Here is a 136,179-nt window from a genome sequence, read left to right on the forward strand (position 1 = left end):
AAGAAGACATTTTCATTTCTCTGCAGAATGTCACAAAAGTAAGAATGTCAGCAAATATTTAAGGAAGTACAAGGCTTCTCATATAGGGAACATTAAATGAAAAATAATTTACCATATAAAACATTCCAGTTTGCCAAGTTATGTTATTATATGGGACTGCACATGATAATAAACTAAGAGCTGTTTGGGAGCTGAAAGAGCCCTCTCTTCTTTGGGAGCCGAGCCACAAGAACCGGCTCTCCGAAAGGAGCCAAAATTCCCATTAAAGAAGTGATTCTGATTCTGAAATAATTGTTTACAATACTGCAATATGCAGGTACAAGTTAACTCATATTCCAAAAGTTGCAGTTTTAAATTTATGACTAAACTGTAAATATCAGTGTTACTGTCTATGTAAATTTAGATTGTATTAAATGATTTATTTTGGTGGATCACATCGTGCAGTCTGATTTGGGGCAGAAAGACTATGATTATTTAAAAAAGGAGCATAAGTTTCACAAACTGGAGGTAAAAATACAAATGAATGTAAAAAGGCTGAAGTCAATTTAATATCAAACCTCAAATAAAAACATATTTTAATTATCACTGGTGGACACAGATATTTGTGTATAACTTATTCAATTCATTCTGATTTGCCTGAAAGCGCAGCAGAAACTAGAGGTGAAGCTGCTTGGTTCCTCACTCGGTCACGCCGAAGAAAGAAAACGTAATCTTTGGATGCTTGTAGCTGGACCTGGCAGGTTTGTCAACTAGACCTCTGTTGTTGTACTTGCCTGGGCAGGGAACTCCCTGACTGGAAGCAGAGCATACAATAAACCAAACGTGTAAGGAGTGTTATTACATGCTTTAATAATGTCACTTTGGGGGTTTTGTGGCTCCTTCATTACGAGGAAATAGGAAATGGGTCTGAGGAGGTGAAGAAGTCAGGCAAGAAGAGAGAAGAGAGTGGGCCTGGGAGCTGCTTAGACCTTTTTCCTTTTTGTGTTAAATGAAAGGCTGGCAGGGCTGAGCAGGAGAGATTTTGGTAATATGAAGACAAACTCAATGAAAGATGAGGCAGAGAAAATGAGGCAACTGATGCATAACTTGGAAATCTGAAACAGAAAGAAGAAAATCCCCTCTCTATCTGGTTTTTGGTTCTTGCATCCATTTATTCGTTCATTCACTCATTTGGCAACATCTTTTCCTGTGCAGCAATTACCATAACAGTGAATAGACTTCACTCTCCTGGGTGTGCTGTCAGCAGTAAGACAGTGCACACTTTGTCACTCTCACTCCGGTGCACATGTCCATTTACACTGACTCGGAGCCAGGACACATTCTTATTTGTGATAAAAGCACAGCAGGGTTTTTGGGTCTGAGTGGTTAGATCTGAATATTGACTACAGCAATGTTTCTACAGGAAGCTTGTTTTGTGTTCAGCGTGGGTATGCTAAGGCTTTTACTCAGAAGAAAATATAGTTCTGTCCTAAGAGTAAAACACTTAAAACAGAGTGTGAGTCCATTCATTGTATACTTAGTCCTCACTGGAATTGCTGGAAGTCTAAACAAATATTTTTCACTTGTACAACATTTTTAAAGGAACCTGTGGTGCACTTTAACTTTTTAAATCCGAGCTGCTAAGTTTCTATCTTTGCTAAGTAATCTTCTAAAATTATTTGTTCAATCTTGTGTGTCAGTTGTGAATATTAAGGCATTTGGGTGAGACGGCATAAATTAATTGTGAGAAACACCTCTGAAAGTTCTCACGTTTTAAAAATAACACAAAGCACAGACTTCTAACAAAGCACACACTTCTAAATAACAGGTGTGCTCTGTGAATTTTTTTTTTCACTCATCAGACGTTTGTTTCACACTTTTCCCACTGCTTCCTGACACAAATGTCATATGCAGAAGCTAGATTTTGTTTGTTTGCAGGTAATTCTGTGTCATTAGTGGGTGAAAAGCTGATTTCAGTAATTCAGCTAAAAAAAAAAAGAAACTAGGATATTGTACAGATATACAAGTGATGTATGAAGTGTTTATTTCAGTTACATATTTAAATGTTATGGCAGTGTTTCGTACAAGACCGGTGATTAAAAAATTTTATGCTTTGGCCTACAAGACGTTTTTGGAGAATAAATGCTTCCCTTTGCTGACTCATATATTTATGAGGGAATCATAAAAAAATATCTAAAATAAGTGTTTGGAATTTATTAATCTGTGTGTGAATATATATATAATATAGGGCTTTCAGTTTTCAAACTGAAATGTAAAAAAAATAAATAAATAAATAATTCAATGATAAAGGACTGATATAATACCAACTTCTTTCTGTTAAGAAAATCAGAATAAGCCTAAAATCTCAATTAGTTTTCCATATTAGACCATGTTCTATTTTAAATAGCTTTACTGCATGTTTTCCTTTCTCATGTTTCCTCTCTCAGGAACCGGGCTTCTTCCCTGTTTCTAAAAATAACAATCTTCATAAGAACATAAACAAGGAATTCACAACTCTATACAGGTGAACTAAGTTTGAACCGTCCTTACAGGAGAAAAAAAAAATCCAACACTGCCATTCCTCCATCTGTTTTGGTTGAGTTTGCAGGGTTGCATTGGCTCATTGTTTGCTATAGGCAAACCCTTCCATATCAGAATGTTTTTAATGTGAATAACATGCACACAAACTGCATAGTCACGCCGTCTGCTGATCTGTAGAGAGTAAAGGTGTTTGTCCTGAGTGTCCCCTCTGTGGGAAACGACCCATCTGGTCAGTGTGTGCACATGCAGGAGAGTGTGTGAGCTGAGCTGCCAGCTACTAATGAAGATGGATGGAGGTACATCCATCGCGGTGAAGGTGGGGGTCTGAGGTATTACATACTAAGAAAAAAAAGACATAAAGGGAGAATTTCTTGATTCAAAGTCACAGGGTAAATTCATCTTGTCAAAAAATAGTTTGGTAATTTCACTGGCTGCATATTTTAAACAGAGAGATAGCTCACAGGTATTAAAACGTCATGTTTAATGACTCCTGCAGAGGAAAAAAAAAAAAAGATCAGCACTAAAACAAAAAGAAGCAAAGAACAAATTCACCTCTGCCCATCAACTCCAGCCGTATATCTTTGAGACTCTGCCTCACCCGTTCCAACCCTCAACCTCTCTTTGAAATAAGGCATCATGAGGCATTAGTCTGCCAGTACAGGCAAGTTCATATGCAGGTGAGTAATTCCCCTCAACTCCTGCTGCTCTTCCAGTCCAGCTACGGCTTATGTTTTACTGCCCTCTGTAGGCAACAAGGTAAACTGATGAATCATGATTACAGAGAACATGAGGCTGAATGATTTGATCTCTGATTGAATGTGCTTGAGTGAACCCAGAATAGATCCAACATGCAACCCCTCACTGTGTGCTCACTGTAAATAATAGAGTGGGGCTGAAATAAACTCACTCTAAATCTGTGTTGTAATGAGGGTGAGTTGCTGGATGTGTTTTCAATTTTTATTTTCTATAGATAGGTATGAAAAAAGAAAACGTAAGTGTGGTGTGTTTTATAAAACTGATTTTAGCTGTAATAACTACTGTAATCACTTTGGGGCACTAGCTAACAGTATAGTGCAGCATGATATAATATAAGTCTACGATAGGTTCCAGGCTACTTTATTTTAAACATGATGATGACAGAAGTACTTTCAGACTTGAAATGAAACAACAGATACATCTACTTAAATAGATAACAGCAATATATTAGCTGCTGATGCTAACATATTAGCATCAACTTAATAATTAAAAGATTAAGTATTAGAACCAAAGACAAAGCACACTTCTGTGTGCAGAAGTAAATTAGCTACAATGTGAGAGCTTCTCCTTTAGTTATACGATGCGAATCTGGAGCTTTTATCCCACAGTAATAAACCTATATAAAATACTCAAATTACAAAGTTTTTGTTAAAACAGTTACTATAAAATAAACTCAAGTGGGTGGGTGCTCGTTTGACGTTCAGTCCGCTGACTGACAGTGTGCAGCAACAGGTGGAGGAGGGACAGTGCTGAGTTACTCTATAATCTGCATAAAACTGGAGAAACCTCTCTCTTCTATCTCATTAAGAGCAATTTAGACCACAGGAATGCCGGGGGAACATTTCAGGGGAATGAATAGACAAAATTTAAAAAGAAAAACAAAATAATTCAAATACCAAGATACAGCATTAATGTCTGGGATAGCAATTGCTAATTGGTATGTAGTGATAATGTTCATGAAGTAAATTAATTACTATTCACCGAAGCCTTATTAGCTACCGAGTTATTTTTGCTCGCCCTCTTTATCAGTTGCTAGTGCGCCAGTTTTTGGGATGGAGGGAGGAAAAGCTCAGGTCTGCCTTTCAGTCGTTTTAAAAGATTCACATTCTCATAATATGCTTCTGACATTCTGTAGAAGTAAGAAGAAACATTAAAGACAAAACAGAACAAAGTCAAGGAAATTCATTTTGACTAACAACAAATGGAGCAGAAGAACGGAGCAGTGGGGAAAAATAAAGTATACAGAAGGAAAGCTTAGAGAGATCAGCAAAGGAGAATAAATTAAAGAGTTAAACACAGAGAGAACAAATGAAAGTAGAAGACAGAAGGCAGGGAGATTAAAGTAGTGAAAAAATGGAGCTCCACATCATAAATTAATACACACCTATAAAAGGAGGAAACACTAAATTTATAGTCATTTTCAAGTTAGTCAAAAGAATCTCGTGCAAACAAATCAATACCCTGCAGAGTGCTACATCAGTCCAAAAAACTGATGAAAATGTATGCACACATGGTCAAAAGATGTCCTTGTGGATAGCTAATTAAGCATAAGAAAGTAAAGAAAGAACCAGTTAAAATGTATCTACAGTTCATCTATTACATTTTGTTTTCAACCAGAGGCATATTATATTAATTAACTCCAGTGACAGCTATATCTGAACAGGTGGTCCAGTGTCCGTAACTTGAGCTGTACCGACAAACAAGCGTTCCCTGCGCCTCAGCCTCCATGGCCATCAGCAGATGAACTAAGTGAAAAATGTCAAACATAATGTGTTGGCTGTAGCTGCAGAGTAATATTTCAGGATGGTGGGAGAGCTTCTCCATTCAGAGCACATCTTAATGAGAGCTCCAGAGCAATAAACCCGGGAGATTAGATGCCCCGGAGCAGCTCACCTAACTATCTCTTGGCACTTATGGTAGGCTTCAAATATGAATATAGGAGAGTGATATTTCAAGGACATGCAGTGTGTATCTGCATGGATTTAAAAACCTGTTTTAAAATAAGACAGCATAATGAGACACACAGACAACTACATTTTTAGCATTCTTGCAAAAGATGTAAAAGAGTCCTAAAGAATTCAGTTTTATAACATCATCTCACGATGAAAATGTTGGAGAAGTCCAACATTTAATTTGAGTACCTCTATAGAAAGTGAAACAGATCCCCATTTCAAATAGTAGTTGCCTTTGACAAAATCACAAATCGACACTTTGCACAAGCCCTTTTTGCTTGGCTGACTCCTCGCTCCAGTTATTTCCAGTTCAAACCTCATGTTTTCATAAAAGAAGGTTATTTAGGAGTTTTGTGAACCATTTCGGTGTTGATTTGCATCTTTTACATTATTATTCTGCTGAAAGACTCTGTGACAACTCAAATCCAGTGTATTTGTTGATTCCACAAAATGTTTACAATCTTTTGATATATAAAATGTTTCATGACACCACGTCCTCTCAAAAGGTTCCCGATGTTTTTAGACATAAAATGGGTCCACAGCATCACACATCCCCCACCCTGCTTAATAGTGAGAATAAAATGCCTTTTTTATTTTTGCTTCCTTCATCCAAACCTAGAGATTGATGACCAATAACTCTTTTAGTTTCATTTGAGCACAGCAGACCTCCAGTTTGTCCAGAGTCCATCCTGCCTTTCTTCTCCTCTCTCTCTCAGGCCTTTACTTCAGATTAACATCAGCTAAAACTCCAAAGTAGGTCATGGGTCCTTTCTTTAGACTCCAGGGCAAGAAAAAAAACTTCTAATTAGAAGTTACATCTTTAATACTCTTGTCATTATTTAAATGTGTATTCTGTATTTTTTACTGAATACAAAATCTCTTAGCTATCATTTATTATAGAATATGCAAAAATATATGTCTCTAATAAGAAAAGTTAGGAGATTGCTTAATTTATATAAATCTAATAAATTATTGATACATTACCATTTAAGATGGTAATGTAGACTTGCTGATCCTCCAACCAGATGGTCTTTTGTGCGTTTCTCTGACAGTGAGCTATAAAGGTTTTTTTCTTTTCCTGCTTGCCATCCATGGTGGGATGATAAATATGGGTTCTCATCCAGCCTATAGGCCCCAATGAATAAAAGAAATGAACCTCTGTTATATTTATGCTCCAGGGATATAGAAAATTATGAGTGACTAATCAAAAGTTCTTCAAAATTCAAATAAATTAAATAGAAGCAAAACAGATATGGCTAAAAAAAATATTAAATACATATAATTTAAGAGGGATTTGGGTTATTTGTGTTATTGATTAAATGTACTCAAATAAAAATTAGAGTATTTTTAGGTTTAGGTTGAGACTATGATGCAGTACAAGATTATTTTAAAACTTTTTCCACATCCTGACAAGAACAAATTTGCCCTCGTCTGTGATTGTTCTGGAGCTTTTGTCTGCGATCAACTTGTAAAAATCAAACAATATGCTGGACTCTGTGTTTCACACATTATGATTCTATAATATCCCTGTTTCTCTTTCAATTGTGTCAGAATTATTTTAAGCAGGATGAGTAATAGCAGCAATCCGGTAAATGACAACATTTGTCACATATTTAATTCTGTGAACTTAAACGGATTCATACCTTGAGGTAACCCTGTTATGGATCAGGTCCTGTCTCTGTTCTCAAATTACCTCTCTGCCCTGTCTTGTTCCCAAAGTGGACCCTTTGTTCTGGAGAAAACTCAGCTCTGACTGGAGACAGAGAGCTCACTTAAAAAAGGAGGCTGAGAAGAGCACAAGAAGATCACTGAAGGAAGACAGAATTAGAGAAAAGAAACGACTAATTTACACTTATCAGAGTTTTTCCAGCTCAGCTCGTGGAGCTGGGGCTAAGTGAAATGTGAAGTTCAGCCAAATGCCACAGTATATCAGAGATCTAGGAGAGAGCTTTCATCCTGTTACATCTCTCTGAGTTTTACAGCCTGCCTTTGCTCCCTCTGGCCCTCCAGATAGGGATGGTCCATTTCAGGTTTAAGAGCAGCTACTCTGGGATGAGTTCAAGTGTCACCAGTCACACAGGATGTTCTGAAATGGCACAAATAGAGCGTCGGGACTTCTGCTGATCTGAACTGTTTTCAAGCCGAATCTCTACTGCAGGCACATAATAACTCAAGAAAGGTAAAGAAATAGAAAAAAGAGAAAAATGTTTTGTTTAAACCCCATCCATTTTTTTCAACAACAGCAGGACAAGGTTAATGTTTTATTCCATCTGATCTCCCAGTCATGCTTCAGAGAGGAGTTATGGGGGGACGAGGAAGTTTGTTTTATTAACAATAAAGTGAAATCCTACCAGTTCCACATTATGTGCAGCAACCTTCAAGACAGAAATTATTTCATGAAGTGTTTCCAAATATAAAAGTAAAATAAAAATTTTCACAAATAGCATCTAGGGAGTGTTAACTTATTTACTCTAAATGTAATAACATTCAAAAAGATCCAAAAGAAAAATAAATGTGTATTTGGTTTCACTTCATATTACCTCACCTTTTTTTCATTTGCAAACTGACGAGTAAGAAAAGATCGTCACCCTCATGGGCTTGTTGTAAGAGCTCATGGAGTTTAGTGGTCTGGTCTAAATGTGTTTTGTGGATTTGGAGAAGCCTTCCAGCCATGTCCCTTTAGATATTTTGGGAAGAGAGCGTATGAGGAATATTGACGGGGCTTTGCAGTCAATAGTCGTGTCTGCATTCTCAGCAAAAGGTCAGTTTTGGTCCCAGTGTCAGTAGGACAACCACCACTGATGCCTTTTGTCACTGATCCTGTTTGTAGTGATTCAGGATCTTAAGATGTAGTTATTTAAAGGGGGTGTCTGCTTTGTGAACCTCTGTCTCTCATTTTTGTTTGTTTGTTTTGGTGTTTCAAGACACCCCCAGTATTGGATGTGAGCAGTATGGCTCACCTCCCTGGGTGCCATTCCTTCTGGGGACAACATAAGAAATAATGCCTGAACTGTTTTTCCTTTGCTTAGTGTGAAGTCCAATTAATGTGGATTGAGACATGTAATGAAATGAAATGCAATTATTCTGTAACATTAGTATCTGTTTTAAAAGTCAAGTTTGGCAATAAATTCTTTGTATCTGGTTTTAGTTTGAAGGGTTTTTTTAAAGGCTTCAAAAAGCTGGTAAGCTGTGTGAATTTACAATTATGTGTCAAATATTTCTTTCATTTCTTGAAAAGCAACATTCTTGGACATTTTTTTCACTGGTGTTTTTGTGCTGCAATAATTGTAAATCTAAAAAGAAGTCAACATACACATTTCTGAAAGTATGTATTGCCTGATGAAACAATTCAACAATGTAGGTAACATCCATCCCTCTACTGTCATCCACTAATCCACTCCTCAGCAATACATCCTGGTGAGATACCAAGATGTCCATCTCCACTGAGACTGGGGACTACCGGGAGGCCCAGAGGCATTCCCAGGCCAGAAGGGAAATGTAGTCCCTCTATGGTGTACTGTGCCTGCCTTTAGGTCTCCTCACAGTGGGATGTGACAGAAAAACTACTAAACGAGGTGATAAAAGCCATCTGGGTGAGATCCCTGAACAACCTCAACTGTCTCTGGTTAAAAAAGAGGAGCAGCAGCTCTGAAACAAGCAACCAAAAGATGGTAAAGCTTTTGACTCTATCTGACCCAGAGGATGGGAATATTACACGGGAAATGAAGAATATTGATATTACTGTCATGATCCATATCACTTGACCAAAGATGAGGGTCAAAATGTAGCCACATATGTAAACAATAGCTTAGCTTTTTAGCTCAGATCAAATCTATATCCTCAATATTTCAACCCCAAAACGTATATTTGTATAGTTAGACTCCTCCACTTGGGGAAAAGACTGTTCCCCAACTGAATCTGCCATTTGCGATTCTTCCTGTAAGTATGGGAAATCAGTTCTGTTATCAATAAAGATCCCTGAAAGCCATAAGTTTAAGGTCAGCAGATAAAACAGATCAGGATGCTTTTGCATTCACCAGTAACAGGCAGATTGAAATCACAGTTGTGTTCATTTGACTCCCTTCTTAACTCTTATCATTCAAAGCCCTACTTTGAAGACGCATCCTCAGACAGCCACTTAATTCCGCCTCTCCACACTTTTGAACTCAGCCAGGAGCATGGGATGGGGGAAAGCATTTGAGTTTAAAGAAAAGAGAGCGTCACACACACGATCATGGGGAAGGAGACAGATGGAAACAAAGGTTGAGCTTTCAAAGGGAGAGCAACAGAAGTTAAGATGTAAAAAAAAAAAAAAGGCCATGGATGGATGCACTGTTGATAGCACTAAATCGCAGCACGCCTCTACACCCTCGCCGGGGTGTTTATTCAGCCTCGGCCAACGCTCAAGGACGCTGTTGACTTCCCAAACTCATTAACAGATGAAAAATTACTTAATTGAGAGCCAGACAAGCAGACACGTGCATTATTTTAAGTGAAAATTGTAATATAGCTTGAAGAATAACCGCTAATGGCTCTCTTTGTTGGCATGTAGAATAGATAAGCGGAGGGCGAGCTGTGGCTTGTTTTTTTAAGTGGAGTTGCAATCATTAACTATGAAAATGGGTTTTGGGCCAACTGAAGGAGGTGAGGTGGAGGTTGGGTGGTACATTAGATCTGGACACTAATGGACCCGCCTCATGGCTTACACACACTCATGCAGATTAATGAAAGCACACAAGTGAACAAACAAGCTTTTCACACTTTCGCGGAAGTCAGCAGGACTTTGCATGCACGTGTGTGTCTGTTCTCACCACTGGTGGATCATTTTAGTCTGGCCCTGGGATTTGGTCTATGGGAGAAGGCCAGTCACTTGTGGAGCATACCCAAGGCAGCCTTCTCATCGCCTCAGGCTTGGCCTGGGGAAGGAATGGATGGGATATATGGTCACGACTGATGAACTAGCTGGAGATTTTTAGCCTGCAGCCAGAGAAAAAAGACAGGAAGAAGGCAAGAGAGACCGAGTTAAAAAGTCAGGGTTGCTAATGGTAAAACGTCCCATGGCTTACAAAAGAGCATGCAATGCCTTGGGCCAGAATAGTGGGAGACAAAGGAAGGCACAAAGATGGGCATAGAAGAAATCAGGAGAGTTTGGAGGAGAGTTCCAAAGGGTAGAAACATAAGAAAAATAGTCATTACCTACTTATGGAACATCATCAAATATCTCAGTAAAAATCTCCCCCCAGTTTACTCTATGCAGCTCACCATAACATCTCGGAGTAGCCGTGCTTTCCAAATTGATACGGCAATAGAAACAAAGTTACTTTTTTGTCACAATGCAAAGGTCAAAGCCACCAGCTAAATTCACTGCAGGAGTACCTTGAAATGAAATACTACTGAGAAGCACTGGGGTGTGGCTGGAGCAGATTTTCAGTCAAGGAGACAAGAGTTGATGAAAAAGCAGTTCCTGTGTCCTTTGCTCCTTGACAGCTGTGATGATGTGAAAGCATTTAGAATTGTTGATTTTTTTATGATAAGCAAGTGCAAATGAATACAGGTCAGCAGACTGTACACTCAATCTTTTGCTTACCTCATGGTGCTGTATCCTTCAAGGTTGTAAAATCTGTAACCTTCATATCCATGTTGCTAAGTCTAACATTTAGGGGACGTTCCTCAAAGCTTTTGGCATAGTTTTTATTTGCTAGGTCACTCATCTGCCCTCTGTCAGCTGGCCATTAATCAGCCAGGCATTTCAACACAAATAAACGCGTTGTGAATGTATTCACACTTTTGCCTCACAAAAGTATTCACACTCCTTTTTAACTTTTTAATATTTTGTCATGTTACAAGCCTTTTTGAAACAGACAAACACAAAGGGGCACATAACTGATGAGTGGTGGAAACCCAACACCGCACATCATCATGAATGCGGCATCCCCAAAGTAAAATATAATGGTGGCAGAATCATGCTATTTGGACACTTCTTCTTAGCAGGAGGAGGGAAGTTGGTCCTAGTTGATGCTAAAAAGCAAGTATAGCTCCAAAGATAAGTGACCATAACTGCAACCCAAGGTGGATGAAAAAAGTATTGACTCAGGGGCTGAAACAACTGTATGTTGAACTTTTCAGAATTGATCAAGTACTTCCACTTCACAATTATGATTATTTTGTGTTGGCAAAAATGGTGAGGAAGCCATTTTATTTATTGCTGCTGATAAATAAAACTTGTCAATGTGAAATCTATTTGTCACTATGCTCAAAAACCGTAGAATTGTAAATAACGTTAGCTCTATTTTAGAACAAATAAAACATTTTGGATTAATTGAAAGAAACCCCTTTCTTGAAAAGAAAAAGTACATTTCCTTTGAGTCCTCTATAGATCTATGGAAAAATTAGAGGTGATACTTAAAATAAATAACTAAAGCATATAATTTGCAACCTAATGGTGAAAAAAGAGTAAGACATGAATTACCTCAATGTGCTATTTTGTTGTGAAAAGAGTATGCAGAAATAAAAAAAGATAGAAGCTGTTAAAACTATCTTTTAATTAAAAATCTCAGATTTCAGTTTGTTGTTTTTTTTATTATTGTTTGTTTTTGTTTTTTTTTTCATTTGTCTTTCTCTTGTTTTATCTTTTTAGTTTGAGCCACCTGAAACATTTGAGTCAGACATCGCAGATCCAGATTTTGTCACATAAATTTTTACAAAAATACATCGCGATTTGTTGTCATGTGACACGTTGGGGGGGAAAACTAGCAGTTGCTGCTCCTGAAGTCCAGGAATATGCAGTGTTGTATAATAACGAAGTAAAAACACTTCACTACTTTACTTAATTATATTTTGGAGTACTTCATACTTTCCTCGAGTATGAACATTTTTGATAACTTTTACTTCACTATATTTCCGAACTTAATCGCGTACTTTTACTCCGATACATTTTCAATGTGTGGTTTAGTTACTCGTTACAAAAAACGAGAGGGAAAGAAACGCAAGTGTTTTGACCCCACCTACTGATTGACTGCAACATAGTCGGTAGCCTACTTGCCTGGGTTTGTTCACCCCCACCAATAGGATACACTTGTTCCCCTTCTCCCATTAAACACAAAGAAAGTCTCGCAATCAGCAGCAGCCACATGGAGGAGGAGACGGAGACCACAACATCGGACACGGCTCCCGGGGAACCACCAGCTGGTGATGAGAGCCCATGGCCTTATTTAAACACAGTATACTCTTTCGTGGGCATTGTTTCAGTTCCATACATGGTGTATTTAGCTTGGGCCTAATGTTGACTGTAGCAGGCTACCTAGACTCCTCTGTTCAAAGGGGGACAGAAGCCATAGCGATAGAAATTCAGACTGAATTTAACGAATATAGGAAAGGCATGCAAGTTCAAAACCAGGTTTACAAAAAAGGCCTCCCTCTTCAGATGCCAAATAAGCTGCATTTCCCTCCCAATTCTTTTTTTCTTTTGCATAATAACCAGTTGTGTGCACCTATAGTTTGTGAAGTAGAGTAATCCTAACAGCTTTTTTTCTTGTTTTGTTCTGTTTTTCTCATTTTCAGCACTGATCTTACTTGAAGGGAAAACGTAAGGCTTACAAAAACTTTGTATTTTCTGTCCTGGAGGGTTTACTAAGAAGCTGGTTCAGTTGTAAAGCAGGTTAAGTTAACCTTGTGCTATAGGTAAAGCACCTAATTTTCTTAACTAAATGATGCCTGCAGGTATATCTATTAGCAGGTTTAATTTTGCCTGCACTTGGTTGTGTACATTATTTCAAGTGTATTTGACAAGTTTAGCAAAATATAAAAAAAGTCATTCAAACTGCATTTGCTTTGTTTTACTTTTTACTTGCACTTTTCATTACATTACTTGAGTACATCCATTTTTACAGCAATTTCCATACTTGAGTACAAGACGTTTCAGATACTTTAAGACTTTAACTCAAGTAAAATTTCAGTCAGTGACTTGGACTTTTACCAAAGTCATATTTTGGAGAGGTACCTATACTTTTACTTGACTCTGAGATTTCAGTACTTTATACAACACTGGGAATATGAATACTTTTGCCTGGCAAAAGGACTTTTTCACCTTTATCTTGTAAATATTTTACCTCATTTAAAATGCTTCTGCAGAAAAATACTAAATGGCTGTATACCTACCAATAAACAGTTTGTAGTTTTATATGGAGGACATACGTATCTATAATTTCGACATGTACTATTGAATAGCACTACTAGAAGTATCACTCGTTGACCAGCAGAGAGCAGCAGCAAACTGTAGTTAATCTCAATCTACCTCACTTTGAGGCGAAGAGAGTTGTTGCATTAAATAATGTAGGAAATATAATATCTCCAGGAATAACTCTTTTTCTATGTGCACATATTTGCTTTTAGAAATTAGCATATTTTTCAAAATATCTAATTAAAGTATGTTTATAATTTTAAGAGTACATCACAAAACTGTTTTTACAAAATGTCTATGATGACATTACACAAGTGTATAACATATTACTTATTTTGCATGTGTTATATGCATGTTGTAAAACTTGTAAATTTATATAAAAGAACATTTGGTTTTGACAAACAGAAGAAGCATTACATTTGCGCTCTTAACTGTACTTTTTCCCTTCTGGATTTGGAGCACAACACCTTTGTCCGAGGCACCCTGAATGTAGCAGCGCCATCACCGCCATCACAGCCAGCGTCTCCCTGGCGAGGTGTCCACTTTCGGCAGCTAGCTGTTTTTACCTCGGCTTTTAACTGAAACATTTTGATACTAACTTGTACTTAACACCGCCGAGCGCTTGCTGCCATGAAGGAGGGCAGGATTTTTGTGATTTTCTTGGTGCTTTCCGCCTCCCTTCTGTGCACAGCCGAAGCGGGCAGAGGCAGGAGCGGCAGCAGCAACCAGAACAGCTTCAGACGGGCAGCTAACGGGATCTACCAGACTCTGAGCAGCGTGTTCGGAGAGGATAACATCAGAGCCCTGTACAAGGTGAGCGGAGGACGCTGAAGGGGAGCATTAAATTATGAGCTGACCAGCTGCTTGCAGTCCACACATGATGAACAGGAAATAAGAAGAAAAAAAAAAAAAGCGGGCTCGGCCTGGTCAATTTATCATGGATGCCATTTTGAAATATTAGTATTAATGCAATCAATTTGTCGTCTGTTGACAACCCCAGTCTAAATGCTTTGTTATATATTTATTTAGAAGTGATGTATGTGTGTCATTGCAGTTTTGTTTCAAGGTTGCAGGATCATCTGTAAACTGCGAATTCATTCATTACATCGAAGGTATCGGTCTTTGAAAGCGTGCTCTATCATTTCATAGATAACTCCTCGTGTGAAGGACATCCCGAGCTTTCCTGTGTGCTCTCTCTCTCTCTCATTGGTCCAACTGCGCTTCCTGCATTTTGAAAAGCTGCGCATTTCCTGCGTTTAGCCGCCAAAGCAAAAATGCCCGTTTGCTTCCTATGTTACGGTGGTCACGTGATGATCATCAACACAAATGAACGCGATCAAAACGTTATTATTTTACGTTTGTGGACATTCGCCTGTGTGGTATCCGTACCATAGGATAGCATTGCGAAAGGTTTCACAGTATCACAGCAGTGGCACAAAAATGTTAACAAAACATCCATAGCATGTGATATACCTGTTTTTATTCAAGATGGAAAACTTGCTATGGACCCAGTATACAGCTTTTTTTTTTTTATCCAGTCTACAGAAGGAAAAATGGCACACATAACGAATGACGTCAAAATGCTAAATTTAGTACAGAGTACGCTTATGAATATTAATGAGGGGAGTGTGACGTCATTCGCGATCTGTGCCGTTTTTTCCGTACTCTAGACGGGTTGTAACGCCATCAATTCAACCAATCAGGAATAAGATAGAAATCATGTGACAACTACAGTATTCTCTCACATGCTACACCATACACGTGGTGATTGTTCAGCCAGTGTGAATGTCTTTACGAGATTTTTTTTTTTTTTGTCAGAAAAATCAGAAAAAAAGATCTTACTTTTGAGGTAAAGTAAGATTATATTTTAAAAGTCTGTTGCAAATAAAAAAGTGCAAAAGACATATATTTGGTTAAAGTTAATTTAATATAACATGGGGAATCATTTTAAAGAACATTGCTAGTAAAGAGTTTGGTATATTGTCTTGAAAGTGTTAAACCCATCCCCGTCAGTACAACTGAGAACATTTTCTTGATTTAAATTATTTTACAGCATGAATATGCTCCAGACAAGACCGGCTATAAAACTCATAGAAATGTAACCGGTTGAATGCATTTGCTGCGTCCAATAAGAGTTCTTGACTCTACGCCACTTTCATGGGCTTTTTCTTCTCATTTAAAGCGTTTTTCATCTTAGAAATAGTTGTAACATAAAATTTTAATAATTTTCAAATTATTACTTTCAAAAGCCTTGTGTTCTTGTGTGGCAGCCTGCAGGCCAATGCCTTTCTTTTTGCATATGTCAATTTTACAGTGCATCACAATAAAAGCTCAGTGTCCGGTTTTCTGGCGCTTCCTTGATACTAGGCAAATGAAGACACACAAAAAAAGAAGGTTTTAATAGCAATGTAACTATCAATCAGTCAGAGGCTACAATTTGTCAAGTATTCATTTTCAAGATACTAAAAAATATGAATGCATTGCCAAAAAACTTGCTTGTGTTTTCTTAAGCAGTTGGGCTGTTTTTAGAAGCAGGTGAGACCCAAATGGAAGAATAACGACGTGCAAAAAGTGAATTTTGCATAGTAGGTCTCCTTTAAAACACTGGGTCTAAGATACGGGTGTATTGGGTCTGAAGAGGTTACCTAGTGAAGGTGAGTTATTCTCATGATTAATACAGGCTTTATTTTTATAAAAGCCTAACTTTAAATTGTTCACTCAATTAAGGCTTTTCTGTCTTTGAAGCCATTTCAAGGAAACATTTCGTGATGAGTTTAAATGACTAGATCACCATAAGTTACATGCTATCGTAAGATCACTTACAGTACATGGCCGATACAGCTGCCCTCTGATATCAGTTTTTGTAGAATGACCCTGCACTAACCTTCACTGTGTCTTTCTGCTCAGTTTTTTTCCAAAGCAACAGAGCGATTTGTCCATGGAGTGGACTCTTTTATGGATACCATCTGGAAGATCTGGTCAGATCTGCTTGATGTGATGGGAATTGATTGTAGGTCATGAACTTGCAGCACATTTTTTCTTTATTTGACACTAAAACATGTTAATAATGACATACTTCCTGTCTCTCTCCCTCTCTGGTTTGTGAAGCGTCAAACCTCAGCCACTACTTCAGCCTCACGTCTCTAAGCAACTCCCCAGCACGCGCCTTGCTCCTGATCGCTGCCATACTGTTGGCCTACTGGTTCCTATCCATGTTCCTGGGAGGAGTGTTTTATCTGCTCCATGCAGTTTTTGGACGCTTCTTCTGGCTGGCGAGGGTCATACTTTTCGCCCTGTCCTGCCTCTACATCCTGCAGAAGTTCGAGGGCGACCCAGAGCGAGCCGTTCTGCCTCTGTGCTTCATCATGGCTGTCTACTTCATGACAGGACCTGTTGGAGCGTACTGGCGTCGAGGAGGCGGGGCGGGCACACTGGAGGAGAAAATCGACCACCTGGACACTCAGATCAGGCTGCTCAACATCAGGCTGAGCCGCGTCATAGACAGCCTCGAGCACAGCGGGGAGCAGTAGACCCGCAGCAAGGAGAAGGGTCAGGGTTGACCACAAGTATTTAACTCACTTTCCTGATAACATCTGCAGGAGAACAACTACCAGGTATTTACAACTCAACTGTCAGGTGGGATAAACTAAGATTTGAACACAGGGTTTTAAAGGCATGAGTTGATTATTGGAACATAAATGTAAAATTTCTCTAAGATTTAGACACGTCAACCAAACCAAACATTTTTGCTTGATTATGGTAAACAGAAAAAAATTGGGAAATTTTTTGTACATCTGTGAAGAACTTTAGCTGTGAGCTCTCTTTCTCTTTTACACATCTTAGCAACTTATAACAAGCTGTCAAATGATAGATTTATTTTTTTTTTGTTGAAGTACATAGAGTGCTCATGCTAAGAAAATAAACATTTTATATTTAGATTTCTGCCCTTTTGAAACCCCTTGAAATCTGTTTGAAACTACTGTAAAAAAAAAAAAAAACAAATAATGTGAGCATGAATGCCTGACTCGAATTGAGACATTGTTATGTCTGATATGTAAAGATGTTGTATAGCTGCCCACATTGAGATTTATTTATTTCATCCAAACATATTGAAATTTCTTCTGATTAATGACCATCTTGTGGTGAATGTGATGTCCAGACCTTTTTTTGTCTGTGTTTGGGTACATGAGTCAATGCCGCAGTGACCTGCTCCAGTGTGTGTTTGTGGTCAGGCATGGGAATTGGAAAAACACTGCATCTAAAGTCACATTCTGATGTGGAAACCATACAGAGAGCCAGCAATATCTCAGGGACTCACTCAACACATAATGAAATATGAGTTTTATTATAAGTCACGTTTTTGTCGCTTGAAATCTGTGTGTGTTGTTTAATTTATGCATACCGTCCACAGAAATCCTACTTTTTGTGTTGTAATTGTTGTGGTGACTCAAATCAGGTCACGTTTTTATCATATCCATGCTCTAATACTTTGAGTCACAGGAAACTGGCTAATTGGTCTTAGAAAAATCACCTTTTTCAGAACACAGTTTATATTGTATATCATTAAAAAAAACTGAAGGATAAATGGCGTTGCACAATTCTGGATAGTTGGAAACTTTCAATGGGAATCATTAGGAATTTTTGGGAAGTAACTATTAACAGTAATATTTAAAAATGTTAATCGTTTGCACTTGCCAGGGATTTCAAATAGGGGTTATTTTAGCATAGTTTTGAATACATTTGAGTGTATCTATGCAGTTCCTCCATCACATGTACAGGGTTTCTGGAAATCCAGTCGTTTCCCATTCATTCCCCAAATTCCCAATTAAAGTTTTGAAATTACTCCAAAGTGGAAATTGCTGAACTTGGTTGAAAACAAGTTTGTGATATTTCCTTCCATCTATGTTTTATAGCTTTGGAGGAGTCATTCAAACATTGCTGCTATAAGACCCATAATGAAAGGCAGCAAGCATCCCTGGCTGAAAGAAAATAAATTTAGCTTTATTTAGGAAATTAAAATCAAAATGTTCTTGTTACTTTAATCACTAGCAACTTCTTCCTTGACATGGGAGCATGCCATTTTAATGAAGCTCGGTTTGAAAGCAGGGATTTTGTTAGTTTGCTTAAATCAGTTAGTAGTTACAGTAATGAAGGTGATGAAGCTGACCTAGATGCTCAAGCAATGGTCTTGCAAAACACAAACTGTTCTATTCAATCTTATAATGTTTTTTCTACATTTAGTTTTAGTTCTAAATCATCATGGACTTTAAAGTCTTAAGTTTGAAGTGCCTTACAAAAGTAATGATACCCCTTGAACTTCTCTACATATAGTTGTTACAACCACAAATTTATTGTTGTTTTGCAATTTTGTGAAACAAAGTTGTGCGTAATTGTGAAGTGGAATTGCAAAGAAAAAAAATTCAAAACTAGCTTAAGTTCAGCCAGATTGGATAGGAGAGCTTTCAAGTTTTGCCACAGAGTTTTAGATTTGGACTCTGATTGGGTTATTCTCAGACATGAATCTGCTTTGATCTGAACTATTTCGTTGCAGCTTCGCCTGCATGTTTAATGTTGTTATCGTGCTGAAAGGTAAACATTTTCCTCCAGCTCCTCTATCCATTATGAAGAAACGCATCCCTACAGCATGATGGATCACCATCATGTTTGTAGTTGAAATGGGACAAAGTGTGAATAAGTTCAACAGGGGTGAATATTTTTGTAGGCATCATACCTTACAGAAACCGTATAAGTGACCATTCCTGTTGCCAGTCCGTCAGCTGCAATTTAGTGCAAGTCTACTGGCTCCATAGATGATGAGCTAATATTAAAAATATCACTTTGCTCTGTATCCTTGATTTTGAAAGTCCAGGATTGATCTTAGCAGGTTTGGTAGTGCTGCACAATTTTTACAAACCATAAGATGACAACATGATGTGGTATAGAGCCACATTTTCCTCACTGCATTTTTCTCTGTCATTAAGATGATTCCAGGTCCCTCTGTTAACTTTAGCATCTCAGGCAGAGAAACTCCATCCGACAGGCTGGATTTATTATTGCCATGCATGAAGTCAGGAAACTCGTAATATAGCAACCTAGAAATATTGCAACCCAAAGAGTCCTTTGTATTCCCTAATTAAAAGTTTTAACATTTTGTAGCACCACTGGCATTCATTCAGTAGTAGTTTAAAAGCAAGACATGCAGAAAAGGAGGGCATGCAGTGTTTTGCCTCTGTACCTACACCCCTAACATATTCTAATAGTTTTGTAATTATTTATTTTTCATTAATATTTCTTCGGTTGGTTGGTTTTTTGGCTTAAAAGTGGTGTCCACTGCTGGCAAGCAACCATTTACATCCAAATTTTAGATTTTTCTTGTTTTGCCAAAACATTCCCAGCCTGCTTGCTACATAAAAAAAAAAAAAACACCCAAGTGATTGAACCGTTCATTGTCATGTGAGATTTTGTTGCATGCTGCCTTTGTCTCTGCAGATTTCAGTTTTGCTTCCTGCATCAAGATTTTAACGAATGTCATGAGATCAGCCAGAAATCGATTATGTTTTTGGATTATATTACTTTATAATGCGGCTTGTGTTTCTGCAATACTTATTTACACTGGAGACTGGGGTTTATTGACCAAATGATCACTTTTGTTTTGTTTTTTTAAAAGACTGGATACAATCACTGTTTTCTCTTTTGATAATCACTGTAGAGTCCCTGAAATGAAGGTACATATTGATCTATGTGAGAATCAGACACTTCTTTTCTCTTTAGGCAACTGACTGGAGAGATGGGCTAATGATGTATTGATAGCCTACAGATTAATCTGTATTTATATTTCTGAAGAAACGGAGCTAAATGTGTGCATTATCAAGGTACTTGACTGATAACTATTGTTGGCTGGTGTTACCCAAATAGACTGTGGAGTATTGCAATAATCTGTTTAAATTCACACCTAAACATGTATAATACTACTACAACTGGGTGAGGATTTGAAGCTCTTTCACATCTTTTAAACACTTGAGACCTTGTAAGGTATTGTGTGGAACATTATGCCACTAATTATAAATGTTATCATGAGCCACTTACTGTAGATGCTGGTTGAAACCAAACAGATTCCAGTGTTAGCATCTGTCAGCATTAGATTCATTACTTCACCCAGATGTTTATTCTTTTGTTTAGAGTGTATAATGGATGGCTTCTAAGTCCATTAACTTACTGTAACCCAACTGTGTCTATTATTTCAAATGGTCTTTATATCTTGTGCCAATTTTTATTACTGTAAGGAAATTTGATCTTAGGCTTTTTATTATTTATGTTTTTTATGTTTGTTTTTTTTTTTCTTTATCATTTTAAGTCTTCTGTACTTGACTCTTGATTTCTTCTTTGTGTTTGGGTGTGTATTTATGAAAAACTTTGTGGAAAAATAGCTTTTTGAGCAAAGATGAGGTTCAGATTTGAATAAACACATGTATAACTGAAAACTAATGTTTTGATTTATTACTATTTTCAAGAGAATGAGATATTCCTATTTTCTGTGATGTATATTTTGTCAATACCTTCTCTAAGCAGTCAGATACTTGGCCTGTACTGTCATCCTGCAGCGTCTTCTTTTAAGTCTGCCTTCCATTTTGCATTTTCTTTTAATTGAGATAAATATGCTGCAGGTCCCTCTCTGTAAGAGAGTAAGCTGCAAACAATATTGCTAAAATCTCTGGCTGTTCATAGACACCTGTATCCATGTATACTGATGAAAAGTTGAGTGGAAGGAAAAAGTCTGGTACAAAAAGTTGCAAAAGCTAGTCACAGCTTTGAAAGAATTAAAAACCAAAACACGTCCTAGAGTTTGGGGAAAAAGTCACAAGCTCAGGCCCACAGCTGGAGTCAGAGCTTTGAATCCCCCTCACACAGGTGTATCTCAGACATGGGATGCAACTGTTTGATTTTTGGCATAAAACCTTTTCTGAACCAGAGACTACATAGAAAGCTTTTTATGTAGGCTAAGGAGAAAAATTACAATAAATGTTCAATTTTATATAGAAACCTGGGCTTCCAGTACACCTCAGCAGAACCACAGGCTGATTGTCTTCATGCCATGCTGCATTGATGCAGTCACTTATACAGAGGCCTGACCAAGTACTGAGTTGATTGTGATATTCTGAAGAATATTAGTGAAATTTCTGTATTTCAGGACCTAGATTCACAAAGCAAAAAAAATATATATATACAGATCAATTCTACACAGACAGCATTCTAACCTTCATTATGGTGATTTTCTGCATACAGCTAATGAAGACATGTTCATAAAGCATGTCTTCATTCATTGAAAATGATTACTGTACAGGATATGTTTTCCGTACTCTGACATTTCTGTATCAAAAATCTTTTGTTTCATGGGATACATTTAACTTTTCTGAGAAGATGAATGTTGGGTCTTCATTGGGTTTAACCAAATTAAAAGAAAACACTTGAAAATGTAACTGTGTATTGAACTTGTTTATGTTTCACTCCTACTTGAATTACATAAGTCAATTTAGCTGTTTAAGAAATTCTAATTTATTAAGATGCTACTACATAGTTATAATATCAGAGGTGGTTTTAAGATATTTCTTTTTTCTGACACTAGGTGGAGCTAATAAATAATGTGTTAGTGCCACAAAATGTATATTTGTGTTGACACTGTTCCATAAATTGAAGAAAATGTGGTTATTGTGACTGACGTATTACATGAAGTCAGGTGCTCAAAAAAAAGTGAAACCAAAAATCAAAATAATTAGATAATTGAAAGTTTCTAGCAGGTGTCTACAGAACATTTATTGAAAAATTGTTGTAATAAAAGTAAAATTACAATAGCAAAAAAAAGAAACGTGACATGAAATACATTATACAAATAAATATATAAGCTGATTTTTTTTTTTTTTTACCAGGTGGCATCAAACACAAAATTAGTGAGTGATTTAAGAATTCGTACAAACAAAATCAATGTGATGCTTAAACTTTCAAGTGAGCAAACTAACACAAAAATCAGTCAATTCTGATATGGTTTGGTTCTAACATGTGTTCTCTAAATCCCTGAGAAATAATTAGAAGTCAAAAGCTTCTCTGATTGATGCGGCTTTAGACAAAGCCATGCAGTTTTCTTTCCTCAGTTTCTCCACCTGGTTATGTTGGTGCAACATGTTTGTTTCACCTGTTTAAGATGGCATCAGTAGGAGGATTAGGCGTACAGTTCAAACATGAGAGCAGTTTAAATTAATGTACTGTATGCCTGGACTCATAGACTTTAGATTTCTAACAATGAATACATGAAGCAAGCATCTGGAAGACTGCACAACATCTTCATTTTTATACTTGCACATTTTCCCTTCATGTTCAGTTGATCAAAAAAGTCAGTTACTGGTATTTTGCAATGCTGCTTGAAAATTCCAATGTTATGGCTAACAACACAAAATATCAACTATGTGCATCTTAAAGAAAAATATAAGAATCTGTTTCAACAGGAAACCTTTTCTAAACAAGAACAAAATAAGTTCATATGAGCTGGCATTTTCGATATTCTTTAGTTCTAACATTTCGACAAAAAAAAAAAAAAAACAATGCAAACATAATAAAAATATCTTTCTAAAATAAACTGAAATGAAATGACTAACTTTGCTCCATCTCATTTAAGAAAAACTTTTAGAGGTGCTGTCAGACGGTAAAACAAGCTTGACCTTGCAAAATCACAAATCCTCAAGTTCAGAGATACTGGGCCGACTGATTCTACAAGCCCATTTAGAGTGACAGTTCTGGACATTATACAGTACTTAGCTAACCTGTGTGGTTTGCTACATAGCTTATGGTTTAGTGTCATCACAGCTTGTTTATAAACAAAACAAAATGTCTGACAGTACCAACAAAGAAGTAGGAATGGCTGATGATATACTAATGTGTTAGTTTCTGATAGTTTTCAGCACTGCTGTACTTTTTGTGATCCAGCATTCAGTAAAAATAGCCTTAGAACGTCAATATATGCTAAAAAGCATATACCCACTTGCCATAAGTACTGTATTGTTAATCGTACAACTTTTGTTTGTTTGGGAAGGCAAAACACCAAGAGAAACTGTTTCTCCAGCAAACCTCAAACTTCTCAGATTAAGCCAGTGCTTCTCAATTCCGGTCCTCAGGCCCCCCTGCCCTGCATGTTTTAGGTGCTTCCCTGCTGCCACACACCTGGATTGAATCTATGAGTGATTAACAGGCTTCTGCAGTACTTGATGGCTGCAGAACAGGTAATGCAATCATTTGGATCAGCTGTTCTGAGATAGGGGTACAGCTAAAACATGCAGAGCAGGGGGGCCTGAGGACTGGAATTGAGAAGCACTGGATTAAGCAAAGTCATTTAAAAGTTGTACATCAATTGGAGTTGGGGCACATTTAACTCAAGTTCGGATGAGTGTGATATTTTAGGTAATCTTTGGCTCCTCAAGATCCACAGTGCTAAATAAGGAAGAATTAATTCCAGTTACCATATTATGAGGTCAAGTTAATCCAGTAATGACTAAAGTAGTGTCTGTTAAGTAGTTTTACTTAACAGTACCCCTCAGGCACAAGTCCTTGCAAGAGTATTCATATATACTTTACTTTTTCACATTTTGTTTCATTACAACCACAAATGTCATTGTATTTGATTGTGTGATGGACCAGCATCAAGTAGTACCACTTCTAAATAGAAAGGAAAGTGCTACACGGTTTTTAAATCTGTTTAGGAATGTAAATTTACAAGTGCATTTTCAACCTTCTTCACTCTAATTCCCCAAAATAAAGTCCAATTTAACAAACTGCTTTCAAAACGCATCAAAACAATGAAGAGAGTCCACTTGTGTGTAATTTAATTTAATCTTAGCATAAAATTAGAGGTCGAGCTAATTAAATGTAATTTAATCTGTGTCATAATTTGGAAATTTATGTTATGTTAAAAAAATGATCTGTGCGCAATTTAAGACTGAACTGAATATCTTGCCAAAAATAAGTAAAAACGATCATTTCTAGATGAGTAAAGCTGGTAGAAAAAACCTTCAGAAGACTGTGAAAGCTAACAAAAGCTGGTTCAGCAGAGTATTGATCATTAGGGTTTGAATACAAATGCTTGCCACACGTATCACATTTTTATTTGCAAAACTATGTTGATTATGCACTTTGTTGTGTCACCTTATTAAATAAAATCCCAATAAAACATACTAAGGTTTGTAGTTGTAAAGTGAAAACTTTACAACTACTAGCTGTTGTAAAGTAGTTGATCATAAGGGGGTATGATCATTTTTGCACTGCACTGTGGATTTAAGCTACAAACTTCACACATCACTTGCTCACCTTTCCCATCCATCGCTCTTCTGGCATTTTCTTGGTATGGCAGGTTGGTAAAGCAAAAATGCCGGTAAAATCATTAAATGATGACATAAAAAAGGTTTTTAAAAAGGAAGTATGTCGTTACTGCTCACTGAACGCCTTGATGTCCATATAAGTTCCAGTATCTGCTTTGGTGCTGTCAGAATCGTGCCACAACTCTCATATCCAGACTTCCAGCACCACCTGAACCAGCACCAGAACCCTGTGCCTGGGGGGACCCCTGGTCCAGCTGGATATGTTGGAGACCGGCGTTGAAGCTGGCACACAGCAAACTATTGGTATCGGTGGGAGCCAAAGAAACCAGAGGACCAGCACCATCCAGGCACAATGTCCCTAAACAGACTGAAATCAGCAGAGGGTAGAGTGTTATAGGTGTCAGAAACTGACACCATACTCTTCAGGAAGGGTTTTTCTTTACCCAGGAGCTAGGGTCCTACCTGCAGTATTCTGATCCCAGATTTTGACCGAACAGTCGTGGGAGGATGTTGCTATCTGAGCCGAGCCACCAGAAAACACAGGTAGAAATGTGCAGCAGGCTGTGGTCTGCAGGTGACCTCTGTACTCCACAACTTTACAGCCAGGCTGACGCAAGTCCCAGAGCTGACAACACACAAACACTTCACTGCACGCGGCAATCAACAGTTTCAGGAATATAGCACAGTAACAGAGAACAATTGAAACATCTCACCACACATGGGATAAAATTATCATCCTAAGCCATATGGATTGTTTCGAACTCATATCTAATCCATACAATCTAGAAAGTGCCTCTCTTGATCTCACCGTGGCTTCACAACCCTGGCCTCCAAAGCCGTTGCTACTGGACACCAAGTAGTTCCCGTTTGGAGAGACATCACAGTGAGTTTGTATATACTGCTTAGCTGGAAAGGTATTGGTCACCTGCCACGAACGGCTATCCCACACCCTACAAGCAAAACATGTAAAAAGACACAGTTTTTAGTTAATATACAATAAATATTTAGACCAAGGCTAAAATATTTAACGGTTGTTTGACTTTGTAATATAACTGACTGAATTGTGCCACAACTATCCCATGAGATGGGATTCTGCATTTTTGGCAGGGGCTGTAGATGAATTTCACTAAATTAGAACCATGTCATGTATTTGTTGGGATGCATCTAAAAGATGCATCCCAACAAACACAGCTTAGCTGTACCTTATAGTTTTATCCTCTGAGGTCTGGACTACAGAAAAGCTGGCTGGCACCCAACATACATGAGTCACCTGGAAACAAATAAATATGTTAGAAAAGCTGAAACCTTACAGAAATCAAAATATAAATATATGGTCTAAATGAGTTAATAGTAGATCATATTTTCCATTAGGTGCATCACTAGGTACAAAAGCATGAATTAATGCTCTTACCAGGTTTCTTGAGATGTTATGTCTGTGTTCACATTTTGCAGATTCTATATCCCACAGGCACATCCAGTTGTCCCGAGAGCCAGTGCAAAGCTTTCTTCCATCTACGAGGAATTTAAAATACCAGCATCGGCTATGGAGTGCACTTTATTATCCCCCCAAAACTACGTTTAGATAGCCATATTAGGCAGGAAATACATAATGCAATTTTTTTTCTGCAAATAATACAGACAAACACAAAAACTACTTGGTGTATACTTGTTCTTATTTTACTCTATGCATATGATCAGTTTGCAATTTCCAATCCAATCTTTGCAGGTTAGAGAAACATCCTCACAGAGTTGAACTGCTAAAATCTAAAATGTACCTTTTATATAATATGTTTAATTCGATTTAACAAATGCTACCAGAAGTACAAAAATTTGTAACCTAAGTTGCAGTTTCCTCAGGACAACAGCAGTGGGAATAATTATCATTTGCCATTTCATTTACAATTTGCCCCATCAGTTGAAATAATGTTCCTATGATTATACATTTCTATAATAAATTGCTGTTTTGACCAAAAACAATTGCAGCCTGATAACTTGTTGTTGACATAAATACAAAAGTTAAATAGTTTTTAATGACGGAGGAAACTGCGTGTGTTCTTAAAGTTTGTACCAGGGCTGACAGCGATTCCATTGACAACCAGCTCATGTCCACAAAACTCCTGAATCGATTCGTCTCCCTGGTTCAGGTCCCACATGAGAACGGTTTTGTCCCGCGAGGCACTAAAGATCCATGTACTGCCGGGATAACAAAGCACCTGGTGGAAATATGAAGACTGTCGATCAGTGTGTGAAAAATGTAACAGCTATTAATTGCATTAAAGCTTCCCACTGACTTTACCTTGGTAACCTCTCTGTTGTGACCCTGGAAGGACTGACACATCTGGCCTTGTTTCCAGTCGTACACTACAACGGCCTACAGGAGAGGAGGCAGGCATTTTACGCTATTAGCTCCAGGTATTATCAAAGCATTACACAACAACATTTATAACTCCCACACTCGGTGCTGCCACTTAAATTTTGATCAATGCTGTAAAACCAAGACAATAAACATCTGTTGCTCTACCTGGTCACTGCCACCAGAAACACACAGGTCTGGGCTGAGATTGGTCACAGTGTTGATGGATCCATAGTGGGCAGGTTCATACTGTAACACCTGACTGTCAAAGGTGTTCTCAGCCTTCTCCCCTTGAGGTGATCTGCACAAAATATGTATGTATATAAGTATGATAATTATTTTGAGAGACTTTCTGACTAAATGCTGGAAAAATATGTGATTTCAGCCATTACTATAGTTTACCTAGAATATTTCAAAATTATGGTAACTTCAAAACAGCAGCTGTAAGGTTATCATAAACTTCATAAACCCATTCAGACCTCTTAGGTCCATCTCTGATGATTTTGTTGTTTCAATTTTCATTTTAGGAAAATAATGTAATGAATATTAAAAAAATCATTTGTTTTAAATGCCAGACACTTTTTATTGTCTGGTTCTGTAGCGGTGAAGCTACTGCAAGTTTTTAAGTCAAGACTCCAGCTGGTTCAGAACGCTGCTGCTCACGTTCCCAAAATACATTAAAGATCTGTTGTTGTTGTTTCAGCCTTTCAATTGTTTTATAAATGGTAACTATAATATGTCTTTATGGTGTAAAGCAATTTGAACTGCCTTGTTGCTGAAATGTGCTATACAAATAACCATGATTTGTCTGACATCCCTGCCAGGTTTCTGGTGGATGACTCACACACTGATGCAAAAACACTATCTGATATAGTTCTTGCAGATGATCTAAACATTTGAAAATTAATTCTGCTCCTTTACAAGACTGCTAGGACTACATCCCTAAAGATCCCATTTGATTTGTCTCTGCTCAGTTAGTTGTTGTGTTTGTAAATAATGCAAGTTTATCCTCTGAGCTTAGGAGCTTTTGTTTTGCCTAAATGATTAAGTGGATTAAGATGCGGAAAACCTCGGGTTCTATTGAGGCAAAACCTAGAGATTAGCAGCTCCAGGACCTCGAAGATCAAAAAAAATGATCCTTTAGAGTTTTCTGTAGAAAGAGAAAAACAGAGCCTTGCGTCCCTATAGAACTGCACTCCTTCAGCTAAAAGATTGGAAACTGATTAGGTCAACTACTACTGTTTTTAGATAGAATAAGTGTTTCCATTTTTGCATAGACCATATTTGTGTTTGTTGTCTGCTACAATTACACTGAGAAAACACACCACAGTTCCCAGTAAAACAGTATTTACACCAACATATACAGCAAAAATGCATAACATGGCCATCTTTTTTTTAAAGAATAAAGCAGCAATTGTTCTCACTGTTTCTAAAAACATACATATTACTATAGTTGTGATAATGTTACATAACATTTTTAAAATATTTTTATCTTGATAAAAAAAAGCTTTGAATAAACACCTTGTAAACTGCTTATTACACATTATATTCATTTTTGTCCAAATGTAAAGACTATTAGCTAATTAGTCTGTCTATCTGCTCAGCTAGCTTAGCAGGTATGTCAGCCTTAGTCATAACAGGGTTAATTTAACAAAACTGATAGGTTGCCCCCATGTAGTTACAACACTATGACTGTCCTTGTTTTTCACCACCAGTAATATTTCCTCTGACACTTTCTCTGTAATGTCATTATATGGATATTACACTGTGGGAACAGGAGCATGGAAAAATATGTGGTCTTCAAACAAAAAACTTGGGCATACCTTGAAACTGGTAAGCCACCCGAGCCTACTAAGGAGCAAGGAAACTTCTTTCTTGTAATAATAGTTTTAAGAACTACATAAAGCAAGAAGGAGCAGACTGTAAACAGTCCAACAAAACCCACCTGTACAGCTCAGACCTCTTGCGAAACTTGCTCTGCAGCTTCCCCATGTTTGCTCAGAAACCTGCAGCCACACTTAATTACAGAGACAAAAAAATCCAACTGAGGTTAAAAAAAAAAGAAAAGAAAAAGAAAAACAAATCATTCCACTAATTGAAGGATAACTATTGCTTGACTTCAATATGTAAATTGTGATGTCAGTTTTTTCTTGTTTGTTTTTCAGGCTTTCCTACATCGATGTAGCAAAATGAAGCCCAATTAAGAGGTGCGATTATACCATGCAGATACATCAAACACTTGCAAAACATGCGCTCATGAATGCATGGTCATTATACAGTGTCAGCTTCACTCAGCTTCATTATACCACTGCCACTGCATAACCTGTGAGAGATTAACCCCACACACATCACTTTCCCACGCACGCACGGCTAAGCTCCACCCCCATTATCCCCACGAATTTCTCAAACAAGCGGCAGGAAGGAGGGAGCTCCAATCCTATTAGCGCCACATCATTACCGCCGCAAGGAATTAGTCAGTCGAAAACACCTCGCTATGAACTGTGCTGGCGGTCATTATGCAACATCTCCAGCGGGAATTTAACTGAAGTTATTTTAAATAATAGTAATGTTATAACTTCTTGTTTTCGAACCCACTTCTGAAGAGTCGCTCTACTCACCTGTCACCAGGAGGTGTGGTCACTGGGGTGATGCTGAGGCTAACTAATCCTCGTCGTCCATGCTAAGAAAGAGCAGCAGAGCGGCGCGGCTAAAACGTAAGATTTGAGGTATTAAAAGTTGATAAAGTCGTTGTTGGGACGACAGCGACGCTTCGCCGACAAATGGCCATGATGGTTTGACGTTCTAACTGCATAAAACGCCGCCCGGAAACATCCCTTGAACTACTACACATCCATCCTTTCCTCCGTGGAGACCGCAGCTAGACGCTTTCCCGTATCCAGGGGGAAGCTGGAGTCACGTGACACGTGGAACAAGCGGAAGTTGTAACTGCTCACAAAATAAAAGTGTGGGGTAAAAACAAATTAATTATTTTTATATCAGCGGTCTCCAACTAAATATTTCAATGAAAGAAATTACTACAAGGTATTTTTTTATGCCAAAAATAGTATGTTAAAACTTTTAGGAAACAGACTTCACTGACCTATTTTTGTTCTCTGAAGGCTCATTTTTAACAAATAAAACTTAAAAAGTGTAGCATGTATTTATGATCTACAAGCTTCTGTTGCTCCTAAAGCTGTTTCTTAACTATAATATTAATGGTGCCTTCTCAGATGTAATTCATCTTCATCTCATCCAGTGTAGTGTCATTTTAACTATGGGTTCATAATAAGCCAGATGACCTGTTCCTCTTTAGCCTGAGAGATGTGGCAGGTATAATTTGCAAGAAGAATTTGAAATCTTCATGTTTTAGGCCACTGGTCATTTTGTGATTTAATGTCTATTTCTGTTTATACTTGCTGTGCTTAGTACTTTGTTACTAAGCACAGGAATTAGCATGTCCTGCTCTTTTTCCAATTTGCAACTGGGACACAGTTAAGTTGGCTTAAATGTTTATCCCACATTCATGTCTTGACTTTTGGGATAAATGGATGATCACAAGCACCTCTTCTTCCTGATTTACTGTTGTCTTCTTCAGTTAACTTGAAGTTATTCACTGTTCTCCTTTGGATCAAATCTTGTTTAAGACAAAGATTATTCTGAGTTTCCAGAACTCTTTTAGTGTTTGCTGATGGCTAATAAGCTCTACATCACATTTAATTAGCTTTGTATTTTTCTTGCAGGTTGATACTAGTTCTTTAGTACAACTAAGTATAAGATGAAATAAGTTAAAAACTTTACTGTCCATAGAAATGAAAATTTGGTTTACATAATTTGTCAGATGCCTCTGATAAGGTGGCCTAAGTGCCATTAGTGGTAGACTACAAAACATTTAGCATAGTGTAAATCATAAATTTGTATTGTGAGGACCTACTTATTATCTTAAACAGACCCACGGTGATAGACTACAAATCAGTGACGGCTCCACTGGCTGTGGAGCTGAATGAACACTGCACCATCTCAACAGAAATAGAACATAATGACCTTCACAGCTTACTGCAGAGCTACTTGGTTGAATACAGGTGCAACTATTATTGTTTCCACTATAGAGATAGTTAATGGTTAACCTCTACCAGGCCATTGCCAAGTAATCCCTAAAAATAAAAAAATCTGTAAGCAAACCAGTAAGCAAAATGTAGTTTTCTTCTTCAAGCATTTAGTGTCTTGATGTTCAGCAAGGCTTTATGCAGGCTATCGTTACTTTTTTTCCTCATACTGATATTCCTCCATTTGAACAGACATTAGGTTCAGTATCTGTCTACTCCTTAAGCCGTCTTAACTTTAATAGTTTTGAACATAAGAACATAAACCGTTTGATTAAACCTCAACTTGTTTGTATATAGAATATGTGCCTTCATTGTAAGGCATTTACAAAGTAAATAGGTCCAGGTTCTATTTACATTGTAAAATACCTTAAAATTACCATATTTGATTAATTTGATAGTTCTGAGAGACATCTTACAAAAAGCCACATTTTATGTTTACAAAAATTAAAATGTTATTATATATAACCAGTAAAGGTTTATTTTGCATTCCTAAAGAAACTGGCATCACAAAGGAATATATGCAAGCAAATTAATGGAAAGTTGAGTGGAAGGACAAAGTTTAATAAAAAAAAAATTGAATCCAACAGAGATAACATCAGCATTGAGAGGTTAATCAAAACCCGTTTAAATTAGGAAGTCTTTCATAAGGCATTCATAAGGTTTTTGAATCTTTTCTGATTCAAAAACATGTTCTATTTTATTTGGAAATCAAAGTCTTGGAATATGGAGAAAAGAGGGAAGGATTCCAATTTCATCTTCTGGTGTTGGTCCAGTGTGTTCATTAAATCCAAAGTCAGCACCACCATCTAGGAAATTTTACACTTCATTTTTCCATCTGCCCCTGCCCCCAAAATACATAAACCGGGTATGAACTGATGATGGTCGATTTAATGTTCCTTGGCGCGTAGCTCCATATTGTTCCAAAAAAAAAAGATTGCTATAACTTCATTTTTTAAAAATACCCAAGTATTGTTTTTTTTTTTTTTTTAAATCTCAAAATATTATTGCAACTCACCTCATATGGGCCTATGACTCATATAGAAAACAATGTTAGCAAAATATGCATTCATTAAAAAATAAATAACAAATAAAAATCTTTGGGGCACCCCAAAAATTGGCCCTGGGCTACTGCCCTTGTAAGCACTTTCTAAAGTCTGGCCCAGTGCACAGTACATGAACACACTTTTCCATAGGCCCACATGTTAAAAAAAAAAAAAAAAAAGAGATACACTTTTGCCACTCTGTGAAAAGAAAGCATATACACGTTTTACATTTCGGGCTGAATAAGCTAAATTAAAAAAAAAAACTTAATCAGATTATTTTTACATTTATTTTAACTTGTTGAGAATCACCTTTAAGCAAAACTCCGGGAAATTATTTTCTGTTTTGTATTAGTATGGTGTAAAATTACTAGCGTTCCCCTCCGCAGCAAGCCCCTTACAAAACATTCTAGAAACGGCCCTGGAAACAGGATTTAAGCGGCTCACGGAACTCGGAGGGCTTCAAACGTGTAGATTCACATGCTTCTTCTGCTCCACAGGTCGGGTGGCTGTAATACACAGTGGCGTTTGCTTGACGGCGACACTCCCCCCAGGTCGACGGGGGCCAGACGCAGCCCGCGGAGGAGTGGATGGCTTCTGTCATAAAAATACACGAAGAGAATTGAGGAGAAGAAGATTGGTCGGGGGCAAAGCCAGCAACACGGCGTCCTGTTCCTTTCGCCTCTTCCCCGGTGCGGAGCAACGGACCCGTGCGCCGCTTGTTTTTTGGGAGGGGAGCTTCACACTCGGACATAATTTCGCTGCGACTTGAGAGAGCTCCGTGTGAAATTCTGTTTTCTGCGTGGCTTCCTTGGTTTACCGAGCTGACACGGAGATATAACTACTGTATCCCAGCCCAGCGAATCGGAGTGAAAGTCCGCCATATTCCGCCTTACCACGCCCGGGAGTGGAGCCATTGGAAAATAAACGGACAGCCTCGCTCATGTGTTTTTCTCGCCGACGCAGACTGCGAGTTGGAAAACAAACAGGGTATTTCAGCGATTTAAAATACCGTCAGCGTTGAGGACTTTGGAAAGAGCCTGGCCGGAGTACTGATGACAATACCTGTCCAGATTCAGTGCGGATGTTGTGTTTTAAAAAGATCTGTTGATCATACGGAGACAGGATATCAGATTATACCCATCGACCGAGCAACAATATTCAACTGAACCCGCTTTCTACTCTGTTTGAAGCTTTCAGCAGGCCCAGAAAGCGAACCGAAACACAGGGAAAAGGGTGGGAGGAGGTGGGGGGACTCCAATAATTCCTCCCAAATATCTTATTTTCCGTCTCCACTCCAGTCTGAACACCCAGACTCATTACAGCATCACCTAAAGCCGGCCTGCATGAGGACGTTATTTGACATTCACAGGCCTCCGGTTTTCCCTCCGCGACAAATGTGAAATCTGGATGACTCAATACAGAGGGGGGGAAACAAGCGGAGTTATAGTGCGTGTTTGAAAAAGGAAAAGGACCGAGAATGACCCTGGAATCCATAATGGCGTGCTGCCTCAGCGAGGAGGCGAAGGAAGCCCGGCGGATCAACGACGAGATCGAAAGGCAGCTCCGCCGGGATAAGAGGGACGCACGACGGGAACTGAAACTGTTGCTTCTCGGTAAGCTTGGCTGGGGGAGGGCAGCGGAGTGTGGAGCCCGCATTCCTCCTTCATCAGAAATACCTCTGTGGGGAGGAGGCGGCGGTCTGGTACCGGGGCTTCCCACCTGGGTGAAGTTGCAGGGGAGAAGTGGTTGAAGTGACTCTCTCTGTTTTAGGAGTCGAGTGCAGAGATTGGCAGCAGGGAGAAGGCCTCGGTGGCTTCCTATGTTTAAAACCACCTGATTTGAATAACTGTGACCTGTTCGTGTCGAGGAAACAAAACCACTTGCCGCCTGCGCTATTAAGACGGGAACCAACCCCTAAAGCACAGCCGGCCCAAGGCAAACACGAACTTAGTAGCAGATTTGGTCACTCAAGTCAAGTTTCATAAATGTTTTTATACGTACACAGCTTGGTAAAAGCGTTTTTGTCCTGGTAAAGTTGTTCTTATTAAATTACAGTCAAGGCCAGCTGGTTTTGTGCTCCACCTTTCTAAATAGTACATGTATTGAGCAACAAACCTGATTTCAGGGTTAAAGCTACATGCAGACCTCAAGCTGTGGCAGTGTTAATGAGTAAAAGGAGCTTGTAAACACAGGAGGACAGTGAATCCAATAACTGTTTACCGACTGAAAATATGCACTCTGTAGTTAGGCCACTGACATTTTAATGAAAGATCAGAATGAGCCATATTAGGTTCAGATGTGCGTTAAATGTCTAAATGCAGGTCTGTCTTCATCTGACCGGAGTAAACAGAAAAAGGAATTAGCAGGGCTCAAGCACAAAGCAAACTTGACTTCATATCCGGTGATATCCATAAAGTGGCTTGATGCCAGTCACCACTTGTCTGACAGTTGAAATGTTATTGACACTTAAGTGTCTTGAACTATGTTAATATCACATATGAAACAAGGATGAAATCAGTTCCTTCATACCAACTCAAATGAAGCTGTCTTTTGAGTATCTCGCATAGTTGTTTGAATTGCTGAACCTGAATATTCTTCCTACGAAAAACAACTTCTGACATCTTGACCCGTTTCTTCCGCTTTTTTCCCCAATGATTTAACACAAGAAATCAGAGTCTTGATTTGTTTTCTTAAAGAACATCTACAGGTTTACTTCCTTTTAACTCATGTTGTGAATTGACCCATCATAAATCCATATAGTGAAGGTTATCCTTACTGTCCTAAAATGATTCAACGTGAAACTAGTTGATTAACGTCTGGCGTTAGCTATAAAAATTTTATCTACAACATTTCGATCAATTTTTCCCTTATGAGTTTAAGCATCCCATGTAATTGGCTAAAGTTAATAATAGTAAAACAGTTTGTTAAACACACAGAAATGGTTGGAAGGAAGAATGAAAACTATCATATATTCATACGGTATTAGAGACGACAAATTTTCTGAACACCATTTAACATGGTGTAGAGTTTGTTTGAGTTTGTGACTTATTTAGTGTGGCCTGTTGTTTCCGACCATAACTACTGTACACTCATGCAGTAAAACTTTGAACTTAGAAGCTAGAAATTTCATCCATGTCACACAGAGGTGACTCACTGTTGGAAGAATCTTACAAAGCCAGATGAGGAATAATGTTTAAATGTTTTAGTTGAATATGTTTTGAAATTGTACAGGAATGACGCCAAAACACCAGGAACAGGGGTGGAAATTTTTAGGCTGTTAGCATATCGATAGATTATAATTCAGAAAGCCAAGATACGATGATAAATCAGGTTACGTAACATTGACCTCACACACTATGCATACAGATGTTTTTACTTGTGCTCTTGTTTGGAGTGCCACAACGTGCTAGCTGCTACTCATCAGAAGAAATTCTTCCCATGCATCCCATGTTGGAGCTATTTCACCTGCTTGTGATCCCATACAGCTTTTGGCCATCTCTGCCTCAAAGGCCCTTCCAGGTGGTGTGGTTATGTGTGAGTGTGACAAATGTTAGCTGGGCCAAAGTCTGCCCTTTATTGGGTGTAATCAAAACAATTTTGCAGTTTAAAGCCAAACCCTGGCAATGATTATATCACAGGGCTGCAGGAGAAGCTTTGAAGCCCTGCTGCCCTTCATTTAAAAACATTTGTGTTTAACCACTCAACCGTTATTGTGTGCAGTATGAATTCTTTAAGTCAAGTATAAAAAGATGGCCCATGTTTACTAGACCTGGGCCGGATACTGGCATGAAGGTATATCAAGATGTAAACAATAAGGGGTTTCAAAACCATTACAATTTTCATCATACAGTTTTTATGGTTAAAGGTTTGATTAACCCCAGTTTTTTCTAGTTGTATGGAGCATATTCTAACTGGCTAAAAGGACAAAATAAGACTTCAATACTTTCCATTAGTTATAATCGTTAATATCACTGTTTTCACATATTTTCTGTCAGGAACAACAGTCAATTTGTCATATTGACCAGCAAATTTCAACTTGTTACCTTGTAAAGAACCAACCAACAAAATGGCAAAATATTCTGAGCAATTAACATTTACTTGGAAACTGACTGTGTTTAGCATTTGCTAGTAAACTGTAATAACATGCATAATAGATTATTGTTGAAGCTACAGGTGTATTTTTAAAAAAAGGAAAAGAATCATTTTACAATTTTTTTGTTTTTAAGTTTTAAATTGATTTGTTGATACTGTGGAACCTTGGCATTTTTACTCAAGGTTTTCATACTGTGACATTGTCATGTCATCCGGCTTTTATATTTCAACCTGTTTTGTTACAAATGGAAAGTCAGGGAAAAGGAGGGTGGTTGACATTTCCTGTAATTGTCATACTTGAGTAATACAAGTTCTTTAGTAGTCATCTGCTTTTTAATTAAACTGAGCATAAAACACGTTAGATGTGATAACGGGCTGTGGAGAGTAGTGCCTGATACCCTGGTTCTTTAGGAAAGGCACCCAGAAAATCATGCAAAGGAAGCCGCTGGACCATCACATCCTAGTTTCTATTTCATGACGGATGTGTAAAAGTGATGGATCAGCAGATGTTAATGGGCTTTACTCTCCTGTAACATCAAATCGATGTGATGAGTGTCCAGTAAAAGGGTTTGAATGAGCTGACTGCCATCATTCTTAAATATGGATATTATCCTTGTTGCCCCATAAGCTTTCATTATTCCCAGCTTGTTATTCAAACACTTGAATTGCCAGTAACAGAGAATGCTTAAAGGAGGTTAAATCATTGCTAATGCTTGCTGAGTTCCAGTTTTGTTTTTTGGGTTTTTTTTTTCTTTTTGTCATTGCCACTGCTAGAAATTCTGGTTAGACTTCTAGCACTAATAAGCTGCTTCTATGAAGAATCCAAATTTCAGCTAGACCAGAGAAAAAAGGGAATTTCTCCAGGAGCTCGAGACAGGCTCAGAGGGCAACAACCAATCAAAATATTATAAGCGCCATATTTAAAGTCCTGCAGTTAGTATTGTTTTTGATTTTCTTCATTTAATTCAAAAACACAGTAAAAGCAAAGTATGTCAATATTAATTTATGACCACATCACTTCAGTAACATAGACTCACTATCTCTCATCCTACTGCTGTTTATCTTTAAATCAACCATCACAGAGTTTAAGTACAGTAGTTCATTATGTATAGCTGTGGTTCCACAAAATCATCCAATATAATTAACAAATGCTGAGTGTGACTCTAGTTTTCCAGCGCTGCTGGTACCGATCAGATCGGCTGAATTGTGAAGCAGCAACTTGTCTAAAATATTATCAAATGAAGCTGGTTGTCTTTAGGCATTTGTTTGCAGGGATGTTGGGATAAATGATATGATTTGTGTAGTTAATCTGCCTGCTGACATTGCTATCCTCCACACAGCATCAGTTTGAAGTAGAGGGAGGGTGGAACATTTCCTGAATGAGACTGTTAGTGGTATCATGACGTGGCACTGACATGGTTCTTTGGTTGTGGAAAACTATACCACTTCTGACTCTGGTTAAATACAGAAATGGCTTTGGTTGAAAACCCATTTCTTTATGTTTTGAAATCGGTTTAGTCAGATTTTTGTATTTTATCTGTCTGTCTTCTTGTGGCTCACTCTAGTAGTATGTGTGTAGTGACATAATGTTTACAGAAAATGGGTTTAAAGATGTGGTCTTATAAAACAAACAAAACATTTTGAAGCTGAGCTAAATATGTTTTGCAGCCATGAGCCACATGTTTTGTTTGTCTCCAGAGAAAAAAATCTTATTTTAACATAAAATATATATATCTGTCCAGCTCTCATATTTACAGATTTAGATATATAGACTATTCCAGAACAATAGACCTTACGAGCTCCTGTACAAAGCAGAGATGCTTGTTCGTGTTGCAAGAAGAAACGTACAGCTGCTAAAGCAATCTGGGCCGACTACCATTGTTGTTTTAAAGCTCACTTAATGTAACTGCTAATCTTCTCCACTTCATAGAAGCATTATGTGTCTCTGTGTTGTGTCTTATTACACCCCAGCACTTCAAGTGGTCGACTTATTCAAAAGAAGTTGTATGTGTGGTTCGATAACCCATATTCTGTGCATTGTGGGTTTTTAAACTCCCTAATTGCCTCGTTTCCTGTGGGACTGGATTGGAAAAGTTTTACTTTAGACTGTCCCTAGCATCGAGACTATTTTTGTATCTCTCAAGTTATTGTGGCTTTGAGACTAGATTTTTTTTTTGTGTGTCCTTATGTTTGCATAGTCTTATCTATGCAGCCTGTGTATGTCGAAACCTTCGGACAGCACAATTAATTTGGGAATTACAATGATTATCTTACTATGTCAGTTGTAAGTAGCTCTATACCCACCGCTTGGCCCAACCTACTTTCATTTAATACAAACAATTGCATATTGCCTAATTTCTCATTTTGACGTAGCATTTTTGATTGTCGTGAATTATAAACAGCAACAATTGCAATTAAATTTTTAATTCTAGTGTATAATACACATAATTTCACATTATACATTTAATAGATACCTGCATGGCACAGCAATCATAGTTTCACTAACACAAATACTGCTCTTGAAAAAGAGCAGTAACAATCAGTTGGCATGCTTGTTATGGATGAATGACTTTATGTTTGAGTCTGTGTGAATTGCATTGTCTCAGTTGTTGGTATTAATTGACACAAGTGGCACCCAGTGGGGTCTGCTTTAGACTATCTACGTCAAGTTTCAGCCCATCCATCCATTATCTTACGTACTTACCGTCTTTTACGTCTATTTCCAGCAGTCAAAGGGTGAGAAGCAGGGTATACCCTGGACAGGTTGCCAGTCCATCGCAAGGCAACACAGAGACAAATAACCAATCACGCACACCCCCACCTAGGGAGAATTTAGAGAGACCAATCAACCTGACAGTCATGTTTTTGGACTGTGGTAGGAAGCCAGAGTACCCGGAGAGAACCCGTGCATGCACAGGGAGAATGTGCAAACTCCATGCAGAAAGACCCTGGGCTGGGATTCGAGCCCAGGACCTTCTTGCTGCAAGGCAAGTTGCAAGCTACACCACTGTGCAGCCCTCAAGGTTCAAGTTGTTGTTCATTCATGGATATTATTCCTTATACCTTGGTTATAATGAGTAATCTTTTAATGTAATGGTTTTTTTAACCATCTCTGACCATTTTCTTCAGACCTTTAGCATTAACACAAGCATTTTTATCCATGCACTGCCACCACTGCTCACCACAGTGAGCACTTTAATCCCATGTCTTCCCATTTTTGAAGCTCAATTGAAGCTCATTTGATGTTCACTTTGAACATCACAAATTTGTCTTCACCATCTTTAAATGCACCGAGTTTAGTTGCCATGTGATTGACTTGTCCCTCATTCAGGTCATCTTATTGATTATTGCGCCTGTTGATCAACTGATGAAGGTCCATCAATATTACGATCCTAATCCTTCTTGGAACGTCAAAATAAGTCCTCAACAATGTGGCTTGTATTTGAACCACTTTATGCATTTGGACGGTGTGCTTGATCGTTGCTACATAAAGCTCAACGCTGGAGAAATTCTCCACAGGTTTAGGTTTCAAGTTGTAAGCCACACCTCTTTGAAAAAGAGCCCAGAAGCCCTATATGTTAACAGTTTGTTTTGTATAATGTGAAAGGACAGGTATATTGTGAAACCGGGAGTTTACACAATATGCAACTTAAGCCCTGATTAAAATGGGACTTAAGTTGCCAATTATGTTTAAAAGACAATAGGAAAAAAATACCTAATAAAGTGGATGTTGAGTGTGAAATACGTTGACTCTTACACACCAGACTCAAACATTCGACTTATTAGGCTTTGACAAATTGGTGGCTCAGTTACAAAAGTGGCACAGCCCAATTTACATTCCTTGGAGACCATTGGACCTACATTTGAATGGCTGTCTTTTTAACACATGTACTCTTTTACTGTATTTAACTACTGTATATACGCAGACTCAGTGTCAAAAACATCAGATGCCACTGGAACATTTCATGTTTTATAATTACTTTCACAATGACTAAGCTGTGTTTATATCACAACACTGAACTGCTTTTCAGTTTTCCTGCATGTTTATGGCACTGCTTTATTTGGGCACAAATGATATGTTTTTTTGTTTTTTTTGGTTTTCAGAAACATTTTGGTACAGGTTTATCTGCACAATCACTGTCAGCTGCTTTTAGAAGCCAGATGAAAGCCGCTGTGGGAACTTTGTCAAGGCCATCGCTGAACAAAGTCCACAACGGTGTGTAACCAGCCTTTAACAAACACGTTTGTCACTGAGAGAGGAAGAACGCCAAATGTCACATGATTCCTGTATGAAAGTGGCTGGATCAGCAAGGCAACAGAAAGCCTCTAAAAGTAATAAAAATGTGCGTTAAATTAAATGTTTCACATGTCTAAATGTTCTGATAGTTTTGCTAGCGATAGTTTAAAACTGAGTGTTGAGTAGATTTCAGTCCCAGGAGAGACTTTCTGAAAGTGAAAATTAAAACAACCCAACAGTCTGCTTAATAAAAGATGAAGTTCATATGTTACCATTTCCTATTATTGAGTTGAAGCTGCTCTGTGTTGTCAGATTCCTGGGAGGGGAAAGTAAAACTAGATTTTTAGCTGACATTTTATTTTGTGTTGAAATACTTAAATCAGTCTTCTGATGTGTAGATTTTTAGAATCAGGGCATCAATTATTTAAATTGTGAGTTTATCCAGATTATGTAGGAGGGAGAAAAATGTTACTTGCAATTTTTAATTCTTCAGAAAAGGGCTTTTCTCATCAGATGTGAACTTTGCAGGTTTTGCTAAACTTTTGGCAGGATTGCTGCTGAAAACCGAGTGCTTGTACAAAGGAAAAACAGAGTATTACAGTTAAAACCTGAGGGTAGAATGATATTCTTAGGTTAACTGTGCTTGAGGCGATGCAGCGAATTTATTCTGTTTTCACACATAAATTTGAGTTTGCTGCATTGAACAAACACTGATGCTGTGGACACACAAACCCACACAGTTTGTTCATTTTCTTTCTCTCCATCTGAGTGAGTTAAATTCTTGAATCTTGTGGCTTTGTCATCATAGCTGCTGAATGTGAAAAATGGATTAATTCCGGGTCTGTTTAGGCTGCATGATGCTAGAAAATCTTTTGATGGCGATATTTGTAAATATTCTAATGAATGATATCAGTTCCAATACAGACCTATTCTCTTCTTTCTCATCTCTGCTTCCTACATAATGTGACCTTTAGCATTTTTAGGCTTTATCATTTTTGTCCAGCAGAAGCATCTGCTGCACTGGTTAAATAATCTCAGACTTTAGCTCCTCTTGGTTATGGTTAAAGGATCTTTTAAGACCCCACAGTCCTGAATTATTTTGAGGAATTTTGTCGGAAAAACTGCAATTTATCAACCCAGTGTAACCATTAAAGCCAAAAAGAGATCACATCAGAGGGAAAACTGTTTTTGCCCTAAGCTACACCTTATTACTACTGCACTCAGAAAATACCTTCTCCTGCTCAAAGTCTAACCTTGTTAACATGCGTGGTTGTTTCAATGGGAAGACAAAGCCAGCTACATCACACAGTTTGACAGATGGATGAAATGCTCTGTGGCCTAAAGACTGTTTTTACAGTACAAAGTATGTTATTTCTGTCAAATAAAAAATGTGATCTGTCTTACCTATTTAGAGCAGTGGGTGCATTTTATGGCTGTTGCATTAGTGGTTCAAATCCGACATATCCGAGAATTAGGAATGTCAAACTTTTTTCATCATCCTCTGCTTCTTTTCCACGTGGAGTTCCACAAGGTTCTGTTTTCAGCCCCCTTTTGCATATGTTCTAGCCCTGACTCTATGCTCAGGAAACATGGAGTTTTTTCCTATAGTTATGCGACTATAGAAAGGCGGCCGACACTTTTAAGAGACTAGTTTTACTTTTAACATTTAATTGTTATTTTTTGTTTTATATAAATACTTTCAAAATCATGATTTTTTTAAAGTGTATAATAAACAAAGCTAGCGTGATATTTTTGTCATATTGCCGACCCATTTAATTCTTATTACAGGAAAACAAATTCTGCCATTTTTTCTTTGTGTTGAAGAAGGAGGGGAAAATACTTATTAGCAATGAATTGTTAACTCTTTGCTTATGTAGGCAGGGTAGCACAAATGATGTTTACTCAGAGTTGAGATTCATCAGCTCCAACTAAGACGGGAGTGTAGATTATCCCAGGACTACTATACATGTTTATGTGTTATGCAATGTTTTCACAAATTAGATGATATTTTCTTATTTTCTTTTAGGTATGAATGAAACATCATCCATATTCTTTGGTTGGAGATGCACCAGTCAGATTTTAGAAATGGTTATGTTCACCTGGATATCAGGCCTACTGTCCTGCACCTTCTAGGTGTTTCCCTGCTGCCTCATGCCTGACTTAAATAAATTATTAACAGGCTTTTGAAACACTTGATTGCAGCTCAGGAGGCAATTCAATCTTTTAAATCAGGTGTGGTGAAGCAGAGACACATTTAAGGCATAATTGACTATGGGTCCTGAGAACCAGGATTAAGAAACACCGACCCAGATTAATTTACGACAGTTTAAAACAATGTACAGTTAACTTTTTTCAATTCTCTCTTTTGACTGATTTGTAGCAGAGCCAGCTCATTGAAATGGTTTAATACAGTAAAAGTCTGAAAATATACTTAGCAACATGTTACCATATTTTCCTAATCGACCATCCGCTCTTTAAATGCTGGGTTTCACTGTTCACTTCTCTGTGTTCAAGTTTTACTTGCTAGCATTCGGATGTGTTGTTTAAATGAGTTGGATTTATTTATTTTTTCAAGCATCTGCTAAATAATGCCTTTGACAAATAGAAAGTATTTATTCCTATTCCACTAGACAATTTAGCAACAATTCAGAATTATTACTTGAAACAGAAAATGCTTAAAAGTCTTGACATATCATGAAGTATAGAGAGTCATGACTTCTGACCATTATTCCTTGTCACTAAAGTAAAGCCAGGTCAACCCCAGCAGGTATTTCTCAGAAGGCCCCCACCATCTTATCCCTTTTCACCCATTGTTGAGGTGGAGAAACTGAGCTGCCACATGAACAAATCATCCTAGGCTGTGGGACGAATATGCAAATAGTGACAGGAGTGTGGGGTTTTACATGGGTGGCAGTTTGGGCATCACATTGTGCTGGGGTGTGCCTGACCACCAAAAGTGGGAGATGTAATAATAGGGTAGGCTGTTTTTGGTACTTGGTGTTCTGCAGCAGCCTTCAGGCTGGAGGGCTTGGCAACTGAGCACTCCACGATGTTTTTGTCTGGCTTCTAAATTAACTATTGTATAATGGGAAGACCATTTTCACGTTACTATAATAGCAGGGCAGCAGATTGGACTAATGTTTGTTGTTTATTCCATAGAAGTTAATATGGCTTAAATTGGTATGCAACGTCTTGCAAAGGTATAGTATTGTTTTTACATTTGTTCACATTACAACCAAAAATCTCGCCATTGGGATTTTATGTGATTATGTGTGTTATCAAAGCCAAGTAATCCATAATTTTTGAAAGTTTATTGTGGATTTGTATTTGTATTAGTCAGTCCCATTTATACAGATAATAAAGTCTGTCTTCAAAAGTCAAATGCTTATTTAAAAAAGCCCTCTGGTGTGAAATAGTGACCCAAAACACACACCAGGTCAACCAGGCTTTAGATCAAAAAGTGTGGTTAGGGGGCGTGCCGTGGTGGCGTAGCGGTTAGCACGACCCGTATTTGGAGGCCTTCAGTCCTCGACGCGGCCGTCGCGGGTTCGACTCCCGGACCCGACGACATTTGCCGCATGTCTTCCCCCCTCTCCTTCCCCGTTTCCTGTCAGCCTACTATCATATAAGGGACACTAGAGCCCACAAAAGACCCCCTGGAGGGGTAAAAAAAAAAAAAAAGTGTTGTTAGATTGAAACCAGTCAGTTGTAGCATAACTTTAATGGCTGTTCAGATGCTCTCCATTCAGTCCGCCTGAGCTTCAGCTGTGTTGTAAGGAATAATGAATGAACCTTCTGTTGTAGATCACTGATATGCAAAGTGTGGACCTGGAAGCTCCAAAACACACGCATTAGTCACCTCTGTGCTATTTTGTTTTCGTCTGTCACAAAAAATCTCTATGAAATACATTGACGTTTGTGGTTGTGACATGGAAAAATGTGAAGTTCAAGTGTTGCAAATACTTATTTAAGGCATGAAGATACAATGCAAATGTGTGCAACCTTTCAAACTCATCCACTGTGGAATACTTGGTTACTCTAGACTGCAGACCTGCTTTTCCACAGTTATTCTTTTCAGAGTTGGTATAAAGTTAGACTGTCCCTTTGCCAGGATTCTCAACGAACCAAAAGAGAAACTACATCCCCATTTCTTCACACCCAAATACTTCCTGTCATCATTCAGGGAAGAGTGTTGCTCTTGGTCTGTCCCCAGAGCAAGCAGCCCAGCTGGGAAAACAAAAATCCCACACAACTAGGAGCTTCTTTCCCCTCCTCCAAAAAAAACGTTAGGATTTAAGATTTACAACCATGCAAATTGTTTTTAGCACTAATAAATTAAAGTACAATTTTATCATATTGGTCAGTACTATTATGGTAACTAGGTTAAATGGCCAGTTGACATGGTAGCAAACTCACAAGTAGTCATTATTTACAAATGATGTATATTTTAATTGCACTAGCTGCAGTATCTTCAGTCACAGCTAACTTGTTTGGTATTTGTCAACTTGAAAATAAAGTGTTTGTCTAGTCATGTTCCTACTTCAATGCTTTTTGGGGGGCAAGAAAGAAATGAATAGAAATCAATGTACATGTTTATAGTCAACACTACTACTAATAAGTCAGAATCTTTTTGTTTCATATTTAAACACAAATTGTAGTGAAGGGCTGCTTCGGTTGAATTAAATCGTAAGCAAAAAAAAAAAAGTAAAAATCTGTTACTAACTGCTCTATACAAGCAGCCTACTATATAATCTACTGGGGCACCATTCTATATAATTCTATATACACCATACTAAACAGGAGAGCGCCCGAATTCTCCAGCTCTCATCAGACGTGATAAAGGCTTTAATCCCTGAAGTCATATATTCTGCCCACCGATCCCCCCAAACCCCGTTTGAAGCTCCGCCCCTGCATAGTAGCAATAAAATTACTTATCGCTTTTGGGGAGAATGCTGTACAGTTGCTGTGTATGTTGCTTAAGTGTTTAAATTTTGTTCGTTTCTGTTGACATTTAAAACCCAGCACAGTAAATAACACTGTAAATAAACTCTGTCCTTTATTCCCCCATCCTTGTCTAACTTTTTAGGAACTGGTGAAAGTGGGAAGAGCACATTCATCAAGCAGATGAGGATCATCCACGGTGCCGGTTACTCCGATGAGGACAAACGGGGTTTCACCAAGCTCGTCTATCAGAACATCTTCACGTCCATGCAGGCTATGATCCGAGCTGCAGAGACGTTGAAGATCCTTTACAAATTAGACTCCAGCAAGGTATTTGAGATCTTTTCCCACAAGCCTCTTAAACGGGCAGAAATGACTGTGGTAATTAAAGGTCACAAGGGTTTGGGATAAAGTGAGTTAGTTCGCTCCAAGTGTTCAGAGCACGGCTGAATATTTTTAGAGTGCAGTCTATCTTATTTGGAGCAGCCATCCATAATAATTTCCTGCTGATTTTTACACTTCCTGTGTCCTTGTAGCTCTCCAGAGTTCCATCACACCCTTTGTGCATGTCTCTATGCTCTCACATACTGTCGATGCACACATCCGGACATACTGAAGCAGAGAAAACCAGACTCCATGTACTTTTTCTATCCGTCATTTCAGCTGCTGGGTTTTACTCAGATTCCTCTTTAGCTTGAGTTGCCCCTGTAGTTGTAGCTTTGGGAGCGGGTGCAGTGACCTCTTACTTGCCATTTATTCACTGCGAGAGTGATGAGTAGGCTCATTTCAAGCCTAGAGGTTGTCATCTTGGTAACATTCAGAGGTGCAGCAGTTTTTTTGTTGTTGTTGTCTTTAGTAGTATTTTGAAAATATTTGATAAAACTTAATTAAAAACAGACCTCTGAACTAAAGTATTTGATGCTAAAATTTGCTTGGTGTTTAGGTTTCCTATGCAGTCTGAAAAAGTAGAGAAAAATCTGAATTTTGTACCAAAATTATATGTAATCTAAAATTAAAATGAACAAATTTTGTTAGGTGGTTTGACATAAAAACATTTCAATATGGAGAGACTCACACAGAGAAAAGCAGCAGTAGAAAGTTTTATTGACCCGAAGTTCTTTGGCGCTCGGACACCGGCAGAAGACGTGCGTGCTGAGAATCGCCGTGAGCCTGGATGATCGGCTCGGGGCAAAGCTCAGGGTAGTCTTACCCCGGGCCCGGACACTGGTGGTGGAGTGGAGCCTGGAGAGGAAGGAGCCTGGAGGGAGTCTGGAAGATGCCCTGGAGGATGAGGGTGGAGATGGGGAGGAGGTGGGTCAAAGCGCGGCTGAAGCAAGTGGATCTGGGGTTGTTTGACCTTTTGAAGGAGCTCTTGCGTGGTGATTGGCTGGAGCGGAGCGACAGTCTGGTGCTGGTTGGCTGAGGCATGGTAATTGATGCTGCCAGTAGGCTGAAGAGAGTCTCCCAGCTTGAATTTACGTCTGTAGACTACATAATTTGGATTGTACCGGCTTTGTGTTGTTATGGTTTGTCAATTTATCTCCTCACTTGTGTCTGTATACTGTCCTGTTAGTGAGAATTCTTATCCATTAGTCTTGTACATAAGAAATAATGTAACTAATTTGTGCACTTAAGCTCATTTCACATTATATTCTACATGCTTTTACATATTTTTTTGTCTTTATTCTTCACATAGTGTTCGCTTTGTTGACCTAACAGAATTTACATCAACTCTTCAGTTTGTGTCTCCTAACATGATTGGATTTAACCAGAAAATAGAAAATAAAAACCACATTAGAAGCTTCAGTTTTAGAGAATTGTTGAGGCGAATTAGGCATATATAAATATAAAGTCTTATCAATTGCTACCCAATGCGGTTGCAGAGTAAAACTTTACCCAATTACAGACTTTTTCTGTTTTTGGCTTTTTGTCAGATCTAAATTTAAATTCTCAAATTTTAATGAGCATCATAACCCGAGTTAATGCGAAAAGTTTTCAAATATTTATTAAGGGAAAATTAAAACAACCTTATCCTATGTGAAATTCTTCCCATTGTTGAATTATTAACTAAACTGTGATTAAGAAACTTTTTTTGTGTCTGACAACATGAAGTAGCGTACAGGCGACGTATACCCAGATCGAAATCTTAATCTGGTTTAAATTCTGAGGTATGATCTTCACTAGACCATTCATTAATGAAAACCCTTCAGTTTGGCTGAAATCAAGCAAACATAGCTGGTTTTCACAAACTCTTGATGTTTGTTGTTGTCACAAAGAGTGACTTAATTGGTTGTTTGGTTTGAGAGCAATCACTTTTCCACAAAGCACTTGCTTATTTAAAATTATTATTTGGAAACTGCTTCTTATATCTACTCAGGTTATCTTGTGCTGATATTAAATGTTTTCGGTGATCTGAAACATTTGATTGTGAGACAAAAAACAAAAACAGAAGAAAACTGTGCTGGTGTAAATTCTCTTTCATAGTGCTATAGGTTCCAGCTCACTTGTGTTCCTGTGTTAAAACAGGAAGTGCTTGTCTGGGACAAAGGATGGCACTTGCGTCACACGGGAAGTGAAAATGAAACCTGACAATCATGTTTGCCATGTGTCTGGTCATTTACAGTGCTTAAAAGGCATATGTAGCTGATATTTTCAAATTTTAGTGACAAAGTTGTGCCTTAAAAACATATTTAGAAGCGTACAATGAAAAAAATGCCATGTTATTGCATTTCAAGCAATAAAATGTCTATTTTCTTATTTGAATTATTTGTTTATTTGTATCTTTAATATATTTTTTATAATTGTATTTAAAAGGCTTAAGTGGTTATCTGCAGGATGTACCTTTTTTTATTGGAATAATCAACAGATTCATCAATTTACTAAAATAATTGTTAGCTGCAGCTCTAATTGGTTCTTTCAATGGATTTCATGTTGATTTATCTCTTATGAACCATTGGGCAAGTAAATTACAGTGGAATTATGTAATAATATGTCACTAACTTTGTAGACAGTTTTCTACTAGACACACAGGACTTTATGTGAAAACAATGACAAGGTTTGCAAATTTCCTAGTTTCTTTAGTTTAAATCTGTGAGAGAAACGGCCCCAGCAGGCATTCAGCCACATGTCGCTCTTTCAAACACAGAAAACTTTTGACAGGAATCTGGGGCAGCAACACTTTCTGCTTAATTTCTTTAAAATCCTCTGTGGGGTTTCAGCTTCAGATATTAGCTGCATGCTGAGCCTGGGGTCCAATAGAAATGTTCCAAGTGTTTGAAAATGAACTAGTAATAATGAGGACACTGGCTTTTTGTAGAAATCTCTTTTTGCGTGTGTGTGTATCTGTGTTCTTATTCCCTTTTTTTTTTTTTTTTTTTTTTAACCATTTACACATGTTTCTGTCTTGTCTTAGCAGCTTTTCAGTAATGTTTTTTCACCCACTAGACTAATGCCAACATTGTTAGAGAGGTGGACATAGAGAAGGTCACCAGGTTGGAGAGTCCTTACGTAGACGCCATCAAGAACTTGTGGAGTGACCCCGGCATCCAGGAGTGTTATGATCGAAGGAGGGAGTACCAGCTCTCAGATTCCACTAAATAGTGAGTGGAGGAGGACATCAGCTTGAGCTGGAGCTATGTTGTAGATGCCATGGTAACGAGAAATCATTTTCTGCTGCGTCTCTGTAGTTACCTGGACTCACTGGACCGGATCGCCCAACCCTCCTATCTTCCCACCCAGCAGGATGTGTTGAGGGTTCGGGTCCCAACCACTGGCATTATCGAATATCCATTTGATCTCCAGAGCGTCATATTCAGGTGAGGAGCAGGTGGTGCCATGTAACTTTGTAGACATTCATATTTCAACATTATTCTATAAATGTTCTTAATTTATCAAGGAAAAACTCAAACGTAAAAACCTTTTTTACTTCGACGACTACTTCAACTAAATTCATAAAAAAAATAAAATAAATAACCTCAGTAATACCAAATTTGTTATCTGGTACAGAAAGGATCTCCTGTAGCAGTCTGTGCTGCGTCAGATCTGAAACAGACTCCCTGTAATACAGACTGCTACAGGACGGTCATAGTGAGAAAGATAAATAATGATGCAGATGATGATAACTGACTCTTTGGCTGGGATAGGATGGTGGACGTTGGGGGTCAGAGGTCGGAGAGGAGGAAGTGGATCCACTGTTTTGAGAACGTCACCTCCATCATGTTCCTGGTCGCCCTCAGCGAGTACGACCAGGTGTTGGTGGAGTCGGATAACGAGGTAAATTTCTGAGGGGATTTGGGGACATTATTTTGTTTTGTTTCTGTAAGAACCAGAGGGGAAGAGATTCTGAATAATAAAAAGACTTAAGCGGAACGGAACATGAAGTTGTGCAAGAAAATCAAATGGCCCTCAGTAAAAGACTGAAAATCAGATTGGTATGCCGCCTTGTCTTCCACCTGAAAAGCATTTATAAAGGATCAGCCAGATGTTCTGAGCGCTGCATTAGGCGACCCCGTCACTTTAGGAGAATATTACATCTGTGTCAAGGTGTTAAAACCAAATTAATGAGCAGGTTAAATTACCTCTAAACTGACTGTTCTTTTTTAACGTCATCGATTCGGTTAATCACTGAAATAAAGTATCTAACCAACATGGCCACCCTTCTCCTCCCTCTTCTGTGCACTGAAGCATTTATTGCAGTCTCTTCTTAATGAGTTTGAACACTGTGCTTTAATTAAATTCTCTCTCTCCCTCCTCTCCATTTCTCCTTGTTTTTGTCCCACCTTCACCAAACCACACCCACTTTCACGCCCCCCCTGTGCAGAACCGGATGGAGGAGAGTAAAGCTTTGTTTAGAACTATTATCACATACCCCTGGTTCCAAAACTCCTCCGTCATTTTGTTCCTGAACAAGAAAGACCTTCTGGAGGAGAAGATCATGTTCTCCCATCTGGTCGACTACTTCCCAGAGTACGATGGTGAGTAGCTCACCAAACGGCGTCAGCCAAGAGCTCATTTCTCAGGTCTCTTCAGCTGCTTGAAAGTTGGTAATGATGGGCCTTTTGTGTGAAGATAAATCACACTCGCACTTTTTAGGTTTTTGGTCTGGAAAACTGAAATCTATCGGTATTTGAAGTATGAAGAAAAGAACTGCAGAAATATGTGTTTTTCAGGATTTTAGTCCTTATTTAGTTGTCTAATTCTTTTCTTCCATTGGTTTTATTTCTCTATCTTTCTCTCTCTCTCTCTTTGTCTTTCCTTCTTTCTTTCTTTTTCTCATCGGTCTATTGTTCAAAGTAAGCAGATGTTAAGGACTGAGAACTTTGGATATTTGGACTTCATAATTTTTTCATGGAAAACATCCTGTATTTAAAAGAAGTGATCAAAACATCACATGCTATTTCCTCATGTAGCCATTCTTACCAGTTTCTTGTATATTACTAGTCATTTTGAACGTACATTTTTTGGAAAGTGATAATTTACAGCAGTGAAACATTTGTTTGCTTGTGGACAACTAGACACAAGCAGGGCGCAGCTGTTGCCCCCTGCTGGTAGCTGGATAGAATGCAGGTTTATGTTTGTGAGTTATGGACTTCTTTGCTGTATATCGTTGGATCCTCTGATGTTTCTGCCGTTTGAACTGTCAAATTATTGCTCTGACTGTAGCCGAGAACAAGTTTAGAGTAGGAGCTGTTTTCTGTAGCTGTACTTCATTGATAACTTTGTTTAGACCACATGGCGTCTTTCATGAGAATAAATCAGAAAGGGCAGGAATCTGGCAATCGTACTGCAGAAACATTTAACTGGATCTGCCTTGGTAGAACTTTAATGGTGTATATTAAAATTCAAACGACAACTAAAAGAAATGTAAAACAAAAAAACTATTCAAAAGGATCTAACTAACCAGATAACAAGAGAATGAATATCCATGTGAAACATGCTACTATCAATTAAGCCTGTCCACTAAGCAATTAATCAATTAATTGCATGATGAATTAAAAGGATCTCAATAATTTTCATTCTGATATTTTTTGAAGGGCAATTTTGTTTAGGGTTGTCATAATACATTGTATTTATGATTTTGGTTGTGTGTGTGGTCTTTATTTACGTTTTGTTTATTGTTTTTGGTTGTCGTGTTTAAACGACAACAGGAATCTTCCAGTTCCTGTGTGAATTATTCTTTACAAAAGTGTATTGTCTTTGGGAGGACAAACTTGCATTATTATGCTATTATTAATACATTAGTTGAAAAGGGTCTTGAAACAATGAAATAATAAACAGTAATTTCTGGGTCATCTTCTCATCCAGTAAAATTTGTTGTCATAACAGACCTACTAGCAATACTCCATCCTCCAGGCACTGACGTAAACAACCATTTAATCCGTTACTAGCTGGTCGCTGATGTTTTCCTTCCTCTGCAGGACCTCAGAGAGATGCTCAAGCAGCTCGAGAGTTCATCCTGAAGATGTTTGTGGACCTGAATCCAGACAGCGATAAGATCATCTACTCTCACTTCACCTGCGCCACCGACACGGAGAACATCCGCTTCGTCTTTGCAGCCGTCAAAGACACGATCCTACAGCTCAACCTGAAGGAGTACAACCTGGTGTAGAGTACGGCTCCTCCCTGAAACACTGACTGACTCGATCTGTGAAAAGATAGCTTTCACATATACACACAGATGCAAAATTCACGCTTACAAATTATCTAAGGAAAATAAATCTAACGGTTGCATAATACTAATTTATTTGCCCTTTGTTGACTTCTTGGTGCGTGAGGGGTTTCATTTTGCTATTTAAGGAGCTCCATCACATCTGCCTTTTTATAAACAACCTTTCTTTTTGTAACCCTCCTCATCTATCATCCTTTCCAAAAGTTCGGCATGAACGTTAGCTTAACAGGAAGTGATGTAACATCTCATTATCAACAGCCTCTTGTTTTTTCTTCTTTTTTTTTTAATGCACCTGTTGGCATGTCTCTTGTAATGTTGCCATAAACTGTGATTTTTAAATTATTTGAGATTGATTTGATATTGATTGACTTCAGTCATTATTCTTGTTCCAACGTTACCTTGCTTTTACCATTCAGTGATTTGAGCACATTTACTGCTTATTCGGACACAAACGTGAAGTTCAGGACAAGAAGGAGAAATCGTCTGAGCGACGAGGTGTGAAGATGCCTTCCACAGACTGCCGGGATGAGAGGGGCTCTTGATTTCTGACGCATTTACTAAAAGTGTTTACTTTAAACCGTGCCACACAGAAGCTTTTCTTTCAAATTGCAATTATTACCGATGCCAAAACAACTCAAGCACAAGAACGCTGGTGAGGGAAGGAAAGAGCAGGAGCAACAGACTGACAGGTTGATCAACCATCTGAATCCTGCAGGTTATGAAGTGTTCACCGTCCAGTCCAGTCATAGCTTAGCTGTATCTCTGTGTCCAATCACTGCCCGGCTTTCCAGACTGTTGTAGCTGAATTGGAAGTGCAGAATAAATCTGGTTAGTTGCTACGTAAAGAGGGCAAAAAAAGGGCAGTGTTGATATGCAGTGTGTACCAAAGTAAAGCCCTTTCTAGTTTCTAATTGGCACTTCTTTGCAAGCGACTCTCAATTTACTTTGGAGTATATATATATTTTAATTATCTCCCTGCAACATAAGCCTGTAATTTACGTTTATTGAGGCATAGTGCAATTATGAATGCTATAATCATTGTACATACATCTCACTTTCTCAATATACATATAAGTATATATATATGTATGTGACAGCATCTTTGTTGGCTTTGTAATCATTACTTTTTTGGGCAGATTGAATGTTCAGTATTGAAAATGTGTATCTGTGTAATTGTTTGTCCAATGGCTAACTCGTTTTTTTGTAAGAGGAAAAAGTTATTTACTTGTTCTGCTTTTGTTTCCCTTCATTTGTCAGATGAGAATGTACATTTTCGCGTTACGTTGCGTTCATTTCTCATTAAGGAAACATTATTTAGCTTCAGAATGTGGAACCTTAGTATCAGATTAGTGCAAATCGAAGCCGTTTCCTTAAATTTACAGTTTCTCTCCTCACCTTTGAGAAATGGCGACCTGACTCGGATCTACACGACTAATTCTAACATTTGAACTCTTAGCAGGTTTCAGATCAGAGCACTTTTTTCCTGACGCGTAACTCTTTGATTCTGGAGTCTTTTTAATAAGTATTGATGAGCTGTGGAGCCTCCTCAGTACATGTTGTGGTCCTGAACATGATTCTCACCCCTTCGCATTAATAGCCAACGTGTTTAGTAGGATCAGAACCGTGGAGCAAAGCTGAGAAGGACGGCAGGAGAGCTGCTGAGTTTAAGTGTTTTTGAAGATGACTAAATTTTCTGGGAAACTTCCCTGCCTACCGAGAGAAAGTCAGCGTTGAAAATCAGGTAATTAATGTACAAAAAGTCAAGTAGAATGAACCATTCATTGGTTCTTTAAAAAAAAAAAAAAGACTTTTTCATCTCGATCGCCACAGTTTCATTAGAATGTACAGTATTCCTTATTTTTTTTAATTTATAAAACGAGAAAAATACAGTTCATGTGTACATATTGCCTTATATTAAACTGTGCCTCTGAAGTCTCTCACAAAGGCACTTGTTGTTTTTTTTTGTTTGTTTTTTGTGAGAAGTGTAGCTAAAGCAGCTGATAATGTCTCGTTGTAATTTTTGTTTTGGCTTGGTGTTTTTTTTGTTGTTGTTGTTTTGTTTTTCCACGCTGTGAGAAGCTCTGGGAACAGCTCTGATTTGCAGCTCATGTGACGTAACAGCAGGACATTATAAGAACGTCATGAACAAACTGGAAACACATTTCTGTTCATTTCTGTTGTCGCATCTGATTCATGTCTTAAATGTTTCTACCACAGTGCATTATGATGCATTGAACTGCCTGGCACGCATTAAAACAGCATGGAGACATGCAGAATGAGAATTTTTTTTTATGTAAATTGCCACATTCAACTTTATTTTGACATCCTTTTACCACTTCAGCAGATCAAAAGCAACTCTCTTTTTAGGAGGGATGGGGCGGATGTTTAAGATGTGGTTAAAAGAAAGACTTTACGCAGCTATTTAGTAGCCCAAATCTAGCATTTTGCACCACTTTACATTTATTGGCATTCCTGGCACAGATTTATAAAAGGCTTTTAAATAAATAGATGATTTATGGCAAAGCTTAAAATCACGCTTAAGAAAACGGCTTGGGTTTTTATTTTATTTTTTAATTTTGCTTACTTTAAAATTATTGCTCTGACTGTAGATCTGAGCAGGTCGATGTCGGTATTTATTCTTTAATGCTGTTTTATGAGAATCAACACATCGGCCTTACTTGAAGGATGAAGGTTTGCTTGTCTTTCCCATTTTGACAAGTGTCCAAGACAAAATGGACCTCTTTCAGGTCATATTTACACCTCAGCTGAAACGATAATTAAACGTTCCTGAATAGTCCGGAAAATAAATAACAAACCTTTGTGTGGTTAACTTTATTTAGGGTGATTTTGTTTTTATATATGGGAAAAATGTATTAAAACAATTCTCAACTTTGATGTTTCTATGTGACAGAAAATGATTTGGGTATCTAAAAACATAAAACAGTCTAAAACAAATCACTATTTACATTTTAATAAAAAAGTGGCATAATAAAAATAATATATTTACCCTTCTCAAGAACTGATAGAAAAATCTCTATTAATATCACACCAGAATTATCCCACTATTATTATTATTATTATTTTATTATTTGCATGTCTCCCAATAGAATTTTGACTATTTATGTTTGCTGGTGGGCAGGTTAGGTGGGAGGCCTCCTCACCATCACCCTAATCTTTAACTCTCTCCACCGATTCAGATCACACTCAAATCCAGACTTTAGCTAGGCCAATCCAAAGTGTTAATTTTACTTCCAGTCTAAAGAGACGTCTTAGTAAAATCAAAACACTTCAAAGCTACAGTATGAGTAAATTTGCTCTTTATTTTCTTAACGTTGGATTGTTTTCCTCTTCCGTATAAATCTACATAGAATAAAGGGCAGAATTTATTTTTTTAAAGTTATTTATTTTTTTGGTGTGAGGTCACGCAACTGAAAAGAAAGATTGATTCCCTTCAAAACTTTTCAACCAACTTCACCTGGAGTGCCAATAAGTGTGTTGGGTGGTGCAGGTGGAGTATTGACTGTATTTCTGAAGCTGGCGTCCGGTTTCAGACTAGTCAGTGCTGCCGAGTCTTTGGTAAGAAATTCAGAAACTTGTGTTGCTGCTCTTGTAAAGTGGCTCTTAATGCTTCCCTCTTACGTAACGTGAAAATCTGTCCACATGCTAGGTGTGAGCAGACACACCGTGATCTCACCTGAGCCCCGTTGGGTCACACAGATGACCCAGTGTGTCAGTGCATCTCCACTGTCTCGGTTCTCTTCATGTATTATTACACTGTCACGAAGTAACAAAATGGGATTGTTCTTGTGCAAATGTAAAAGTGTGATTGAAGTCTGTGATCAATATGAGCGATCTCTTCATGTTCACGTCTTTCTGAGCAAGTTTCCTCCTTTGCATTGATTTGTTTTCCCCCTTTAAGCAAGCAGCTGATGCAGACTTTGTGTGTTTGGCCTCTGCTGTTCAGATTTCCTGCAGTATGTTTCAGAGCAGGTCCATGTGTTGAGAACTGTTTGATTAAAAAGAAGTTCCCATAAACTGCTCTTAAACTCTGTCTCTGGCATATTATTATTATTATTATTATTATGATTATTATTATTTTGGTTGGTTTAAACTCTCCCGCTGGAGATGAATTTTGAAGTATTTTTCTATAAAATTGTGTTCTGTTTCCATAAAATTGTTTTTAGGTGAAGTCTGTTTCATAATCTTGCTCTCCACATCTTAAGGGATAAGGTATTTTTGACCAACATAAATACTGAATTTATTTGATAAGCATTTTGTTAAAAACTGTTGACAATGGCAGAGGTTTGATGATTGGTCTTTGGGAATGTTCTTAGTTTTCACATGCTGCCGTTGGTTTCAGTGTAAAAAAAAAAAAAAAATCATCCTAATGATCACTAATGAATGTTTGAAATGTCACTATTCTGAATCTACGATTTTCAAATTTGGACTAAAACAACTTTTATAACATTCCATTTTATTTGTGAAAATCATCTGGTTTACCGGAGAATTTAAAACTGGTCCTCATTTGCATCTGTGCAAACAGCGCAGGCTGATTGAAACGTGATGTTACCTTCAAGGCAAAATTCTCAGATTCTCCTTCATTTCCTCGCGTTCTCCAGCCTGACCCCTAGCGGCCATTTGAGGACCTGTCATTTAAAAAGTGGCGCCGAGTCCCTTTCTCTGTCCTCCTGCACCTCACTGTGGCTGTGGGGAGAAAGTCTGCTCCTCTGTGTCTCATCAGATGAAGTTAGGCATTCAAGTTATGTCTTTAACACACAACTTACGTCTCGCTGGATCTATGCCGTCACTACACGGCAGCACGCTGAGCTCTCCACGCAGTGGTGGAGCAGGTGAAAGTCTGCTGCCTGTGAAGGCTCACTTCCCATTTATCCTCTTCTATTTGTGGCCAGCGCCACGCCCTCCCGACTGGACAGGAAAAAGTTCAGCAGCCATCTCTCTGGTCCAGACCAACCGCTGCACTTTGTCCTCAAGGACCTCAAAGAAGACGCTCCTCCATGAGAAGGATTTTCTAATGAATCCGCTGATCATACACACAGCTGGGAGAATAAGAACATTTCTCAACTGATAAAACCATTTTTTTTATTATTAATTTTTATAAAGGATCAAATTCATTCCTTCTGATGATGCTCGACTCTCCCTCCCGCTAGAAGCTGTGAGCCGTGTGAGCTTTTCCCCCCTCCCCACCTCATTCAAAGACTCCAAAACTTCTTCTTCTTCTTCTTCTTTTTTTTCTTTCCTCCCCCTAATTTGATCGCAGACGGTTTACCACCATAGGGGCCTGCGTCTCAGTGTTGGGGAGGATGGCTGGGTGTTGTGTGTCGGCGGAGGACCGGGAGACCAAGAGGATCAACGACGCGATAGAGGAGCAGCTGCGGAGGGACAAGAAGGATTCCCGCAGGGAGCTGAAGCTGCTGCTGTTAGGTGAGCATCACCCAGCTGAGAGCCCGGGGCCCCGACCAGAGGCGCAGACAGAAAATACTTACAGATCAGGAAGGAAAAATAATAATAATTTTTTTAAAAAAATCAGGGTTTAATCTGCAGCGGTTTGAAAATTACACCAAACTGAATCTGTTTCACTTTGCAGGCTGTAAAAATTCAGTCCAATAAAGTTTTAAAACATTGTTGACAACGTTCCTATTTAAGTGGATTTGTTAAAACTCCCCCGTGGGTGTGACGGTCGGTGATTTATAAAAGTTTTATTTATTTTTTTTTAAATTAACCATTATCTCACGGCTTCCTCACCGACCGCACCTGCACACGCAGATTTTCATGGAAAGTTGGGTTAAAGAAACCAACACACGGAAAACACAATTAAGCTGCTTTTAGAAATGAGCTTAATTGGATTAACTATATCAGTTTATCAGACCTTAAAGCTTTCATCAAATCCAACGTCAGTTTTAAGATGATCAGTGGGTTAATAGGTTAATATATGTCGCCATAAAATGATTGGGGTCAGGTTAACTCCATTTTGGTTCTGCCGTATTTTTCTACTGCTTAAAACACTCGCGGCTCTGCGTAATTACTGTGTCGAAGATTTACGCACCATTTTTTATATATATCATTAATGGAGAAGACGTATAGACTGAGAGAAAGGTCTGTTATTTCAAAATAAATGAATAAAAACACGTTTTAAGCTTCTACGAGGTCGGGTCTGCGTGATGGGAGAATTTTTGGTTTTGTTCAGGAAGGAAGTGGAGAAACGTGGATGAGCTGTTATCTTTTCCTGGAGTGAACTTAGCTAGAAAGCCAATGGCCAACTAAGAAAATAGTTCAGACCAAGGAGTAGTCAGTTTATACAAATAATTTCATATTAATATTATCACCTGAGAAAATATATTTGTGGTTGGGATTCAATGTAATTTATGGAAATGTTTGCAAATATGTCTTTATGAGATGCATCCAATTATAATAACTGTAAGAGTTTCATAAACAATGCACATACATTTCATTTGGTTATATTTTAGTATTTCTAAAAGTACATTTGGTAAGTTTAACAATTAGCTAAAAGATAAAAAAAAAAAAAAAAACTTCAATTGATTTAGAAGAAAGACTCATTCTGCTTAGAACATTTGAAAGTAATAAGTTGTATCATTATGCTCATCTGATTTATTCTCCCGTGATAAAAAGAAATTAATTTTGTGCATAAGGAATTAGATCTAAAATGCATCGACCTGTAGTAACTCGGTATTGTATGAAACCTTTTTTTAATGATCATCACATATTGACATTTGTGCCGGTTATTGGCAACGCCTGACTCAGTTAGTTTTGCTACATAGCTTTGCTTTAGGATTAGCCATCGCTAAGCTAATCAGTACAGAAAACAAATGAGAATAGCAGATGGTAAAAATCAACATTATCAGTTAAATTCTACTTAAAATGTCTATATTTAGCAAAATAGTAGTATTGCTAAGATTTATCTCATCTGAAATTTAAAAAAAAGATCTTATATTTAATACCTTCCTATAATACGGTGACCTGTCCTAAAATGTGAAGAACAAAAAGAAAATAATTGGTGTGTGATTAATTTCTAAAATGTCATTGAAATAATTATAAACTTTCAAAAGTTTTCCAACACGGTTAGCAACTTCCACTTGCTAGCTTGCATTAGCCGTCAATAAAACAGCTAAACAAGTTTTTACAGATTTTATAATATTTTCAGTCACATTACAACTCAGAAAATTTGAACCATTTAATAAATTAAATGCCCCTTAATAAATTAAATGGCTAACATTTAATACCGTCCCAAATTCATTTTTATAGTGCAGCTGGTGATCAGACTACTTCTAATTAGTGCACACTACTCTCTTTGTCCACTTCTGACTTTCCCACGTCTTATCACAGTGTTTGTTCTTTTGCACCGTTGGAAGCAGCCCGATAGTCACAGAGACAACAGGCTCGTTGCATCAGTTTCGCTGCATTTTACTGCAGCGGTGTGGGAGAGGCTGAGGGCCACCACAACCCTGCCGACGCCTCGCTCTATGCTGCGCAACGGAGCCATAACTAGCTGCTGCGGGCGCGCCTCATGCAAAACTCATGCAAATCCCACCACGGAGCAGAACATGAGCCACAAGTGAGCACCCACTGTTCGTTGGGAAAGGGTCAAACTCTTAAAGCAGAGAGGTGCCCTGGGCAGCTGAACAACAAATGATTAGACATCATAATATTTCAGATTTAAGGCAGCCTAAAAATCCCTCTGTGTTTTACTGACAGGCGCTTAATAAGAAACCTAATGGAGTCAGACAAGCTATGTGAGGAACAGGAAGAACAGCTTTCAGGAAAAAAAATAAAAACATATTTCTAGGCCACTTTTCAGGTTAGATATTTAGTAAAAATAAAAACCAATGACCAATTATGACTGTGATAAAAAAACAAAAACAACGTTTTCACCATCTGAAGTTGTTGCTTTGGACATTGAACACAGATGCTAAGTTGTCCGAACTGTTAAGCATCTCGCCTGTAGTTTCACTCATTAAGCTGGTCACTGACTCAGAGCTCTCAGTGGGTTTCATTAAGGTGGTCACAGGCCTGTAGAGAGAGCACGAGCGGAGTGAAGCAGAACAAAAACAACACAATCATCTATGAAGTAGTTTATTTCAGTGGCCTTGTATCTGAAAAAGCCACAGGTTAAGTTGAGCTCCAGCCCAGATTCTGAGCAAATGCAAAGAAAACGGAGATAAAAGAGCAAATCTTACAAAAATGAAATTCAACAGAAAAATGTACGTAGTCTTTCATGAAGAATGTGGCATTCAATAAATAATTTAAAAATCATTATTAAACATTAACTATCTAAATGTAGATTTTTATTTTTTTAGATTCTAGTGTCCTTTATTGAACATCAAATAGGCAGGAAATAGGAAGGAAAGAGAAATAGAAAGAGAACAGGAAGACATGCAGCAAATCGCTGGACCCTGGAATCAAACCCAGGACGACGGCATCAAGGACCACAGTGTCTACCAGCTGAGCGACCCAGCACACTTTATGCTTTGATTTAATCATGAAAGACACATTTTAATTCAAAATCTCATTTACAAGATGGCTGCAGCTCAGGACAGAACTGAATAAAAAAGAACATCAAAGGTCACAAAAACTAAGACAATACTCTAAACTAAATTAAAACAACTGCATATATGAAACTGTGAAATCACATAACCAATCAAAACACTTCCATAAATGAAAATTAAATAACCAGTTACAACAATTCTTTCTTTTCTCATTTTTTTTTTATGTTCTCTGTGAAAAATGAAAATGTAGCATCTCTAATTTGAAAATTGGTAATTTCATGAATGATTTTTAAAACTATCGGCATTATTTAAGCAGATCAATTTAAATACTCACTTCAAGATAGCAGAAAACAAAAACAAAAATAAAAAAAAAGTGATGAATCAACACAAAAACTGGGGGCGTGAACCGCAGCAGGGTTTTAAATGTCTGTTTCATCCCTGTACTTCAATAAGGCCTCGGCCCAGTGAGCCGCCTGGACTTCTGCTGCCAGAAGTCCAGTTGCACAACAGATATTTTGTCAGACGAATTTATGTAAATCATACATCAGGGGACGTTTTTGTTCTTGGAGCACAGCACAGCTTGGACTGTGGAAAAATCAGTTTGTTGTACTGACTTCTTCTTTTGCATCCTGCATTTGCCTGAAAATCCCACCTGACCGGTGAGTTTCATTTGCACAAAACATAGCAGGCACGGTGTAGCCATCCAGTAGTACGTAGTTCTTATCTCTGGTATGTTAATGCCACTCATTCACACTGACTGTGCTTCCCTGTCGAGGAAGTGTGTGTAGCTGTGAGGCTGCGGCACATCGGCAGATGTGGACAAGTCCTTTTTTTACTCACAAGGAAATTATGTCAAGCAGGCACACACACACACACACACACACACGCACGCACGCACGCACACACACACACGCACACACACACACACACACACACCTACACACACACACACACACACACACACGCACACACACACACACACACACACACACACACACACACACACGCACACACACACACACACACACACACGCATGCACTAAAAACACAAGCACAGCTACAATTCAGCTTAAATATTGTATTACACTTTAAATTATTCATCACGTATTTTAGCTTTACTACACGTTCTGTCTCACTGAGGGGGTTTCCTATCTGTTACTCATACCGGTGTTTTCCACTTAAACTTGCATAGAACCACAACGATCAAAAACAACAGAGAGGTCCAACACACAAAACGCACCAGCCTCGTTCAACTTTAATTTGCAGGGAAAATGGGTTCTGAGGAAAAGTTTCTCTTTAGAAAAGTTGAAGAGTTTCAAAATGTCAAACTTTTCTGTTAGTCGCTTTACTACTTTGCGGGACAAAATATGAACCTGTTGCTTCATAAATACAATAAGCAAAATAACAATAATAATGCTGATGGTCATCCATTAAGCCTTATAAGTCTGCAAGCAGGTTCAGTTCAAAAAGAACAGGCGATCAACAAGGGCAGTTGTTCAGTAAATGATGCCTGAGTGAGCATCTTCTTAGGCCAAAACAAAAATTATATTTTGTAACATGACATCGGGCTCAGTTTGATTGACACCGTCAAACATGTCAATCAAACTGGATTTTCAGTCAAAATCCAGAAAATTCCCTCAGTTATGGTGTGGATGTCAATGCTGTGAAGCACAGACTGATAATCTGTTCCTTCGGATGTCATCAGCAAGCCGTCTGCGTTTACTCAACACACCGACTGCACACGCTAAAAGTAAAATAAAAAACGAATTCAGGTTGTAGCTGAGATTTCTTTTCTTTTTTTTTTTCGCTCATATGCCCTTTTCTTCTATTGCCACCCATGTTTCCCCACATCAAACCCACAATGGCAATTAGTTTAGTCTTCATTTAGTGCTGAAAATATTCACCTAAATTTACACTGCCTTTAGTCTGGTCCTCTTACTTTGACTGGACATAAAAGAACATCCCAGTTTTTGTGGCTTTTGGCTCAATCTGGATCTGATGTTTGATTCCAAAAGTCCAACCAATGTCGGGAGCAAACGCATGAAAAACAAATGTGCAATAACTTCAAAATCATTTAAACATTTACCATTGTGAGCACTTTGGAAATAATGCATGTAGTTGTTTTCCCATTGTTATTGTGTTTACCTGAAAGATTAAAGTTTAGACCTCAGGAGGTAATAGATTTTAACAATGTGGATTTATTCCACTATTGTGCAGAATGTGTCCAGTGCTCTTTGTGATGATGAGCAGCTTGTGCGATGTTTCTCTTTCTGCTCACCGATGTAGAGATTTCATTGTTTCGCTGCTTTGTTTGGTTTCTTAAAATCACTGAAAATGTGTGAAAATGTAAATTTAGTAAGTCTACCAAAGACTTAGACAAAATAGCTTATATATTGCCTCCTTTGTGAATAAGAATCTCATTTTTTCATGCACAAAGTCTGTTTTTGATTTTATTTTTATGTTGTCCCGGAAACCCGGTATCAGTCATCACTTACCAGTCATTTTCCCAGGATAGAAACAGCATTTAGTTGATATTTCTAAACATAGAACCTTGATCAAAATCTGTTTGTTGGTTCTTGGTTAAAAATGAATACTACAGCATTTTCTACTCCAATCTAGGAAACAACTAGCAGACACTGGGTGATTAAAGTTTATCTCTTAGCACATCTAGGTAGCTCAATATTTTTTCTGCAAGACTTTCAAGCCTAAACTCTTCAGAGGTGATAAAATAACATTTAAAGTACCAGAACAAGTGAAAATATTATCTCCTGGTTCAAGTGGGCCTTAAAGAGTTTGTTTAGTTTTCTGATCTGACCAAACTCTCATGAGCTCACACTGTTGGCAGCCTGAGTCCTGGTCCACTTCAACACCAGACTGATGAAGAAGCAGAAAAGAGGAGGCCTCAGGTTTTCTTGGTGTTGAGGATATTTTGATGAAATCTCTGACTAAGCTGCACAGAAAAGCTGAATTTCCTAGCAGGCAATGAGGTCTGTGTACTTGTGAACACGAGGAGTGTCCTCTTGCTCTCTGCTGGTGGAAACATTCACTCATTGCATCTGTGAAGGCTTTTATCAGCCTGATCCACCTTTACCTTGAATCACAAACCTTGCTGGAGGTTATTCCATTTATCTGCTCAACTCTCAGATTTCTGTACTATTTTTTAATTAACCCTCTATGGCATGACTTTTTATTTTTGTGGGGAAGAAATATTTTCCTGCATTCTTTGGGAGCTTGGTGGTCCCTAATTACATGTCAATCATAAAATCGGACTCTGACACCTCCTGGAACCAGATTTGGGTTTGTTGCCTCAGGGTAACATTGGTCTAGAACACCAAGATTGTCTACACTGATTATGAGAAATGAAATACAAATCAAACAAAAACTATATTCATAAAAAAACTTTTTTTTGGACAAAAATATGTCAAAAATCATGCCCCCCAAAAAATAAAATAAAGGAGCAATGTGAGGTACAGCTATGTGGTTTGTTGCCTGAGGGCAACGCCATGCCATAGAGGGTTAAAATGCAAATACGTTTTTTCAGGCTGTGTAATCCTTTTATAATGTTTTGTTGTGTTTTGAGAGAATAAACCAGTAGGCTAGGCGATTAGAAAACAGCCTACTGGTTAAAGGATAAATAATTTAAAATCTAAATCTGGCTGGGGCAAGAATAATTTTGGGCTTAACCAGTTATCTGTTTTGAAAGTTTTTATTTTTTTTTAATCAGCCTAAATGTGGAAGTTATTTGTAAATCAAGCCATTTTTTAAAAAAATTTACATTTTACTCAGCATCAATCTTTATTAATTTAATTTTTTTTTACAAAATAATCTTGTCCCATTCCTCAGTTATTCAGGTGACCACCTGGAGCAGAGTTTAAAAAGTTTGTTTCATCCTGAATTGCGTATCCAGCGCAGCAGCAGCATCTGAATTTGCCTCCTTTTCTGCCTCGCCTCCAGGAAACTTGACTTGTAAACAAGGTACATTCAAATGCAGAAGATTTGGCTGAAGTTTGTATGCTGAGAAGAAAAGAGTGGACTTTTCCTAACGCCATGCAAAGCAGAACACGAGATGTGGAAACTTCTGGAACCGAAACTCAGTTTGCAGTTTTCAACTTTAAATTTATTTGATTGGTGACGAGTATCCACTAGATCTAACTAAAAATATTAGAACAAATTAAAATTTGTAAGCAGTTATAGACTTTGTTTGAAAACTTTGTGAATCTGCAGATGGCAAGTCATCTGATGAAGCGTTTTAATATTCAGGGTGTATTGATCCAAAGTCAGAAGTGACACCAGCTGCCTGAAACCATGGCGTCCGCATTCGAAGCAAGCTATCAAACTGACTTTGTCATTGGTTACAAAAGCTGAGTGTGAGTGGTCAATGCAGGATAAATGATTTGACTGTACTTAAAACATTTCACTTTTCAGCGGTATTAGAGTTTATGAGGATCGTGTCTAACTAATATAACCAGTTCAACCTGTTATGAAAACGTAGTGGTGTTTTCCCACAACCTAAGCATAAAAAAACTCTTCAGAGACAGAAGACGGCTGAGGTCGTCTGGTATTAAGTAATCACTTGAAAGCATTCTTACTTGGGATTCAAATCATCTGCAAGTTGGATGATGCGAGTCGACTACAACTTCCTGCACCCAAATATTAGCAGACTGGTGCCTTTTTGGCAGTCAAATCTGCATTCAAATTGTTACGTTTGCCTGCAGATTCATGCAGGGACAAGTTAGTAGTCAAACGTTGTCATAGAACTAACTTGTGTACCTGTTTTTTTATTATTATTTATTTACTTTAATCTGGCACTAGGTAACAAGATGTTCAGAAACGCAGTGAGTGACAAGCGTTTTGTTATAACTGCAGGGAGACTGTAGAGTGGCTGTGTGTGTGGAGCAGCAGAGAAATGTGGATCAGCTGCTGTACTTGAAGTATTTACATGTTCTTTCCTCTTCATTACAGAGGGAAATGTTCTACTTTATGCTCCCCTGAATGAACCCTACAGCCTATCTGTGACACTTGAGATAGAGATTTCTCAAATGTATGAAAACATTAGGACACGCAGGGCCGGGCTTAGAAGGATGAGGGCCCCTGGGCTGGAACCAATCTGTCCAGGGCTGTCTGAAAACTAAGAAAAGGAAACCTCTGGGCAACAATCCCCTCAAACCTCACAGCTGAAAACGAGGAGACGGTCAATCATTTCGCAGATTGATGTCAAGAGATTGGTAAATAGCTACAAAAGGTTTCCCTAAAGTAATTTTACCGGCTGTTCAGGCGTAGGGTGTCTTGATGATTGTTATTTAAAAAATTCTTTTTTTTACTATATGTTTTGCTTCTTAAATTCGGTTCAATCACTTTACGTTCCTAAAGTGAACATTGAAAATATTTTTTTGAAATAAGTGCTGCCTTATCTTCTGTCTCCTTGCCATCATACTAATATTTAACCCAGAGATTCAATATGGAATCTGACTGGGCCGCTTCAAAACATTAAGATTTCTTCCAGCCTGAAGAAATATGTTGGGAAAATTAAACACAAAAACATCCAGTGTTTTTGGCCAAGAAAGCCATGAAATTCTGATGTATGGAGTTCAGCTCACAGACACCAGGTTCTGATGTCTGTGAAACACTAGTTCTTAATCAGTTCTTAGAAATATTGGTCAAATAGTTTGGTTAAATCTGCTGGAGCATTTTATATTTATACAGTAGGTGTTTGAGAATATCAAAAAATATAAAGACTTTTTTTTTAACAGCCTAGCATTCTTACTTTCTGTAAGCCAAGAACAATTTACAACAATTCCTGTTGCATGTGTTGATTGGGATTAGACTCTGCTGAGTTCCCAATTATTTCTTGGAAATAAAATCTATTATAAGATTTATGAGCACTCTCACTATTTAAACAAACTGTCACTACCCTGAAAATAATACTTCCTTACAGTTTTTAAAAATCTCCCTAACAACGTCTAAGCTCTCTTTTACTGTGAGCTCACAAAACCTTTGCCTCTCATTTCTCATGTTTTTCCCTCATATTTTCAAGGATATGAATGAGCTCAGTCTGAACCATTATATCTTAAAATCACAGGAGTAATACTCTTAGATTTACTGAAATAACCCATCCATCCATTTTCTAACACCCTTGTCCCTTAAAGGGATCTGGAGGGTTGCTGGTGTCTATCTCCAGCTAACGTTCAGGGCGAGAGGCGGGGTCACCCTGGACAGGTCGCCAGTCTGTCGCAGGGCAACACAAAGACAGACGGGACAAACAACCATGCACACACACACTCACAGGGAGAATTTAGAGAGACCAATTAACCTGATAGTCATGTTTTTGGACTGTGGGAGGAAGCTGGAGAACCCGGAGAGAACCCACACATGCACAGGGAGAACATGCAAACTCCGTGCAGAAAGACCCCGGGCCGGGAATCGAACCCAGGACCTTCTTGCTGCAAGGCAACAGCTCTACCAACTGTGTCACTGTGCAGCCCATACTAAAATAATATTTCCACAAAAACATTTTAGCACATGTTGTTGGCAATACCTGACACATAGGCGCTGGAACAGGGGGGGCCAGGGGGCCATTGCTGTTTGCACAGTGTGTACCTTCAGATTTTCCTTTAGGAAAAACAGAAGGGAATAATTTTTTATTTTCTTTTTTATTATCTAACCCTCTTTACTATTAACAACATTTAGGAGAAAAAAAGATCTATTGTGTCAAAACATCTTGTACGTAGCGAGTGTGTGTGAGTCCGAGTCTGTGTGAGTCCGAGTCTGTATGAGTCCGCACTCCAAAGCCTAAATGTTATTGTTTACGTTTATTTGGCGGCTTGGCAGTTTTTCACTGTAAGCTAAAAATGAATGAGCAGAGTTTGAATCCTCCTGTAGTTCTAAGAGCGGCCGATTGGATCAGGCCAGAGCTTTTTGCCGTATGCTTTTTACTCCAAACTGGAGTCTACTTTTTTCCAGACTCCAGTTTGGAAAATGGATTAAAGTCCATTCCGCCATCTAAAGCTGTCTTCTGCATGTTCCCCACTGACAACTTGACATTTTTTTCTGATTATTTCCCACCAAATTTTTACGAATAGCAAATAATCATCAAATCTAGCCAGACCGCAGCGCATGGTAGACCCAAAAACGTTGTCCTCCAGATAAGGCATGTTTACTCTTTACTTCGGGACAAATTGCGACAAACCCATTGAATTGATTGACAGGTGCCATCATATCAATTGAACAAGTGCACGCGCCTGACAATCAAAGTGCATAAAAGAGGTGACGAAACACCCCATGACTCCCCACCTCAAAAATGAATCCGGTGACGCTGACCTGACACCTTGATAAACTGCTTAATTATTGAAGACATGGACAATAAAAAAGGACAATTTTCATTATATTATGATATTTTACAAATTAACTTACTGAACGTTTTACCTTTTGTAATTGAATTCAACATTTTAGTAAATAAAAGAGGCAATTTTCTAAAACTGGAGGCCAAACATTGAGAAAATTAGGAGTTTTCTGATGTCTGCAGCCCATATCTCAGTTTCTAAATGCAAACATTCAATAAACGCAGCAAAATAAAACAAATCGTCGAATGTCTCCTCCGTCTCTGAACAGGCACGGGTGAGAGTGGAAAGAGCACCTTCATCAAACAGATGAGGATCATCCATGGAGGGGGGTACACAGACGAGGACAAGAGGAGTTACGCCAAGCTGGTCTTCCAGAACATCTACACATCAATGCAGACCATGATCCGAGCCATGGGGCCGCTCGGCATATCCTTTTCTGATCCGCAGAACCAGGTGGGTTAGAAACCAGTCTGAATGAAAAAAAAACATATATTATACATATAAATCCATCATAAGTCAATTATTCCTCCTCTTTGTTACAGAACAATGCAAACTCAGTCCTGGAGGTAGAAGTGGACAAGGTGGAGGAGTTGGATCAGAACCTTGTTGTTGCTATCAGGAACCTGTGGAAAGACGCTGGAATCCAGGACTGCTACGACCGGCGCAGGGAGTACCAGCTGTCCGACTCCACCAAATAGTGAGACTTTCACCTTGCAGTTGCTTACAGCACATGAAGCTAACCCAAGTACTCAGCAGAGGAGACAATGGCGGCTGTTATGTTTCTGCAAATTTCACGCATGAATTCAGGACAGGAAACACCAAGCTTTGCTAGGCTACTTAGATATTTTTTGTCGTACTTTGGCTCTTTTGACCTCTCCCAGTGCAAACTAGAAACAACCAATCAGAGCCAGGAGGAGGGTCTTAGTGCTGTCAATCGCCCCTCCATGTGGCACAGCTCATCCCCTCTCATGACCCTCCCCTTATCTCTGCTGAGCTATAGCTAGCAGAGCTTGTTATAAATGCTGAAGCTAGTCAGCATAGCCACCAATGATGGCACTCTAAACAGTTTTCCTGTAATAGTGAGTTGTTTCTCCACCATTAGCATATTTGGCAGCAAGTACACAAGGTTGATTAACAACATTAATTAACATTAATTCATGTTAGTATGAAAAAATCCGTATGTGTCTTTCTATATAATGTATGTAAACCTTTGGTTTCAACTGCACTTTCCAGAGGCCTGACTTTAGTCCTAAAAATATCAGATTTTGATTGGTCTATTGGAATAATTTTCTGAGATACAGAATTATGGGTTTTCATAAAAACACAAAAGATAACAGCTTGAAATATTTTTATTTCATGTGTCATGAAATGACTGGTAATAAATATTGTACTTTTATGCAGCTTTCTGATTTTTAAAGATATATTAGCAGCAACATAAAAAATGTTAATTCAGAGAACTAAAAAAAAAAAAATCCTATATAATATCTCTTGATTTTTTGCTTTCCTAAAATTTTGACTCATAATTCTAATTCTGCCATGGCAGCATACCAAAATGAAACTATTGAATCTCTATTACTGGTTTTGGTGCACTCACCCTGAAATAATCACATGTTGGATCTTTACAAAATAAAGGATGGATCTCTGCTGCTTTATTCACACCACATAACTGAGTCATGTTTGTTCCCATGTTTTTAAAATATACAGAGGAGCTTTAAATAGAACATAGAAGGCATGTTCTATTTAAATGTTAATAATTCCTGGCCATGCAGATGAGCTCCCACTCATAGTGGAACAGAAATTATTCCTAGTAAAACTGAACTCTGAATTGACCAGAGTTGAAAAGAGAAAAGCGCTGTTTTTTTTTTTTTTTTTAGTGGGTTTTTATTTTCAGAAATGCAAATCATATGTTAACTAAAATGTGCTCCAGTTCCACTTCTGTAATGCAACAAAGCTGTTGTCTGTTGATTCTGCCAGAAGTTTCCATATTGAGAGCTTCATGCTTGCTTTGTATCAGTGCCCTGTTTGGGTTTCTGGCTTTTAAAAACCCTACTCTGGTTCTTTTTTACTCAACCGCTCATAATGTCATTGCTGTAAATAATTTCAGCTATCTCACCGACTTGGATCGGATTTCCCAGCCTTCCTACCTGCCAGACCTCCAGGACATCCTCAGAGTCCGAGTGCCAACAACAGGAATAATTGAGTATCCCTTTGACATGGAGAACGTCATTTTTAGGTAATGTCATTTACAAGATCCCTCTCCACTGTTGGCCGTCGCCGTGTGTACTCATTGTGGCTGATTTTCTGGCAGGATGGTGGATGTTGGAGGTCAGAGGTCGGAGAGGAGAAAGTGGATTCACTGCTTTGAGAACGTCACCTCCATCATTTTCCTGGTGGCGCTTAGTGAGTACGACCAGGTCTTGGCAGAGTGCGACAACGAGGTGAGACTCCTACCTGAGGCAAACACGTTTATGCAACTTTTTTTTTCTTTTCTGCTGAGTTCTGTCCTGCAGCTCACAACTGTTACCGAACCAAAGTTTTAAAAAACCCTGATATGTTTGAATGCTAAACTTGAACATCAGTGCATGAGAAATAAGAGTGAACAATGTCTCCATTTCAAGTTTTAGTTCAAGAAGTCAAGATTTGCATGTTCATTTGTCAAGTGAGGAGAACGTTAAGAGAAATGTTGGTGACTATTAGTTTGGAGATTTAACAAACTGGCATCGTACAGGCAGAATTAAAAGCGCTGTCATGAGCCCAGCCTGCCTCTAATTTCAAACACTGCAATAATGTCAGTGCTCAGGTTCCACCCATCCTGGTAACTTTGGTGCCCAAAAACTGTCAGAAAACACTCGCATTCCTTCCAACAGAGTCACTAAAATAGCCTACCTTTTATTAGCAAGCCAGATCGGTGCAAGTTTCATCCCTCTCTCATTATCCACCTTGTTCAAAACAGTTTTCTACTGCTATCAGCTCAAACTCAGTTTCCAGTTAGTTTCTACCAACATGTAATCCTAAAGTAAGCTAAAGCTAATGCTACACATGAACGGTTGGAAGAACGTTGACACACTACAGTGACAGCTGGATCAAATGTTTGTTTTTTTTCCTTCTTTGGCTCAGACATGAAGAAAATCATAGTTTTTGATGACAAAAAAGAAAAGCACAATAAAAAAAGAACTTCCTTACTTTACATTAGCTTAACTTTATGCTTAGAAATGACAGCTGTGATCACGTTGATGGTCTGGCTGTTGACTCACTGTTTGAGCTACCAGCAAAGCCACTCAATCAACTCTTGGATTCTTACCTCTCAGTCTGTATTTGTCTTTTTCTTAAACTAAAGATAAAGTTTTTCCCTACTTCTGGTGCAAACTGTGCTTCCAACAGAGGGTTAGGGTCAGGGTATGGTTTTTACTTTACATGTTTACTGCTGTTGAACTCCTGCAGAGAAGATGTCTGTTGTTTCCAGAGGGTACAATAACAAATGCTACATCATCCATTTAAGGGGAAAAAAATATCCAGTTTAGAGGGTGTATGTGTGTTTTATTAATGATCTGCATTAAAAACCAGCGACAAAACTTATTTAGGTTTTATAATTTGTAATGTTTTATGCCTTCTGATTGTCATATCCCCTTTGAAATGTGAGTTTAAAATGTATGTTCACTGTGGCACCTTCCTTAGAACCGCATGGAGGAGAGCAAAGCCCTGTTCAAAACCATCATCACCTACCCCTGGTTCGAGAAGTCTTCTGTCATTCTTTTCCTCAACAAGACCGACATCCTCAAGGAGAAGATCATATACTCTCACTTAGTCACCTACTTCCCTGAATTCACAGGTCAGATTTATTATTCACTCATCATTAAATCCAGTCTGACAGCTTGGCTAGCAGATGGCATGAATCAATGCTAGCATTTGAGTCAGGAAAGCACATCTAAATTGAAAGAACTTGTGTTTTCAGAACCACATTATGCTTCAACTCATAGTTCAGGGTGTTTTTTATTAACCGGTACCTCGTCTCTCCTTTGCAGGGCCTCAGCAGGATCCAGCAGCAGCTCAAGAATTCATCCTCAAGATGTACCAAGAACAAAATCCCAACAAAGACAAGAAGCTGTACTCCCACTTCACCTGCGCCACCGACACCGAAAACATCCGCTTTGTCTTTGTGGCCGTGAAAGACACCATCCTCACAGCCAATCTGAAGGACTTCAACCTGGTGTAGCTACCACTAAAGGAAATGCCATGCAACCGTTTACCCATATCTCACGTAAAAGATTTTCTGGATCAAATATTATCCCAAAAGCACAAGATCCAATTTAGCTGAACAGCTGGAACCCACGAGGCATAAACAATGATTTGTGTAGGATATTCTGCCTAAACCGTAACTTTGTATAGATGATGCTTATCGTTTCTTTTCGGGTCTGCTGTAAAGGCTACTTTAAAGCTGTAGTAAGAATATGAATGCTAGAAGTAGCTCACCGACTTACCTGATGTGTGAATAATATTCTTTAAAAATATAAATCAAAATGATATAAGAGGCCTTAACTAATATATCTCAATTTAGAGCTTCTTTAGGCACAGATTTTGCTGCAAGAGGCTAACGTACTCAGAACGTTTATCTTTTTTAGGTGTACATAGTCTGAGATGTACTTATAGACGCTGACCCTGTTTATTTAAGTAGCAATGGAAATATTATTTGTTGATGCTGTTGTAAAAACTGAGAAGCAGAAACATGTTCTTGGTACTATAGATTAATAAAGACGGCACTGAAATTTAAGAAGGTAACTGACGAATATTTTTTTTATTTCTCTGTGAAAACAGCATGAAGAAAACATTCAGACAACCCTCTAAAAAATAAAACAACAAAAAAAAAATCAAATGAGGGAGAACAAAAGGTAGAATGGCATCAGAAATATTTACTCTTGGTATGATAGAAGGAAACCTGAATCTTGGAGAAAACAGTAGCCAGTTATAATTAGAACTCCTTTATTTTTAAATACATTTTTCTCTGCATATTTCTTTTGTAAAGTTTGCATTGCATATATATATATAGTACAAAAACATGAAAGCAACATTGCCATCTGAATTCCACAGACTTGATGTGATCAAAGTAACTCAAATGAACATAGAGATAGAGTAGAAAAATAGCATGCATCTGTAAATTCAACTAATTCTTGGAAAATGTGTACAAAAAAGTAAACCTTGAAGAAGAAAAAGGAAAACATTGAACCATAATGATGTTACAGTAACACTTTGATTCCCCTTTACATGATCTGGTACATAATTAACAGCTTTAAATGTTGAATGTGCAGTTGCTAATTTGGCCTCTGTTATTTAGGATGCTTCCAATGATATTTCTACATTTTCACACAAATAAAAACATAATTCATAACAAAGAGGAATAAATTCAGTGACATGATGCATTCGACAATGAAAAATAAAACTAAAGACACCTAAAAAGGTATTAAAACACCCTGACTTTTTTCACTAAATGTTAAAAAATGTAAAGGTAAACTTGAGGATTAATGTTGCGCTGGCCAAAAAGACCAATGAAACTATATTTGTGCAAAAAGAATGAGTGCAATTAGAGTAGTGGCAAAGTTTGGTGAAATTAATTCTGAGATTCTGTGGTGAAACACTAATAGCACTTTTTTTGTTTAACAATATAACTCCTGTTTAAATCTTTCACTCCTAACTTCATGCAGTCAACAGAAAAAAAAAATTGCGCGCTGTTTACACACATAGGGACGTAAATCAGACATGCAGTGAAGAGCAAAGGCACTGACACACAAAGATCATGTGTGTTTTTAGCACATCCTATTCTTCAATATTAGTATTTAGGTAAACGATCTCTGGCATCCTCCAATTTGTTGAGAACCCACTGAAAAAGAGATTAGAAGTCAGAATAAATGAGTTTCAGTCCTTTGTCAAGCATGGCTGGCCTGTTCTCCTAAAAATTGTCAGCTTACCTGGGCAATCTCTGGAGTTTTGAAGTTTATGATCTTCCCAAACTCTTTGGCATGGAAGACTGATTTCACTCTTTCCTGTATGTTTAGAGTTGGAATTCAATTTATGTTGGCATGTTGTGAACTTTTAACTAAACAAAAACTAATGTTCATACCTTGGCTTCAATCCGCAGTCGACGTCCACCAACAATCTTTGGGTCCATTGTGAATTCTTCAAAGAGATACTGCCACTCGCAGGTCAGCTGACCAAAGGTGCCTTTAGTCACAAAAAATATTCCTCTGCAAGGCAGAAGCATCGAAATGAGCCAGTTTGGTACAAGTGTAGTGTCAATAAAGGTGCTTAAAACTAGTCAAAAGAACAAAAGCTGTAAAATATTCTATTTAAAACAGAACCAGAGATATTTTATAAATACTTACTGCTCTAATTCTTAATATTATAAATATACTTTTGAGGAGGGCAGGATTTATCAGAGCCAACCTTCAGCCTTACCAGCAGTTCCCAAACTGCTCCATTGATCATTTATTAGATCCATAGATCTACTTGGACGTGTTTGTGCCAGAGTGACCAACACGACCACATTAGCTGATTGCAACTAACGCTAAGTGAGGAATGGGAAAATATCCTGCAGCAGTGTGTGACCAAGCTGGTGACTAGCATGAGGATGTGGTGCCAGGCTATTGCGGCAGCACGCTGATCTTATTTGCTAAATGAATAAATTGTTCAATTACTGATAAGTCTTGTTTAGTAGCAGAATAAGTTGCTGATATTGCCAAAGGGTTTAGCAGTTTTCTTCAATCAGTCCAACCCACATATTCAACTCTGCTGCTTGACCCACAAATGCATTTTGCTAACGAATGTGACATCACTGAATGGAAATAAAGCTTTCCACAACGGCATACAGTGGGGCACCACTTATTCACCTATTTGCAGATTTTTCTGTGAAACTCCAAATTATTCACTGCGAATCAGCCTATTTTTTGAACAGCACATCTAAAATATTCATAAGAAAATGCTACCTGGCACACACAGCTGACTGGGGTTTGCAAAACAGCCAAATCAGAAACGGCATTAACTTTTCTTGGCACTGATTGGCTGTGGTAATAAGGGAGATTGTTCATGTTCGCTTCAGCGGTATCGCTGAGACGATTTTCACTGTGCGTGATAATGCAGTTTAAGCCATGTTTGGTCTTTGAAAAAACGGAGGCAGTTATGAGTGTTTTAGAGGCGACTTCAAGCTGTTTTTAGCTCATTTTAGCTGTTTGCAGGCGGCTGTGGTTTCTAGCCTGCACTAATACCAGGGGTTGACTGCAACATTTATTGCCAAGAAACACAATTACAAAGAAATAATCAACCAAACCTAATTTCTTTTGTGATTGTGCTTAAATGCGTGTTTTGCATTGAGACATTACCGTTATTAACCTTAAAACATTTTAAGAGTTTGTCAGGACTAAACTTGTACAGCACTTTGTACACCATTACAATGCAAAAAGGCTTTATGGACATCTAGTGATGGAATTATGAACTACAACAAAAGGCTGTTAGCTCTTAGGCTAACAACCTGCTCAAAATAACTTTTGTCTTTTGAGCTCAGCAAAAATGTTATAATTTATTTGACGAAGTGTCAGAGCTGCTTACCTCTTGGTGATCATGAAGAAGTCTGAATCGTTAATCTTGGCATGAGCAAAGTATCTATACTTGGCAAAACGTCCGTTTTCAATTGTCTGCGAGGAAAAAAAGTTTAAAAGAGAAAATGTGATCTTTAAAAAAAATAGAAATTATCTGCAGGTATGCAAGATGATTTAAAATATGATGAACTAACTGCAGGAAAGAAGCGACATGGTCCGCAGCAAAATGAGTGCATGAAAATATGGAGAAAGCTTAGAAAATGAACAAAGAGCAAGGGGTGAAGGGAATAGATGGGATGAAACAGACAATGGAGGCTAGAATTTAAATAATCCTTTATTAGCAACAAAATCGAAGTCAAAGCTGATGATAATGAAAGATTTCTCAAACAGAAGCTAAGGAGTAAAAGAATGACTGACATAAAAAATAGAACCAAAAATAAATCTGACAACAATGGATTCATGAATGATTAAATGAATGATACTGACTCAATAGGAACAAAACAAACATTTAAAAATGAAATACAATACAAAATTACAATTTTACATTCCTCAAAGGTCATCTTAAAAGTTCAACAGTTTAAACTAACAGAGATTATAATCTGTAACTCTCCAGCACAGACTATGCACAAGTACCAGAACTACTCTACATCACAGCTACGGTGGATTTTAGCTGTTTTACTCATCATCCTCATCCTCGAAGTAAATATTTTTACTCCTTTCAATGTAGGCCAATCGCCTCTGTGGACATGACAAGAGAGAGGGAGGAGGGTCAGAACAGGAAGGACTGGAGCTTCTTAAACTGAGACAGAAACTCTGGAAAAGGCTCAAAGCAATCTAGAACTTGGTGTCTAAAGCCATATTAAAAATAAATAAATAAGAGCAGAATAGGTCACAAATAAAACCATTTTCAAAGGCTTGGAAAACCAGAGACGTTTACAAAATAATAATCAATTTGGAGATGGGCTTAAAATCTCACAACCTCAAGAGTTCTCACACTAAAGTCAGAGCACAAACTTATCTCTTCACTACCAAAGTTTAATTATTTTGTAAATACATAAATACAGAGGCTGTTTTTGTAAATAAACACAAAAACATCCTTTGCACCCGGTGTGTGTGTGTGTGCTCTACCAACTGAGCCGCTCTGCACACATTCACTACATTTTTACTGAAATTATTTAGCCATGCTGAATATAACATACAGTCATCAAACGTGTTAACTACTAACAGCATAAATCTACCCTGACTTGTGAAGCTGCTGACACTTTATGGGGAGAACATTAATTATTATAAACTGAAACAAGGGAGAGATGATAGAAGTTATGAGGGATCAATGAAAGGATGGGTGACGGCGAAAATGAATTAAATCTATGAGAGAATTCCCATAAACAAGATGGAGATATATAAGACAATCAGATTCAGGAAGCAAAAAATATTGCGGATTCTTACCTGGAGCATCTGACTCCCGACGCCCTCTCTCTCCTTATATGGTCGGATGACACCGTCCTCGTGTATGAAGCGAGGAGGACGGAGAGAAATAACATCTTGAGAGGTCTCTGCTGCCCTGTAAGCGGGACAATATGACGGAAAAATATTTTACTTGATTACCTAAAGAAGCCCAGTTTAAGGAACCTACAGTATAGTTCATTTATAGTTATTGACAACTCAAAGACAGGTGTGTCCAAAAGCCTGGTAGCAAATTATTAAGTTGACACTAATGGATGTAGCTCTTCAACATTGAACTTTAAAGTTTTTCCCTGACATTCTGCTCATCATGTAAGCAACATGAAATGTTCCATCATTGTTTGTCATAATTCAAGTTATTTAAAATGCTCATTTTTATTGCCCTGGCAAGTTTAGGAGAGTACATGTTTTCTCCATCTCATCATCTGCTCAACGTCATGCCACTTCAAACCAACAGGAAATCATACAGCACACTGCAAAAGTTTAAATAGCACAAAACTTTTAAATGTTAAAAAGTGGTGCTATATTTTAGGGCTTTTCGCACATCTTTATGAGATGTATAAAAACTGATGGGCAGCATCGTAAACTATACCATACAGAGAGACATTCAGATAGCAAAAGTCTGGCAAAGAAATATTTACAAGTGGAGGAGCATACAGCGGATTGTCATGATTAAATATTATGACCACCTGAGGAAAAAAGCTCGTCTCCTTTTAATAGTTCTGTTAGAGAAGCAGCGTATTTAAGATCTAATTACCTCAGCAGTGTGAAACCATAAGGATGGGAACTAAAAGCAGAAAAGAGAGTTATACCTTTTGATTCCCTGAAAGGTACTGCTGGCCAAGTCGATAATCCCTCCTGTCGGTCGAGCTATCGCGCCCACCAAACCTTTGCCAACACCTTTGAAGAAGCCCGCTGCTCCCTCTTTCTGCGCCCCTGCACAATAACAGATAATGTGTTCAGAAATTTCAAACCCAACCACAGCTTATTACTATGAATCAAAAAACAGTTTGTAACTTTATATATTTGTGGAGAGTCAGACTAAACACACCTTTTATAGGTTTGGTAACAATCCCTGTGATTCCACTGACGAATCCCTGAAACACAAACAAACTGCGTCGGATCAATGAAGCATTTTTATTTTAGGCCACGCTACAGCGTTTAGAAAGTCAGAAACACTATTATTGATTAATTCAAAGTAGAGTTGGACAAATAATGAAACGCACAGAAACCAATCCTTTTCCGCCTCTGGCCAGCCCGTCTTTCAGGCCTGTAGGCTGTTTGTTCATGGCTTCTCGCCTCTTCTGCTGGTATTCCTCATCCATGGTTATTGCAGCGACTCCCTTTGCGATGGTCCCTGTTATCCTAGAGGCTGCGCCTGCTATACCCCCTGTACAAAAAATACACAAAAGCTTATTTATTTTAAAAAGATACAACTTTTTTTATGCCACTGATACGTGTCACCTGGCAAGTACAGCTTATTTCCAAATAGGACGGAAACAATTTTCTGCAAGTTTAGATACATTTGACTTGTTTATGAAAGCTGAAAATCAATCTGTTAAGGGGAAAAAAGTTTACTTGATCAGTTCAACAGAAGAACCAAGGAAGATGCTTGAGCAACCACACATTTAATGCCACAACTCCTCCTGTACTGATATAATCTGTAAAAATCAGAAGGCTACACTTTATGGACATCCTGCATCATTATGTTTGCATCTTCGATGACTGCTCTGTATTAGATCTTATTTGCCAAACTACAAGTTCCCACTAGTTTAAGCTGAGTTTAATTCTTACCAACAGCTCCTCCCACCAGAGCTTTCACACCGATGGTCATCCCTTCTATAAACTCTTCAGGGCCTTGGATGGCTCCCTGGAAAACCAGCAGCACAAATGTACACAGAGAATGAAGAGTGAGATCAGGAGTTCCTAGGCTGTCAATCTGAACAAAAATTATTCTGGAGTCATTCCAGAAAACCCACAGTTCCAAGAAACTCCTTGTAAATGTATAAATGCATCGAGGTAAATCATAATATCATAATAAAGGAAAACTGTGGATAAAACAGGACAGGTCATGCCACCAGTTTGACAGTATTTCAGATATTCAAAACAAAAAACTAATCAATAGTTATCAAAATCAACAATTATCAATATTGATATGAAAGGCTTATATTGTGATAATTTTTCAGCCATATCGTCCAGGCCTATCATATTTAAGATCTAATAAAACTAAACATTTAGTTTCTTATGGGATTACAAATGAACAAATAAATGAATACATTTTAAAAAGACTTATTTTCACTCAGATAAAGCTGTTCCTTCATGCAGTCATGGATCTGTAGAAAAACAATACTACTACATATGACTATCACATTTTGAAGCACCGACAGGCCGACTGATTTCTGGTTGAGCAGAAGCTTCGAAACAATGATGAACGGCTGTGAAGTCTGTGAAACGCGCCAAGTTAAACATTTTCATTTGTATTTCAACAATGTTTCAGATAGAAATAATACCTTGGTTATGCTGAAAAGATTTGCTTATGAAGTTTAGCAATTTTTCACGATATTGAGAAATAAAGCACTTATTCCATGTACTACATTCCTACCTGGTAGGGCTCATAGAAGAACGCTTCGACGCCCTCTGACAATCCTCTTATCAACCCAAAGGGATTTCCCAGCACGTCCAGGCCCAGCACCAGCACATACATCTGTTTAATAGCCTGAAATATACAGAAATATAAACGTGAGTTCCCATGTTTTCAACTTTTAATGAATAAAAGGAAACAGGAATTTGATAAAAAAAAAAAAAAAAAAAAACTTCTAGGTGAAGTAGCTACATTTATGACTTCTGACCCAGAAGGAGGACTGTCTCTGTGTAATGTTAAACTGAATTAAAAGATGGATTTTAAATGCAAAAAAAAACAACAAAATTGATAAAGAAACTTTGGACAAAATTGTTTGACTACTGAGAAAACAAACATACCAAAGAAAAATACTCTTTTATCAACCTTTTTTAAAAGAAATCCCTCACATTATGCAATAAAAAAAGAGCCATCTTGAAAATGTTTCTGTGAACATCACCTGCTTGGAGTAGTGTCTGATGACCTCTGATTGTAGCTGCTGAGTGGTGTAAAACTGGAAGTTTAGCTCAAAGAATCCCAGCCTGGAATAAACAAAATATTCAGTCAGTCAGAATTATTTCTTCAAATCACAGAAAATCGCAGAAACAGCAGCTGGATCTTGTTTTGTGCGCTTGAACATGCGAGGCCTCGTACTTGAAGACGACGTCCTGCACATCAGTGAGAGTTGCTCCGATGCTCTTCAGCAGCAGGTTGAGGGACTGAATGGGGATGAGTTCAGTTTCTCTCTTCTCCTTTAAGCCGTCTTCTCCTCCTGTGCTCAGAGAGAAACTCAAATGCAACTGAAACGAAAAACAGAAACAATTTCATATTAATGTCAGTAAAAAAAAAAAAAAAATAGAATATCACTGACTGAGTTCATTCAGTGTTGTGTTATTACCTCTTTTTGTGATGCCTTTCATGCATCATCAGCACAATAAGCACTTTTAAAAAACGTATTTTCTGTTGTTGCACCTTTTCTTGGAAGATTTTTGGTATTGAAGGTTGTAATTTATTTACCACATTCACTTTACCAGTAATTGATTTGATTGTAGTTACATATTACTGATTTTGCTATCATTTACGATGTTCATTACCCAACAAAGACAGAAAGAAATCATGTTGTCTAAAAACTGATTTGTTTGTGCCTTTTTTTGTTACATTTGCAGAAAGTATTTTTGAATTTTACCCACCTTGATAGGGGAAATGTGGAATTGCTCATAGAGGCTAATGGGTGACGTATCAGTAGAAGAGACATGGTTCAGCTCTGTTCTTATATACTCTATGTCCTTAGCAAACAGCTCCACCTGGAGGACAAGCGCAGATACACTGGATTGTGAAGGTGAATAAACACACTCCATTTGACCTTGTCTGATAATCAAATATGGAGGAACAGAGGAAAGGATTTGGTGATTATCAGTGAATGTGACTGACCTCCTGTTCTGAAGTCATGACGCCGGCGTTCTCAGGAGTAACAAAGTCCAGGATGGCATACAGAAAGCCCAGGTCAAGTTTTAAATCCATCTCCTGAATCAAAACCTTGAAGTATCTGAAGTCAAAACCAATTAATTTGTTATTTAAGAATAAGCTGAGAAAACATTACAATTGTTTGTCATAAATGAAACAATGGAGAAGATTAATCTGAGACAAGACAGCAATTATAATCTATGATTACTGAGACTCATCTAAATTTTATTTTACTTGGATATGAAAATACGTAACATATATTCAAATAAAAACTGAACATACTTGATGCGAGAGATGTCAGTGTGTCCAGCAGTTCTGGTAACAATGCTGAGATCAATTAGAGGTTTTGGCTCTGGAAGAAAAACAAATAACATTAAAGACCAAAACTGCATCAAGAGTAAATTATGACAAATGAACTCGGTGTAATAACAGACCTGTGTCCTTGGCGATTGATTTGGGGAGTTTAATGGGGTAAAAAACAAAAGGGAAGATGGCTCCTGGTATCTGATTCTGGATCTGTAATAGAGACAAGGCTTTTCTAAAAACTAATGCATGATTGAATAACAAGTTTAACTAAATGAAAATGCAACTGACACCAAGTCTTTAAAAGATTCACAGAAAACAAAGGTGTTGTGTTTTCTTTGAAAGTATCTGTTTAAAGTTCACAGTTAGGTCTGGGGTTCTCATGAGCAGGAACAAAATGATCAACAAGAACCATTTCTTTTTCCTTTAGATCCATCAGATCTCATCATGCTTTCATGGTCCTCTGCCTTCATGAGGAGGAAAAGGAGCATGATCTTTTTCTCCTTACAAATTATCTGTCTCATACCGTCATGATGTAACAACAAATTTTAACAAATGTGTAAAGAACATTTTTTCATATATATAAAAGTTATCTACTGCAGCTGTAAGTGATACCAAACAAAACCTGAGCAGGGAAACTGTTTATTTTTTCCACTGTAAAACCCACAAACTGTTAATAATTTAGAATGTGGGACTGTACTGGTTTTACCCTTTTCTTGCAGTCACTAACACACCTGTCCATCATTCCTTAGCAACAAAATGCTGCTCATTATTACTGGTTGAATATGTGAAATTGAGTAAAGGGCTCTATGGTTATTGGATTTTATTGTCTTATGTTCACAAGAATATGCTGCATCTCAGAATCGCAGCTCTCTGATATTCTGAGAGAAAGATGGGTTAATTATTTTAGTGCAATTTATGGTGTGTCGTTTACAATGTGCAATTTAAGAAGAAGTTAAAACTGAGACTCAGAAAGCCAAAGTCCTGCTGCCACTTCATCCCAAATCAGACATGTTAAAGCAGCAACACAAACATTTTAGGAATTAACTCAGGAGCAAACAACTGCTTGCTTTGTAAAAATGTTCGATACTAGCAGGTTTTTAATTTCACCTGTATCCGGTGGATCTGGACACGGTAGGATCTCTGTCGAGGTGAGATGCTGTACTCCACCTTCACCCCGGGGAGGTGGTGTCGCCTCAGAGGAGCAGCCACCGGCTGCATCATGTGCATATCTGTGCCAGAGGGCGTAAAACAGACCTGAGGGAGGAATTAATAAAAAACTGTTTAATAATTACACAAACGCTAATGTCCTCCTCAGCAATAAGCCAAAAATATTTATGCCCAATTCACTAACAGATTATTCTATTGTTAACACTTTAAAATGTTTGGTTAAATAATTTAATTTCTTCCAAATTAACTAACAATCCTTGTTCTCTAACCTGAAAGTTGTTCTCCATGTTAGCAATGCAGTTGTCAATCGGCGAGGAATCACAGTACTCTTTAAAGCGATTCTCTATCATCTCAACTTCTTCTGTGTTCAGGGTTTTCCACCGACCTCTCTTCTTAGGCTTGATCTCCCACACAATGTCAGAGCTAAACCGGATACAACAGGACGACAGATGCACAAAGATTTCTGTTGTTAACATTTCTGCTGCATGTTTGACCTGTAATCAGCCATTTATTAAACACAGAACAATCACCTTGTGATTCCAATAAAAGAAATCTCTTGGCTATTGTTGTTGTTGACCAAAGATATGCCCATGTCGTGCAGCCACAGGATGACTTCCTGTTCAGCATGTCGCAAGCTTTCATTTTCCAAAAGCTTCTTGAAGATACGCTGATTCTCAGTGAACACCACGACACGTTGGAGGCCTTTCCGTCAGAAATAACACAAATTATCAACAGGAAATCAGATGTAAATGTAAAATGACAGAATCCAGGACGCGTGGGAATTTTACCTTCATAAAAGGGAATCACATAAAGTTTCCTTTCTCTGTTTGTCTTCTCATCAAGCAGTTCCTGATGAAACAGCAGAAATATTGCAGTTAATCACAAACATGAAAGATTCATCCATCCATTATCTAACACGTTTTTCTCTGCAGGGTCACAAGAGGTTCTGGTGCTTTTCTCCAGCGGTAAACAGGCGAGAGGCGGGGTAACCCTGAACAGGTTGCCAGACCATCTCAGGGCTAAACAGGACAAACAGCCATGCAGACACACATTCATTCATACCTAAGAACAATTTAAAGCAGTGGTCTCAAAACTGCATTTCGCGAGGGCCAGAGTCCTGTAACTTTTAGATGTGTCCCTTGTCCTACAGACTTAAACTAAATGGTGAAACTGCCTCACTAGCAGTCAAACTCTACAGAGCTCTGCTAATGAGTCAATACTGGAGCCAGGTGTGCTGAAGCAGAGAGACGTCTAAACGTTGAAGGATTCTGGCCCGCAGGGAAAGCGGTTTGAGACGACTGACTTGGAGAGATCAATTCACCTAACAGTCATGTTTTGGACTGTGGGAGGAAGCCGGAGTACCCGGAGAAAACCCGCGCATGCACAGGGAGAATGACAAACACTGAACTTTATCTAATGTGTAACATTGTCCAAACAGATTATTGGTCTAGTTAAACTGGATGAAGAAGAAAATCTGGATCTCAATTAGCTTAAGAAAAGCACACAATTACAATGTTTACTTTGCTTAGGTGAGCAAAGTAAACATCTCCAAACTATTTCATTTGTACAACTAAGAAAGCAGCAAAACCGTTTTCTACTTGACCAATCCATGTCCTGAAGGTAAGAAAGGCAAGAGCTTAGAATATCAGTTTAAGACGTGAAACACAGAACCCACAGCAATTAGTTTAAGTTAAGTTGATGATAATGGCTTACAGATAATAAAAATACAAAATATACTTCATCTGAAGATTTTAATAGCCTACAGACAGATAACAAAAACAATGTTTGTAGCCTATACAGCAGAAAAACAAGATTAAAACATTTTAAATAAGACATCTGACTGTAATAATAATAAAAGTAATATGAAGCATCTACAGCCAGTTGTCTCTGTCTCCTCGTTACTCCATTTCATTTAGAAAGCAAGCTCCCAGGACTTGGAGGAAAAGTGGAGACACACAGAAAGCTGGGAAGTTTCCACTGCCTGTGATGTTTTGGGGAGCCATCTCATCTGTTTAGAGTTCTGTTTGGCTTTATGGAGATGCTGATTTTAATTTTAAGCAGAAGTTACAGAAAAACTAAAGGCCATAGCCTGGGCTGTAGAACAGAGTCACAGGCTGATGAAGTAATTCAAGCAAATGAAACCTCAACCAAATTTGATTTGCAAATTAGCCTGTGGCTAGAGATCCTATGTTCTAAACAACGGTCGCTATGTTTTTTTAACATGTAACATTGTTTAATGTGCTGTCCTTACTGAAAGTATTTGAACTGAAATTAAAATATTATATACAAGTACGGCTGAAACAATTCCTCGAATGATTCGAGTACCTCGATTATTAAAATTCCTCAAGGAAAATGTACCTGCCTCGAAGCTTCGTTAATTTATGTTTTATTATTTTGCGCACCGTGTTCAGGCCATGACATTACTTATGTTATGTGTAGCTCTGACTTCCTCCTCTGAGTTGTTGACAAAAGCAAACTGTTAGTGGCATAACGTCCAATTTTCAAGTTCGGCCCGTGGGGATTTTTTTGATCGATGATAATGCCTGGGTTTTTATCCTTTTTGGGGGACCAATAAGCATCCTTAAAATGACTGGCGCGATGCCTGGAGTAAGGCAGCCTTTCACCTGAGTGAAGTTGGCCCCCCCCATCTTCTTCAAATCTTTACATCTTTAAAATGATAATGACTTTTCACAACAAATGACTTTTCACAAACAAAAATTTTTGCTGCAAAAACCAGCACAAACATAGCACAAACGTTTGACACCAATTTTGCTTGATTTTATGAGAGTGGGGGGGCTGGTTGACCTTTTGACCTTTAACATTTCATTGATATCTTCAAAGCCAAAGCAGCGCAAACAAAAATCTTTGTTGCACAAACCAGCACAAACAGAGTCGAATTGATTGACACCCATTTTGTTTGATTTTGTGAAAGGGGGGCTGACCTTTAAACTTTAATTAATATCTTCAAAACCAAGGCAGCACAAACGAAAATGTTTGCTGCACAAACCAGCACAAACGTTTGACAACAATTTTGCCTGATTTGAAGAAGGTGGGGGGGCCAACTTCACTCAGGTCAGCCACTCTCCTCTGGGAGCTGCTGGTTGAAAGCGGACGGCGGGAAGAGCGCTGCGGGAGTATGGTGAGCAGGTGAGCGGATAGACAGAACCGCACAATAAATTTCATATCATCCTGGTGGCGGAAATTATCGTGGCGGTACATGGCTGGTAGATGAGTTTCTGAGTGTGATGAACGAAGGTGCCATAAATATCCCGTATTGCTCCCCCCCTGTTCTTACATTCGTCCCCTGGTCTACCGGTCATGTTTCCCTCCTTCATCCCCCCCACATTACTGTAGGTTTGTTTGTTCGTATTTCATTCGCCTGCCCCCCACCATCCCAGCCCCCCACTCCAGGCGACATTTCCCGTATTCTCAAACCCAAAGCTTGACAGGTATGGGGCAAGGTGAGAGTTCATCTATTAAACTCACTGAAGATGAATACATAAACTAAAAGCTGGAGCACAGATATTTTTTATAAGGGTATTTGTGAGCCTGCCTCCTTATTATTAAATTGGATATAATTTCAGATCTTTGTATAACTTTTCTTCTGGTTAACTTAGAAAGTGAGATATTATTGTTACAGGTTAGTTTTCTAAACTACAAATTACTAACTGTTAGGGATTCTCAAATATGAAAAATTGGACTGATATTGATACCCAATAGTAACACCGGTGTTATGCCAGATTTACCAATATTTTATTTTATAAATTTATTTAATCCAATTACTCGATTAATTGTAAGAATAATCAATAGATTACTAAAATGTTTGTTTACAACAGCCCTAAATACACGCTAAAGTACAGGGCACGCTTTTCATTAGGCCAACATTTCTGCTTCTTTTTGGTCTTATATAATATTCTATTTCTCCTTAGAAACTGAATTTGTGATTTTCATCATCAGTAAGCCATTATTATCAAAATGAACAGAAATAAGTGTGTAGTTTCCTAAATAAAGAAGCCATGAGCTTGACGCTCTCAGTCTTTCACATTCAGTCCAAATTCTACAAAGTGCTTGAAACAGAATAAGTTAAATAGAAAAACCTATAAAGCAAATTAAACATTTCCCCTTATTTCTTAGATACAGAGAGCAAATCTATCTCAGGCTCAGTACCTTCTCCACCTTGAGCTCTCCATGGTAGCGTCCATGTTTCCAGCTAAGCTCTCTGGACCCGGTGGGCTCGGTCCAGGTGTAATACACAGCTTTTCCAGCCTCTAGATTTTCCCACTCCAACTCCTTCAGAGAGCTGAGAATTCACAAACAGTGGAAAAGCAACGATAGTTTAGGATGTAAAAAGATTTACAATAAGAAGCCAGAATAAGAGAATTTTAAAGAACACAGCAGAGTACATGCAACTATCAACACAGGGAGGAAAAAGACATCACAAAGGAGCAGAATATACCATCTTAAAAACCCAAAGGCTCAATAATAATTTCCATAAAAGCTTTACTAACAGTCATTTCAAGAAGAAAGTACACCCTCTAACAGTTCTAGAGTTTTATGGTAAAACTACTTCAATCTTATTTTAATTAAAAATCTTAATAAAGATGAAGACAAAAGGTAAACAATTGTAAAATCAAATTTAAATCATGAAATTAATAGATAAATACAAAGTATTTTAAACCCCAGAACTTAAAGAAGGTGAACATCAATGACTGCATGTATTATCCGTTTGAGTAAATATGAATATTTAGCTAATTGTTCCCAAAGCAAGAAAGAAAAGGGAAAGTTCAATATCTAGAGATGGAGAATAGAAGCAAAGGAACGCTGGTTAATGAGAGAGAAGAACTGGGAGCAGAGGATAGAGTAATTCCCGACGCAGAATCCCATCTAGCCAGCAGAACACCTGGGAAGTCTTTGCTACAAATTAACCAGATAAACACGACGACATTAAACGGCTTTAGGTGTGTAACCTGCTCAATTTTATTAAATGTTTAAAATTAGTAGCAAAATGATCATCGAATAGGTAAAACATTGCTAATTTATAGCTAGACTTTTAATATTTATGTTCTCCATAAGCATCTCAATGATTTGTTGTCAAGGTTGTGAAATCACTTTGGGTGTGAAAGCAGGTTACACAGTCAGAAGTGAAACAGGTTTCTACTCTTTTCTAACTTCACTCTTCATCCACACTCAGAACTGAGGTCAATGAACGTCTTTAACAGGAGTCAGAGCCTTTTGCTGAGCTACAAAGCAAATTTCTAACCTCATCTCTTGGACTTGCTTATATTGTATAATTTATTTAACAACAAAACCCATTCTTTTTTCTTTTGACATGAATCGTTAATTTCACATTATTAACTCCCATTACCTTCCTTAACAAGGGTAATTTTTAGTGGAAGGTCGATTAGGGGAGCCATGATGAGTGTAAAACAATTTTTTTATTTTATTTTTTTCATCTTATGTCATTTTAATGTTTTAGAAAAATTATGTTTGCGTTTCCACTGGTTGTAGCCAATATTCATGAGAGTTAGACATAAACACTAAGAATAAAATCAATTTGTGTGTAATCAATCTTCATGATATAAGCTTCACATTTTTAATTAATTTACAGAATTAAATGAAATGTTCAATGATGTTCTGATTCAATGAAATGAACCTGCATGTGTGACTAAAAGCTTTCCATTAAAAACATATAAAACAAATAGATTTTCATCCTATTCTTATATATTGTGATGCACCTGTATTTATTATGTTATTACTTATTTAAAAATAGTAATAATCCAATTTTTTATAAGATCTGCCTACACATAATGTATTTGAACCAACATAGGAATTCTTTCTTTCTTTAATAGGACTTCAAAATAAGTCATATTAAGCTTCTTCAAGTGCCTTTTTGTTAAAAGGAAATCTTATTAGAGATAAAGGTTTTTATACGAACTTTATCTACTGTTTTTTTTCTTATAATGGAAAAATAAATGAAACTACCTGTAACTTAGTGGTTTGTGTTGGATCAGTGCTCTTCCATATTCATGTTCTGTCTTTAAATATTCTCAGGTGTGATCAGCAATGTTTTGTTCAAATGGTAAAAATTTGCCTAATTACTCTCTTGGCCTGCTTCTAAAAAGATAACTATCATGTCTCTCGTTGTGTGTTTTCATGATGCACCTTCTTTTTTTTTTTATTCCTGAGTCCTTAGCCCGAGTTCAGAGTGTGTCAGAAGAGTTTTCATGTTTCATATTTTTCTACCTGTCCTCCTCCCCTGAGGAGGAAAGGTCAAGCAGTTCGTCAGGCACCCACGAGGTCTCTTTCAGGGTGCTGCATCGGCCACACGACAAAAATGCACAAATCACCATCAACAGAAATAAACACTGACATTTATTATTAACCCAACGGTTTAATAGAGATGCACCAATCAACTGGTCAGAGTTTGGGACATGCTTTTGTTTGGCAGGTTAAAGAAAAATCATTTTTTCACCTAGTAAAGGATCAAAACTAAAAACTCCTACCACTTTCAGCTAACGAAAAGCATGACCTTTGATGCAAGCGTTTAAAATTAACAAAAATCAGATAAATTTTAGATGACTAAAGGGGATTGTTTTGGAATTACATCAATTTCTGTGCTTTCTGTTTATTGTGCTTGAGAAAAACCATAAATTAGATTGGTGCATCTCTATTGTTTAATAATGCTATAAATAACCAAAACGGTTTCTTCAATCAAAACACAACAAATTAACAGATGCAATGTGAAATCATACATATAAAAAATAATTCAGGCTGAGGCAACAAACTCTGACCTGAAAGGAAAACAACAAGGTCATGTAGAAATGTATTAGTAGAAAAGATCCAATGTCCCCTCGTGGTCCTCAGCCCCCTGATGTAAGTATATATTACTGCATGCATTCATACAATAAGTATTCCCCTTATATTATAAATAATTTGTGAAATTTAATTTAAAAGATGCAAATACAGATTTTTAGAATTATGCACTCTTTCCTTTTATATCCAAATGAAATCAAAGCTGAGCATGCTGCAAAACAGTTTAAGTTTATTAAAATGAACTGCAGTTCTTTATTTTTCTAGAGATGACAACAGAGCTCTAATGTTGCCAGCCTTCTCTTTACATTTCTTGCAGTTATTTTCAGTGAAAGCATCAACAAATCAAGGAGCGATTTGATTTACAGCCATTCATGATGTTTTGGGTGTACTAATCTGCAGCTACTCATCATGAAGGCGGTATGTCCACCCAGGCGTTTTGCACAGCTGAATGGTTGCCACAGGAGATTAAAGGATTTCTCAATCAAGGAATCAAGGAAATACTCCAGATATGCTTTTGACGAGGGACTAACATTCAAACACAATGTAAAGCTCGAAAAGTTGATTTTACATAATAATGCCCCCTTAAAGAACAAAGCTTTTTTGTTTGTTTCTAAAACTGCAGCTCAGACGCAGCTGACTCATGACTAGAGATCGATACATGAAGTGTCCACACAGACAAGAAGAGCTGGAAAGTTCAGTCAGGGAACTCTTCTTTCAAACAGCAATTTGGAGGAAAAAAAGTTGCAACTTTTGTTAGAAAGTCTAAAAAGGATAATTTTATATAAAAAAAATGCGTTGAAGTATTAATGTCACTGTCATAGATTTTGTAATCTTGTAGTGACAGCCCTAGTTCTATCATTGACTAAATATCATGCAACTGTAAGGCTTCAAATATTTGTCACTGTCTGCATTTCTCTTGTTGTCCTACCTCTGTCTGAACTGAAGACGTTCGTTTGTGTGGTTGATGAGGAGGAAAGGGGCCGCCCCATCATGGTACTCAGAGAATCGAATGGTGGCCGAGTGATCTGACAGGTTTACATCAACGATGATACCGCCCACCTTAAATAACACAAAGTTAAAAAAGAAATAAAGTTGTGTCCTTTTAATCCTCTGATTGAACGATTGTGTTTACTTACAGAGTTGTCCAGATGCAGTAACAAGCAGTTCTCTCGTTTGGTGAAGTTAATCGTCTGAGGAGGCGCTAAACATCCTTCTAATTTGATCTTCAGACGCTTGGTGTCATTCTCGGGCCAGAAAGGAACAGCTGACTAAATAGGGGCAAAAAAAAAAAAAACAAAACAAGAAGGCGGCAGTTTAATATTCACAGAAAAAAGCAATGCCTCAACACATTGGCTAGTATTTCTAAACTGTTTTAACATGTCATATTAAAATAAAAACTAATTATCAACTTTTAACTTATCATATAAAATAAAAATAATAATTTGACAAAAACAAAATTAGGACAGAAGTACTAAACTAATTTAAAAAAAAAAAATGAACGTTTCTAAAATGCATCAATAACCATAAAACTCCTATAAAAAAGTGAACATTTTTGGGGAACACAAAAAAAATACATATAATTTAATTTAACATGACCTTATATAAAAGCTATTAAAAGACTAGATATTAGTGAAAAAGAAATGAAAAAGTAAGTAACTAGTTTGACCTGTTCTGGCTCTGCTTGAGTCCAGTTTTCAAGGCCCTCCTCACAGACGAAAACCCTGTGCTTGGTTCTGTTGACCAGCATGTAAAACGGTACAAAGGTCACGATGCGGGTCAGACTGAAACTGCTCGCATCAATCTTCACACCGACCTGGGAGCAGACAGGCATCAAGCAAAATACAAGACATGACGATGATGATATGCAATTATTTACATAACAAAACATGACTTACAGAAAAATGTAAATAAATTACATAACATCGTAAAGTTGTTCAAAGGATAAATCTGAACAACTTTATTCAGGTCTACTAATTTTAAAGATTGTTGTTTCCAGCTCATGAAAACCCAGCCTTCAAGTTCTCTAAAAATGTAAATATAACAAAAACCAATAAAATGCAATTAAAAAACAGGATTTTTATACAGAAATGTAATGCTGGGTTTACAGCCTGCACAATCATGGGGAAAGAAGGCTGACTTGAAAAGTGGTGACTTGAGATGTAAGGAAATTTACCATGAATATTATCAAGCTTAGTTAAAAATTATAAAAATTTCAATAAAGCATTATTAGATTGAAGTCAGCAGCATAAATGTTAATATCAGTAATATTAGCAGCTTTGATAAGATTATCAATATTACACTAAATTTACAATAAACTAACAAATCTAATAATTCTCCTTTGTTAAATAACAACATGGACTAAACACATAATGCTCCTATCACTCAGATTGTTTATGTTCATGAGTCCATAAATATGTTTTTAAGCTCAGAGAATGGCATATTGACATTAAACTATCACTTTATCAATGTTAGCGGGACATTTCTCATTTGATAAAATCTTTATGTTTGAAATTCAACAAATAAAACAAAGTCTTACCAGATAGTCTTTGTATCTGCCTTTACATTTCACATCGCCATGGCTACCAACAGTGTCGAGAGAGAAATCGTCTGACAGCTCGCTGTCTGAGATCATAAGGCGGACCTGAGAGTGGAAAAAAAATATCTCATTTAGTACAGCAGGAATGCACCAACTCTTCTGAAAGGTGTGAGTATTTGTAGCTTTATAAAAAACCGATGTGTTAAACTTGCTTTGGCATGCAGGTGGGGCTTATGTGATATCATGATTTCACACCAATGTGTGTAGCAATGTTCCTTGATGACGCATTAAAAGTAACATTACAGGTAATAACAATTTTGGAAAACACAATACTGAATAATAAAGTCTTTTTTCTTCCTACCTTATTGTTTCTCAGAAAATTGCGAGGCTTGAAGGAGAAGAGAAGCGGCATATCGTAGTCTAGAGGGTGTTTACGGTGAATATCATCAGCCTTGTACTGCAGCAACCTCCCTGTCTTATTCATCATCCAGTATGGAGAGTGGATGGCGACAACAGTCTGGCCTGGGTCGTACTGAACATGCATTGCAATATCTAACTCAGGCTTCTTCCTTTCTAACACATCTCCTACATCTTCCTCATCGACGCGTAGAGACTGGAACACAATGAAGGTGATTTCTTCCTGCTCACTCTGGAGTCTGCAAGACAACAAGTTATTCTGACTTAGAGGGGAAACAGTGACGTCAGGTTTGAAGGTACGTATAAATGAAAGATGCAGGTTAGACCTGTATTCACAGGACCAGTCCTGAGCCAAATAATCCAGAAGCCGGAGATCAAGAGTTGACTGGTTGATGACCGCAGTGTGAAGCTGAGCAGAGTGGCCTGGACCCAGCGTAACTTCAGGGCCACTGTCCTTGCTCCCCTGTTGCTAAAAATTAATTTAATTAATTTGGGAGTTTTTAAAGACAGGCATCAAAGACTCTGATAAGTTACAAATTTCTTTAGATCGGGACCCGATCTGTTGTGTTTTGAGATCTTTTGGCCTAGTTTATGTTGCAGGATTGGTTCTCTTTAATTGATATTATGATTTTTTTTGTTTTTGTTTCACTTTATTAAATAATTCACATTAAACTCAAAAAACCAAAACAATACCAGGTTACAAACCCATAACTGGACTTGATTCTGCAAGTCTGACAAAAATCACATCTATCTAGTAAAGTTAAGCTTAGCTGTGTAAAAATGTTGGTACATCCAACCTTTAATTTGTAGGCAATTGGGTAAGGCAGCAGATTGCGGAGCAGGACAGAGGGCCAGAGGTGAAGCACGAAGGGAATGTCACAGTTTTCTCCGATATCTCCCGTCTCCTTGCACGTCACTGTGTCTTTCACCGGCACCATGTTGATGATCATCATGATGCCAGACTCATCTCCACGACGACGGCATTTCTGCTGTAGGCGAGTAGCTGGATTATGGTTGAAGAAGTCTTCGTAGCTGAAGCCCTCTGACACGTCAAACTGTTTTCCGTCGTCTTCGGCGGTCTCCTCTGTTGTCGGCTGTAGGCTCAGCTCAGACCTGAGGGCAACAGAGATTAGAAAGAAGAGATGATTGTGAATGTGAAGGGTGGTTGTGGTTTGGTACTCACCTGTATGAATCAAATGGTACACAGAACTCCTCAGTCGGAGAAGCTTTTCCCAGATATGTCGATCCCTCAAAAACGTTGAATGGTATTGTGAAATGATTGATGATCTGCAAAGAATATGGAAATAACATCACAGATGCACAATAAATTATGGTCTCTTGTGCATTTTGATGTGATCTTCCAAGATTAGATAAATTATCTGATGAAAACATCTAATTTTCTCTTCTTTCAAGGTACCTGAAAAGGAGAGCGGATCTTGATGTATTTGCTGCCCTCCACAGAGGAAATCTGACAGACGAGGAACCGAGTGACTCCTGAGTCTTTGTGCATGACACTGTACATACCCCGTCCCACTTTGATCAGAGGGATCACACTGGTGGAAGTGTGGCCCTCTGGAGCTAAAAACATAAAAAAAAAAAAAGAGCTAATTTTTTATATGCTAAAAGTCAGGATAGAGATAATTATACATACTGAATTTTTTTAAAAATTAGATAAATGGACTCGATAAGAAGGAAGATACAGGTATGAAATATTGTGTTTTAAGTTGTTTTTGTTTAATGTGTTGCCTACAGTGGTAAACTTCCTAAATAAGACATTAGAACCACAAATTTAATTAGATTTATGTGATCGACTAAATCAAGATAGAGCTTAGTTGTCAAGTGGAAGACAAATTATAAATGGTAAAAAAAAAATTCTAGACACATTTATGAAAAGTGTGCAATATTCAGATATTAGACAAGTAGAGTTGGTGAAGAAATACTGGAAAAGAAAAGTGATGCTACAACTTATTGACACAATAATTTCCAGTTCTGTGTGGCTTTATCAAACATTCCTAATAGAATACATTGAGGTTTGTGTCCGTGATTTGACAAAAAGTGATATTAACTTTGTTGCAAGGTGTGAAGAAACATAACGATAAGAAACACAAAATTGACCTGGGTTTAAAAAATACAAATCATCCAGATCTAAAGTAGCAGGCAACTCACCAGGCTGTATGTAGTAGTGTTTTTCACTCAGCGAGGTCATGGCTGAGAACTGATCCGACTGTGTTGTGACTGAGTAGTCCATCCCAAGGCTTTCGCCATCCTGCAGTTTCACAGTGTGTCTATCGCTCTGCTTGCCGACGGGGGAAAACATCTCACTGTGCCGCACAGAGACAGGAAGACCCAGCCTGTTTTTTACCACAAAGGGAGCTTCATCCTTTTGAAAACACTCTGCAGTCTGCTTGGCAGCTTCTGCAAATGCCTTAAGAATGAATCAGATAAGAGATCACAACACAAGCTTAAGCAGGCGACAACGATGTAAGCACTTCTCTGCTTCTCTTACAGCGCCCAGGTTGTTCAGCATGGTGAGTCCACACTTGGAGAGCGTGATGTTGAGCTGGTCTTTACTGCTGATTGTAGTTACTGTCCTATAGTCTGGAATGTTGTAATCCACTTCATCTGACAAAGTAGGGTTATTCACTGGCTTCTTCTTCATCTGGTTGCAAAACATTTAACTGTAAGACACAGTATGTGTGTGTATATGTGGATTTACTTTGACTGGATTGTTTCCTCTACCTTCAGGTTTAGAGTCCAAGATTTGAAATGTTCGCCTGTCTCATCCTCCAAGGGCTCCAACAGCGGCTCCCAGACACCCACCATCTCATTGTAATAGTGAACCTAAAAACACAACAAAAACTTTCAGAATGTTTTAGATGAGTATTTATCACTGAGAAATAGTTTTATTTCCCTTATTTTACCTCAAGAGTGAGCTCGCTGTAGAGGTTAATGAGTGTGGACCAGTTTTTCACATCTCCGTGAAAAGAGGACTTGGCGAGAAGCATAGGGATGGTGAGGTGTCCCACTCCAGCTTCCAGAGTCACACAGATTGAGTTTATGGTCAACTGCAAAGACAAATATGGTAATACAGCATTCAGCTCCAACTTTGCATATTTATTTTGTGTTTAAAGCAACACAAAAAAAATCATCCAGAAATATCAAGATTTTTGAATAGATCCATATCTTAACAGAGAGATAAATAAAATAATCTTTGCAAAGTTTGGCAAAAATCAAATAAGATTAATAATGCGAGTCATAAATACCTTTAAGGATTCTCCCTGTGGAATGAGTGGCTTTAAAGACTTTGTGTCTTCATCCCCCTCCTCTTCCAAGAACCAAAGCTTGAGCTCCTTCCAGTGTCGTTTCTCCCACAGGTCCACGGGAACGGGGCTCTCCAGCTCCTCAGGAGTCTCAGCCTGGGGCGTCAGCGCTGACTGGATGGTGATCACTGTGTTGATGATGACAGGAGATACCTGGGAAGACAATTATTACACAACAAGAAGAATAAAAACTGCTTCTAATGAATCCCACAGTTTGATTCACTATTCCTGTTTACTGTAGAGAATAAAGGCATTAAAATAACTCATTTCATTATTTCATGTAAAATGTTTTTTAAAAAACTGTTTAGCTTTTTAACACTAGGAAAGTTAATGTGAAGCAAGACATATTCTCACCAAGTACAGAGCCATTTCAAAAGGCTGTGTACTTTTGAAATGAGAAAAATATTTGAAGAAAGTAGAAACTTTTATAATTTTGTTTTGAGGAAAAAAAAATTGTGACACTGCAAATTAAATATGCACCTTTAGAGAGAGAGCATTAATATCAACTTCCATTGCCTGAGGGCCCGCTGAAGGCTGAGAACTCCGATAGTGAACCTGACATGGCTGGAGGACGGTGGTCACAGTGTTCTTCCTAATCTCTCTTAAGAAGGGACATGCCACAACCTGAAACACATAAATACTAAAGTTATTTATTTGTATCCGAATATGAATGGATTCATAGGAAATATATAGACCTTTAGATCTTTGATGGATGCAGTCATTGTTGACTCTGCTCCACTTATCATCGACACTTCACAATATGTGGTCATCACCAAGGCGGGGGCGTCAGCACGCGTCAGGTCGGCAACAAACACAATCTCTGGGTTACGCACGACAACGGTCATCTCCATCTTTGACACCGGACCTGCAGCTGTACCGGAGAGCAACAAAGAGCAGGAATAAAACACTGGCTAAATCAAGGACGGAGAATTACTTTAAATATCTTCAAAACAAACTAAAGTACTTATAGAAGAATCATATACAGGATTCCAACACATTCATATAAAAATTTTATATTTTTCTAGCCTCAATTCTTTCTACTTCCCAACTGCTTTATATGCATTGAATGAAAAACAAAGAAAAAATCTTTACTCTGAATTTATGCCAAATATTTCTATAGCAGGCAATGAAAAAAGGAGGAGCACAATATGGAGAGAAAAACACAAAGAAGAAATTAATGACAAGAAAGGAAAGGGGAAGTCAAGGAAGTCAGTCAATCAGAAAGAATGAACAGTGCAGATGCAGACCTGATGACCCGACCTCATCTCAAGGTTTCAGTAAGTCAGATTTAAGACTTTTTAAGTACTAAATTTTAGCTTGAATAAAATTTAATATTAAAAACTATGGGGGGATGATTTGGGTAACGCACTACACAAAAACCTTTGCCAAACAGAAAAGTCCTGCAAAAAAAACCAAAAACGATAAGATTAAATAGTCCAGCCAGGACAAAATTTAAGACCTGTGATTAACGTATTTAAGCCCAACTTACATTTTTTTACAAATTTAAGACATTTCAAGGTCTTAATTTTAGATGCATCACTTTATGATTTTTAAAAAAAACTTTTTAAATATGCAAGATACATAGACACCCTATCAACACAAAGAGATGCATAAAACTTGTGCATGAAAGCAAAAGTCCATCTAACAGGCCAGCTGCATGATTGACTGGCAGAGTTTTAATTTCCCGGTCCATAAAATGTTATGATCTACCAAATATTGCATCCAAGCAATTCCTGTAGATGCAAAGTTGCCCACACTTGTATGATGATGACTGTGATTTGATAAATTCTGCAGCTACAATGTGTGGCAACAGAAATCAGAATTGGCAAAAAAAACATAGTTGATGACAAACCAAACTGACAAAAATCACTAATAAATACTGCTTACACGTCTGATCATGAAAATTGTAACATTATCAGTACAGTTTGTTTCAGAAAGAATAACACTGAAATTGTTTTAACAGATCAACTCACACAAGTCTTTAGACGTGACAGAGGAATTAATGTTCTTCTTTTCTCCAGCACCAGTGTTGCCTTTGGCTTGTGGCCCCTGAGCAAAACCCTCCTTGGTGGCTTTGAGGAAAATATCTGCCACTGTGAGCAGGAACTCCATGCTGGCACACAGGTACACATCCTGTACCACTGTGTCTATGTTGGTACCATCAAGCCCCTGTCGGTAGTTCACCTCCACCATCATGTTCTGCTCGGCGCCGGGCCGCAGTTCCATCATCCTGGAGGACGACATAAGACATGTGATTTGGGTTTCCATAAGTTACTGTGGTTAAAGGAGCACAATGAAGAAAAATGGCTGCAATTTTTAAGTCTTTATGAATAGAATATTATTCTATGGAATAATATTTGTTGTTATTCCATAGACTTCTGAGGGCTTTAATAACCTTATTAAAGATTAAGACACTAACTGGCCATAATAAATCTCAGTTTATTTTCTCAAACCTTGAGGTAACCATCTTGATTCTTGGTCTCTTGTCATCTAGGAGGCATGTAGAGAGTCGAACTGATGCCTTCATGGAGCTGTCAGAGAACATGTGGACAGAAGTGGAGATGGTGCCCAGAGTAAACTCTGCCAACTTCAGCTGTTCATCATGACAGTCTAAGTGTTGGATCTATAAAACAAATCAAAGTATGTAGTTTATATTGGGATCTTGGTTCACATTAAGTTACAAGAGAGGTAAATAGAGAATTTATTAGAGATGCACAGAGAAATCTGCACAGGATAATTTTCAGCTTGATCGACCCTAATCAGTGATTTCTCTATCTGAATCTCAAAAATTCAATCTTTATCCAGTCTGTAAATGAGGGGTGTCCAAAGTGTAATCAGATGTAATTGTTTTTATGTGTGTATCTTTGTCTACGTACCACGTTCTCTTTAGGGATGAACAGAACCAGCGTCATGGAGTCGAACTTGAAGTTCAGCTTGAGCGTTGTCTTGAGCTTGCTGTGTTTCTGGGTCTCGACCACAGCAGCTATCACCACCGTGTTGCCTGCTATAACGTTAACATTGCAACGGGTTAAAACAGTGAACAGAAAATAATATTCACCCTCTCAGATTTTATGACGAAGACAATAACCTACCTAACTGATCGTATGAATGCTCATAATGTTCAAATTTTAAATCAAGTTTATTTATTTACACATGACACAGCGTTTTTAATGATATGTACTGTACTCGCATGTTTTTAGGGACTTATAAATCAAGTAAGCAGATATTTTTTACACTATTACACTTTCAGAAACAATGGCATAATCTTACAGCTGGTGGGTCCGGTGGTTCCTGAGCCCTGGGACTCTTTGTTGGATACAGAATCAGAGGAGTGGTCAGTGGTGGGCAGAACAGCTGGAGGCTGAACAGCTTCAGACTTCTCTGACAGATTCTCGCTCAAAGTCCTCAAGACCACAATCATGTCATCCTGGCAGAGGATCAGCTGTCAGGAGCAAACATGGAACATAATCAAAAAGAAAACATTTTAATGATTCATATTTTTCAACATAAGCTTGAAACTGATGGGAACTTCTGAAATAAAGTATATTCATCTTGTGTGAATATACAAATTTTTGATAATTTGATAATTAATTTTTTATCAATTATTTGATACTTGTCCTTACTGCAGCTGTACATGAACACTTACACTCATAGGCTTAAGATGAGCAGTGATCTCTATATCAGGGATGCTGTGGTACCAATTAGCCGAAAGATTTCGTTGGATTTCCAGGTCCAGGCTGACCGGCTTCAGCAGCTGAGTCTCGCCTTCAAATTTCCCATTTTTGTAAGTGGTTCTGAAAGCAAAAGCATCACAACAGTTCCTAAAATGATTAATAAAAAATATCCTATGTGTATAAACTCCATCTGTGGGCAGTCACACTTTTGGCTCAGACCTGTACATCTTGAGGTCAGTCAGTTTCATGATCATTTTATCCACAACCGGCGGGATTGTAGCGTCGCTTTTAAACGGCTGCTTGATGAAACGGTTCTTTATGGACAAGAAGCCAAGATCAGCAACAATGACGTTTGAAGAGGAGGAAGACTGGGGGAGGAAAATCACTGGTGCGTTGAAGTGGACGTCAAGAGCAATTCGAGTGCTTCTCTCTGCCAGTTCCTTCACACCAGAGGCTGCCTTTTCTGCAGCCTGAACTGTCACCTCAGCGAGGGCTTCTTTCGCCTCCTGGAAATTATTAATGAATACCTGAAAGGAAGAATAAGTGGAGAATAATTTTAAATCCAGTAATGATGCTGTAGACGAACCCAAGATCAGTTCAGAGTGAAGTGATCCTTACCAGGATGGAGGAGACAAACTTGTTGAGGAAAATAACCTGAATGCAGCCGACTTCTAGCGTGACAGACGTGTCAACATTAGACATGTCGAGGTAGGCATCTCCTTCTGTTGCATCTGTGTGGTTCAACATCCTGAAGGCAAAAACTTGCTTATCTGCAATAGAGACAGCCTGAAAAGAAGGGAAATATAATAGGAAAGATTTACATAAAACTGTATAGAAGCAAACTGTAAGTAATCAGTGAACTACAGGGAACAAAGTAGATATATAAGAAGTGAACTGAAAAATGTGTAATCCAATCGACCTGACAGTACAGCTATGGAGAGAAATGAGCTAGTGACAGAATTTAGGCCCTGACTAGTAGCTGCCCAACTGGGATCTCGTTTTTCCAATCAAAGAACAAACCACATCAAAGTGCTAACAGGTCCTGCTAACATCAGCAGAAACCTGAGCTGCTCCTTCGATAACTGAAAGCTGAGCCTTTTAAAGCAATGTTGTTGATTTTTTACTCAATTTGAAGAGTCTGATTCTGTCTATGATGAAAGTTGCCATCCATCCATCCATCCATCTTCTTCCGCTTATCCGAGGTCGGGTCGCGGGGGTAGCAGCTTCAGAAGGGAGGCCCAGACTTCCCTCTCCCCAGCCACTTCTTCTAGCTCCTCCGGGGGAATCCCGAGGCGTTCCCAGGCCAGCCGAGAGACATAGTCCCTCCAGCGTGTCCTGGGTCTTCCCCGGGGCCTCCTCCCGGTGGGACGTGCCCGGAACACCTCACCAGGGAGGCGTCCAGGAGGCATCCTGACCAGATGCCCGAGCCACCTCAACTGGCTCCTCTCGATGTGAAGGAGCAGCGGCTCTTGATGAAAGTTGCTGGATTTGAAAATGCTGAAAGTGTTTTGGAATCTCAGGTAGCATAAAAATCTACCTACAACAGAGAATGTAAAGAGACACTGATGCTAACCTTTACTAACTCTAACGGTGCTAAACATGTGAATACCAGTTGCTAAGTAAATATCAATTATGAAATTAATAGTGAGAAGCTGTTTAATTGCACATTTTCCAGTATGGGGTAGAAAAAACCCCCATCCTATTTCTTATTTTAGGTGTGTGGTCGGGGTGCACAGCTACTTGTGCCCCAAAATTTGGTTAAATGTTCTGATTTCCAGTAAAGCAGGCACAAAAAAATTAGACTTTTCGCTGTATATGATTAATCACTGATACATCAACACCTAACACAGTAAAACTTCAATTATTTAAGATGTGGAAAAAAAACTGTTCTTTATGAGAAAATTAAGATGGCTAATATCAACTTTGGTCAGAGCTCTACAAAATTTGAGATCAGAAATTGGCCAAAGTATTATCAACAGGTGTAATCTCAAATTACGCCTGTTTATCATAGAAATTTAAAATATCCTGAGAAGTTCATGTTCATGCCTCTCTATAAGAGCAATACACAAATAAAAATGCCAGAAAAGTCAACTAGAGCATGTACCTTCTTGTATAACGCGTCCTTGTTGCAGTCCAGGATCACAATGCTCTTTAGGTTGGCTAGGATCTCCATGTTCTTCTTCCTCATCATGACATCAGTAACCAGACCTGAGGAGTCAAAACAATCACACACTGAGAACAAATTCTTTACAAAAGCAAAACCAGAAGATAATAGGAAAGATAAGCTAGCTGAGTCAACAGAAAACTTATAGTAAATTCATAAAAAAAAAAAAAAAATCTGTACCTACAGAGGATTTCTTGTCATCTGATACAATAAAACAAATTTAAGGAAAGCATTTCTGGTCTTAGCTCGATCTGGAGGACTGCTGTGTAATACAATTTCTCACATACCTTCAATACTTATCTCTGATATTCGAGCTTTCTGTCCTCGAATGAACACCTTCAAGCAGCGCAGATCTGCTCTCACACGAAGATTCACCACGTCTGCAAACTTTGAGCTTTTAGAGGCTGAAAAAAAAAGGGAGATTGTTTAGAGAGGGAAGCCTGAACACTAAAATGAAACAAACAACACTTGGCAATACTTTCAATACAGCAGATAAAAGATATTCAGCACTAAAATATCATCTATATTTTTTCCACATTACAATGTACAAAAGTAAATACTTTTTTTCTTGGTTACAGCTGTTTCCCCCTTCTTCTCCTCCTCTTTTCCTGCCTCAGCCTCCTCTTCCTCTGGGATGGCGGGCAGCTCCTCTGGCCCTCCTTCCTTCTTACTGGATGGAGGAAGGAGGTTACTGAGGAAGCTCATGGTGTTAAGGAGAGCCTCCGTATGCAGATGAACATCCAAAGATGAAAATGTCACCTGACAAGGAGACAGTTTTGATCAAGAATTTTGATAAAATTACCAACTCTGTAATAAGGGGACAATTTATGCTCAAAAATTAGAGATACACCAATCAATCAACCAGTTTTGATTTAATGATCAGCAGATCAAATACTGATGAAAATAAATTTTCTTCTTGTTTATTAAATGGATCAAACCAAAGAGCACCAGTTTTTAAACAGGTTAATGAGCACCATGTTCTCATTACTCTTTATTTTTGCCTTTAGTACAGATCAGATGAAGGCATATATCCTTTGAGGCATAAATTATGTCACTTCAAATATTGAGATATTCATGCAATTCTTTTCATTTCTGATGGGTGCCAAAACTAACTTTTATGGTCAATGTTTACATTTAGCTGTTTAGTGAAAGTTCATCAAAACTTGAGTTCATGTTATTGTCCTTAGCAAAGAAATGAGAAGTGGCCTCTGAGGTATTACAGAAAATCAGAAATTTTCTGATCGGTTTAAACGTTACATTTTTGTTTCTTTTCAGCACTAAAACTGTTTTTCAAAAGAGAAAAAAAAATAATTCAAACATAACTGAGCATTTTGAACATATTTACTGCATAACATTTGAAAAACAAATGTTTGTCTTTATTTCTCACCTTAATGAGTTGCTCTGTGTTGTTATGCTGAGACTTAAACTCAGGACCATTTTTATCCGCCTAAAAGGAAGATACAATTAATAATAATATTGTTTATTACCGTTTTGAACACACAATTGAAATCAGATGTTACATACACTGTATAATAGGTCACAACTTTTTTAAAATTACTAAATCAAACTAAACTTCTCCAGTGTCATTTGTGACTATGACAAATACATTTATTTGGTAAATAGATTTTTAAATGTACTTGTTTTTATTCAGATGTTTAAATGCAGGATCCTTAATATTTGGTAAAATTAGCTTTTTAAGCTCTATGACTTTGGTAACATGTTTTGGTTTTCCCTTCACAAACTTCCTATTCAGCTTGCTGGAAATTCGCTTGACAGAAAAGTTTAGTCCAATTTAAATTCAGACACTAAAAAGAAAAGGTTGACTCTCTGTATACCATGTATGTAAACGTCTGGCTTCAACTGAATTTATTCTGAGCTGATCTGCTTTAATGTGAGTGGAACAAAGTACTTTGATATACTCCAAGGTGAGAAGGTCAACTTCTGAGTTGTCTAAAGTGGTGATCAGCTGAACTTGCTTGTCTTCAGAATCTACACAGAGGATTGAAACAAAGCATCATAAAAACACTATAATAACTAATATCTAGTTGTTAGTTTTGACATAAACTTGAATGAATCATTTACTGACCCATGTATTCGGGACACTTCAAGCAGATCTCGCGCAGGAAGGTGTTTGACGTCATGTCGAAGGTACGCAGCTTCAGCTCAGTGCCCAGACCCTCGATGTCCAGTTGGAGAACAACGATCTCCTGAGCTCCTGACAGACGACAGAGCTGAACAGACAACTGAAACATGGACGAACAAATGAGAGGACAAAGAAGACATGTGTTAGACAAATAACACCAACCTCTAAAAGGTGTCTTACAAAGCCAGGGCGACGTTCAAGAATAAATATTCACTACAAGCATGCAAAATTACTAGTACAGGAGAAAGTAACGGAAATTGTTTTTTTGCAGATTTACTATATAAGGCATTATCTAGCAGTTGACACTAAATACATTTAAGAATGTTCTAATTATGCACATGCATTTTACTTTTGTTGAATGTCAATTATTATAAAACTTCTCTGCAACAAAACCCTCAAATTACCTATTGGTTTTGCAAAATCGTTTTTACCTCATTGATCTCGAATCTCATTATAAAGTCAGTCATGTTCTTCTGAGGATCTTCTTTAATGAGATTTGTTCTTTTGCTTAAATCGGCGTAGCGTAGCGGCATGGGATTGTCCGGGAAGAACGCCTTCTCTCCGATCGGAGAGCTGGGGGCGTCATAGAACAAATCTTCCTGTGACCCTGTCAAATTTACAAAACAAAACTACACCAGTCAGCTACCTTATTTTTACTTTTCTTTTTTTACATAGTGTGGAACAGGTTCACCTTTATATACAGATAGTAATGTAAGCTGGAATTTCAGATTTTGTTTTTTTCATGCAAAATGAAATCTGAGCCTCAAGTGCTAGAGTAACTTGTTGCATCAGAGTATATTGTTAATTGTTCAGGATTCTCCTGCTGTGTCTCACCCAGAGAGGCGATGCTGATACTCTCACAGGACTCAAAAATGATCGAGGAACGCTGGTCGACTAAACTCAGGTGTTTTCTCGCAGTGAGCTGAGGAGTGAATGACTGCTTCGGCTGAGGAAGCATACGCATAAAATAAAATCAATTAGGCTCATCTCAATGACAGGCTAGTTATTAAAAAATGACAGCAATGACTTTCCCAAAAGAGTTAGTATTCCCCAAGTTAGCTGATTTTCTCCTACCCTTATAGAAGTAGTGGTGCTACGGGCTGCAGGTCTGCTCTCAGGCAGTGGGATGCTGTCCACCAGCTCCAGAACATTTCGGAGTTTGTTGTCAGAAATTCGAAGAGACAACAGTGGGAGTTCACCAAACATTTTATACCTAAAACACCAGAATTGTAACAAAATTACACAACCTGCAGCCAGACTGACAGTGTGGTTGACAAACTTTAGCCTTCAGTAAAACATCATAACTCAAAACATATTTGGCAATACATAAAATATATTTTATTTTCCTGCAATCTGGTAATTCTGCACTGTTTCCTGCTGCTTGGTTTAAATATAATCTTATCATCTGTGAGTACACAAAAAACAACAGCTCATCTCTTTAGTGTATAGTGAAGACAACCGTACACTTACTTTGCCATACGTGTGTCGCTCACAACCATGGCCCTGCTGACAACCACTTTCATATCCACAGGCTCCAGGATGTGGAGTGGAGACCGTTTCTGTTTGCGAGCTCTTTTCCAGTCACCGTCTGCAGATAATCACAGCCTCTTTATTTTTCTCCTGATTCAACACAGATGCTATATATAGTAAGCTGTTCTGTTTTTTAGAGTAAGAGAAAGAGCTGATATTCTTCGATTAAGAAGAGTGACTGTGTGTTTCCACATCATGGCTTTCCATGTTTTTCAGAATTAAAAATATTTTTAAGCAGTGGTGTAACATACACCCCTTATGATTTTAAAGTCACTGTTTTGAACATTTCTGGTGTGTTTTATAAACGATAAAAACATCTACATATGTCTTTTTACTCTATTAAATATTTAAAAACATTATTTTTTTTCAATTCTGTGACCATAAGTAGATTTTACAAATATATTACACCAGAAAAAAGCAATACAATGCGTCTTGAGGGACCAGTGTTAATAAAGATAGACAACACAGTGAACATACTTTACAATAATGCACTACAGCACTTCAGTTTGACATTTACAAACAGTAAACCCTCAAACTACCTGGTCTTTTATCAGACACAGTGCAGGTGTACAGCTGCATGTCTGCAGAAACAAACACTCACATGGCATTTGGGGCTGGTTGAATGCTACAGGCAGCTGGGTTTGGACTTATTATCTGTATCTTTTCATCCTTTCCAAATAGTCAAGTTAGTGTATGTAACCTCATTTAAGCCAAGATAGTGGCGGAGCACAGAAACAGATGGGGGAGGGGCAGTGCTTCATAGACCTGGAGCAGATTCTGAATTCACTGGCACATTCTCTGATATCTTATGAAAAAGGACTTTCAAATGTAGGAACTTTTAAAGGGTAAATGTAAAACGTTTTGAAATGGTAACTTATTAAAATGTTGTTATATCTTGATATCTGTGACTGGAAGATGACGAATGGTGACTAAACAAATGAAGGATTTACTTGTTTCTGCTCTGAGTACCTGGTTTGCTGTAAAGCAGCTGCAGGCTGCTGAGCTGAACGTCGAAGTTGTCGTATGCTCTGGACATGATGTCTTCAATCTTGCTGGAACCCACTGACAGCTGCGGCAGATCCTTCTTGCTTGAACTGGACATCTAAAAGCCATTGAAGAGGAAGTTCAAATCTGCTCTTTGAGTCACATTTACTCATCTTTAAAGTTTTTTTAGACATCTTCTGACCTTGAAATGGCCAAGATCCAAAAGCACAATGTTCTGGGTTCCGTCGTAAAAGCCGGTCTGTGGAATGATGACGTAGGAGGCCATCAAGTTCACCTTCAGGTCAAGAACTTTCTGAGTTTCGATCACGTACAATAAACCTAAAGAATGAAACAATCAATTCATTACTCACTGCTCAAAACTTAGAGTTAATAATGTAAAGGTAGTTTTGATTTATACTGCTTTCTTTATTGCTAAAAAAATTATGGATAACTAGAAGGAAGGAAAGATGGATTTTATTAAAAATGACAGAACAACTTTAGCATTCAGTGTCCTATACTTGGAAATGTTTACATGACTCCATACATTGAGGTTTTGTTTTACTCTTACTTAAGAGAAATGGAAAAGAACGAACAATATATTTGTTTATTTGGTTAGTTAAGCTAACTGAGTTAAACTCAGTTTAACCCATTTAGTTTAACAATAACTAAATTAACTAGTTAATGTTAAACTAACTCAGTTAAGACAGTTATTTTTTGTTTTTGGGCATGTGCACTGACTGATGGCACCTTTTGAATTTCGTTGTTCTTGTGACAATGACAATAAAGATTTATCTTATCTTATCTTAGTGTACATCATCTTACACCCCCAAGTCAAGGGGGTGTAAGATGATGTACAGTTTTATGGAAGGAAAAAAGAACAAACTTAAGGAAGGAAAGGAATGTAAGATGGAAGGAAAGAAAGAAGGACAGAAGGCTTGACTGATGGATGCAAGTGTTAAAATAGGAAATGAATGACATTTATTGAATAAAATAGGGTTGAAGGTAGAAAAGAAAAAACTGAAAGACTGAGCAAGGAAGTAAAGAAAGCAGGATTGAAGGATGAATCAGAGTAATGAAGTGATGACTAAATGAAGAAATGAAGAACATAAAGACTGAAGAAACGATTGGATGAAAAAAGGAAAAAATTATTTGCAACAGCCAGAAGATAACATTGTAAAAAAAAAAAAAAAACAGGAATCATATCATCTGAATGCTGAGTTTGTTCAATGAGTAGACATGCTTAGTGTCTGCAGACACCACAAACTCAAAATTCAGCTGAAAGAAAAGAATGTAAACATGCAGCCATCAGAGAGCTGGGATCAGGATATTTGTGAATATATGTGCGACTCACCAGTGGATGTGCGGTCTCTGAATTGCTCCAGTTTCATCAGGGTGGCGTTGGTGAGCTCATCCAGTTGCAGGTCATCTGGAGGCCTGAAGAACTCTGACATGTTGTTCACCGTTATCTACACAAAAAGATCAAAAACACTTAACAGACTTCTTACACTACTGTACGAAGGTTTGAATACATCTTGAACTGCTCCACATGTTCTCACAATAAAGTGACTGGCTTCAATGTCGAGTATTTAGGATTTTCTGTGATACATCAGCACAAGGCAACAAATAATCTGAAAGTGGAGGGCAAAGGATCCGTGGCTAATGAAAATGGCTTAGAAATAAAAATCTGAAGTGCGGCAAACACCTGCATTTGGACCTTTTTACTCTTTAAATTAATAAATAAAATATAGTGAAACCAACTCCTTTAGAAATGACAGCACCACTGCACAATCAAATTTCTTCAATACAGTTGCTCTGTGAAAGTAACAAAGAGCCTTTTGACACAATTTGTGAACAACCAGCATCCTGAAGACTAAGGAACACAGCAGACAGATCAGAAGCAAAGCGCTATGCTCAATCTTATTTCTCTAGGAAAAAAAAGCCATAATGCAAAAAGTTGTGCCAGGCAGAAAACCAACACAGTGCATCTTCCTGAACAGGATCATGATGTGGGGATGTTTTTCTTCAACAGAAACAAACAAGCTGGTCAATATCAAAATTATGAGGGTAACTAAATACAGGGAAGTTCCTAAAGAAGTATTGAGGAAGAAAACAAGACTGGCTTTGCACGTAGATGGATAGATGGCACCTGTGAACAAAAATTTTGAAGTCCTACCACATATCCTCAATTTGATTTATTTCAAAGCTTTAAAAAAATCAAATTGAGGATATGTGGTAGGACTTCAAAATTTTTGTTCACAGGTGCCATCTATCCATCTACGTGCAAAGCCGGTAGAAACATACTCAAAAACACTTGCAACTGCAATTGCAGCAATAGGTGAACAAGTGTTTAGTCAGGAGTAACCATTGTTATGATTCCACGTCATAATTCTGCATCGCTTTTTGCTGGTGTGTCACAAAGAACACTAATATTAATTCACTTTTCTGGATAAGACGCAACAGCATGGGAAAAACCTTAGTTGACGGCAACGATGTTGCGCACACACACACGCACACACACCCCGACACACTACACCAGCAGTCTGGAAAGCTTCACTCACTGCATCATAGATGATCTCCAGTGGTTGTGACTCAACGTGGAGCCTCTGGTTGGCACTGTCATCCAGCGGGTTGGTCTCAAACAGGATGCAAAACAGCGGGGTTCCTGCTCCTGTGGCCGCCTTTCTCGATGAAAGGAGGGTCGGTGCCGGACGCTTAGTGGCCAGACCAGTGACCTCAAACAAACTAAGCTGGGCTGTGACTCTAATAAAAAGGTCCAACAGAGAAACGATCTGATCAGGCTTTCAGATAAATTAAAATCACAGAAATATAATTTGAAGTGGAACGAGTACAAATTAGAACAAAATAAAAGCCTTGACTTACTTAATGGCTTGTGCTCCGGGTCTCTGTGTGAGTGTGGACTTGAGCTCCCCCACAGTCAGTTTGATGATTTCGTTTTTGTCCTTCTGGTCTTTGATGGACACAGACAGTTTTTCCATGTGGAAATTTACCTTCATTGCTTCAAACTAAAAGCAATGACATAGCAGTTAATATTTTTTATCAAGGATGCACACGTTACTGTCAGAGTCTGCAGCTGCTGTTTTAACTGCAGTCGCTTGATTGATATTTGACTCAAATGACTGTGCTAATATTAAAAAAAAAATCACTTTTTATTACATTGGAAAGAAATCACCAAAATAGTTTTTTTTTAGTTTAAAAGAGCGTTTCTTCTCTGTTGCTGATGTTAATAGTAAAAATATTACATTCGACAATAACCAAGTGACATTGAGACTTAATAAAGATTGTACAAAAACTAATGTTTACTCTAAAAGGTGAATAGAAAATAAAGCATAATCACATGTCACTGGTTGAATGTCCCATTGTAATATTCATTTTTAGAGCTTTAAATGTAATTTGAGAGACTTTAGATGTTACATGCTGAGTCTGTCTTCATCTTAACATACACAGATGCTTATAAAATAATTTTACAACTATTTGAATTTTCCTTCAAATGAAGATGGATTTGACAACTGTTTTAAAGGTCTGCGAACACACTTAGCTCTCCAAGGTAGTTTTGATATTCTTCTGAAAAAACCCAACCATCATAAACGAGGGAGGTGATTTCAGAGGGAAGTGACTCACGTTCTTTGGCAGGTTGGGGTTAGCTGCAGTTTCACTGTATCCGATGGCAGTGTAAAGTTTGGCTTTCTCATCCACAGTAAACAACCCATCAAATGCTGACACAAAGAAAATGAGAGAGACAAAATGTAAAAAGGCAGTGGCATTAAAAACAAAGTCCTTACTGACAAAATTATATATGTGACACTCTTGCTAGGCTTCTAACTTCAACTTCTGCTCCCCTCCACTGTCCTACTCAATGTTTGGATTAGAATCTTACTTCCAGTTTTGACCTCCTTGGTCTGTGCCTCAGCCTCTCCTCCCCAGTTCCACATCCAGCCAAACCAACCCTGAGACTCCTCCTCCTCCATCTGTTTCCCTGGACGATAAATACGCAGTCCTGCTTTGCTCGCCTGGGGAAGAAGCATAATAAAACTCTGAAACAAAACCAAATTTACACCATGCTCCAAATTATTATGAAAGTGATATTTTCTCAGATTTTCTTAAATGGTCAATGCAAATGATGGTCGATATAACTTCCAAGTTATGAACTATTACAGTATAAATCAAATTTTACTGAACAAAGCTCCCCATGAGAACAGTATTTTTTCAAAAATAAAAAACTCAAAATGCACTGTTCCAAATTATTATGCACAGCAGATTTTCTAAACATCTTATGGATTATAAAGAACTGCAAACAGTCATTCTTTGAATGTGCAGCATTAAGTGGTCACATGTACTAAAATCAAAAGCTATTTCAGTCAAAAACATCTTAACAGACAGAGTTTCATGTTAACATAGAACCTTCTTTGATATCACCTGCACAATTCTTGTATCCATTGAACTTGTGAGTTTGTGGAAAGTTTCTGCTTGAATTTCTTTGCAGGATGTCAGAATATCTTCCCAGAGCTGCTGTTTTGATATCAACTGTATTCCACCTTCAGATCTTCTGCTTGAGGAAACTCCAAAGGTTCTCAATAGGGTTGAGGTCAGAGGTCAGAGGAGGATGGTGACCACACCATGAGTTTCTCCCCTTTTTGCCCATAGCCAATGACACAGTGGTATTTCTTGCAGCATGAGATGGTGCGTTGTCTTGCATGAAGATGATTTTGCTACTGAAGGTACGGCTCTTCTTTTTGTACCATGAAAGAAAGTGATCAGTCAGAAAGTCCATATACTTTGCTGAGGTCATTTTCACACCTTCAGGGACTCTGAAGGGGCCGACCAATGATTCTTTCTCCATGATTTCAGCCCAAAAAATGACTCCACCACCTCCTTGCTGACGCCACGCCGTGTTAGGATGTGGTGGCCATCCACCACCAATCCACTACTGCGTCCATCTGGACCATCCGGGTTGCACAGCAGTCATCAGTGAACAAATCTGTTTGAAAATTAATCTTCATGTACGGCTGGGTCCACTGCGACCGTTTCTGCTTGTGAGCTCTGGTTAGGGGTGGCTAATAGTAGGTTCATGCACTGCAAACCTCTGGAGGATCCTCCACCTTGAGGTTCCAGAGGCACCAGCAGCATCAAATAACTGTTTGCTGCTTTGTAAGGGCATTTTAACAGCTGCTCTCTTAATCCGATGAATTCGTCTAACAGAAACCTTCCTCATTCTTCCTTTATCTGTACAAACCCATCTTTGTTCTGAATCAGCCACAAATCTCCTCACAGTACGATAACGCTTCAGTTTTCATGAAATATCTCATGTTTTCATACCTTGTCATATGGTACTACACTATCTGATGATTTTCATCAGCAGAGATCCTTTCTCTTTCCCATATTGCTTGAAACCTGTGGCCTGCTTAATAATGTGAAACATCCTTCTTAAGTAGATTTCCTTCAATTGAGCTCACCAGACAAACTAATCAACCCATTAATAATTAATTAACTAATTAACCCATTAATTCATTAATTATAGTGATTCAAAGAGCCCTGACACACAATACCATCAATAAATTTAATAGCACAATAAAAAATGTAATCTTTATGACACTTTAATCCAATTTGCATAATAATTTGGAACACTGTGTATCGTCTATGTAACATTGCTCTTCAGTAGGAGCAAACAGAGCCAATTTCTAAGCAACTAGATTAATTTAATTGTAGTTCTTTCTTGTACTATAGTTCATCGTGACCTTTTTAGCTATAGAAAGGCTCTAGCTTTAGGCTCAGTCTAAGGAAGTTTGATAAAGCAGATGATCACAGCTGCAATGAATTAATGGAAATTCCTGCATAGATACATTGTACCTGTCAGAAAATGAAAAATATAAAACACCCCAGGTTTTTACCTCCACTTCAGCTTGTTGTCTCGCCAACGTGATGTTGAAAATATCTAAAGATTTCTGTGTAGCCTGGGAATAAAGAAAATCATCATAATTAAAACTCTTTTTATCTAATTATTTCAATAAATGAGCATTAATTAAATGTTCTTTATTAAATAAATTGTGATAAACTAAGCAAAAACTCAGCATAAAAAAAATAATAATGTATGAGCATCAACTTTACATCAAAATCAAAAAATTATTTAGCTGTGCATTTTATTCTCCAAAGACAAAACTTGAACTTTTCCTCAAAAAATCCCCAAATAGAAGTTAAAAACTAATTTAAACGCAGTTCATCCCTGTCCCACCTCCAACTTTTCGAGCAGCTCCACACTGGGCTTTTTGCTGGTGATCTTCTTCTTGTAGAGCCCTCTGTAACACTTCACTGTTTCCCGGTGGCATCGGATGTGTTGCCATGACCACATGTGGAGATGAGGCTTCACGTCCACCTCCAAGATGCCTGTGATCACATATTTCCACCTGAAATCCAGGAACATAAAAGCATTTGTGTCAGTAAAAGTAGGTGTGCAGCAGGCAGTGGTGGTAAAAAGCACTCAGATGTATTCTGACCATATGCGAGCATTTCTGTGAACGTGGACCTGGGGTCTGTACTTCCTGTATGGCAGATTTCGTGACATCATATCCACTGAGCCCAGCAGCTCCAAAATGCTAATGTACTGGAAAGACAGGAAGTCGGTGATTACAAAGCAGCAGAGCGCGCTCTTATCATCCAATGTTGTTTACCTTAAACGTCTTTATTTGCCTTAGGATTTTCCAGTCAAATTCCACAGACCTTGCCTGAATAGAGACACACTAACCTGAGGTTTGTTGAGTTCAATAGCCACTTCGCTGAGGTTGACCATCAGGTCCACTTTAGGAGAAGAGAAATCCACATCTGATCTTGGATTCATTCGCAGTTTTGCATTTGCGGATATAGGACGAAAGACTGGAAACAAGCAAAAGGAAACAATTTTTTATATTTTTTTAGCACAGTTGATTTTGTATAAATAAAGGCCATGGATTTCTAACCATATGGAGCAGATTCCCTCTTATTCTCTTGTACAAGAATAATCAATTTATAAAATTCACACTAGTGGTTGCAAGGGAAAATTACAAAAATAATGTTTATGATATATATATATATACGTAAATATATATATATATTCCTTTATTTAACCAGGTAAACCCCGTTGAGATCTAGATCTCATTTTCAAGAGGGACCTGGGCAAAAAAATTTGCAATACATAGCAACCTGGTTACAAGATAAATGATATATGATATTTGGTGATAATCTCTGGATATAGTGGTAGTGATTAAATGGTTGTTATATACACATACAGTGCTTTAAAAAAGTGTTTATTTGTCTTAAAAGTTTTTACATTTTGGTACATTATTACCACAAATTTTAAAAAAGTATACTTGGTTACAGTTCTGTACTGGTTTATCACATAAAATCTGAGCACAGTACATTTTGTCATATGTGGTGCATATCACATGCAGACTGAAGAAATAATCTCAAAAGATAACTTTCCTAGGTTTCATCAGATGAACTGTAAATATATTACAAAACAAGAGGCAGTGGCTCACTTACTGAAGTCATGGCTGACAGGAACAGAGGGTTTGATCTCCATGCTGTTCTGAAGACATCGCTATAAAATTGGAAAACAACATCTCTATTAATGTGACTTTTTATTCTGTTTTGCATCATACTTTCACACCAGTCTTTTCCTAAAGATCAAAAAAAGGTTTTCATATCATTTGCAAAAGACATTTCAATTGTGCAAAGTCCAAATAAAAAAAAACTAAGGTAAATTTGAGCAGGTAAAGCCAATCTAGTGACTCACCAGGGCTTCATCTGGACTGTGATTAGAGAAGAGAACCGAGTTGACATTCCAGTAGGCAAACAAGTTGTTCAGCTGAACCAACTGATGACAAGCAAAATACAAACAACTTAGTCATGAGGAGCGACGAAGCTGTTCACTGATGATGATGCATAGAGTTGACATCTAGAGCTTTGGTCCAGATCCCAGAGCCAATAAAAAATAAAAATGTTTCTGAGAACTAAACTGACTGGTTGAATTTATAGGGGTTAACAGATAGTACGCAGCACAACACAAGAAACACTGCCTAGAAATATACGATTTAAAAGTGATGGAAAAAAGTTTAGTAAAATTTCTTACCTTGAAGAAAAGCTTGGAGTGTTCATCTAGCAAACTGGGTTTCCAGTAATTATCAGCTGTCTGTAAAAGCATATATTATATTATATTATATTATATTATATTATATTATATTATATTATATTATATTATAACAAAAAATATAACAAATTACTTGAAGGCTGAGGTTTTTAAGCGACACTCCAAATGACAGGGGACAGTTTGGATTAGTGATCTGAGGAGACAAACACACACATTGGTATTAACATCCCTGCAAGGTATTGTAGAGAATTAAAGTTATTTTTACTGATATTTAGCTGAAATACTCACATCATCCTCATAGCGAACATGGATGTTAGAGATCTTGACCTGTAGGTTTTTGATCACTTGTGTGACAAGCTTTTCCACAAAGGTGTCCTGTTTTTCTAGCTTTGTGTTCTCTGTGAAAACCCAAACAATTTTTTGAGTATTTGTTCTGAATATTTTTTTTCTGTCGGGTTTTACCTTCAACCTGACAGGTAAAAAAAAAAAATGATGACGTCAAAAACCTCTTCATTGGAACAGGCCAGTTACCAATCTCAAAGTTTCCCATGGTTTTATAAAATTATTGCTTCAAATCGGCTACAAATTGTATGTAGGTACAAAAGAATTTATTAATTATTATATTCTGCTTTTATAATGTTTAACACAACATCCCAACTTCATTGGAACTGGGTTTGTATATATTTGCAGTCAGAGATTTGCTTTCTGAGATTTGTTACAATAGCTGTAAATTACTATTATGATCTATAGCATCTGCAAAAACACATGACAAATGCTGCTTAAGCAACATGTAGCCTACATTTCTAATTAAAAGCAGTAGCATTTAGGATATAAGCAGCTGCATGCTGCTGAAATATGTCATCATATCTGGTCAATCAGTAATGCCTGCTTGATAAATTAGTTTCTAATTTATCCTTCACATCTGATGGCTTAGCTCAGGATGTTCCTGAAACTGTTAAAAATGTCTTTATTTGAAGATAAATATTGTTGGACAGAAACACACACATCTCTCTTTAATAGTCAAAGTTGAACTCTGACCTTGTTCTGCAGCCTTGAGTTTTGTCTCCTCTATTCGATCAAGATCCCTCTGACGAGCCTCCTGTAGCTGCTTCTCCTCCTTTTCTGCATCATACTTTATACCTGGAATCAAATGACATGCCACAAAAATATTATATTAAATATAAACAGAGGGAAACAAGTGTTATCTTACATGTCACCAAAACTGGGATTAATTAGGAGGTGTATACTGGGCACAAGTAGGCAATATGCCTGTTGAAATACTTCAGTTTACTAAAACATAAACTGGCTGTAGAATGTATTAATATGAACAGATAATGAGTGGCATATTATTATCAAGGTTTACATATTTTTAGATGGTTTAACTATTATTGATCTCTTATTACAGCAAGAAATCGACACAGCATTTAGTAGAATTCTCTGTTATAAGGCTGCTCCTAAAAACAGAAGAAAAAAAATAAATCAAGTATCTCAAATCTGCCATTTGAGATACTCGATTATGAAAATGATGCAACTTTTTCACAGTTTGACAAAGACAATACCGAAATTATTGATAGAGGAAATTATATTTAAAAGAGGGATATAATAATTTATTTAAAAATCTCTTTTTTTTAAAGGAGGATAAATAAGTTAGACATCTTGGATTAAGTTTTGGAAGTGACATGAGCTTCAATTGACACATACATTAAATATTGACACATGCACAATATTACTAATGTTGAGAGCATGCTTTGCAAAGGCAAGGCAAGACAAATGTATTTTCACAGAACTAGTCATGCATACAGTAATTTAAAGTAATTTACAAGAAATGAAGGCAAAGAAACAAAAGAATCACTTATTGTGTCATTTAACCTGGATCAATGCATTGCTGTCTTAAGATATCTGTCGACTCTACGGCTGAATTTCAACACAAGGAGAGAGAGCATTACTCCAACAATTAAATCCTTCCACTAGCTTCCTGTATCTTGAAGTGATTTAAATATTTTATGACTTGTTTTCAAATGTCTTCATGTCTGCTGCTTACTTATAACACTTTTAAAATTCACTTTTTACTTTTTTTTTTTAAATAGTTTTTTTATTTCTCTGCTTTTTCCCCTTCTGTAATATACATATTTGGTTCATAAAGGACTTCTCTGTTAACTGTTGCTGATTGCACCTTATATTTGCTGAATTTTGTTTATTTTTGCCTTTGAAAAACTACTAATGAAAAGATGTTTTACTACCACTAATAATAATATTTTTGATCAAAATGTAAAGCATTATGTTATGCCTTAACTGTGTTTTGATGCCAGTACTTAGACAGCGATCTTACTTGCTGTGGGGACGATTAGCAGATAGACTCCATCTAGCGTGGCCTCCACTGACTGGTTGTAGATGTCCGTCCATGGAATTTTTAACTCGAGACGTCCTTTCAACAAAAAACACCAAATAAGAAAATGCTCATCTAAAAAAACAGCATCGCACAGAGGTAGTAAATTTACCTATGTGACCAGCTCTCACTTTAAAAGGGAGATCAAGTTGACTCTGCAAAAAGAAATAGAAAAGTCCAATTATACTCAAAGAAATCATCAGCTTCAGAGCGCAACACTCGGCAAGTTATATTTAGCTCACCAAGGCATTTTCCTTTATTTCAAGATTTTTCAGCACAGCATCACCTATAATGACAGAAATATTTTACATACAGACACAACAAACTACTGTTTGATATTAGGCTCACATATGTAGCATTTAATCACTGTTCACTGCTCTCGTCCAATACTAACTGCGGAGCACAACCCCTCACAAAACACATGCCTTTAAAAACAGATATTTGCATCCACTGAATAAGAATACATAAATATTATTAACCGTCTGGCATGAAATCAGCCTCACATTTTATTATTAATAAGATTATTTACTGAATGCCAAAATAACAACAATATTTCTACTTTCTTGAAAATTGTCTACACTTAATTAGTATTTGGTAAAATTTCCTTTAATATGATTTTGTGTCAAACGTTTTTTTATATTTTTTTTTTTATTCGTTCACAAGTTTCTCACATCATTTAACTTTCTGGCAGATATCTTAAAATGTTGCGTAGATATTTACACATAATATCTCTGCTGATGATGCCATCTAGTTTAGGAATTGCACTTACAAAGCATGATACTGTCATCCCCATATGTCAAAGTTGGAAAGGTGCTTTCAGTCTTTCTACATTCATTATAACAGAGGCCCACAACTCCTCAGTGCCACTGTCCTCCAGCACACCTGGATTAAATGATCTGGCTTTACAAAACTTAATGACATACCAAGGATGTAATTCAGGTGTAGCTAATGGTGTTTATAGTCAGATGTAATTGTTTGAACAGCTAGATGAAGCACAGTCATTCAGCTGGAGACCCACAATTTTACAGTTCTTGCATAAATTCTTTTGATTTTTTACACAATGTCTCACAAGAACAAAGTGTTTAAGATACATCCACAGATGTGCCTCAAAGGTTCCGATTTAATCTGCAATGACAAGCTTTCAAACTAATGACAACATCACCTGGGCTTTTCAAGTGGGTTAAAGGCACAGTAACTTTAGAGTAGGTAAATTTCCGACGTTCAAAAAAAGAATTTTAAAAATCTCTTTCACTATTTTAACATTTAGCAGGTAAAAGTACTTCTAGTTACTGAATTTTACCTCACATAAACAGGAAAGGTTTAGCCTGATTTCAGGTCAGATAATGGAAAAACAATTATATCTGTTTACAAAGCTTATCTAAATATCTTGTTTCATCTCTACATGCAGTCTGCAATAGAGGAATGTAGATGACAATGTAGACTGCCAACTTGGAAAGTAGAAAATATTCAAAAATAATTAAAAACGACAATGTACCGATAAATCAACTGCAAATACATATTCTAACCGTCATGTGTCCGACACATAGAAGTGTTACCGACAGGTTCTTGGTAACACTATGAAAATACTCGGAATAAACCTGAGGCAAGTCTTAACCTGGTTCCAAAAACAGGGCGGAACCATGAACTGATCCGTTCCCAGAAACTTTAAAGACCAAAGGTAAATATAACCCCAATTAAATAAAACAACAAGAGACAATGTCTGCAGTAAAAACATACAGGTGCATTTTCTTTCATCAAAATCACCCAGCGGTTCTAATAAACTAATGAGAGACATTTAGAGAAGTGAAAGTGACACTGACAGCTGGGAGAGTCTTCCTGCACACAGGACTGGTGTGGCGAACGTTCATTAGCATGTAGCATGCTAGCATGGAAAGGTGTTCTGATGAAAGACGAGCACAAGTTCGGTTACCTCCCCATATGCCAAGCTTCAGCTGCGAGCTGTCCAGGTTCACAACGTAGTCCCCTAAAAAACGGTTGAGGACGTCAACGACCACACTTTCAAAGACCATTTTGACGCTGTTTTCATCTGTGTTTCATCATGTTTACATGTAGTGCACTTCTTAAAGCTGACTCAACGTCAGTTTCAGACGTCCATCAAGGATGTGGTTACGTCACGCCGTAACTGCCGACGGAGAACATTTTATGGCAGGTTATTGTAGCATATAATTAAAGACACCCAATTTTGATGACTTGAGGCTATCGAAAGGGTTTTAATTGTTCATATAACCGAAAAATCGATGCTATGATTCATACTATATGATTTGCACTTTCTCATGTCAGGAATACTTTTTTGTTCCATTTATTGCAAAAAATATGATCTACAAGAAGCTAGAGATTCTTGTAGATCAAGAATTATATGGTAAAATATATTGCCATACACTCACAAATCTTAATGATTGAAATATAGAGGGGAAGAAGTAACGTGAAAAAAGACTTACAACATTAACATCTTACTCCTTATCTTTATTAATAATATAAAACAAAGCAAACATCAGTCATACATTTTCTGCAACCAAGCTATACAAACCGAGATGTACAATCAGATGAATGTTTTCCTCTATAAAAATCTAGAAGAAAATATTTTTTTTTAAAAGCCTAATTTTTTTTATTGTCTTATATAAAAAAAAATTCCTCTTTATTCTAGTCTTACATTTTTATAAAAGTTTTGAATCCTGGTTTGAGCAGCATCTTGATATAATTGCTTATGTTTTTTTTATGTATGAAACAACCAATAAAGAAATACCCATAAAGATTTCAGAAATTTTGTTGGAATCTGAGCAGAATCTAACAAACACTTACACCTTGCTTTATAAGATTTCACTTCTACAGATTCAGCAATGAACATTTTGTTTGTATTTTAATTAAAAAATGCAGAAACAAAGAACATCTATTTAACATTGCTGATGGAATAAAAGACTCTATTAATCAAGTTAACCTTCTTATGACCAAAGTTATATAAAGGCCAGCTGGATTTATTGTGATTTTGCAGTGATTCACCTATTGAGCTTCTTTCTCCAACACAGCTTCAACTGTCAGTGTCTGGTAGTTGTTCTGTTTTACTGTCTGTTTTGACAGATTAAATAGCAAAACAAAAAAACTCATGCCAAATCCTGTCAGCAGTGATAATAAGTAAGTTTATACTTGAGAAGAGTAGTGATGCTCTGAAGAACCATTTGACGACTGTACTACATCGAATGTGTTATATAATGTTGAATTACTCACGTTTACACATTTACTAAAGAAATTAGGAAAAAAACAACATAACATCACCAAGATAGCAAAACAAGTTCAGTGAGTTAACATTTTTGTTGTTTTCACCTAAAATACAACTGTGTCACATTGTGCTTACATCAGTTTGTTTATAAAAAATCCTCTATTTAATTATTGTCCAAGTAGCTTCCTTTTTTAGGTTACTGTCCCCATTCCTACATTCACTTCGATACCGTCTACCTGAGATGCTAATACAACTAAGAGTGGCTAAAAGTGAATAATGGTGACAAAGTGCAATCACAGTGTGATCATAGAAAAAAATATTGTTTTTACTAAACTTATAAGTTTCAGATCCACTCTTACACCCGATCCTCAGAGGACACCAGCTTGGATAGAGGTTTACAGATCATCCCGATCACTGTTCCCCGCCTCAGAGCTCCCGCTGCAGTTTTATCCACCACTTTTACCTGGAGCTGCAGCTCCATCAGATCCTTGTGGCTCAGCTCTGTGAAGTAGAAATCTTCATTGAACACGGGTCGACGGCAGTTCCTGATGGTGGCGCTCTCCTGGCGCTGCAGCTTCCCCGGCATCAGGCACAAACTCACAGCACAGTTCAGAGTTTGTCGTTCACTTCCATCCAGCAAGCCCTCCACAGACACCACACACACTCTGACAGTGAAAAAGATTGAGGAAGCACCATTGGAGAATGTGCTGTGCTCAGTGGAGAGGCGAACTCGACCATGGCCCTGCAAAGGAAGGATGTGTTCATGCTGAAGTCTCTCCTGGCAGTGGAGCAGGTCCACTTGATGGAGAACAGGTGGGGACAGGGTGGGTGGATTTTTAGCACTGGTTAGCTGTCTGCAGGAAGAAGTTGGTAAACTTAAACCTAATTTCTTTGGTTTCTTGCTTTTCTCCATGCTATCAATCAGCGAAGGGCAGGATACGGTTTCTTTAAGACACCGGCTTCTGGATGGGACGCTTCTGAGTGATTTGGCACTGGAAGGCGTTTCAGCTTCCACGCTTGCTGCTTCTGAGAAGCTTTTGGATACAAAGAGTGGGAAAAACCCCGAAAAAGTTTTTTTCAATGGGGCTGTCTCCTTTACTTGACTGGGTTTTGTGGCAGAGATGCGCCTTTCGAACACATATACAGGCCGTTTTGAATGGAACAAAGACTCTTTCCTTCTAGTGTTGGGACTCTCATAAATCCCAGCCAGACCGTAACACTCTGCAGAGAATGGCAAAGGTTTCCTTGGAGCCTTCTGAGGCACTAAAGGATCTTCACTCTTTTCCTTCATATCCTTCATTTTAGCTTGGAAAGACGGCCTGCTCTTTTGTGTCTGCTGATGGCTGTCCTGCTGAAGTTGGGGCATCTCAGTTTCTAGCATCGGCTGTCTCTTGAAAAGCCGTGGAGGTAGGCAGAACTCAGGAATGTTGTCTGGAGTAATGATGTTCGTGTGAATTTTCTGTGAGAGGCTGGCCTTTGTGGAGAAAAAAGCATTTTCATTGTTTTTTCCAATGTAACGATTCAGTTCCAGAGGAATGCTCTCCATGTTCTCTCTGAGCTTCCCAAGGACCCACATAACTGACTGCCGGCTTCTCACTCAAACGACTACCTATAAAACAAACAAAAAGTATGTTATTTAGGCAACATCACAGAAATCTTTGTTCATATGTTTTCCAATAAATCCAATAAATATTATTCTCCCACCTGTGATGTTGAGATGTGCCCTTCGCTGAGATCTGAATGCTCTGACGCATGGGATAGGTTTTAAAGGTTAGTATGAGTTAGTGAGTCACTGGTCTCCCTGCCCCCGCATGGATTAGAAAATGTTGTGCAGGCATACACCCCCAAATACGCTTCGCAGGGTCTGTCTGTGTGTGAATCTGGGTGGGTGTCACATCAGATCAGATGCATTGAAGGGCAGTTTGCTGTGATGTCAGCTCTCTGAATTATATTTTTTTCAGATCACTGGTTCAATGTGCTTTGAAGGATGAAGATGAGTCACAAAGTGCAAAAATGCTATATAGGTATTACATTTCTGTCATATATATGAACTGAATGTTATGATAGAGTGCTTTGCTCCACAAGTGGATTGAAAACAGGCTCCATGTGTTTAGTAGAAAACATTAAAGAATTCAAAACAAAACCAGAGATTGAAGTAATCATTAAATCTGTTGAATTGTTCCTAATTTTTTCATGTTACAAACTTTGATATATTTATTTAGATTTTATGTGACAGACCAATAGAAAGCTGTGCTTACTTGCACACTATGTTGTCAAACTTTTATTTTCTTTGCTTCATTTAGAGCTGGAAGTTTTGGGGGAAATGTTTCTTGCTTTGCAAATCTAAAAACTGAAAGCTTTACTTATTTTCCTTTCCAAAATGGTTTGAGCTCAGATTTTACTTTAGTCTTGACTTTGACTGGACCATTTCAACACATGAATATCCTTCAATCTTAAACCATTCATTTAATTCCTCTGGCTATGATGGTTCATCTGAAACTATGGAATGAGCTTATGGGGTAGGGGTTCATAAGTTTCTTGCTTCTTCCTACTCCTTTTCGAGCATGTTAAGATTATTGCGGTACAAACATGTGTCTTTTGTATTCCTTGTTCATGTGTGTGATTTTATACTTCCATCATGTTCAAAATAATAGAATTAAAACATATATATATATATATATATATATATATATATATATATGTTTAGGTATGTTGCCTGGATTCCTAAACATCCAGGCAACATACAACCAGTCTCAGTTTTTGTCATGAACGGTGGTGTGAGGTGGTGAGGCAGATGCAGCAGACTCAGGATATGATGAGAAATTGTGTTTTAATAAAGTAAATCCAGAAGCAACACAGTCCAAAACAGTCCCAAAGCCGGGCAGCACGGCCGAGCTGAAGCCAGGGCTCGACGCCGGTAGCAACCGGTAAACGAGGGACGAAAAATAGACTGGGCACACAGGAACGGAACGACAAACGCCAAGGGCGGCAAGTAACGAAAAGGACCCGACAACACACAGAGACACAGGTGAGACTAAATACACAGGAGGTAATTAGGGAACGAGAAACACCTGGGAGTAATCAAGGGGAAGACAGGACAACACAGAGACACAGGAAACTCAAAATAAACACACAGAAAACACAGAACATGACAGTTTTTTGTGTCTTTTTGTATTTTTTCCATGAATGCTGAGATCAGTTTCTTTATACAGCACAGTTTATATACAGAAACATATAGCAAATTAATCCAATAATATACAAAGGGTGGGATGTGTGATGTAATTTCTGTAATACGGGAAAATTATGGGAAAATTCTAATACAGGAGCACAGCGGGACAGAGGGGTAAAGTACAGTTTCCTGGCCAAAATGAGAGACAGGTCTGCACCAAAGTTAAGAAGTCTGACTCTACATTGAAGAGGAGAGAGCTTCTCCTTTAACAGCAGTATTCAACATGTGTTGCTTTGGTTATGATGACATAGATATGAAGCTTTTTTCAGATATCTCAAAGCAGGTATTTGAGTTCAAAGTCAACTCAAATGCCTGTCTTGGGCCAACAGGCAGGTGCCACTGCCTCAAAGAGTGGGTAACCTTTAAACAGCTGGTGATCAGAAACACTGCTGACCTAAAGTCAGTACACAGCGTTGAGTTGATATATATTCCCAGCTCTGTCAAACAGAATAGTGGGAAACAAGATTCATTACTCACAAAAAAATTAAAAAATAGCTAAAGTACTAGACCTACAGAAACCGATGCAAACTGTTTAGGTTTGTTTGCTTTTATGTCTTAAAGGTTCATTTTTTAACTGAAAGTAATTGAAAAAAAAATGCAGTGATGACTTTAAAAATCTATTTAATCACAAAATCCACTTCATAGCCTCCAGTAATGAAACTGACTCCTCAAATTTTAAATTCAGTCAAGACATTTTCTATCAATCAATGGTTTTGGCACTCACACTAGACTGAATTTATCATCAAATAACAATGCAATAACTGTACATGCATTAGTGTGTAAAATCCACATACACTTTGGATTTTTATATTGTGGAAACCTAAAAATAACATGTAAACAAAGTATTACATATATTATGAAAACATAAACTTATGTGCACTAAAAGGTTGGTTAAATTGAACTTCCTTTCTGCAATTGCTTATTTCCACCAGAAGAGGGCACAGAAGGAATGGGTCAATTTCAAGATTTAGGTAATATAAATCTTGAAATATAATGTTTCTGAGGAAATACATACAAATATTGAAACTTTTATGATGTGTTAGGTCCGTTTACATTTTGTCATGCTTCTGTATGCAGCAAAATAAAAAACAAAAACATGAATAAAGAAACATACACTAAGAAGTGTTTCACATCACTAAGTTTTTAGTGAAAACAATACCATAAAATCATTTTTAATTAATCTTAAGATACATGTCATGGGCGAGAGAGCACGTGTCAGAGTGTGTGTAAGACATATGAGGAATATGAAGATGAGGAACACATTCAGTCTTGGACCAGAGAGCACCTTTGGGTCAGGAGGCTTTTTGTGGTACTGAAGATCAACTTTATTACACTAATAAAACCTTGGAGTGCTCTCGCTAATGGAGAGATAAATGATTAGGAGTCAGAAGAAGACCTTGCCTTTAACTGCTGTCAAAGCTGCAATTAACGCTAAAGAGAGAACAGTACAGCCAACACTGCAGTCAAGAGTTAAGGGCTTCCTTTTTAGAACAATAACTTGATGCTTTTTCTAAATTGTATTGACCTTAATTTGGCATAATCATAATATAAGATATTTCCCTAACTAGTCTACATCATTTCATCAAGACTAATGTGAACCTAAAAAAAATTTGTTATGTTTGAAACCATATCTCTTAATTTTTATTTTTGTATTTTTTGCCTGTTGTCTGTCTGCTTACCTCCCAAAGTCCAAAACTATGGATTTTGGGGATGAAGTAATGATCGTAAACATTCACCATATGAGTGAATGTGACACATCATTGGATTGCCAGATAGAGAGGCATGATATGTAACTCCAAACAAAGCCCAGTGACAATATGCATTACACCACCACATCCTATGATTTGCATTAAACTCGGTAATGTAAGGCTTGAATACAGCTGCTCTCCCATAAAAACCCATTCAATGAATCTCATTTTATGCTCTTCTTGATATAATCTGGAGGCCACATGAAGTTTTGAGGGCTGTAGATATTTACTCTGTGCCTCATCCTCTGCTGACCAGACTCTGTGATTTCCCACAACCACCTATGTGACTGACTTATTGTTATTATCAGTTATTTCCACGTTTTGATACCACCATTTATTAATTTATTTTGTTGAAAAGTAATTTCACAACTGGACGTACTGTACAGGTGCTATCTTATCATGGTACCATGGCGGAAGTCACTGAATTGCTAGCAGTGACCCGTTCTTTCAGAAATGTTTGTAGAGTCAGACTGCATGTCTGGATGCTGCATTTGACACATATTGAAGTGTTCAGAACACCTGGACTCAATGACATGGACAGATGCTTTTGCAGTATAATGTATCTGTACTGTACATGACACTGTAAAGGAATAACAGCATATCAATCCAATATTACCTTGTGTAATATTCACTGGGTTGAATTCTTAATCTTGAATAATAAACAGAAGTTTGGCCTTTCTGACAAATAGATGCAAACTATATAAATAATATTTTTTCATATGCAGTCACGTTTTCTGTTTACAAAGAGAAAACAAAAGTTTTTTGCAGATTTAAATATTTGTGTGTTGATTCTCTTAACTGTCTTCTTGGTAAAACTCAAAATTGAGGCAACTCAAAAAGTTTACATTTTAACATGATGGATGTGGGTGATGAATCCTAAAAGACTAAAATGTTGCAGTGAGTGTGCTTATGTTATACTTTGGTCTGACAGTAGACTTAAATGAAATTACATCTCTTCTCTCACAGGGCACTTAACCTCTGATGAAACTTCTGCAGCGTTTTTGGCCGCTGCACTCTTCTTCAGAGAACTGTGCTGAAAAAGTGAGGAAGTCAGAGAGGAGAAACAACGGGAAGGAGGCCAGCATGACTGAACCACTGACCTGATTTGATTGATATCGAAAAGTGTAATAATGGCTAATTAGGTGTAATAATTTGGGCCAATAAAGATGGGTGGCAGATTGAGGATGATATGTGCTGCATCAGGAGGACCTTACTCTGAAGTACTTGTCTCTGGTCCGTCCTCAGCCACAGGGATGGATAAATTTTGACCTCGCATAAGTGAATCACTGTGTAATTACAAAGGAGGAAGAGGGATGTGGTTTCTCTAGAGGATAGGTCTTGGTGGAGGAAGGATATTTGAAACTTCTGGAGGGGTCAGAGTTAGAGTTAAAAAAACAAGAAAAATGAGAGAAGAAAGTTATGGCAGTGTGTGTCCAGAACGACCGATATGGGGATCTCTCGCCAGCTTGGTGACCTGATGAGGTTTTCCTTAGACACAGGTCAATTCAATTAGTTCAATTAGTTTGATTATTTAGTAGTTCATTTACTGTATTCTAGAAACTCAGCCAACTGAGTGAAAACTGTTATATGGATTACAATGATGTTTTAAAGCCGTTAGTTCTATTAACTGTGATAATTTTATGCTTACAAGAAATAAAAACAAATTAAATTTCTTAGATCAAAATATTATATCCGACCAATAAAAACAGCATTTTGAGGGTTCAATGAACAGTATGTTTAACATCCCATCTACATCCCATATTTGGTGGTACCATAAATACAGCTTTATTAGAAAATCCTAGAGGCGAATGTCTGGCCATCAGCTTAAGATATTAGCTGAAGTCCACTTGGATTATGGGTTATTGAGCCACGGCACACTGGGAAGTCCACCTCTGAATGGCTAACAAAAATAGCACTAAACTGAGGGTTTTGGGAAGACACGGGTAAAGTCTAGATCTAAATTTGATTGAGCTTGTTATTGTAGTTAAAAATCACCCAATGTAGCCGAATTAAAACAATTCTGCAAAGAAGAGTGTGCCAAACTTCCTCTACAACCTTGTATAGATTTTTTCCCTTAAATAAAAACTGTTCTTTGTATGTACACTGTTTATATTAGTCTGATGTAAAAAAAATTTGATGACGGTATGCCAGTTGTCAAATAATACATTTTCACTTTTACGTCAGTGAAAAAACACATATTCTAATTGTTTCTTTTATACATGAAAATATAGAAGTACTGTAGAATGTCATGTCAAGAACTATATGGATATCACAGACTATAAACTTAAAATAAAAAAATGATAAAATGTTCAAAAATGTAAGTTTAGAAGGAAAACTGAGACTGTATCTAATTCTATGTTGTTATTGTTGGGGATTTAATTAATTTAAAGTAAAAAAATTTAAGACTTCCAGGATTTCTGGACAAACTCAGTACACATTACATTGAAATCTGAATTTTTGTGTTATTTGTGAACATTTTGAGTTCATCATAAGCGAAGTTTAACTTAAATTAGAGACATATTTGTTTAAAAATTGAATATCTTAAGTGATGAATTTGCTGTTGAATCTCTTTTTTAACCCACAACTTGTCTAAATTGGTTTTACAAATATATGTATTCTTCATCTTTTTCATTAGGAACATCATGAAGTGAAAAAGATCACATTTGCTGAGATGCAGCGCTTCAGTCATTGTGCTAAAATATCACAGCACTGCTGCACTTTCCTACTTTGCAAAACGTCTGCAAGCACATGATTCACCGATTAACGTCATTCTTTTTTTTCCTTTGAAGATGAAGATCTTATTTTTGACATATTTAATTTCATAAAAAATTTGACGAGTACTTCACATTCATTTTGTTTCAATATATGTTTCCTATTCTCTAAAAGCAAGACTTTTGCTCAAAAACAGTTTTTCATGCAAAACTAAATGTCAAGTACACATTTCTGATTTTGCTAATATAAAATCAATTTTTCCTAAAAACTTTGAAAAAGTTGAAAATGTTATGTCTTTACCTTTACATTTATTTTAAAAATGTTTTTAAAGAATCTTTTTAAGCTGTGACTAAACTATGACAATTATATGAAAATCTCTTTTCTTCATCTCATGTTACAAATATGCCCAAATTACTGCCTGGAACAAAGAATAATATTGAAGTATGTGTGCTCCTGCAGGCGTATGTTGGTGTGAGCGGCAGGTTAGATCAGATGAATTAAGCTGCTCATCATGATGGCCAGCTCTTGCTGATCATTAGGAAAAACGCATGTAGAGTTTGCCACCCTGGCCCCTATGAAGGGTGGGTAATTACCACTAATGCACCATCATCTATGCATGACCGTCACATTATGTTTCAGAGGGCGGACAGTGAAACCTCTGACACGGATGTTTTATTCATTCATAATCCTCAAATTACTCATTTTAAAACCTAATTTTGCATGATGAAGTATTTTTCCATGAGTTGATTCATATAAATTTCAGGTAAATGGGGGCTCCAGTTCTTCTGTGATTGCAGAAGATAATTGTTTTTTCACATGAAAAATTAAAACATTGTTTTGATTTTCACAAGAAAGGATGCATGGCCCAACTCTTGCACAAACTAAGAATTATTAACTTTATGACTACCTTAGAGTTATTTTTCTTCTTCAGCGTTTGACTCCACGCATTACTTAGAGCAACACAGCAGCGTTCTGATTGTTCATGATCTAAATAGAAATTAAATCAACTGATACATGCCTGCCTATTAAAAATAAAAAAAGAAGTGAAAAAGTAGTTTTCCAGCTGTTGCTGTATTAAATATGGATCAACATGTTGTGTTCAATAACTACCATATTATCAATTCATACAATTACTTTTAATGATCTGAGTGATAGTACAATTCTTTCTTTCATCAAACACAGCCAGGAATCACTGAAAATAAAGCTGGATGCTTCCACCGCCAAACAACACCAAGTCATAGTTTTATTTTTGGTTTTATAACTAATTGAGAAAAGACATTTTGAAGATTTTTTTCTGTCCTCCATGATGAAGGAAGCAACAGCAGTTTCTCTGCCTTCACTGAGTGGTCAGTGCCAAGTAAGTTAACTTTAATCCAGATGACTGTGATCTGGAAGGTCTGATTTGTTCATTTAGCTTGTTACCAGCTTGTCTGATTTAAAGAACTATCAGCATTTTAGCAGAGGGTCTGCTTTACTTGACAGAACATCTAAAATAATCATAATTCAAGCATTTACACTTGATGAAGATTAACATGCATTTTCTAATGTCAAAAGAGCAGATCAGCCGAGTCACAACTTCCTTCAATCCTTCACAATAACGGCATTAAGCAAGTATAAAATATTCCGAAGTTTAAATTGTAGAAATATAATTCTATATGTTGAGTTTACATTTCTATCTGCAGTCCTTCAGAGAGATAACGCAAAAGAGACAAACAATATAAGAACAATTTAAAGACATAAACATACATGCAAAGTTACAAAATCGAAGCCACAGTTAACATATTTATATTTTGTGCATATTCTAATTTTGGTTTAGTTTTAAAACTGTCCTATTAACAATTCCTTGTTAAAGTGCTTAAAGGAGAAACAGTATATTCATTCAAGAGTTAACCAATATTAACGTTCACACTACTTGTTGCAGTTGAGCAAATTTATTAAAAATCGATTTCCTTGTTTTCACACAAGCTGGAAGCATTCCCCTTTTCTTGAAGACTCAGAATGAAAATTATTATAGGCTGTTAAATGTGTTAACTCTGGTAATTGCTGCAAGTAGCAACAGTAGGAATGATCTATTTCTCTGCTAATTCTGGTAACGTTGCGTGTTACTCTGTAAAGAGAAATCACGGCTTATCGTAAAAAAGTGAAACTGTCATCTTCTGCAAAATTCTAGTTATAGTGGGACTAGTTTTTTCCTAGACTAAAAATAGCATCAATGTCCTAACAGTTCCAAACAACTTTTGCACATCTAGAAATGATTTATTTCACTTTTTTTGTTTAATTTTGCTTTCATTTACACAGATAATTCTGCTGAGACACAGCGCCTCGTTCTGATGACATAACGCTCAAGTTTACACAGAATAAATTCTGCTGATGTGAGAGATACGATGTGAGAGAAACGATAAAATTATTGCCACTTCTTGTCCTACTATAATGACAACAACAACAACAACAACAATAATAATAATAATAATAATAATAATGGCTTCACTCTAAACCTAAGAAATTTATTTTATTTTATTTTAATTATATATATATATATATATATATATATATATATATATATATATATATATATATATATATATATATATATATATATATATATATATATATATATATATATATATACATATATATATATTGCCAAAAAGACTGGCAACCATGAGATGATTACATCTTTATAAACAACTTGGTGGTTTTTTTTCTTTTTCTGTTGCTTTATGTTTTGATTTTTTTTAAGTTATGGTAGCAAGACATATTTTTATATATATATATATATATATCTGTGAAAGAATCAAACCTCCCATAATGATTACTTCTACCTCATAGAAAAGTAGACTAATTTATTTTAAGTAATTTAATTTGTCATTTTGAAAAATATGACTACCTGTTTGTTTCCATCTAAAACACACAGATGAACATATGACGTAAAAATCTGCAAGGGGGCGCAACAAAAATAGCCGCGCTGAGGCTGCTTGGCAATATGATTTTTACCTCTGTGAATTCATAAAATTTTTGCATGTAAAAGCAGCTCCTGTTACCCTGCATGTAAACACATGTGCCCATCAGGGGACCTCGTGATAAGTATTATGATTCCAGAAGCATATAACATTGCTGTTGTGAAGACTGAAGATCATGGAGGGTAGTAATGGCTGCATTATTACTCCTCTTATTGTGTCTTAATTAGTGGCATTTAATTATGTGCTAATGCAGTGAGGGCTATTAAAGACACTGAGACCTGCTGATCAGGGAATTAAAGAAACTCTCTCATACACACACACACACACACACACACGTCTGCACGCTGCAGCTTTTCACACAAACACACTCTCAAATCTCAGTTCCCTTTAACTAGAAATTACCGGCATCCTACAGAGAACATGTGTGTGTGTGTGCGTGTGTGTGTGTTTGTGTGTATATCAGACCTAACACAGAGAGAAGGAGTTGGAAGATTTAAAGAAAAATGAAAAACTCGGCATAAGGTGGAGAACAATACAAAACAAATGAAAGAAAAAACGAGAGTAATTATTTTTAAGTGTATTTTGATTGACACCCAAATATTTTCTAATTCTTCACTCCCACGCATCTCCTCCACTGGTGCATCTCAATTATTTGTTCAGAGGCTGGTGTGACAATGGCGTCGGCTGTGGGTGCCTTTGGGATGCTAAACAGGGGGACAGGAGGTTAAATATAAGTCACATTCAGTGGGATGAACCTGAGGCTTTGTGCTGCTGGAGTGCAGGGGCTTCAAAGCTTCATTAAAACAGAGCAAACAAAAGAGCAAACTTAATCTGAAGCCCCCGCCACCACAACTACGTCTGCTTTTGAAGATGGTGGAGCTGCAGTGCTGAGTGATGCTTCCTCCTCGTTTCAGTCGTGTTGTGATCCTCCAGCTCACTGCTGGGCAAAGACAGGTCAGCCCAAATGCCCAGTCCAGTCCCACCGGCATGAAGGCTGAGCGTGGCGGCAGGGTTTCAGTCAGGTCACATTTTATTTCCTTTCTTGCATGAGTTCATCTAATAAGAATTTGCTTTTTACAGCTTGTGTTTAAAATTTGCTGCCTAAAACTGTAAAATGCCACATTTGCAAAATCTCCCTTTTTGCAAATGTGGCGAGTTTTTGCCACATTTTTAATTGATCTATGTTTTATCTTTGTTAAGCAGTTAAAAGTTAAACAGTTACCTTTACATAATTTTTCAGTAATTCAGTAAAAGTCAAATATTGGAAATTAGATGTTTTTCTTCTTTTTTTCCCTTTTTGATGCTTAATTTTCCAGATACAAAATAAAAACTGTTCTTAAAAAAATAAAGAGGATAAAATTAATCACAAATGTTACATTTTACTTGAGCTCTAGGTAATTTTTACTTAATTTCTAACAAGCTGATAAAACCCCACATAACACATATTTTAATCTAAAAGCAAAGCTACATTCACAAACCAATTTAGTTTCAAGTATTTACACTTATGTCAAAGGGAGAGTTTGCTTAGAGGAAATGTGCAAATTCCTGTTGAGCAAAAATGAAAAGAAATGTTAAAAAAAATTACAAAAGTCAGGATTGAGTTTCAAATTCTTTATAAATATCTTCAGGTAAATAGGATTATAATGCAGTCATAACATGTTTAATAAACTGCTAAAGAACAGACAAAAAAGTGCAACAGGCCTAATTATTATTATTTTTTAAAGAAAGCAAAAGGCCTACTTTTACTTTAGCGAACAGACTCGCAACGATTTACTGTAAAGAAGGACAGCAAAAAATATAATTTCTTATTTTTCATTTAGGAAAGTCTTTTGAGTGAAAGCTTTCTTTGGAATCTGCTTGTCTGATTATATTCGCCACTTTGGTGGTAAATGCCCTTGCAAAGTGTGCAAATTAATTAAGATTTCTAAACACAAAGGTCTAAATGAGAAATTAGTTACAGAGTACAAGTACGTATTTTACAACAGTTGATGACAAGTTTGCGTCTCAGATAGGCCTGTTCTGATTTATTTATCACGGATTCCTTTAAGAGAGGAAAAAGAGCTGAAATGAACACACTTTTTTACCCGGTTAGGACAGCAGCAGAGCCGGGTGCAGCGGGGCTCCCTTTCCCTCCAGCAGATCGCTCTTTTCCATCACCGACCCTGCAGAGCAGAGCTGGGTCGGGCCGGTCTGCATCCCCGTTAGACCGGGCATCGGACCCAGAGACGGGGTCGGCTTTATGGGCACCGGGATCGCGGGCAGGGTTGGCCCGCTGGCGCTGTGGTACAGGCCCTTGGCGGACACGCTGAAGGGCGCGTACTCAGATGATGGTGCGGGCACGGGCACGCCGCTCATGGTCTCCGACAGCACGCCGACGTGCGGCCACATGGAGTTGACTACGCTGCTGAGCTGAGGGGGCACCGGGTAACCTAGGTGATGCATGACCGAGGTGAGAGGAAGCCCGCCGGCCACCACGCCTTTGTAGTCCCTTCCTATGATGTTCTCGATGGCGAAAGGATGCTTAAACCCACCGGGCTGCGTGCAGGTGATCCCCCCGTAGCTCTGGAAGTGAGGGAGCCGACCCACGCCTGCCGGGGCAACCGGGTGTTCGGGGTGAGCCGGTGCGGCTCCCAGCTTGCTGCCCGGGTGGTGGTGGTGATGGTGGAAGTAGTGCATCATCGGGGACGTCTTGCAGGCCATGTGCTCTGCGCGCAGCACCTTGAAACGCTTCCTCCTCCTCAAGAAGCTGCCGTTTTCAAACATGTCCCCGCAGTCCGGATGCAAAGCCCAGAAGCTGCCCTTCCCAGGCTGGTCGGGCCTCCGGGGGATTTTGATGAAGCAGTCATTGAAGGAGAGATTGTGTCGGAGGGAGTTCTGCCACCTCTGGGTGTTCTCTCGGTAGTATGGAAAGCGATCCATGATGAACTTGTAAATGTCACTCAGAGGCAGCATCTTGTCCGGGGAGTTTTGGATGGCCATCGCTGTCAGCGAAATGTAGGAGTACGGAGGCTTCTGGTCGCTGTAGGAGTTTTTCCCTGGACGGGGCATAGCTGATACTGATCTCCTAAAGCTTCTGCTTTAAATCAACCACTTTTTAGTTTTATTTTACGCGCTTGCTTACTTGACAGTCAGTCTCCATCCAGCTGGTTGATTCCAAAAATTTGAGCCATCAAATTAGAGTAACTGCGCTTTATCAACCAAAAGGGCCTGCAACTGACAGGTAGGATCCTCAGAGGTGCGCGCATCCAAACATAGTTCTCTCTCGATGTCTCTTCGCTGAAACGACGCTCTTTAAAGTTGTGCGCAAAACTCAGCCTGTGTGCGTAAAAGTTGTGAGGTCCCCTCGCTTGGCACGGTCGAGTTGTGTGTGGCTCCTCTTTTCTTTCCTCCTCTCCTCCACACGTGTGACGTTCTCACTCGTCGCGCCGTGTTTTTGTAAGCCCCCCTCGTAGGTCGTCGGCTCTATTATCTGTTATTCAGACACTCAGGGGACACGTCAGGAGTGAGCAGAGGGTTGTGTGCATGCGTGAGTCTGTGTTTGTGGATGTGTGTGGAACTAGGGGTGGCAGGAGCGAAGAGATGGGGTGAAGTCATGAGAGGAGGGGCGATCTGTGGGCGCGTTTGGTTCTAATGCGCCGTTTGCCAATCAAAGAGCTGTGCCCAACATAGTCACGCAGATCTGTAGTGACATATATCAGCTGTGTTTAAAGCGTTGTCTCTTAAACAAACCCGTCCCTTCTTTTCTGCATCACATTGACCTTTGACCTCTGTTTTGTCTTCCATTTAAAGCCTGGTAAAAGAAAATTTACTTCTTTTTTTAAAAAAATCACTTGTTTGTTGAATAATTTTTGACAAACTATTTATAATCCATGTGATATTTACAGCCATGATATAAAAAATATTTACGCGTTCTAAAAACAGACAATATAATCAGTCCCTTTCACCACTGATAAAAACTACAACACTATATTTTTCTGTACATTTTGCATTTTTATCAAGCACCAATGACTGCTGATGTCTATTTCCAGAGCTCGTTGGGTGGAAGGTATGGTTCAACCTGGACACTTCAACAGCCCATCACAGAAATACACAGGACAAACAACCAGGCAAGTTCACACTCACTTCCAATGCCAGTTTAGTTAGACCAGCTAACCTAACATTCACCCTTTTGAACTGGAAACCCGGGTACCCAGAGAGAAGCATTTCTGCATAAACCATCATCACAAACATTTGAGACCAATTTCATTTGATTTGAAGGTGAAGGTGGGTGGGAGAGCAACTTCACTCATATTAGGAGAATCAGGTGTACAAATGTGCTTTAATGTACAGGTGTAATGTACCAGTTGTTTCAAAAAGAGAAACTTGTGATTTGCCAAGTTATAGGGTTTATGCATTTGTGTACTGTTAATGTATTTTTTTCTGAAGAAAATTTCTTGTTAAATAATTGAAAGTTTTTTTTAATGCGCCTGACTGTTTTTTATGCACTGACATGGTAAAATCAGATTAACTGAAAAGCAAGAACCAACCACTGAAATAATCCATCCATCCATCATCCATCCATCCATCCATCCATCCATCCATCCATCCAGTTGGACCTGCTCCTCAGGGGAAATCTCCAGCTGTTCCCAGGCCAACAAAGAAATAGTCCCTCCAGCGTCTCCTGGGTTTTCCTCTGGGTCTCCTAAGGTGGGACATGTCCAGAAAAAACTCACCTCAGAGGCATCCAGGTGGCATCCTGAGCAGATGCAGTAGTCACCTGAGCCAGCTCCTCTTGACATGGTGGAGCAGCAGATTCCTGAGCTACGCAAACAATCCAATAAGCAGAATGGGTGAATAACTATAAATGTGAGATAAACAAATACTTCTATACTTTTAACACATTTTTGAAAACAATGAACTCAAAACAAGAGAAAGGAATTCAAATTCAAAATTCATGGCAAGTTGACTTTATTATACATGCAAATTGTGTGTCATTAGTTTAAAGAGCCTGTGGTGAAAAGAAGAATATTACACACAAGATGTTTCAGATTACTGATGAGTTTTAAAGTCCAAACCTTGTGCATTTAAGATTCAAGTCAGCTACAAAACTTTACATATGGTGCTGAATAGAGAAGGACGAAGTGACATGTGACGTTTAGATTTGCCTTCAGGAATGTTTCTTTTGTATATGTCATTTTGCTCTAGTAGGATCAGAAAATGAAATGACTGATTCTCCATCACAACACAAAGAGAAAACAAATGGACTATTTTAGTAAAGTATTTGCTACATTGTACTTTCAGGTACTTTTCCAAATAAAGCACCCAGTACTTCAAAATTTAGATTACAGTAAATTGAGGTTACACTGTGAGGAAAATGGGAGCCTTTACCTTTTAAAATAAAGCTATAGACACTCTTCCAAATTAATTTCTTATTTTTTAAAGGTTTAGATGTTTGAACAAGAGCATTACCAAATGAACTAAGCCAGTTGCGGAAATATATTTGCCTTTCAAAATAAAAGTCATACATTCTCTTTAAAATAACATTGTTA

At 37.8% G+C, this 136,179-nt stretch overlaps 7 protein-coding genes across 11 annotated transcripts; 3 read left to right on the forward strand and 4 right to left on the reverse strand.

Moving 5' to 3' along the window:
* Window positions 1-13,907: 13,907 nt before the first annotated feature.
* bri3bp (BRI3 binding protein) lies at window positions 13,908-20,888 on the forward strand. Its single transcript, XM_005794956.3, has 3 exons — window positions 13,908-14,220; window positions 16,315-16,417; window positions 16,516-20,888. Exons 1-3 carry the CDS (start codon window positions 14,038-14,040, stop codon window positions 16,935-16,937), a joined length of 708 nt encoding a protein of 235 aa, XP_005795013.1. The 5' UTR covers window positions 13,908-14,037; the 3' UTR covers window positions 16,938-20,888.
* Window positions 20,889-23,716: 2,828 nt separating this feature from the next.
* wdr31 (WD repeat domain 31) lies at window positions 23,717-30,006 on the reverse strand. Its single transcript, XM_005795071.2, has 10 exons — window positions 29,739-30,006; window positions 29,066-29,137; window positions 27,289-27,421; window positions 27,064-27,138; window positions 26,836-26,980; window positions 26,179-26,279; window positions 25,970-26,037; window positions 25,576-25,717; window positions 25,230-25,392; window positions 23,717-25,134 (listed from the first exon to the last, which is right to left on the reverse strand). Exons 2-10 carry the CDS (start codon window positions 29,110-29,112, stop codon window positions 24,932-24,934), a joined length of 1,077 nt encoding a protein of 358 aa, XP_005795128.1. The 5' UTR covers window positions 29,113-29,137; window positions 29,739-30,006; the 3' UTR covers window positions 23,717-24,931.
* Window positions 30,007-32,657: 2,651 nt separating this feature from the next.
* LOC102230612 (guanine nucleotide-binding protein G(q) subunit alpha) lies at window positions 32,658-56,249 on the forward strand. Its single transcript, XM_005794957.2, has 7 exons — window positions 32,658-33,879; window positions 45,682-45,866; window positions 48,981-49,135; window positions 49,223-49,351; window positions 49,679-49,808; window positions 50,356-50,509; window positions 51,953-56,249. Exons 1-7 carry the CDS (start codon window positions 33,744-33,746, stop codon window positions 52,141-52,143), a joined length of 1,080 nt encoding a protein of 359 aa, XP_005795014.1. The 5' UTR covers window positions 32,658-33,743; the 3' UTR covers window positions 52,144-56,249.
* A 939-nt stretch (window positions 56,250-57,188) lies between these two features.
* Window positions 57,189-72,815, forward strand: LOC102230875 (guanine nucleotide-binding protein subunit alpha-14-like). Its single transcript, XM_023344284.1, has 7 exons — window positions 57,189-57,645; window positions 68,334-68,518; window positions 68,608-68,762; window positions 70,170-70,298; window positions 70,374-70,503; window positions 71,741-71,894; window positions 72,088-72,815. Exons 1-7 carry the CDS (start codon window positions 57,525-57,527, stop codon window positions 72,276-72,278), a joined length of 1,065 nt encoding a protein of 354 aa, XP_023200052.1. The 5' UTR covers window positions 57,189-57,524; the 3' UTR covers window positions 72,279-72,815.
* Window positions 72,816-72,863: 48 nt separating this feature from the next.
* vps13a (vacuolar protein sorting 13 homolog A) lies at window positions 72,864-118,874 on the reverse strand. 5 transcript variants are annotated; one of them, XM_023344279.1, is made up of 76 exons: window positions 118,698-118,874; window positions 117,010-117,053; window positions 116,880-116,922; window positions 116,711-116,806; window positions 115,420-115,521; window positions 114,670-114,779; window positions 114,515-114,574; window positions 114,364-114,423; window positions 114,028-114,108; window positions 113,775-113,832; window positions 113,002-113,129; window positions 112,754-112,860; window positions 112,492-112,663; window positions 112,151-112,213; window positions 110,140-110,272; window positions 109,884-109,978; window positions 109,125-109,267; window positions 108,803-109,004; window positions 107,596-107,710; window positions 106,447-106,583; window positions 106,230-106,362; window positions 105,201-105,318; window positions 104,805-104,943; window positions 104,565-104,676; window positions 104,162-104,337; window positions 103,674-103,830; window positions 103,497-103,576; window positions 102,975-103,034; window positions 102,148-102,346; window positions 101,875-101,991; window positions 101,528-101,631; window positions 100,042-100,209; window positions 99,643-99,950; window positions 99,396-99,543; window positions 99,020-99,191; window positions 98,626-98,753; window positions 98,203-98,372; window positions 97,723-97,979; window positions 96,445-96,620; window positions 96,230-96,373; window positions 95,693-95,902; window positions 95,351-95,494; window positions 95,169-95,270; window positions 94,936-95,088; window positions 94,596-94,854; window positions 93,847-94,007; window positions 93,613-93,716; window positions 93,227-93,542; window positions 92,756-92,892; window positions 92,374-92,668; window positions 92,013-92,117; window positions 91,143-91,289; window positions 90,613-90,744; window positions 90,405-90,535; window positions 88,907-88,975; window positions 86,831-86,963; window positions 83,452-83,512; window positions 83,194-83,365; window positions 82,933-83,086; window positions 82,604-82,750; window positions 81,625-81,706; window positions 81,473-81,542; window positions 81,158-81,272; window positions 80,917-81,030; window positions 80,381-80,526; window positions 80,187-80,268; window positions 79,712-79,825; window positions 78,904-78,979; window positions 78,336-78,499; window positions 78,161-78,206; window positions 77,922-78,045; window positions 77,095-77,209; window positions 75,659-75,744; window positions 74,178-74,301; window positions 74,026-74,100; window positions 72,864-73,937 (listed from the first exon to the last, which is right to left on the reverse strand). In XM_023344279.1, exons 1-76 carry the CDS (start codon window positions 118,795-118,797, stop codon window positions 73,887-73,889), a joined length of 9,831 nt encoding a protein of 3,276 aa, XP_023200047.1. In that variant the 5' UTR covers window positions 118,798-118,874; the 3' UTR covers window positions 72,864-73,886. The 5 variants fall into 5 exon arrangements, with proteins under 5 accessions (XP_023200047.1, XP_023200046.1, XP_023200050.1 ...); XM_023344278.1 differs by having other exon boundaries at window positions 92,756-92,898; XM_023344282.1 differs by lacking the exon at window positions 88,907-88,975.
* Window positions 118,875-119,601: 727 nt separating this feature from the next.
* Window positions 119,602-121,578, reverse strand: LOC102216553 (C2 calcium-dependent domain-containing protein 4C-like). The gene has a single exon (XM_005795072.2). The coding sequence runs from the start codon at window positions 121,576-121,578 to the stop codon at window positions 120,358-120,360; it is 1,221 nt and encodes a 406-aa protein (XP_005795129.1). The 3' UTR covers window positions 119,602-120,357.
* Window positions 121,579-132,353: 10,775 nt separating this feature from the next.
* On the reverse strand, window positions 132,354-134,162 carry foxb2 (forkhead box B2). The gene has a single exon (XM_005794960.2). It carries the CDS (start codon window positions 133,697-133,699, stop codon window positions 132,740-132,742), a length of 960 nt encoding a protein of 319 aa, XP_005795017.1. The 5' UTR covers window positions 133,700-134,162; the 3' UTR covers window positions 132,354-132,739.
* Between the last annotated feature and the right edge of the window lie 2,017 nt (window positions 134,163-136,179).

The sequence above is a fragment of the Xiphophorus maculatus genome, chromosome 12 (assembly GCF_002775205.1).
Source record: "Xiphophorus maculatus strain JP 163 A chromosome 12, X_maculatus-5.0-male, whole genome shotgun sequence".
NCBI classification, from domain to species: Eukaryota; Metazoa; Chordata; class Actinopteri; order Cyprinodontiformes; family Poeciliidae; genus Xiphophorus; species Xiphophorus maculatus.

Coding starts and splice junctions, on each gene's coding strand:
- vps13a (XM_023344278.1), bottom strand. CDS start 118,797: ATGGTCTTTGAAAGTGTGGTCGTTGACGTCCTCAACCGTTTTTTAGGG. Junction 110,273..112,150: donor GACAACAAGCTGAAGTGGAG/GTAAAAACCTGG, acceptor CTTCTTCCCCAG/GCGAGCAAAGCAGGACTGCG. Junction 86,964..88,906: donor TCCTCAGGGGAGGAGGACAG/GTAGAAAAATAT, acceptor GTGAATTCTCAG/CTCTCTGAAGGAGTTGGAGT.
- LOC102230875 (XM_023344284.1), top strand. CDS start 57,525: ATGGCTGGGTGTTGTGTGTCGGCGGAGGACCGGGAGACCAAGAGGATC. Junction 68,519..68,607: donor TTTCTGATCCGCAGAACCAG/GTGGGTTAGAAA, acceptor TCTTTGTTACAG/AACAATGCAAACTCAGTCCT. Junction 68,763..70,169: donor CTGTCCGACTCCACCAAATA/GTGAGACTTTCA, acceptor AAATAATTTCAG/CTATCTCACCGACTTGGATC.
- wdr31 (XM_005795071.2), bottom strand. CDS start 29,112: ATGGGGAAGCTGCAGAGCAAGTTTCGCAAGAGGTCTGAGCTGTACAG. Junction 26,038..26,178: donor ATAACATCTCAAGAAACCTG/GTAAGAGCATTA, acceptor ATTTGTTTCCAG/GTGACTCATGTATGTTGGGT. Junction 25,393..25,575: donor GCCAGGGTTGTGAAGCCACG/GTGAGATCAAGA, acceptor GTGTGTTGTCAG/CTCTGGGACTTGCGTCAGCC.
- foxb2 (XM_005794960.2), bottom strand. CDS start 133,699: ATGCCCCGTCCAGGGAAAAACTCCTACAGCGACCAGAAGCCTCCGTAC.
- LOC102230612 (XM_005794957.2), top strand. CDS start 33,744: ATGACCCTGGAATCCATAATGGCGTGCTGCCTCAGCGAGGAGGCGAAG. Junction 33,880..45,681: donor ACTGAAACTGTTGCTTCTCG/GTAAGCTTGGCT, acceptor CTAACTTTTTAG/GAACTGGTGAAAGTGGGAAG. Junction 49,136..49,222: donor CTCTCAGATTCCACTAAATA/GTGAGTGGAGGA, acceptor GCGTCTCTGTAG/TTACCTGGACTCACTGGACC.
- bri3bp (XM_005794956.3), top strand. CDS start 14,038: ATGAAGGAGGGCAGGATTTTTGTGATTTTCTTGGTGCTTTCCGCCTCC. Junction 14,221..16,314: donor ACATCAGAGCCCTGTACAAG/GTGAGCGGAGGA, acceptor CTTTCTGCTCAG/TTTTTTTCCAAAGCAACAGA. Junction 16,418..16,515: donor TGATGTGATGGGAATTGATT/GTAGGTCATGAA, acceptor TGGTTTGTGAAG/CGTCAAACCTCAGCCACTAC.
- LOC102216553 (XM_005795072.2), bottom strand. CDS start 121,578: ATGTGGGTCCTTGGGAAGCTCAGAGAGAACATGGAGAGCATTCCTCTG.